Source organism: Lepus europaeus, chromosome 6 (assembly GCF_033115175.1).
Source record: "Lepus europaeus isolate LE1 chromosome 6, mLepTim1.pri, whole genome shotgun sequence".
In the NCBI taxonomy this organism is placed as follows: Eukaryota; Metazoa; Chordata; class Mammalia; order Lagomorpha; family Leporidae; genus Lepus; species Lepus europaeus.
In genome coordinates this window covers 117,579,631-117,723,809 of record NC_084832.1, presented here as the reverse complement: position 1 = coordinate 117,723,809, position 144,179 = coordinate 117,579,631, and the positions used below count along the sequence as shown (strand labels likewise).

Sequence of the window (144,179 nt, the reverse complement as noted above, 5' to 3'; positions counted from 1 at the left end):
AAAGAGAGGAAAAATCTTCCATCCAGTGGTTCACAACCCAAATGACCACAATAGCCAGGGATGGACCAGGCTGAAGCCAGGAGCCAGGAGCTTCTTATCTATCTATCTATCTATCCATCTATTTATTTATTTGACAGAGTTAGGCAGAGAGAGAGAGAGAGAGAGAGAGAGAGAGAAAGAGAAAGGTCTTCCTTCCGTTGGATCACCACCCCCAAAATGGCCACTATAGCTGGAGCTATGCCAAACTGAAGCCAGGAGCCAGGTGCTTCTCCTGGTCTCCCATGCGGGTGCAGGGCCCAAGCACTTGGGCCATCCTCCACTGCCTTCCCGGACCACAGCAGAGAGCTGGACTGGAAGAGGAGCAACTGGGACTAGAACCAGTGCCCATATTGGATGCCAGCACCGCAGGTGGAGGAATAACCAAGTGAGCCATGGTACCGGCCCACCCAGGAGCTTCTTGTGAGTCTGCACATGGGTTCAGGGGGCCAAGTACTTGGGCCATCTTCTCATTTCCGTGGCACATTAGCAGGGAGCCAGCTCAGAAGAGGAGCAGCCAGGACTCAAACCAGTGCCCATATGGGATACCAACACTGCAGACAGAGGCTTAACTTTCCACGCCGCAGCACCATGCCCCACACTGGGCCTTTAATACAATGACTTCTGTCCTTTTAAGAAGAGATACAGAGACAGAGGATGAACATATTTCATCACTGTAACAGAACACCTGGAGCAGGCACTCTTATAAAGGTTTATTTAGCTCTCGGTGCTGAAAGTTCAGGAGCAAGGTGTCTGCACTGGGTCAGTTCTGGTGAGAGCCCTCGGTCAGCTGCATCCTATCCTAGTGGACGGCAGTTGTGGGAGTATGTATGGTAGTGTGCTTAACAGCAAGAAGCTGGAGACAGCAATGGAGCCAGACACTCTGATATGGGACATGGGTGTCTTAACTGGCATCTTAATTGCTAGGCCAAATGTCTGCCCTACAAAATATAAATGCTACTTCTAACGTTTTCTTTTCTTAGCTGCAGATCATCTCATTGGGTATAAAATCCTGTTCAGTATAGGTTGGGAAGAATGAATCTCAACAGAATGATCTCCATTTGCTATAAGGGCAAATCTTTTTTTTTTTAAGATTTATTTTATTTATTTGAATGACAGAGTTACAGAGAGAGGTAAAGACAGAGAGAGAGATCTTCCATTCCGCTGGTCATGCCCCAGATGGCCACAACGACCGGAGCTGTACCCATCCGAAGCCAGGAGCCAGGAGCTTCTTCCGGGTCTCCTGTGCGGGTGCAGGGGCCCAAGGACTTGGGCCATCCTACACTGCTATCCCAGGCCATAGCAGAGAGCTGGATCAGAAGTGGAGCAGCCAGGACTAGAACTGGCGCCCATATGGGATGCTGGTGCTTCAGGCCAAGGCATTAACCCGCTGTGCCTCAGCATTGGCCCAGTAAGGGCAAATCATGGGTCAGGAAAGTTTAAACACTGTTTCTCAAGTTTTTCTAGCTAGTTAGTTGCAGACCAGAGTGTAGAATTCAATTATAATCTCAAAATTATTTATTTTGGAATAAATCAAGGTATAAGCAAATATTATATCTAACACAGCTAACACTGTGTACCATATAAATTTGTATAAGGACTAAGTTAGATGGCTCATTCATTTCCTCAGGCTGCTATAGCAAAGCATGACAAACAGGATAGGTTTACACAGTGGATGACAGCCTCACCGTCTGGAAGCTATAAGTCCAAGATCAAGTGTCAGTAGTGTTGGTTGCTTCTGAGAGTGCCTAAGGAGAGCTAGCTCTATCCCTGTTTCCTAGCTACTCACAGGAAGCTGACAGTCCTTTTGTGTTTGTGGCTTGTCGATGCACCTGCTATGGTTTGGATGTGGCTCGGATGTCCCCTGAGTGTTCATGTGTGGAAATCTTGATCCCCAGGATGGTGGTCTTGGACTCTTAAGATCTAAGACCCATGGTTGGACCTTAGGTCACAAGGGGTGTCTCTTCAGAAACGGATTAAGGTAACTCATGTGTGCCCTTGGTTGTTCTCATGAAAGGCCTGGTATAAAAGAGATTCCCATGAAAGACCCTCTCCCTGTCTCTTTCTGCTTCCTGCTACTATAGACCTTGGCAAACAGCAGATAATGGCTCAGGTGATTGGGTTCCTGTTACCTGGGAGACCTGAATTGAGTTCCGGGGTTCTGGCTCCAAAAATGCCCGTAGCACACATTTGGGGAAAACCACATGAGACTGCTCCCCCACCTGTATCTGTCTTGTCTCTCTTCCTCTGAAATAAATAAATTTAAAAAGCTAGAAATTAGAAATCAAGTTTCCTAATATTAACTAAGCGTATTGGCTATGAAACACTGACTTGGTCCATATCAGAGCATCCAGATGGAAGGTTAGTTCCGGTTGATAGCAGGGAGCACTCTGGTCCTCAGAGAAGTGCTATTGTTAAATATTGCCCGTGATGTGCGCCCATTAGATGGCATTAATTAAGCCTGCCTTCACCAAATGGACAGGTGGTTTCAAAAGAGGCCTGCAAGGAAATGATGGAGAGAAGATAATAAGCAAACACAACAGGAGCAAGAACATTGCACAACAGCCGCTTCTGCTCCTGAAGAAGAGCTTCTGTTGAGGTAGAGTGTGAAATCCAAGGAATGATGACTTCATTAGATGTGACAGGTAACTGGCCCTGGGTTGCAGATTCATCACGGAGACTGTTGGGCGTGTGGATTTACATCAGTGGTCATTAATGAGCTCTGAACTCATACAGGGCTGTGAAATAGTGGCTGGCAGGACATGTTAATTGTTTTATATAAATGGAAATGCCTATACTAGGAAAGATTGTTCGTATTCTATTTTATTTGAGAGACAGAGTTTCCATATACTGGTTTACTTCCTAAATGTCTGCAGTGGCTGGGCTGGGGCCAGGGCTGTAGATGGGAGCCAGAAACTCAAGCTATGTCTCACATGAGTGGCAGGAAACTAATTGCTTGAGCCATCGTTGCTAACTCCAAGAGAGTGTAATAGCAGGAAGACTGAGCCATTACTTGAACTATACTTGAGCTGAGAGTGGAGCCAGCGCTTGGATGCAGGCACTCCAGACGTGGGATATGGGGGACCTAACCAGTGTTCCAGTCACGGCAACCAACCACCTACCCCCAAGAAGTCTTCTATAGTAATATGAAATTATAAAGAGTTTGGAGACCTTCCTAAAAATGAGCTAAAGGAGCCACCACTCTCTTCATAAATATCTCCTTTAGCTTCCGTACAGGATTGTCTATATCGTTACAAAACCACCACTAAGGAAAATCATAGACCATTTTGGAGGATAGACCCAATCGGATAGGTTCAGAAACAAAATGCATTAACAGGCTTCATATTCTCTGGTGTCTAGCACCAGCGTTGCCACACAGTGCCTTACATACACAATGACAGGAATGATCTACACCTGTGCTGTCCAATACAGTAGCCACCAGTGATGCGTGGCTTTTTTTTTTTTTTTTTGTATGCATGGCTCTTGAAATGTGATGAGTGTGACTGAGAAAGGCAAGGTTTAATTTTATATAATTTTAATTATTTTAAATTTTCAGTTGTTTATATGTTTATTTGCTTTTTCATCTCCTTGTAAGTCAGAGAGAGAGAAAGAGAAAGAGAGAGAGAGAGAGAGAGAGAGAGAGATCTTTCATCTACTGCTTTTATTTCCCAAATGCCAGCAACAGCCAAGGCTGAGCCAGCATTAAGTCAGAAGCCCAGAAATCGATCCAGGTCTCCCACATGGGTAGCAGGGGCCCAAGCACTTGAGCTGTCATCTGCTGCCTCCCAGGATGTGTTAGCAGCAAGCATCAGATGTGGAGGAGCCAGGACTCAAACTTGCATTCTGATACCAGGTATGGGCATGCCAAGCTGCAGCATAAGCTACTGTGCCACAACACCTTCCCATAACGGCTGAATTCAAATAACTGCATGTGGTGAATGCTGCTAGTATGGACATCTCAGCTCCAGGATTCAAGGTGCTTGAGAGAGATGACTGAGCACTTGCTAAGATTCCCCAGCATTTAGCACAATGCCTACTGCAAATGAAACAAACAATTGGGAAATGCAGCTCGCGCTACAGGAAAGCAAAGAATAACCCGCACAGCACACACCCATCGTAACAATGACCACTGCACTCCTGAACCTATTAAGGAATGCTGATAAAATTCATTTGGGGCAATCGTTATCGAAAGTAGCTTGCAGGCTCATTCGTTGAACAAATAGCTTCTGTGTGACTACCCTGGCTTACCAAGCAAATGAGATCCAACAAAACCCATGAAGTCTTGTGAGCTCTCTGCCTGGGCATGAGATTGGTAAGGGCTTCGACTGGCCTCCTGTCAAGGTCACGGTCCATGTGGGGCAGGTGGGGACACATTCCCCCTCCTGCTGCACAAGCCAAGCTTAGTGGCAGGCACTTCCGGCAGCCTTCCTGTCTCATCATTCATGGGTAGCTAAGGAAGCCTGGCTGGTCCCATTGTCACTAGGGCCCCGGGGTGCTGGGTTCCCAGCTCTGGGTGTCACAGAGGAAGACGGCATGACGGGAGGGGAGAGGATATTCAGCAGCTACCAGGAACAGGACACTGGCGGTTCTGAGCTCAGACTCAGGGCACCAAGTAGAAGATGAGTGCTGGAACCCCCTCCCCCTCCCACCCCGTGCCAGGTAGCTCACTGGCTGTGTGCCTTTCCTCTCCCCACTGGCACCTGACAGTCTGGAGAAAGGCTGTGATTGGCATGGCCATGGACAAATCAGAGCAATGCATTTTCTTAACTGTGCACAGGAAGTTTCTAAGGTATTGGAAATGCCATGGGTTTGCTGGTTTGGAGAAAAACATTATACAGCCCATTTTAAAGTGAAGAAAAGAAGTTTGAGTGGTGTGTGGGCTGAGCCCTGATTGTAGAAATAAACATGCACAGATAGGAGAGATGGGAAAAACATATTAGAGTGGCTAGCGTGTAACCAGAGATCTCTCCTAGAAGTAGAGGTTTAGGTGATTTTTATTTATTCATTTATTTTGGCTTGTCTATGTTATCCAAATTTCCTTTGGTAAATATGCATTACATTTATAATGAGAATACATCTTTACTGTTTTATATTCTCTACTTTGAATAACTAAATCGTCCTGTGCTAATAATAATACTAGCATAGTAGTGCAACAGGCAAAGGGGGGGAGGAGGAGTTGGCATTGTGGTACAGTGGGTTAATCTGCTGCCTGTGATGCTGGCATCCCGTGTGAGTGCTGGTTCGAGACCTGGCTGCTCCACTTCTGATCCAGCTGCCTGCTGTTGCACCAGGGAAGGAAGGCAGGAGAAGACGAGCCAGTGCTTGGAGCCCCTACTACCCATGTTGGATACCTGGATGGAGTTTCAGGCTCCTGGCTTCATCCTGGCTATTGGGGCCATTTAGGGAATACACCAGTGTGTGGAAGATCTCTTGCTCTCTCTGCCTTTACCTGGCTCTCTGTCACTCCCTTTCAAGTAAATAAATATATCTTTTTTAAAAACTGGGAGGAAGAGAAGAGAAAAAGCTTCTTTAAATAACTTGTCCAAAAATTAGTGCTTCAATTGATTTAAAAAAAAAAAGATTTGTTTTATTTTATTTGAAAGGCAGAGGCAGAAGGAGAGAGAAAAAGAGGTCTTCAATCTGCTGGTTCTCTCCCCAGATGGCTGCAATGACCAGAACTGTGCCGATCCAAAGCCACGGTTCTTCTTCCAGGTTGCCCACCTGGGTGTGAGGGCCCAAGCACTTGGGCCATCTTGTACTGCTTTCCCAGGCCATAGCAGAGAGCTGGATTGGAAGTGGAGCAGCCAGGACTTGAACTGGCGCCCATATGGGATGCCAGCACTGCAGCCAGAGGCTCTACCTGCTGCGCCACAGGGCCCGCCCCTCTACTGATTTTTAAAACTATTTGACAGTTATAAAGCTGACTGTTTTTACCAAGCTCCAAGAGCCAACAGGAACCATTTTGATCAGCTGGGAGAGAGTTTGCCTAGTTTGAAGATTTTTAATTTAAAAATTCATTTAGAAATGATACTATTTTTAAGATTTTTATTTATTTATTAGAGAGTTAGAGTTACAGAGAGAAGAAGAGGCAGAGAGCAAGGTTTTCCACTCACTGGTTCACTCCACAAATGGCTGCAACAGCCAGAGCTGAGCTGAGCCAGGAGCCAGGAGCTTCTTTTGGGTCTCCCATGTGGGTGCAGAGGCCCAAGCACTTGTGCCATCTTCCACTGCTTTTCCAGGTGCCAATAGGGAGCTGGATCGAAAGTGGAGCACCTGGGACATGAACTGGTGCCCATATGGGGTGTGGGCACGGAAAGTGGAGGCTTTACCCGCCACGCCACAGCACTGGCCCCTAGAAATGCTAATACAGATTTTTAAGAATATATAGTACTAGTAACTCAGAAGCTGATAAAATTAAGCAATGGATGCATTCAATCATTGAACTAATGATGCTAGAAATGGCAGCTTGCTGGAGGTGCTGATGAATGAGACAGAAACTGACCTCTCTCACGAATGTTACTGTGACTTTTAGGTTGGTTTGTTTGCTTGCTTTTACTATAAATACTTTTAAACATGGCTTGTGTTGCAGTGTGGAATTCAATGAGAAAAGTATTTACTATTGTAAATAATCCAGCATTCTGAAGTAGCTAAATGATCTATATATAAAGACATCAAAAACCTGTTTGACCATTTTAGAAAACAACACTGAAAAGATCTGGTACTGGAGGAAAATCTGAATTACTAGCATATAGAATACCAGGAAAGGCTCGTTAGCAAGATGCCAGCTTAATTCTGCTTTTTTTTTTTAAAGATTTTATTTATTTATTGAGAAGTAAAGATACAGACAGTGAAAGGGAGAGACACAGAGAAAGGTCTTCCTTCCGTTGGTTCATTCCCCAAATGGCTGCAACAGACTGAGCTGCGCCGATCCGAAGCTAGGAGCCAGGTGCTTCCTCCTGGTCTCCCATGCGGGTGCAGGGCCCAAGCACTTGGGCCATCCTCCACTGCTTTCCCAGGCCACAGCAGAGAGCTGGATTAGAAGAGGGGCCGCTGGGACTAGAACCGATGTCCATATGGGATGCCGGTGCCTCAGGTGGAGGATTAACCTACTGCATCATGGGGCCAGCCCCTAATTCTGCTTTTCTTTAGTTGATGGGTCCTGTACAATGCGTATCCACCACCTATCACATTTTCAAGATTCGTGTTCTGGAAAATTCTTCATATTATTAGAATCATAACACTTGCAGACAGAATGAAATGCAAATATCATGAAATGAAAGTTTCTAGGGAAGAAACTGGTTTGCATTTGAACTTGCGAAGCTCCTGTAGGTCCCTCTAGGGATTTCCTGAGATCACCAGGACACCATGTTTGAGAACAGTGGCAGCTTGCTACCACCGGAGTTTTGGCCCCTGCTTCACTTGGTGGCTTTCTCTTTCTGAAATGTGATCCATGTTCCGTCTCTGGATGTGCTTGCTCTACTTTTTCCTCCCGTAATGATCAAAGCCAGGACGCACTGGAGACCAGGCGACTTGGGGTTAACACAGGGGCGTGTTACACATGCCCCCTCCCAACCCTGCCGCTGAGGGTTTTGAGAAAGTTGCGTGTGAACAAGGGGCTAGGGAGCAGGTCTGGTTCTGGCATTCCCGCCAGAGGACAGCAGATCATGTCAAAGGTGCTCTCGGCCAGGGTGACTCTGGAAAGTGGAGTCATTGGCCTGAATAGCGCATGGTAGCTGAGATGAACTGGAGCAGAAGGCAGAGACGAGGATGGTTTGTGAAACAGTTCACAAACACTGCACTCTGATTTTCATGAGATTTCTGTAATCGCCAGTCTGTTCTTCCTGGCCCTGCGGTAGGTCTCCCACTCTATACCATCTTGAACCGTTCCCTTCTCTCCTGGCTTTGGGTTCAGCCTTTTTAAAAATTTTATTTATTTGTTTTTTGAGAAGCAGAAAGAAATATAGACAGGGCAAACGCCTATCCATTGGTTCAGCATTTACTAAAAAAATATTCCGGGCCAGCACTGTGGTGTAGTGGATTAGGCTGCCACCTGCAAAGCCAGCATCCCACATCAGAGTTCCAGCTTGAGTCCTGGCTGCTCCACTTCCAATCCAGCCACTTGCAAAGGTGCTTGGGAAAGCAGTAGAACATGGCCCAAGTTCTTGGGACCCTGCCACCCACAGGGAAACCCCAGTGTGTGTGTGTGTGCGTGTGTGTGTCCATCACTTTCTGTCACTCTTTTTTGTATAAAGATTTATTATCTTACTCGCTTGAAAGGCAGAGTTACAGGGCGGGGGGGGGGGAGAAAGAGAAAGAGAGAGATCTTTCATCCACTGGTTCACTCCTCAAATGGCCACAATGGCAAGGGCTGGGCCAGACCAAAGCTGGGGGCCGGGAGCTTCTTCTGGGTCTCCCACATAGGTGCAGTGGCCCAAGCATTCGGGCCATCTTCCATTGCTTTCCCTTGTGCATTAACGTGGAGCTGGATTGGAAGTGGAGTGCCCAGGACTCAAACCAGTGCCCATCTGGGATGTCAGCAACATAGGCAGTGGCTTTACCCATTATGACACAATGCCTGGCCCAAATAAATTTTTTAAAAAATTAATCCAGGTCTTGTGTTCATTCCTTGACCTCGAAACTGTCATTCACCAGCAATTAGACCTTCAGTCTTAGCATCAAAACCATCAGGTGTAGTGCAATAATGAACCCAGCGTTCACCCCCACCCTGGAGGGCCATGGCAAGAGAACTTGTCCTTTGCCCATCTGATTGACACCTGCCTTCAACACCTATACTACAATCTGCTTTTCTGTTTTCACTGAAAACCTCTTATCTGCAGGAACTCTATGTGTATTCAGCTTAATTTGTGTGTATAAAACCATGGGATGGAGGTAGCGGTGCCCCGGTTTAAAAGGAAAACTCAAGGTGCCGTGTGGTGAAGAAGCAGTATGGCAGACATAAAGTCACTGTGTGGCAAGGCCAGGGTTTGAAGCAGGGTGCTCAGACTTCAAGCCCAAGCTGTTCTCCTGTGCTGTGCTGTTGCCCTGGGACTTAGGTCTAACACTCTGAGGCCAGTTGGAACATGTTACCACTGAATTGGCCCAGGACCAATTCCCTAATCACATGGCTGCTTCTAAGCCACACATAATTGGACTCTTTATTAGCAAGCTGGGCTCAGCAGGTACTTTGATCTTTCAGGAAAGCTGCAGTGAATGCAAAGTAATAATGGGAGAGCCATCTAGCCCTTCAAAGCAGAGATTGGTCCTAATGGTCACTACCACCTATCCCTTTAGCTCCTGCATGCCAGCAGCCCGTTTGCAGTTATTCCTAAATTTTGTTGACACCTCAGGTGCATTGTTGCTGCCACTCTTTCACAATATTCTCACCTTTTCTGACTTTGTTTCTCCATTTACCAGTTTCCATGACCCAGCATTAAAAACATTTACTTAAAAATACGCCAGATTCTTTGGCCTCACTCTGCCTGCATTTGCCTGGCTAGACACCACCCTCCATGAGCCCTGTTGGTCATCTCTCTATGCCTGTGCCTACGGGCGACTCCACCATGACTGTTTGCCTGGTTGTGCTTCCGTCACATCTGGGATCCCAAGCCGCAGTCATGCCCCCAGTACTTTCAAAGAGTCCCCCACCCTTTCCCTAATACTCTTCCCTTTCGGGTCTCTACAGCAACTCTCAGATTTCCTCTCAGCCCAAGCCTCCCACGCTCTCTCCCTTCCAACTCTTAGTGGATGACTTAGACTCCTACATCATCGACACAGTCTACACCATCAAATAGACAGGAACAGCTTTGTCTCATTAAAGCTGTGTACCTCTTGGTCTGTTCCCGTGTTCTTCTGCATCTCCTTTGTTGAAATGGAATGAATGGGTCTGCTCCTATCAGAACCAGTCCCTCCACTCATACTCAGAGCCCGCCCACTCTCACCTTTCCAAGGACTCTTGTTCTCATCCTTACACCCTCTCTATTCTACAGCACCAACAGCCTTCTCTGCACCAGGTCATGCCAGACAACACCCAAACAAGTGCTGTGAGTGGAATCTCTCAAACAGCAAAAACCGAAATGCTTCTGGTCCATCAGAATGGTCTTGACTCTGTTTCCCTGTTTGTATTCTTAGAAAATCTCCTTAAGATAATTCCCTGACTTTGATTCACCCCTTATGATGCTCCTGTTTAACCATCCACTGAATCTGTTCTTGTAAGAGCCACAGACAGCCTCAGCAGCACCAGGTCCTGCTTGCACTTCTCTGGTTGCTATGTACCCACCTTCTTTCAAGAACATCCAACCCAGGAGCCGGCACTGTGGCTCAGTGAGTTAAAGCCCTGGCCTGCAGCACTCGCATCCCATGTGGTTGCCTGTTTGAGTCCTGGCTGCTCCACTTCCAATCCAGCTCCCTGCTAATGTGCCTGTGAAAGCAGTGGAGGATGGCCCAAGTGCTTGGGCCCCTGTACCACATGGGAGACTCAGAAAAAGATCCTGGCTCCTGGCCTGAGCCTTGGTGTTGCAGCCATTTGGGGAGTGAACCAATGGATAGAAGATCTCTCTCTTTCTGTCCTCTCTCTCTCTCTGTAACTCTGCCTTTCAAATAAATAAAATGAAGTCTTAAAAAAAAAGAACACCCAACCCAATTGTCCAATCCCTTCTTGGGAAGCTTTTCTTGCTTGGCTTTTAAGCCTGGCTTTGGACAATCTCTTCTTTATTTCTCCTCTCTTATATTGATCTCAAAATGTTGTGCTGTGCCAGAGCATCATCTTTGTGTACTCAGATCTTTCTAGATCCAGCCCATGGTCCTAACCATCAGCCACCACGGGAAGTCTTCAGTTGCCATGAATTCAACCCTCTTTCCCTGAATTTCAGACTTGTGTAATCAACTGACTCTTTGGCATCTGCATTTGGATAATGAATATAGCTTCCTATAGCACTTTCTCGCAGGAGCCTACCCCGCAACTACTCCCTGCTGCTGCTTTGCCATCAGAACACCAATTTTGTGCCGTTACCAGGGGATCGTGGTTTTCAGTGATTAGTCGTGCAAGGGACACTTCTGTCAGGGCTTACCCTTGGGCCAGTTCCTCTGGTGAAGGATCAGTGTGCAACTGGAAATGTGCGTGTGCCACAGTTCTGGCAATGACTTGAAAGAACATTTTCTGCAGAGCTTCCAGGGACCTCTTTCTAGCTATTAAAAAAGAACGTGCAAGTGAGATCCATTGTTTCGCTGTTGGTCCCACATCCTTCTGTCTACAAGGCCCTGTATGGTCAGGCCTTACTGTCTTTCCCACCCTAGGTCATTTGTTTTCTTAACGCACCAGCCTCTTCGTTTTTCTCGAGCACCAGGTGTCAGGATCATTGACCTTGCTTGTCTCTCTGCCTTTCCTCCAATTCTCCACCTGCAGGACTCAACTCACATCTCTAGAAAGGCTTCTCCTGTTCCTTACATTGCAGTTATAAATAACGGTATAAATGCAGCATTCTTTTCCTAATGACTTATTGCGTAACTCTTACCATGATGTAAATTCACCATTTTTATATATTTCCTTGCTTGTTTTCTAAATAACCCACTAGAACATAAGATCCTAGAGAAGCTGATTCTTGAGGGAATGTTAATCATCTTTCCAGACTCTGAGCCTGTGTTTTATAGTTGGCTCTTTGTAGACACGAGTTCTGTATCCACAGATTAAATCAACCACAGTTTGAAAAAATTTTTTTAAAATGCATCTCTAGTGAATACATACAGATGTTTTTCTTGTCACTGTTTCCTAAAGACCACAGTATAATGGCTATTTATATAGCATTACAATATATTAGCAAATATAGAAAAAATATAGAAAAGAAAGCTGGAGATGAATTAAAGTATAAAGTAGAATATGTATAGGTTATATGCATATACTGTACCATTTTATGAGCATTCATAGACTCTGGTATTTTCATGGGTTCTGAAACCCAGCCCCCTTAGATACCAGGGGTCATCTGTGTTTCCAGTACCTAAAACAGTGGTTGACACGTTGAATATGCTGAATCATTGAATATGCACTGACCTCTAGTATTGGAAATATGTGATAGGCATGGCATGGCTAAATAGAATATTTGTAGGCCAATGCTGTGTTGTAGCAGGTAAAGCCGCAGCCTGTAATTCCAGCATCCCATATGGGCAGCAGTTTGTATCCTGGTTGCTCTGCTTCTAATCCAACTCCCTGCTAATGGCCTGGGAAAAGCAGTGAAAGGTGGACCAAGTGCTAGGGCCCCTACTACCCATGTGGGAGACCTGGAAGAAGCTCCTTACTCTTGGTATTGGCTTGGCCCAGCTGGGAGTGAATGAATGGATGGAAAATCTCTCTCTCTCTCACTCTCACTCTGTGTGTGTGTGTGTTTGTGTGTGTCTTCCTCTCTGTAACTCTTTTAAATAAATATGCAGAATATTTTAAACCACAGATCTGAGAGGTCAGACTGACTTCAACATATACGTTATCCAATCGGTTGTAATTGAGCTCAGACTGAGAAAGTGGTACCAGCATGAAGTTACTATGCTAAACTTAACCTAAAGTAACTTTGACTCAAAATGAAAATCTATTTTATTTGTTTGAAAGGCAGAGAGCCAGAGAGAAAAAGATATTTCATCTTTTGGTTTTACTTTATTTGTTTGAAAGGCAAAGAGACAGAAAGAAAGAGATGTTTCATCTTCTGGTTTATTCCCCACATGCCCACAACAGCCCAGGGTCTGGCCATGCTGAAGCCAGGAGCCTGTAACTCTATGTGGATCTCTCATGTGGGTGGCAAGGAACATGGTACTTGGCCATCAGTTGTTGTCTCCCAGGGTGTACATCTGCAGGAAGCTGGACTCAGAAGCAGAGCAGGGACTTGAGTCCAGGCACTCTGATATGGGATGCAGGCGTCCCAAGTCTTAACAGGTGCACAAATACCTGCCCCTCAAAATAAAAATCCATAAAGCAGGCTGGCGCCGTGGCTCACTAGGCTAATCCTCCGCCTTGTGGCGCTGGCACACCGGGTTCTAGTCCCAGTCGAGGCACCAATCCTGTCCCGGTTGCCCCTCTTCCAGGCCAGCTCTCTGCTGTGGCCCGGGAGTGCAGTGGAGGATGGCCCAAGTGCTTGGTCCCTGCACCCCATGGGAGACCAGGAGAAGCACCTGGCTCCTGCCATCGGATCAGTGTGGTGTGCCGGCCGCAGCGGCCATTGGAGGGTGAACCAATGGCAAAAGGAAGACCTTTCTCTCTGTCTCTCACTGTCCACTCTGCCTATCAAAAAAAAAAAATTTAAAAAAATCCATAGAGCAGTTTTTCAATGCATTTCTTTCCTAAAATGAGAGAGAAAAGGAGATCAAAAGATAGGTTTCTTGTTTGTCTGGTTTTTGAAGGGAGAAAACAGTTGTGTTTGGAAAATACAGCCAATGTGTATTTTCAGGTGCGTCTGGTATTACAGCAGAGATGGTCCAAGAGAATGGGAGCTTTAATCAGTCACGGTTGCTTTAACAGAGCACTGTAGACTGGGAGGTTTTGGTAGCAGGCATTCGTCTCTCAGCCTCTTGGAAGCTGGCAGAGAGAGAGAGAGCAAGAGAGAGAGCGAGAGCGAGCGAGCGAGCCCCTAGCATCCTCATTCTCCTACGTGGACACCAAGCCCGTCATGGGTCCCCCTCATTCATGGACTCAGCTAAACCTAGTTACCTCCTGAAGACTCCACTCCAACTACTGTAACAGCGGGGATCAGGGTTTCAACATGGGAATTTGGTGGTAGTAGGGTTGGAGTGTCAGGGGAGGGTGTGAGACATAGATATTTAGTAACGCAGGAATGTTATCAACGCAAAGCTTCCATATCTCAAGGCCCAAAATGAAAAAATAAAAAGGGTGACTCATTGTCCTAGACTCTTTTTTAAAATGGCTCTACATTGTAAACTAAATGTTGGGAAATAAATCTCAAAGTTTTGGATGATGCGTAGTATTTGAATTAATGGGAAGATTGTCAAGTAAGCAAAAGCTCCTGGGTTGCAAACTTGAGTTTTAGAATTTATGATTGCAAATTCACAATTCTTTAGCAAGAAATATTTGCAAGCTACCTTTAAAAAATAAAAGCCCTATTATATGACATATAATATGTCATATGACATATGACAATGATTGATTCACTTTTCAAGAATAAATATTAGGATGGGAAATTAGAGAAACCTTAGTGAGCACAGCTAAGTTTTTAGCAATTCTTTAGTTTAACTTCTGCATTGTGTGTCTCTTAAATCATATTTTGTGGAATCATAGAGTTCCACAATGGGTCTTATTTATCACAGAGCTTGATGTGACATATTAGATATGCCTTTTAAATATTTACCGTTGTGGACAAGTATAAGGAGTTATATTACTTGCTGAATTGAAGTAGGTTCATTTTAGTTTAAATGTATTAATGATATAACCTGTTTTCTAAATTTACATTATTAATGATATCACCAAGTAAGAGAGAGATTACTGGGGCTGGTGCTGTGGTGCAGTAGGTTAATCCTCTGCCTGCAGTACCAGCATCCCATATGGGCACCAGCTCAGTTTCAGTTGCTCCTCTTCTGATCCAGCTCTCTGCTATGGCCTGGGAAAGCAGTACAAGATGGTTTAAGTCCTTGGGCCCCTGCACCCATGTGGGAGACCTGGAAGAAGCTCCTGGCTCCTGGCTCCTGGCTACAGAACAATTCAGCTCTGGCCATTTGGGGAGTGAACCAGTGGATGGAAGACCTTTCTCTCTGTCTCTCCCTCTCACTGTTTGTAACACCACCTCTCAAATAAATATATAAAATCTTTAAAGAGAGAGAGAGATTATCATTTTTCAACTTAAACTAGAGGGAGCTAAGGCTTAAATCGCGTATCACTTAGTAAAAGTGGTCTTTGAACTCAGTTTTAGGCTTGGTCTAGCAGGAGGACTTTTTCCATTCTTTCCCTCTTTACCTGTTAAACTTCCAGCTGGCCTGCCATCTTGGTTATTCTGTCCTGGAGTCACCAGCCTCCTTGTCATTGCTCACCATCAACGTCTTCATTGTTTTCAAGAGCGCTCTGAGATCTAGAGCTCTCTCCACTCTATTCCAAATCCATCCTCTCGGAGAGACGCGTACATGGAGCCCTCTGCCCTCACAGCTTGCTTCCTTTCTGGGGGCAGAACCTGTGCATCACTGCTCTGGACACGAGGGAGAGAACAGCCCCCCATTTCTCTTTGGTTGCACCAAGGTCTTTGAGCAGGTCACTTGGTGGGGGCGGTCACCCCTGGTCTTCTTGGCCTACCTCTCGTTACAGAACATCCACCCTCACAGCAAAAATGAGGGATTCGGACCCGGTCGTCTTGACCTGCTAAGCTTGACAGAAGCTTCCACTTCACAACCGGGGGGCTGGGGGAAGGGAACGAGTGCTGGACCTCTTGGCTATGCTTGCCTGGAGTGGAGTTTCTACAGTAAAGAGCTGGCAGGGGATACAGAATATTGGTGGCCCGCCTGCCGGAGGGACACCATAACCCTAGACTGGGCTGGACAAAGAGAGAACTCATGTTCTCGTCCACACCCACTCAGTGTAGAGCTTCCATAACCCTGCCCTGGGAGGTGGGGAGCCAGTTATGGCTTAAATTCCAAGGAGTCGCTGTTCTTAGTGGATTTTCTTAAATGACTATTTCTGCATCTTTTGTGTATCCATAGGGCAATTTCTTGAGGCGTTCGATGGTTGTCACCTTCATCATTTTCCAGAGTGGTGATTGTTTGGGGAGAGTGCCCACAGGGCACTGTTCACTCCTTTAAGAGGCACCTCACCCAATAGAATGAATTACTCTCCTATGGCTAAGGAATCAATCACCACATGGCTTAAAACAACACACACGTAGTCTCCTACAGTTCTGGAAGACAGAAGTCCGAACTCAGTTTCACCGAGCTAAAGTCAAGGTGTTGGCAGATCTGGTTCCTCTTAGAGGTGCAGGACAAAATCCATTCCTTGTCTTCTAGGGGCTGCTGGCATTTTTAGCCCGAGGCTGCACAATCCAGCCCTTTGCTTCCATTGTCACATGGCCTTCTCTCTGACTGAATCCCCCTGTGTCCCTCTAATAAGGACCCTTATGACTTTATCAGGCGCACCTGTGTAATCCTCCCATTGGACACATCCGTGACTTGTCTTTAGCCATCAGAGCTAACAGTCCCAGCCTGCAGGGATTGGTATGCAGGTATCGTGGAAGGGAACTGATCATTAGGATGGACAACTTTAGTGTTCGGAAGGATATAGTCTTGGTCAGTGAAAAAACTGTAGCTTAGATTGGCTACAGGCTTCCGAAGATCATACAGCTTGTGTGGAAGAGCTAGAATCAAGTCTCCCAGCTCTTGTTTTAGAATTTAAAGTCTGCATAATTAAACAAAAAATGAAACCCAGATTATTTATGGATTCTCAGCCGTAGATACACATTTTAAAGTGGTGAATTATGAAAGCACAAATTGGCTTTTTTCAAAAATGTTCAGTTTTAATTATATGCGGTTCAATCCTTATATTCAAGTATCACCTTTCACATTCCTTGCCTTTTAAAGGAAAGAGTTGGCTGCAAGCAAGATGTTTTCCTCACATTAATTTCACTTGTGTTCATGAATACATGTATAAGCATAGTCATTACCATATGCACTGCAGAATAAATGTATGGACACTGAGATAATTTATGGATAATATGTCCTTTGGGGATTCCAAATGAGAAATCACCCACAGTCTCTGTAGGAACCGGGAAAAACTAACCAAAGATTTCCACTAATTCAAGTTTATAAACTATGGTTCTCTCCAGGCTTTTCTCCAGGGTTGTTTTGTTCCCCAGCTCCTAAAGGACGTTCAGGGCATGTTAACACTTCTCTTGTGACCTAAAATGAGCCATGGAAAAAAAACTGAGTAGTGGTTGCACACAGTTCTTCAGGGGGAGATTTCATCCTGAGAACTGGAACTGTTCCTTTTAACAGCAGTAACTGCTCTTAGGTTTCCAAAGTGATTTCACTAAAAAAAAAAAGTGAAAAAATGTTCAAGGAAGTAAAGAACAGATCTCCCTCCATGGAAGCCTTTCACAGGCACATCTTCACGGAGTGAGAGCTGAACAATGAGCTATTGTCAGTTACCAGCAGTAGTTACAGAGAAGGAATCTGGCCCTTGAATGGGAGAGATATCCTGCCAAGTGGATTTGCTCTGACCCCTGGTCAGCATGTAACATTCCCTCTGTGACAGCAGCTCAGAGACTGGAAAAGGTAGCACATGCTGGGCACATCACTGGATTCCGTGCAAGCTCCTTTTTGATTGTGGAAGGTTCTTTACTGGGTCTACTGATTTACAACCATTCTACAAAAGCAGTGCCGGAGTACATCAAACATATTCTCAAATGACTGACTTTAAAAGGATCATAAAATCATCTCTTTAATAAAAAAAACAAAACATTTTTGATGTGTTCTCAGGTAACGTTCAAGCTCATTGAGAATTGTGTTTTTAGGGTTTCAGGTTGGGCGAGAGCAATCTGTTAGGATTATTCTGCTAAAAGTTCCATCAGTTGCGTAGATTTGCCTGCCTGAAAATAAATATGGAGGAGTGGAGTAGAGTGTAAAACATGTGCAAGAAATGACAGAACAAGGTTTCAAACCTCTGTTGTGCTCTTAGCTTTCAAACATTATGTGCCGTGTCTCTTCGGGCAAAGACAGAACTTCCAGTACAACTTAGTGCTCTTAAGAAATTCAGCCTGGGCTAATCCTCCGCCTGCGGCGCTGGCGCACCGGGTTCTAGTCCCGGTCGGGGTGCCGGATTCTATCTCGGTTGTTCCTCTTCCAGGCCAGCTCTCTGCTATGGCCCGGGAAGGCAGTGGAGGATGGCCCAAGTGCTTGGGCCCTGCACCCGCATGGGAGACCAGGAGAAGCACCTGGCTCCTGGCTTTGGATCAGCACGATGCGCCGGCCGCAGCGGGCATTGGAGGGTGAACCAACGGCAAAAAGGAAGACCTTTCTCTCTGTCTCTTTCTCACTATCCACTCTGCCTGTAAAAAAAAAAAAAAAAGAAAAGAAAAAAAAAAAAAGAACTTCAGCCTGGGGCACCACCAGGTATATGTATTAGTCAAATTGTATTTAATACACCTCACCAAACACTTCCTGAAAGTTCCCATTCCTGTGGAAATGAAGAGTTATGCCTGTCGTTCACATGGAAAATACATTGATAGACTTTCATGTATCATTTATTTGAGAGACAAAAGGTACAGAGGGAAAGGGAAAGAGAGAGAGATTGATTGATTGATTGATTGATTTGCCATCTGCTGATTCACTCCACAGATGTCTACTGGGCCAGGGCGATGCCACTAGCCAGGAACTTGCCACACATTTCCCGAGTGGGTGGAAGGGACATGACTGCTTGAGCCATAGCTCTGCCTGAGCAGGAAGCTGGAATCGAGAGTGGAGCTGGGACTCTGCCGTGGTGCAGCCTCACAAGCAGGGTCTTCACTTCTGTGCCAAACGCCCATCCTGGTAGGCAGCACGTTTTAAACGTGCTCACTTAACTTTTGCGAACATTTTTACCGAAGAATAGCTATACAAAAAGGAGAATAGCATGAATATTCGGGCTTATCAATTTGATCGAACTTCACACAGCTCTAGAGACAGCATCTCAGGAGTCCCCTTACAAATAAGATTTTGGGCCGGCGCCGTGGCTTAACAGGCTAATCCTCCGCCTGCGGCGCCGGCACACCGGGTTCTAGTCCCGGTTGGGGCGCCGGATTCTGTCCCAGTTGCCCCTCTTCCAGTCCAGCTCTCTGCTGTGGCCCAGGAGTGCAGTGGAGGATGGCCCAAGTGCTTGGGCCCTGCACCCGCATGGGAGACCTGGAGGAAGCACCGGGCTCCTGGCTGGACACAGAACGTCTGCTTCTTAGATCTCGATGGAGAGGGAAGCGGTAAGCAGAGGAGTTTGAGATGAATATGCTTAGCAGGACCTCAGGGCACCTGAACTCAGCGCCCAGCCAGGCAAGGCACAGAAGGTTCCAGAACTCTTTTGAGACGGCATGCCAGACTTCTGAGGGCGAAAGGACTCATTTGAGGGAGACTACCCTGAGATTCTAGATACAGAAACAGAGGCCTGTGGGGTATCTCCAGTTGCAGGCCGGTAACTGTTAAACTCAAACCAGAATATCATTGGCTTTAGGAGTTTATCTGTGCTTTGTCATGACTCAAGTCAGGTTGTGTTATTCCTTTGTCCTAGTGAGCTGTGGTGGAAAGCCTGAAAATTGATCACAGAGACAGGATCAGCAGTTTTGAATAGTCACTGTAAAGTTGGGGTAGCATCTTTACCAGACAGAGCTCATCATGCTAACTTCATCCTCAGGTGACTGGAAAAGCTGAGGAGCAAATGAGTGAAAAGGAGCTAGCGTTAGAGGTATATGTATTAACATGGGTCGGGGTGTGTGCGTGTGCATGTGTGTGTTTGGTGATGTGTTTATGTATGTAGATGTGTATACCTGACCCTTTCAGATATATTGTGATTGTTGTGATGCTGTTTCATTTTTGGCCTATAGGACTTGGGTTTTTTTCATGCAGCAACTGAAAATAATAGGCAATTTCAGTTCTGAAGGCCATTTGTGGACACTGGGAGGTGTGCCATTTTATTTGCCTTTAGAAAGTAGACACAGCTACCTTGTTTGTAGAATGATTTTGTGACCTGGATATGCTTTGAAACTTAGGTCATGTGGTTAAATATAAATAATCCTAATCTAAGTACTACACAGCTGGATAATACCAAAAATGATAAATCAATTCCCTTTTAGCTTGGGCAAGAATTTAGTGTAGAGACAACAGTTTTACCAAAACCGTATGCTCTCTTTCAGCATGCCAACTTCACTGTAGTGACCCTGCCTGGTCAAATAACAGGCAATGATTCCTAAAGTCCTCTGAAAAATACTGTCTTATTCTCTGCAGTAGGAAATGCACGGATTTGGGTTGTGCCCTCAGCTGCTCGCTGTCCAGCTCTCCAGCCTTGCCTGGCTAGCTCTTTCTTCTACTTTTAACAAGCCAAGCTCATTGGCTTGTTTGGTCTTTATATTAACCATTTAGCTTTGGGATTTATCACAGCCATAGACTAAGTTAGCTTTTCCTAGTTACCTGTTTTGTAAATGGGTGTTTCTGAAAATGCAATCAGCAAGCATTGGGAGTGTCTGGTAGGACTGTAGACAGTGTTCTGATTAAGACTGATGGCAAACTTTAAGGAGATGGTTAAGCCTATAATTTGGAACTCCATGAGTTAACCACATATACAAAGATTGTGCTTGCTACTCAAGAAAAAAGTCGCTTCACTGTTGAGATGTGTTGGCTGCTGTGCTATTCCTATGTGAAAGGAGTTTTCGGTGCGTGCTGAACCTAAGAACAGTCACGAGGGGTTCTCACAAGGTCAGTCCAGCTACAAGCCAAGTTTGGGCCACAGCGAGTTGGTGATTTGAGGTGGGTCAGCCCTTGATGCGCACACAGGCAGCCACATCCTAGGGAGCACCGAAGGTCAGACTCTGGCTGAGTTGTGTCATGGAGTTTGACCAGTGAGTGCAGCCAGCAAAGGACTGGTGACACAGTTGGGTCAGGGCTGGGCAGACCCTGGAAATCAGAGGGGAGGCAGGAAGGGGGCCAGCGACGTCACAAGGTCTGAGGCAGTTTCTGGAGACACGAAGGCACAGCAAGGGTGTGATTTTAGCATCTGTTGGCCACAGATGGGGCACACAGACAGAAGTACAGGGTGGGAGGCGGATACCCGAGATTATTGGAGAATGAGATATTTCACTTTGGTGTGTTTTCTAAATACTGGAATAAAAAGTGTACATTATCATTTACAGGGAAATGTATTATTTTGTATGATTTCCTGCCTTTTAAAACAAGCACTTGTGTGTTTAGTATAAGCTTTGCTAGGTGGCCAGACCTCCCTGTCTTACGCTTTAACCTCCAGGTTTATTGAGCTGTGATAGGTCTCTAATCCTTACAGGAATCATGAAGCCCCTCAGACTGCCACATCTAAAGACTTCCTGTGGGATCTTGGCATTTTTCTCTCTCTAGGTATGAGATTAGTGGTTCTACCTGACCCGTGTCAGTATATGCGCCTCTGTCAAAGTTTGCCTCCTCTCCTCTCTTAGACAACTTATTTCTGAATTATCTGTTGGGGGCTGGACAAACAGGTGTTTAGCTTTGTTGAAAGTGTAGCTAAGATAAGAAAAGAGGTGCTAAAGTTTCTTGTAGCTTTAACACCCAAGCTTTATTGCCTGGACATCAAACTTCAAACATCTGTTTCCACTACTAAGACTCCTCTCACTGCTTCGTATTCTGAGGGTTTTATTGTTGTTGCTATTGTTTTGTTTTGTTTTCATAGTTGACATTCAGAGGGTTCACTTCTGAATGCGTGAGGTATTAACATCATCTTAAATGTTACTGGATATTTGCTAGTATAGGTTTATTTTATTTTATATATTTGTGAGACAGACACCCATATCTCACACACACACACACAGAGAGAGAGACAGACAGACAGAGGACAGAGAAAGAGAGAGACTGACAGAGAGAGCTCCCATCCACGTGTTCAGCCCCTAAATTCCTACAACAGGTAGGGTTAGGCCAGAGCTGAAGCCAGGAGCCAGAAGCTCAATGTTGGTCTCCCACCTAGGTGGCAGGAACCTAGTGACCCGAGCCGCCATAGCTGCCTCCCGGAGTCATGAAGCTGGCATCAAGAGGCAGGGTCGCAACTGAACCCAAGTGCACCAGTATGGGACAGAAGCATCTTGACTGCTAGGCGAAACCCCCCCTCCTGCTGTTGTCATGCCTTTAACTGAACTGTGAACTGGCACAAAGTACGGCTTAATAAATATCTGTCATACAGCTCACATAGGATGATGAAGCAGTTTATTCCCTACAAAATTCAGCTGTGTGTCTGGTTAAGCAGAAGGCCAAAGCTGTATAGGCGAATGTACACGGCTGATGCGGACGAAAGCCAGGCAGGCTGATAGATTTTTGCAGGAGTCAAAACCCAGGGTCCAGGGCAGCAGTGCCTGTGGGTCATGCATGAACTCTCTGGTTGTTGACCCTCACCACTGCTTCGTTTTTTTTCACACTTGGCTAAGTCGTGCAATTGCATTACCTGCTTGGTGTACCCCCAGGTCTCTCTGGATTTTCAGGCCTCTTAGTTTCTGTCATATTGAATCATGATTGAGTACTTTCCCCATCCAAGGCCATTTCAGGGCTGGAGAAACATACTCAGAGTCAAGCTTGGCATGCCCCTCCAATCCCACGCTTGCTCCTTCCACCCACTTCCCGATCTCGATAACCACGCCCTTCCAGTGCCCCAAATGGTTAGGGCTGCTCCTCTTTTTCTCTCGCATCCCACATTCCCTCCATCAGCAGGCCAGATTACCTTTGAGAAACATTTCGAATTTTAGTTTTTCTCATCATCCCCGCTGCTACTGCCTTGGCCCAACTCGTTGTCAACAGTAGCCCCGGTGATGTAATCACTTCTAACTTATCTGTTTTCATGCCTACCCTCTTTTTTTTTTTTTTTTTAGCTCCTTGAATTATTTATTTATTTATTTATTTATTTTTTAACTTTTATTTAATGAATATAAATTTCCAGTGTACAGCTTATGGATTACAATGGCTTCCCCCCCGCCCATAACTTCCCTCCCACCCGCAACCCTCCCCTCTCCCGCTCCCTCTCCCCTTCCATTTGCATCAAGATTCATTTTCAATTCTCTTTATATACAGAAGATCAATTTAGTATAAAGATTTCAACAGTTTGCACCCACATAGAAACACAAAGTGAAACATACTGTTTGAGTACTAGTTATAGCATTAAATCACAATGTACAGCACATTAAGGACAGAGATCCCACATGAGGAGCAAGTGCACAGTGGCTCCTGTTGTTGACCCAACAAATTGACACTCTAGTTTATGGCGCCAGTAACCATCCTAGGCTGTCGTCATGAGTTGCCAAGGCTATGGAAGCCTTCCAAGTTTGCCGACTCTGATCATATTTAGACAAGGTCATAAAAGACAGAGTGAGGATAGTAACCAATGATCCTAAGAGTGGCATTTACCAGGTTTGAACAATTATACAGCATTAAGTGGGGAAGAGGACCATCAGTACACACAGGTTGGGAGTAGAGCCATTGGTGGTAGAGTAGAGGTTATGATTACAAAGGAATGAGGCCCAAGTGCACTAGACAGGGCCTAGAACAAAGGACAGAGTCATTATTAGAGGAGCTAAGAAAGGCGCTGTCTAAGCTACAATTAAGTTTTCTGATTGAGAGGCAAATAGAACCTGATAGAAGGGGCTTGATAATAATCTGGTGGGCTTTAGGCCTTGTAAATTCAGAGGCCCAGACCTATCAATCTCTTCACATGGGGTATATCCTAAGGGAGGTGTGAACCTCCTAGGGGAAGGCACTCTGTTGACTTTCATTACTTGGCTCGCCTGGGAGGAGAGCTGGCCAGGTAAAGGCAGGTGGCATCTCTAACAAGAAATTTACAGTTCTGCCTGCAATGTTGCTGACCCTACTTGACCATCCCCTCAGCTGCAGTGGTCCCTTTGGAAGTTGGGCTGAGTGAAGGGCTTTTCAGCTTAGAGCCAATAAGATCTGTGGCTCTGACCTGGGCATCCTTCGACTCCAGGGCAGGTCCATTTCCAGTGATCCAACTCTTGGCAGAGCTGCCAGGGCTCTTCACAAGCTGACTTCTGCTGAAGCCCAGGCTTTCCACATTGAAAGCCACTGCAGTGGACTGGCCTGTTGGGTCTCCTTGAGGGCAGATCACTGTACAGATCAGCCATTAATAGGCCTGCCACCCATTGCTTCTGATGCCTAGCTTTCTTTTCCTCCTGGTTTGTGTTAAAGCAGACCAGAGGATACAAGTCAAGGGAGTGCCCGTTTCCCATCTCTAATCTTCGGTGGCCTGAACTACAAGTCTATAGTCACAGGCATGTTCTGTAGTAGTTTTTCTAAGGTAGACAATGCCCATGAGGAAAATTATATTCTCACTTTAAAACTTTCTTTCCCTTTGGTCTGAAAGGGAGGTTTTTTTCTACTTACTGTATACTTCGCTGATGGCGAAGTGAATCTAGCTATGAGATTATTATTTAAGTTCTTATTTTGGCTATGCTATTGCAGAAAAATGTTAGCCATCTCTTTTATAAGGTCTAAAGATTAAATTGTGCATCCTACAGATTCCTTCATAATAGAATTAGTTTCCTACCTTGAAGAGAATAGAGAAATGAAAGAACAAGTTGGGCTTAGAATAGAGAAATGAGGGAGCAAGTCCTAGATCGCTTGCTGACAATAGCAATATCACATGAATACTTAGCAAACCGTTTCAACCATTAGATAACAACTTAAGAAAACATTTACCAGAAGGTCCAATGCCTTCTATAAATTTTAAGAATCATGTATTTGAAAACACCTCTTAAATATCTAACATGGTGTAGTTTGTTTAGCCAGTAAACTTAAGCACAACCATCTAAAATGTTTTTAGTTTCTTTCTACCAACAAGTCTAAAACATATGATACACAGATTCAGGTCACACAAATTAAAATGTATCTTTGATTGATTTTAGCAGCTTAAATTTATGGACAATCTTATCTATAAGCCATTTAAAATAAAACTCTTAATAAAATTTCCCCATGTGGACATACAATATGTACACACATATAATATAGCATAATAGACCAATATAGCAATTTTAATAATAGCTTTTAAAATCTTTAACTCTTTTTGTAGATTGCCAATTGATTTGAATTGCTTTTTCTTTTTAGTAACCTCAGTTAACCATACTTTCTCTCAGTTGGTACTGTTAATACATTATTGGCTTCATCTGTTTACAGAGCCATCCCAAAGTACTGAATACAATAAAAGTGGCTGGAAAAAGTCCATAGGAACCTATAGGAGGACAGCTAAACACAGAACCAACAACGCTTTAGTTTTATGAGCAGCAGATCATATATAACTGTGGATGACAAAAGACTTTAAGTCGCCATGTTTAAAATTATAAACTCATCAACCAACAAGAGGCACTTGCTTACTTCACAGCATTTTTGAAAGCACCTGTAGGATTTTACAAGTATTTAACCCTTTAGGGCTCTGGGGCTTTCTCATTAAGATAACTATCATGTCTAGTAACACAAGATCATTAGACTTTTTAATTCTCAAACATTTGTATTAATAGCATTTTCCATTATAGAAACTTAAAGTCTGGTACCACATCACATCTTGACAGTACTTCTAATATACTCCAAATAGACTGATTAGTTGGTGTCTCTATAAGATGAGAGACATAGGTCCTTCGATTTTTTCAGTTGGGCCCAAACTGGAAAAACCAAAGTCCAGGATTTACTGGAAATTTTAGAGACCAGATTGTTTGAAACTTTGATTTTTTGAATGCCTGTCAAGAATGCCAAGAAGGCTCAAAATCCAAAATATCTGGTTGAAATAAGATTTCTTAAAATCATGACATAACATAGACCAAATTTGATCATTGTTACAAGGTGATTATTCAAATTTTTGAAAAAAGCACATATTTAAATAACCCATAGCTCTTAATAAAAATTCAGCTGTTTTTGAACAATTAGAATTTAACAGACATCAAGAGAACATAATAGATTACTTTAACACATTGCTTTAACAGAGCATCAGAGTTTAATTCTATGTCAAAGAGAAATTGAGCTTCCTGTGATCTTTTGCTATGAGGTTTCCTTCCTTTACCTTCTTTCATATTGGTGACCATGTTTCTGTGTTTCTGTGTGTAAGACATCTTTAAGCATCTTTTGCAGGGCAGGATGAGTGGCAACAAATTCTTTCAGTTTCTGTTTGCTATGAAAAGTCTTAATTTCACCTTCATTCACAAATGAGAGCTTTGCAGGATATAGTATTCTGGGCTGGCAGTTTTTCTCTCTTAGTACCTGGGCTATGTCTCGCCATTCCCTTCTAGCTTGTAGGGTTTCTGATGAGAAGTCTGCTGTGAGTCTAATTGGAGATCCTCTAAGAGTGATCTGACGTTTCTCTCTTGCACCTTTTAGGATCTTTTCTTTATGTTTCACTGTGGTGAGTTTGATTACAACATGTCGTGGTGAGGATCTCTTTTGGTCATGTTTATTAGGGGTTCTATAAGCTTCTTGTACTAAGATGCCTCTGTCCTTCTCCAAACCTGGGAAATTTTCTGCTAGTATCTCACTGAAAATGCCTTCTAATCCTTTCTCCCTCTCCATGCCTTCAGGAACTCCTAGAACCCGAATGTTGGGTTTTTTAATAGTATCCTGTAGATTCCCGACAATATTTTTTAGATTTCTAATTTCTTCTTCTTTTCTTTGGTTTGCCTGTTTCCTTTCCTGTTCTCTGTCTTCTAAGTCTGATATTCTCTCTTCTGCTTCGCCCATTCTGTTTTTAAGGCTCTCTAATGTGTTTGTCATTTGATCTATTGAACTCTTCATTTCATTATGATTTCTACTCACTATCAGAATTTCTTGTTCCACTAGTTGTTTCATTTCATTTTGATTCCTCCTTAATATTTCACTTTCACAAGAGAGATTTTCTATCTTGTCCATGAAGGATTTCTGTAGTTCAAGAATTTGTTTTTGAGAACTTCTTAATGTTCTTATCAATTTTTTGAGATCCGCTTCTTGCATTTCTTCGATCTCATCATCTTCATAATCTTGAATTGGGGTGTCTTTTTCATTTGGGGGCGTCATAGTTTCTTCCTTGTTCTTGTTAGCTTGGTTTTTGCGTTTGTTGTTTGGCATGTTGGAGATATTTGGTTTCTTCACTGTGGTGTTTTTTCTTGTTACACTATGGCTCTATATTAAGTGGACTGTCTGCTTTCAGTGGAGCCTTAGAGGCTTGAGATGAGTGTGGACTGAGAGCTGTGTTTGGTTCCTCAGGGTTGAGGGTGTGTCAAAGATGACACTCCCAGGTTAGGTGTGGTAAATCTCTCTTTCTTTTTTTGATTTAAAAGGGAAGTAATTCCGCACAGCTGAATGTAATTGGAGGTAGTTAGCAGGCGAATGATATACCCACAGGAGCCAGAGATCGGAAGCTCTTTCCCAAGGACCACACAGGGAATCTCTGCTGCCCTCAGTGTGGGCTCCAATTCTCCTGCAGTCTCCCACTGGGTTGCCAAGTTAGATGCTAATCTCCTGTTATTTCACCCCTCCCCACAGAGTCAGGTTTTTCTGCTAGGCTCAGGGCCGGTGCAGACCTGAGGTCGCCCTGCTTATGACGTATGTCCAAAATGGCGCCTGCTCTGTCTTGCTCGCCTTTGAGAGGTGAGCGGAGAGAGAGAAACTTGTGTCTGTATCGGTCACTTTTTTTTATTTTTTTTCTCTCTCTTCTAGTTAGCCTGGTGAACTTTTCCCCATGGAGTTTCAAGCCTCGTTCCCTCTAGCCTCCTCTTTCCGCTTGCCTGCTGGTATCTCGGGCTATGGAGGTTCGGCTCACCTCGCGTTCCAGCGCTGGTGCGTTGAGTCTGCCGCTGGTGTCCCGAACTTGGGCTCCCACGCTCTCCACGCAGGTCCACTGTGAATCACTAGTTCCGGAAGAGTTTCCTCTGCTGTTTCATCCCCTACTCTTCCTTGACCCTGCAGTATCTCCACTTATATTAGACTTTTTGTCCCCCCGGACTAAGTGTGCTCCCTGCCTATTCCGCCATCTTGCTGCCGGTCACCCATGCCTACCCTCTTAAAATTCCTTCTCCTTACAGCATCCAGTGGGATCCTCCTACTCTGGAAATCAACCACACAGCTCTGGCTGCCAAACCCTGTTTTGGTTTCCTGCCTCACTGGGTGTGAAAGCCACAGCCCTCACCATGGCCTACTGCCCCTCCCCCACTTCACGGTCCCTGTTTTTCAAGGCTGTCTCCTTCCTCCAGAATTTAATCTTCTGAATGGCACAGATCTTGCTCCTTGTTGGGTCTCAGATGTATGGAATAAGGCTTGTGTTTAGGGCCTCAGTGAACAATTTGTTAATAACCAACCATAGGTGAATGAAAGAACATACTGGGCAACAAACCTGGGGAGATGTTGGTCAAGGGCTGTAAATTTTCAAATGCAACAAAACAAGTTCTGTGGATCTAGTGGACAGCATGGGTGGTGATGCATGTGTTCATTAACTTAATTATGATAGCCATTACCCAGCATATAAATCTATCAAACCATCATGTTGCACACACTGAATGTACTTACAATGCAAGCCTTATTTGTCAATCAAGTATTTTAAAATTAAAAAATTTAAATATAAGAAAACCCAAAAAGCAAGGTATAGTGTGTTTTTTTAAAAGTTTATTTATTTATTTGAAAGAGTTACACAGAGGGAGAAGGAGAGGCAGAAAGAGAGAGAGAGAGAGAGATCATGCATCTGCTGGTTCACTCTGCAGTTGGCTGCAATGGCTGGAGCTGCACTGATCCAAAGCCAGGAGCCAGGAGCCTCCTTCGGGTCTCCCACATGGATGCAGGAGCCCAAGACCTTGGGCCATCTTCTGTTGCTTTCCGAAGCCATAGCAGAGAGCTGGATCGGAAGTGGAGCAGCCGGGACTTGAACTGGCACCCACGTGGGATGCCAGTACTGCAGGTAGCAGCTCCACCCGCTCGCTATGCCACAGCGCCTGCCCCATATATTGTGTATTACCTGCATACCTGGAAGCATTTTAGGCCCTTGGAATACTCCAGTGAACAAAATAGAAGAAATCCGCTCTCGTGAAGGTCAAGTGGCAAGGGATAAATACGAGGAGAGCAGCTGAGGGAGGCAGACAAGGAAAAGAATTAGGGGCCCTGCTGTCTTAGCTGGGTTTGCATCTCCTGCTCGCCACTTTGAGCAAGTTTTTGAAGTCCCTGATGCATCATCTCCTGCACCTGCAACCAAAGGTCGTGTGTCCATTGCCTGGTACTGGTGAGAATGACTGTGTGGGGATTCCGGAGTGACGTACAGCCCTTGACCCATGGTAAGAGTTTACGAATATTGGCCATTCTTGGAGCAAATGAAGACATGGAAACCAACCATTGGTGGCTGTAGGGTTGAATACAGGGCACGTGGAGTTTTAGGAGAGAACAGAGGTGACCCAGTGCCTGAAGCTACAGTGCCAAGTTCAGTACTTTTAAGTTCTACACAAGAAACAGGAAATCTGTTCAAAGAGGCACACAGAGAAAAATGCAATTGAGTGCCTCACTCTGCCGGAAACGCGTGTTCCCCAGAGCCCGGGCCGGTGGCAAGCATCGTGTGTCGGCGGCAGCAGAGTTCCGCTTTGCTGTGGTGGGAAGAGCAGGCTCATTTATTGCTCTCGGGTGGAAGAGAAGCACTTTCATCGAAAAAGTCCACCGTTACCACTTTTTCTGTCCTTCAGAGAAACAACGGAAAGAGAAAAAGGTTATTTTGCTCACTATAAAAATTAGAGTGGAAAACAGAAATAAGTGGCAGAAAACGGAGCGGCTGTGGATGTTATCCCCGTGATGAGTCAGAAGGGCTCCTGGGTTTGGATGGAATGCCCTTCAGAAACCCTGCGGAAGCGACCTTATAGGTGCTGTGATCAGCTGCAAGGAAAATAGAGTGTGCCCCGGGGCCCAGAGCAGTAGTTCAGCTTGCTTCTCCTTTCAGCTTCGTATGCTTGGATTTAAAGCAGAGCTAATGGAAAGTCTGAATTAGAAAACACACACAGATATATCTCTTGTGCCTCTCCTGAATATTTATAAAGCCCAGGCTTTGGGAGATACAGAGTTCAGAAGATTCCCCAAGAAGGGCTGGGCGCTTCTCTTCCAGCGGTGAGTTGTTATTTGATGAAAGCCAGAATTTGCATGTAGGACAAAAATCTTACAATGAATGTTTCAGCAGAAGCCGGGAGCTGGCAGACACAGGGTTTGCTGGGTGAACGTTCTGTTGCATTTGTCTGGCTCAGGACAGCCCGCACTAGTCCACCCCAACAGGTGCTGAGCAGAGCATGGAGGGAAAGGTGGAGGAGTCTGTGAGGGGGCTCTGATGCTACCCGCCTGCCCACCCACCCACCGAGGGCTGGGAATTGGCTTGGGAAAAAAAATGGCAGACAGAGCACGAGCAGTCATAGATCATTTTTTCCTGGCGCCCAGCCTGACTGCCATCAGCCAAGCCACCCTGAAAGAACCATCTGGAGATGTGAATTCTGCATTCTCCCAGACAACTTCCCAGGGCAAAGGCAGGCAAGGCAAGGCGGGGCCAGGTCGCTCTTGTCATCTGTGGACTGCAGGCAGGAGGCAAACTTGGCGTGTATTTTGTGTGCACTGCAAAGAAGTGGAAAGGGCTGCTATGGGCTTTAGTTGTATTGGTTGCATCTCCTGTTACCCAGAGCTTTGAAAAACTGACTCAGATTGAAACTCTTTCCCTGTAGGTTCTGTGCATTTGATAATAGCCCCCTTCATCTGCAAGGGCTGCATTCCAGACCTCAGCGGGTGTCTGAGGCTACTCTAGCATCAAATCCCATCACGTGATGCCTTTTCCACCTGGACTAAGCGCTTCACCAGCACTCTCCCCATAACTTCTGCACTTCGAAGCATGGCTGCAAAATGAACATAACTTTTTCTTTTTCACGATTTTGTGGATAGAATCTTCCTTCTTGCTGCAGAGCTTAGCAACCTCCACATACGATCTATGTTTCCGTTCTTCTATCAAGAGTTGCATCTTTTTACTTTACCGAAGTGTTTTACAGCTTCTCCTTGACATATCTGAACTGCTAGCATCACTACTCTGGTTCTTGGATGCCATTATTAAGTAAAACAGAGGTTGCTTGAATGCCAGCCTTGTGACACTGTGGCAGTGGCTCTGAGAACTAAGTGGCTAATGGGCAGCAAGCACAGATCTGTTGGACAAAAGAGATGATTCTTGTCCAGGCCAGACAGAGCTGGATGGAACAGGCTTTCATCATGCTTCGCAGAATGTGTTCTTTGAAATATTGGTTTTAACAGCAAAGAAATCAGAAACAAAGTTGAAGTGGGTAAATAAGGTGAAGCAAATTATAGTCCTAGGTCATTAAAAATATAGTAGTATACAATTCTTAATCATTTCTTGGACAAAGGAACTCTATATTTGTGGAAAAACAGATACACATAGGCATTGCTTTTTTGTTATTTTTTGTTTTTAAAAAATTCTCCCGAGTATAAGAGAGAACGTGGAATATTTGTCTTTTTTTGTTTTTTGGGAAAAAAAATTGTTTATCAGTATTACAAAGAGAGAGGAGAGGCAGAGAGAGATGTTTCAGCCTCTGGTTCACTCCCCAGATGACCACACAGACAGGGATGGGCCAGGCTAAAGCTAGAAACCAGGAGCCAGGAGCTTCATCTAGGTCTCCCATGTGCGTGGCAGGAGCCCAAACACTTGGACCATCTCCTGCTGCTTTTTCCAGGCCATTAGCAGAGAGCTGGCTCAGAAGTGGAGTAGATGGGACATGAACTGGCACTCTCATGAGATGCAGGTGTCACAGGCAGCAGCTCTGCACTCCACCACAGTAGCAGCCCTAGTATTTGTCTTTCTGTGTCCAGCTGATTTCATTCAACTTGATATCTTCCGGTTGCAACCATTGTGATGCACATGATAGAATTTCATTCTTTTTTATAGCTTCATAGTATTCCATTGTGTGTGTGTGTGTATGCACACATATCACATTTTCTTTATCCATTCATCTGATGATGGATACCTTGGTTGAGTCTATATTTTGGCTCTTGTGAACAGTGCTGCCATGAACATGGTGTGCAGGTTCCTCTTGGATACAATGTGTTCATGACTTTTGGGTCTGTACCTAGCAGTTGGGCTGCTGGATCATATGGCACATCTGTCTGAGAGAAACTGAACATCTCTCCATTGAATTATTATTTATAGCCCTTGCCTACACTCCTTCTGAATGAGGCTTTTTCTTTATTTGTTGAAATCTTTATTCAGTAAAACATTAAGTCTTTGACTGTAATGTACGTTAAAAGTGTGTCTTTAAAAAGAGACATCAAACAAAAGAAAATAAAAGTGCAAAACTATGAAAAAATAAGTTGAAGCAAATTATAGAATGTTCTTCAGTGGTACAACAAAGACTGTCAGCCACCCAGCAGTGCTGTGTTCCATGCTGGAGCAAATTGTTGTACTGTGGTGAATACAGTGGTGCAGCTGATGGATGCATTTCACTGAACCCAGGCGTGGCTGGCAGGTTTTCAGTTCTGTGCAAGGTACTGTGCCGTCTGTGGAGCAAGTCAGCGTCTGCCTCTGAAAGCTTTTGCCTGGCCATCTTTGTCTTTGGCCAGGCAGGCTTTGATCTTGAAATTTCGTTAAGATATCATTAGATCCTTTGAGTAGTTGGTTTCATCTTGGAGTCCGTTACTAAATTACATTGTGAACCGTTAAAATTGATCAAAAGTGCTTTTGCCATATATAGAGCAAATTCTTGGTTGTCCAAGTCAGTGTCGGTGTATCTGGTTTCTGTTTTACGTTTTCTTTTCATGGCCTAGGTGCTCCAAAGCTAGCCTTTTCTGAAGGTCTCATCACAAGGAAAAAGGAGTTGATAAAATTACTCCCATTAAGCCCTTTGTAGAGACTTAACCTGGTCCTGCAATCCAAAGAACAATTTTACATTTTAAGGTAGAAAATTCTTAATGCAAAGCAGTGATATTGCAAGAATCGATTTCTTCCTGCCCCTTAGAATGCTTCTCTTTCAGCCACAGCTGCCCAATGGAATCGTCTGGGGAAGGATTCTGAAGACACATATGCCTGAGTGCCAATCAAGGCCAATTAAACCAGAATCCCCAAGGGTTCACTGTAGGACGTGGGATTTTCTAAAAGCTCCCTTGGTGACTTTGCAAGGCAGGCTTGAGTGAGATCAATCAAAGTGAAAATTAAGTGAAATCCTGCAGTTATTCCGTATATCAGCAACCACAGGAAGACGAATAGGAAATTATAGAGGTGATTTTTACATGACGATGGTAACAGTCCGAACAAGTGACTGAGAGAGCAGGCTCTCAAGGTCAGACAGTGCAGCCCATGCTAACTGTGTGAGCTTGTACGTCCCCCCACACCTGTAAACAAGGACAGTAACAGCACCACCTCCCTCCCAGAGGACCATTAGGAATATTGAATATGTGGAAAAGTGCCGGGCCGTTACCATTATCTCCTGCGAATGCTGCTTCCAATCCCACCTGCTCTGGCAAACCCCCTGTCACTCACTCAGGAAGCCTAACCCACTCCTTTCCCTGGCTTCCTCCACCGTCAGCCTAGATGAACGTTATTGGCTTGTCCGCCAGTTGGCACCGCAGTGGACATACTTTCTTGTCTGTCTCTCCTCCATGATCATTTTCTGCTAGGCATGATGATGAGTTTTGGAATGAGGAAGGTGGTTATATTATGGGAATGCACATTGATTCCTGCATCACTGAATGTTGTTTGTCACACCTGCCCCATTTTCCCTCTCTGAGATAGTAGAAGCCACCAGCTGAGGGCATCCGTGAGCTCCCACCAGCTGCGAGGTGTCTGCACCAGCTCCCCTCTGTTTCCACACAGGGCCCATCCATTCTCCTAGGAAGGCCAGTCCTTCCACTTGTCTAGGAGTTCTCTCCTGTCCACCAAGTGGACACCTGCCATCTGAGCTTGACCCACACCAGTGAAGTGTCTCGTTTTGGTGGCACCTCACATCGGAGATACAAAAATGGTCGAGAAGACTGGATGCTGGAGTTCAGTACAATTCACCTGCTACCTGGGGGCAACACATGAAATATAAACTTTAAAACATGTTATGCCAGGCAGGGCCTCAACTTACTAATGTTAATATTAATATTAAAGTTGATATTAAAAGCAGCTGGGAAGAAAGCAAGACACAGCGGGTGCTTGGGGGGTCATCATCCAAGTCTTTGTTTAAATATGTCTTTCTCAGGGAACTGTTCCTTACTCTGTCTCTCTTTTCTTGCTATACTTATGACTCTACACTACCAAGATCTCGCATTTGTGTGTGTGTGTGTGTGTGTAGGTTGTCCCTCCTTCTAGAAGTAAGCTTCATGAGAATAGAAACTTTGTTAGTTCACTGCCAGGTCTGGAACAGTGCCTGACAGATGATAGGTATTTAATAAATATTTGTTAACTAAATCAATGAGTGATATATTCTACACACTCATAGCTTTAGGCAGAATCATGTTAAAGTGCCCTGAAACAAAAGGGAATTTATCTTATTGTTTAAATCTACCTTAATACACTTTAGTTTTTAAACAACTGTATTGTTAAACATTTTCTTATGACAACTGAATTATTGGTATTGAGAAAGCATTTATGGGGAACAGGCATTTAAGCTTGTGATGAAGAAGCCTGTGTCCCATAGTGAAGTGCCTGAGTTTGGCTCTTGGCCCTGGCTCCAGTTCCTTATTCTGACTCTTGTCTCCAGCTTCCTGCCAATGAAGACCCTGGGAGGCAGCAGTGAAGGTATGAGCGATGGAGTGGCGCCACCATGTGGGAAACCTGGGATTGCCTGCCTTACTCCCAGCTTCAGCCCTAGTCCAACCCTGGCTGTTGAAGGCATCAGTGGAGTGAACCAGTAGATGGGAGTTTCTCTCTCTCTCTCTCTCTCTCTCTGGCCTCCCAAATTAATAAATACTTCTTCAGAAAGAGCTCATTTACAACAAACCTCTATTGTTTCCTTTCACTCTCTAGTTTTATTGATTGAAGAACCATTGCTCACTCTCTTCCAGGAGACTTTGTTGAGTTAGCATTAGCAGATCTCTCCTGTCTCCTCACTCAATGCTGAGAAATCTCAGAATCTCTCTTTGTAATGGTTCATAGTGCATGGTTTTCTACAGTTTTCTGTGGAAACTTGTCTCAAATCTTTGCACAGTTCTTCAGCATGGAGTTCAGAAGGGGTGTTTGCGATTAGTGCAGAAAGAACTTGCCAGGTCACCTCGTGAGCTCTACTCTGGTTCTCCAGGCACTCCTGCAGAGATGTTTTATGGAGTCACGTCACCAACGCACGGTCAGCTCGTTGCCCACAGGGACATCAGAAAATCCTAAAGCCCCACTTTCATGTTCTCATCTCCTGTCTGGTGAGCTAATTTCTTCCTCAAAACTGAACCTCCATCTTTCTTTGGCCATTGCTTTGGGCCAAATTGTGTGCCCCTCAGATTTACATGTTACAATCCCAACCCCAGTACCTCCGAATGCCACTGTGTGGGGAGATAAGGTCTTCGCAGATGTAACAAATTTAAAATGAGATTGTTTGGATGGACCCCAATCCGATATGGTGACATCCCAATCCGATATGGTGACATCCTCCTAGGAGAGGGGATTAGAACGCAGTCATGAGCTGAAGGAGTGAGAAGTGAAGACCAGCTACTGCCAGTGGTGGGCAAGGAGAGAGGACTGAGAAACCAACCCAACTCTGGGATCTCAGCCTTCCAGCCTCCAGAACAGGGAGAAAGTCAATTTCTGTCCTTGAGCCATCCAGGCTGTGGGACTTTGTCATGGCAACACAAGCAGAAAAGTGTAGCCACGTCTCCTATGTATCTGTTGCGCAGGATGCTAACCTCAGCGATCTGGTATTGTACTACAGACAACTTCAGCACTCTCATCTCCTCCGGGTTTCTGAAAATTAACGTCAGAAACGAAGTACCCCCAAAAAGAACAGGCATCACGTGGACTGGACATGGCCGTGTCATGGAAGATAGATCAAACCCTAGTCTTGATCAGAGTTCACGGCTGACTACTCTGCAGGAGGTCTGGAAAGGTAGCTCTGTCCCAGATGTGCTAGGCTGGAGGCCGGCGTTTTCAGGGTTCCCCAGACACCTGATACGTGAGGACTGGGGATAAAGCTTATCCAAGAAATGTGTGTGCTCAGTGCTGATGACCGCGCGGCAGAAGTCACCAGGGCTGCTACGAGAGAGTGGGAGAAGTTGGAAAAGGAGCTGAGAGAGGCAGCTGCTGAGCAGGAATAGAGCTTAGCACTGAAGGAAGAGGACCACTCCGCCCCCGCCCCACCCTTCCTCTTGGTTCTGTTCCTCTTCTCGCCTGGACCGGCAGCATTTGTTCTTCGGTTTGTAACTCACGCTCTCTCCTTCTTCACAACCTCACCACATCCTAACGTCTACGTGGATAATCCCCGTTCCTGATTCTCCACTAAAATTGCCCGTTAATGATACATCTTTTTAATCCCCAGGTATAATCATTTTGCCTGAGTTTTTATTCTCTTTGACTTCGCTGGCACGTGGTGACAAGCTCTGTTCCTTCCTGCTGCCGCTGGCCCGTGCTGTACTGGCTCTTTCACTCCTTCTCTGTGTCTTCAGTCTCCAGTGGACCCCCCCAAAACAGGTGCTCTGCCCAGGTGTCTTCTCTCCTGAGAGGCGTTGCTCTGGGCCTCTCCCCCCTCCGCATGCATAATTACTGAAGGGGAGTGTCTTCCCCGTTTTCCTCTAGTCTGCACCTCTGCCGTCACCTCAGACTTCAGACTTCGTGCATCCAAACCAGAGCATCTCCCCCGCGCCACCAGGTGTTCCTGGGATGTCCTCCTATCTGATTAATGAGGCCTGCATTGCCCCAGTGCAGCTGATGATCCTGGGGGTCTCTGTGACTTCTGCCTCTCCCCAAGCCCAAGGGCGTGGGCATCCCTACCCTTCCATTCTGTTTCTCCGTCACCCCTGTAACTCAGCCTCTCATCGCCTACTCCCCGGACCGTTGTCCCAGTGTCCTAATATTCCCTTCGCTTTCGTGCTCCCCTTTCTTCAATCCATCCGTAACCCAGTGCCAGTTGTGCGGCTTTGTTCAAAATGCTTAAATGGCCCTGCTGTGCTTACTGAACTAGTCCCGAATGCAGGTGGTCTGAAACTCTGTCAGTTGCGTTACGATGTCTGGAAGAAGAGCAACAGGCGGGAGACCACTGCACTGCACTCCAGTGTATCAGAATTGGGTCTGGTGGAGATGTTTCACTTGGAAAGGAATATGGACCACACAAGGTTCAGCCAGGGCACAGTGAGCAGGATGGGGGAGGAGCGATGAGCATGTTGTCTAATGAGTGGTTAAAGGCATGGAGACATTTTGGCCACGAGAAACATGGTTTCAAAAAATTTAAAAAGAGCTGACTTGAAAATATTTGAATAACAGTCTTTTAGAAGAGAGCTTCTTTTGTGTAATGTGGACCTAAGAACTAGAGTTTGAACAAGGAAGTGGAAGCTATAAGAAAATAGATTTTGGGTCATTGGAAGGGGAAAAGATAGAACTAAAAGTTGACAGGCACTCTGAAGAAGTACCGCATTCTCTGTTACCAAATGTGCCCATTTAAACTGGATGGTGGGGCAGGCATTGTGGTGCAGCAGGTGAAGACCCTGCCTTGGGGTGCCTGCACCCCATATAAAAGTGCCCGGCTCAAGTCGCCAGCTGGGCTGCTCCCAGCGCTGCTTCCAGCTCAGGCATCCTGGGAAGCAACAGATGATGGCTCAAGGACTTGAGTCTCTGCCTCCCACAATGGAGACCTGGATGGAGTTACAAGCTCCTGGTCTCAGCCTTTGCCCAGCCATGGCTGTTGTGAGCATTTGGGGAATGAGCCAGCGAATGGAAGATCTCTGTCTCTGTTGCCCTGCCTTTTAGATAAATTGAAATACATTTTTAAAACCTAGTTAACTTTACAGGAATCATATAGGGCTGTTTTAGGAATATAATCCTTGGGGCGGATACTTAGCACAGCAGGTAAGATGCTGCTAGGGATACCAGCATCCCATATCAGAATGTCTGGTTCAAGTTCCAGACCTGCTTCCCATTCTCCCTTCCTGCAGGTGTGCACCCTAGGAAACAGCAATCATGGCTCAAGTAGTTGGGGCCCTCCCACCCACCTGGGGGACCTGGATTGAGTTCCCAGCTACCAATGTTGGCTGAACCCAGGCCTGGCTATTGCAGATAATTGTGGAGTGATCCAGTGGATGAGAGATCTCTCGCTCACTCGCTCGCTTGCTCACTCTCGCACTTTGAAAAATAAATATACAAAATTTTGTACAAATTTATTTATCTTAAAGGTAGAGTTACAGAGAGGAGGAGAGGAAGCGCTGGCTGTTGCAACCATTTGGGGAGCCAATCAGCCAATGGAAGGTCTCTCTCCCTCCTTCCCTTCTCCTTCTCTCTCCCTCTCTCCCTGTGTCCCCATCTCTCTCCCTCTCTCTATAACTCTGTCTTTCAAATAATTTTTTTAAAAATATACACAAAATTTTAAAGATAGTATAATTATTTTAAGTCATTTGTTTTTGGTTTTTTTGTCTGCTTGTCTAGCTCTCTATGAGCCTGGCCTGTAAGAACAAGCCATTATTGTGTTTCCCAGTTTTGGTATCTGCCCATGCTGTTTCCTGTATCTGTGAGTTCCTTTGCTTGCAGTTTGTCCTTTCCAACTTTTATTCCTTTTTAACATGGCCAGATCATTGGCACAGTGTTTTGAGGAAAATGTCCCTCTTCCTCGCCCAGACTCTACTGTGAGTAGATGGGTGGGCCTTCTCCAACAGCATGGTGCTTTGTTGTCCACTGTCAGTCATGTAGTCTTCGGCCTGGTGTGATTCACTTGCGTTTCTTTTCTCATCTAGTAGAACTTGAACTTCACAAGGGCAGGCATTTCCTTTGTGCTGTTAGAACTCCTATCCGACTAGTATAATGGAAGTCCTTTCTTTGTTCACTTAATGAAAGTTTCTCTGTTTTTCAGAATGCGAGAATATGTTACCTATAAAGGAACTTCCAATTCAAGAATGATCTATTAATCTGGTTTTTCATTTTTCTTTTATTTTGTTTGTTTGAAAGGCAGAGTTGCAGGATAGGGGGTGGAGAGACAGAGAGAGATTATCCATCCACTGGTTCACTCTCCAAATGGCCGCAATGGCCAGAGATGGGCTGATCCGAAGCCAGGAGTTTCTTCCGGGTCTCCTCTGTGGGTGCAGGTGCCCAAGTACTTGGACCATCCTCCACTGCTTTCCCAGGTCCATTAGCAGGGAGCTGGATCAAAAGCGGAGCAGCTGGGACTCGAACTGTCATCCATATGGGACACAGGTGACACAAGTGACAGCTTTCACTCCATCACAGAGCTGGCCCCATCCTGATAGAATTTTAAACCTTCAAAGAGTGACTGTTCTGGTTATATTTTTATGAAATTAAGTGGCACTAAATTACCACTCCACAAAATTAGCGGTTGTATGGTTAAGAACATTAAGAAGGTGAACAGTGACTCCTGGCAAGTTGTGATTGGGGGACATCTTCCTGTGATGGACAGAAACCCTCAGCTTCCAATTCCTTCTCCATCTCTTGTTGCTCTTCGTAGTTACGCCGAGCCTTTCCATCACTGCCGATTTCTGTTTGACAGATTACCGCCGAGAGTCCAGATGTGGATTTATAGAAATTTGTCTCGCCCAAATTCTGAGCCTAGGCTGTTAACATTGGTCAGATTAAACAAGGAGAAAAAATAGGCCTGGAGTGTTTATTCCCATCGATTGTTTGGCTCTCTTTCTTCTTTCCATCTGCATTCAGTTCTCCAGACACTGAGATTACTGGGGACTGGAGGTCAAATAGACGCATACCCTGCTTCCAGGCCGAGGCGCCTGCCAGGCAGTTTGACCAGGTCAGGCCTAGCAGGAGTCTTTTACTTCAGGTACTTCTAAGGAAATAGTGTTCCAATTAAAAACTCTCTAGAAAAAGCCTAGGAGACAGCTCTTGGCTGCAGGTCTGAGGCACGTGGGGCTTTGTGAAGAAGTGGAAGTCCTGTGGCTGCAGGACTGACCGCATGGACACTTGGGGAATTAACAGCAACCTCCTTATTCCCTTGGGGTGCATCTTGGGCTTCGCCCTACCTGGTCCTTCTCTCCTCTCTGCCTTCTCCCTCTCCAGAGAGCACAAGGTCAGGATGATGTGGCCATGAGCAGTCAGCAGGAAGGACGAGGGTATTTTATTTCTTTTTAAGCTGGATGCATGCCCTAAAGAAAAAACAATTTCAGATTAGCAAGTTACAGCCAGAGTCAGGCTGCCCAGTTACGGGTCTCATTTCGTGCTTTCTGATAGACTTATGAAGAGGCTAGAAGATATTAGATTTAGTATGGCCCAGAACTTCTTCTTTGAGTATCACCCATTAATTAAGATACATTTCTAGATATAAAAGGAGCATGGGTAGAAATAATTGAATTTGATGACTTTATAGCCTAAAATGTGTGTTCTAGCACGTTATAAAGTAGTCATTAATGAGTTGACAGACAATTTAAAAAGAATTAACTTGGTTTTCAGCAAGAGTGAAGCTTGAGGATTGATGATTAAGTATTGATTTTCTTTTCTTATAAACTTGTATCTGTGCTCCAAGGGCATGAGCTTTGTTTTCTAGGAGAATTGAATCTTCTCTGGGTTCTTAATCCCCACACAGGTACCGGCTCTGTAGGAAAGTAGGTAGATTTTCCAGCAACTTGCTTTCCTCATTTGTGACGTTCATTCATGTAGATGTGTGTAGTTTGGTGAATTTATGTCTGACCATTGTGTATATTAAAATTTTATTCTTTTTCCTGTTGGTGAACATTTGGGTTGTTTCAGAACTTTGCTATGATGAGTGGCACTGCTATGAGTGTCATTGACTTTTGGACGGAAATTGCTGGGCTATAGGGTATTTGTGTTTTTAACTCTATTAGATAATTTCTGGTTGTTTCTTCATTTGGTTGCTCATTGTGTGGTAGCATAGAAAAGTTCCTGTTCCTCTGAGGTTTCACTGAGATTTGCTATTGCCATATTTGGTACATTTTGGGCATATTAAATAGTATCTCATTTTGGTTTTAACTTGTATTTCCCTGCTGTGTGTAACTTTCATATTGAATGGCCATTCAGTTCTGGTTTATCCTGTTGGAGTATTTGACATTTACTTATTAATGTATAGGCTTCTTCCTTTTTAGTTGTGAAATAATAGTACACAGAGAAAAATACATTAAAAATCTGCATAGTGGTTCATAAATCATCTCAAGGAAATATCTGTGCAAATATCTGAAGTCAAGAAATAACTTAGTTCCCCAGAAATCACTTTTAGGGACACCAGAAACCTCACGTCTCTCTTTAACTCAGCCCAATCGTTTGCTGCAGTAGGAACAATTGCCTTGACTTCTTTGATAATTGTTTCTTTGCTTTTCTTGATAGCTTTACCGTCCACTTGTGTATCGCTAAGAAATATGGTTTACTTCAACTGTATGAGCTTTATACTTTGTGTTTTCTTTTAGTTTTTGCTCCTTTACTTAGCGTTCTACTTGTGAGTCTTAGCATGATTTCATCTCTCTTCTTGATGGGTCCAAGATTGGTCTCCATCTTACTTTAGTCCTAAACTTTGCCTGCAACCCAAATTATATTATTGGATTATCTGAGCTAAAATTATGGGCTCCAGGTTCTAGTCCCGGTTGCTCCTCTTCCAGTCTAGCTCTCTGCTATGGCCCGGGAGTGCAATGGAGGATGGCCCAAGTGCTTGGGCCCCTGCACCTGCATGGGAGACCAGGAAGAAGCACCTGGCTCCTGGCTTCGGATCGGCGCAGCACACCGTCCGTAGCGGCCATTTGGGGAGCGAACCAATGGAAGGAAGACCTTTCTCTCTGTCTCTCTCTCACTGTCTAACTCTGCCTGTCAAAATAAAAATAAAAATAAAAATAAAGCGAAATAATATCTAAACCCACTTAGATTTCGCTCAGTTTACAAATCTCCCTGTTCATTATGGATGAGTCAGGAGATTTGGTTAAATTGCTACTTCGTTGTTACGGTGGCAGATTTAGTTTTGTTTCTTTGCTACTTTGCTCACACATTTCATGTTTAGTGTAATCAGTAATTAACTTTCACGCACCCACACTTCACGTCTACTAATTCTGAGGCATGCCAAGGTCTTTTAGAAGCTTTTCTCTTTAGCACCAGCAGCCCAAATATATTCCTTGGAACTTCTGGGTTCATAGAAACCTAAAACAGAACAATCACACATGTTGTGAATAAGCAGATTTGCTGCCCAAAACCATGGTGTTTGATAACCACTAATAGTTAGGATCCAAGATTATTGTCAATTACACAGACACATCATTTTCAAATATCTGTCCTGGCATTCATCTGGTATTCTTGTTCTGTGACACTCCCCTAAAACACCTTTAATTCAGTTCACATAAGTTTATTCAACAGTTATTGAAAGCCATGCAATATCCCCTCCTCTGATCAAAGAAACAGGAAGAAAAAAGCAAAAAATGATATTTTTCCTATTTGTAGGAATTCGTAGTCCAGGGAAGAAGATACATAGAAAGGATGAATGGAGAGAGTAAGGGCAGTATCAAAAGCAAGAATGAGGTGAAGTCCACGCAAAGAAGAGAGTCCGTAACCCCAGTGCAGTTCAAAGTGGAAGGGGACATTCATAGAAGAGGTGTCCCAGACGCTTTGCAAGGGTGATTAGAAGTTTTCTAGACACGAGAAACAGGGTGGGCTACAGCCCAGGGTAGCAGCGCTCTCAGGGGCTGCACATGGCCAGTCTTGCTGGAGCTTTACAAGAAAGGGGAGGAGAGAGGAGAGAGGGGTTGGGTCTGAGACCCACTCACGAAGGGTACCGTGTGGCTTGTCAGTGGTTGGAACTTCATTCTGTAAGCCATCGGAACCACTGAGGCATGGGAATGTGGCCAAACCTGTGGTTTAGGAATGAACCCGTCCAGATGTTGTGGGATGGAGGCGGTCAGCTAACTAGTAAGTATTAATGTCAGCTTGATTGACAGGAACCCAAAGTACCACTGCTTTAAAAGCTGGCCCAGAGACCCAGTCCACCCCAGAATAGGGGAGTTGATGGTGTCGCAGGCTCAGCCTCTTCCTACGTCATCGCTCTCTTGTGCGGCCCCCATCTAATGTCAGTGACGTCAGTAGCTGTATTCCAGCAAGTCAAGTTCTGTAGGAAAAAAATTGACAATGGTGGCGTGGCCCCCAACTGTCTCTGTAAGAAGATCCCCAGTGCTGTCGTGTGGCTCCTCCACCCACCTCTCATTGGCCAGAACTCAATCACACGGTCCAGCCAGCGGCAGGGTAAGCTGCGAAGTGGGAAAGTGGACATGGAGGAGAACTGGCAGTTGTTGCCAGTGAGGAATGAGACGCTGGAGTCCAGGCAGACAGGTGTGGAGAATCCGCAGTGGTGCAGTGAGAGAACACAAGGCAAGACGGAAGAGCCCCGGAGGAGGATGGTTAAGAGGTGGTGATCTGGTGGGCGGCCGATAGCTTTTGGTTTCTGACTCGGGTGGACAGAGGTATCACGGTAGAGAATTTTCACCCTCATGAAACGCACAGAAGGAAACAAAACAAAATCAAAGTGCTTGCCCTGTGCCAGGTCTCCTGGCCTTTGATTAAACTGTTTCTCCAGTGCTTCTTTCCAAGCAGAAGGGAAGCTATGAGTCTACATAAGGCATAGGACGCTGGGCCTTTTCCTGCTGTCCAAGGCAGAGACCAAGGGCAATTGGACAGGTGACCAAAGGCAGGTGGATTCATCCTCCTGGACTTGCTTTCTGCACCTGAGAGACAAAGGTTGAGCTAGCTAAAACCCAGCGTCTCGTCCGGCTGTGGAATTCCTTAACACACTAATCATGGAACCGGTAGCCTGTGCCAATCGATAGCACACGAGTGAACAACCTTGTGACATTCCAGTCAGCTGTGGTCCACTAATGGGGAGAAAAATGAGGCAACATCTTAAGGTTCAAATAAACACAATTTCCTGTCTAATTGCTTCAAATCTCTTTGCACACGGCTGTTGGAAACCCAGTTCAGTGTGGTGTGGTGGTATTAAACTTTGGCAGATTTACAAAGTATGTTATTAAAATGGAGTGGGTTTTGCCAATTGCATTTCAAAATTACTTTCAATGGTTTTACTTAGGGGAAAAGAGATTACTTTCCTTATTAGCTACATAAGCCTACATGTGGTAGCTGAAAGCATCTCTCGAGTTAAAAAGTATTTTTCCCTTTTGGTTGGTCAAGTACAGGCTGTTCCACCCACTACAAAGGATTAAAGTGCCCTATTTCATCCCAGCGTTAGGTACTGGTGGCCGCGTGTGACTTGGCGGAGGGAACATTTTGTAATTGCTAATTTCCTAGAACCAGTTTAGCTCCAGGTTGCAGCTGAAAGTCCATAGTGCTTTGCAAGTCTTAACAAGCAGGACCCAAGGATGCTGCCAGAGTGTATAAGACGCCAGCGAATCTAGAACAGCAGGGAGCCTGCTGAGGATCCGCGCTTAGGAAAGAATGTTGGGTTCCCAGAGCCCGAGCGCCTTGCGGAGACATGAAAGGGTCCACAGGACACCACGGGTGGACCCAGGAGTTTGCTTGGCACGAGTCACTCCTCATGCCCGGTGTGCTCGGTGCCAGCTGGCAGCTGTTCTCAGGGTCAGATGCTTTTTACAAAATCTGCAACTCAAATGAACACTGGTAAGGCATTCAGCAGGTATAGTCCACGTTACTTGGAAAGTCTTTCAACCCGCATTTCTTTTGATACAAAAAAGTTTGGAAATCTGATACAAATGCAATATTTTGAACTCTATCTAATACCAACTCTGCATTCTTCAGCCAAAGAAAAATATTCCTTACTGAATACGCCTTAGATCACAAGTTAGGATCGAAATAAACATTTTCCAGGTACCCAAAAGAAAATGAATGCAAATAAGACCAGGGTTCTACAGTTAACTTTGAAGCTATGGTTTTATGATCCTCAAGTCCCTACCTAATCTTCAGCCATCAGCAGCATTTTTAAATTAATCACTCTTTGAGGATGAAAAACCAGATGTTAAAATGCAGGCTTTTTTGCTCTTTGTCAAAACGTTGCATTCACCCATGTTTGCAGGGTGTAGGACGTGGAGTTCTGGATTATAGCAGATGGCTCAGATGTTGCACACCTGATCAGATCTATAAAATAGCCTCAAATGCTAACATACTATGAATTAGAAGTGACTTCTCAAAAATCCAAACACCATGTAGGAGTTTTGATGATCGAAAATTGGAGAAGTATATGGGAGTCAACATGGTATAGCTTAAAGAGAACAGGTTCAGGGGTTACAGGCGGTACCCAAGATTTTCTTGCTTGGCAGGGAGACTTGGCCTTCAAAGTGGACCAGTTGTCCTCTCTTACAGTTATTTCTGATCATTTCAGCTGCACTTCAAGTGAGAAGAATCATGGCTATGTTGCGTTTACAGAGTGTATGTGGACGGGCAGCCCAGCTTCTTTGGTTTCTCGGGCCTAAACCCCTGGAGTCATCTTCTCTTTCTCTCTCACACCTCCTATCTAATCTACCAGCAAATTCCACCAGCTTTGTCTTCATACTGTGTCCAGAGTCTGAGCACATTCGTCACCCCCCACCTCCACGCTGGTGCCATCAGCTGTCCCCACCTGATGGCACCCGTCTCCTCTTCTCTGATCTCTGTGCCCTTGCACTCCTGAAAGCTATTTTCAATACAGGAGCTAAAGTTGTCCTCAGAAGCACGGGCAGGTCCTGTCACTCGCCCACTCAAGGGCCTCGGATGACTTTTCTTCTCTCTGCGCACAAGCTGCAGGCCTTGCTGTTGACTGATAAGGTCCTAAGGCCGTGGTGGTGTTGCATCGGCTCTCGCTCCCCGCCTGTCACCCTCGGCACCCTCTACTCCTCCTTGTCCCGACCTGACCTGGCTGCTTCAGGACCTTGACTCGGGTCTCTGTCCCAGTGGCTCCCTCTGCCTTCAGAGGCCAGATGAGTTACCAGATTAAAGAAGTAGAGTTGAATCCTAGGGAATAAAAGGACACAATAAATCCAGACAAGGCTTGAAAATTTGATTATCCTAAGACTTGGTAATGAATTAAAACTGGGGATTGAAAAAGAGAAAGATTAAATCTGTGTTCTTATATTGACTGCAGATATTTTAAATATTCTGCTATATTATCTAAATAACTTGTTATACTCTATGCAGCATAAGGTTTTCCAGTTTTGTACAGTTAGTATTCATTTCAAAGTCAGCATTTCAAACTAGACGCTAACTCTGAAATTCTGTAAGTAGCTGGAACTATAAAAATAATTATGTAAATCAAATACAAATGCTTTCTCATGTAACTGTGCTTGAAGAATCTCGATGCAGAGGGTTATTTAAATACCAAAGTGAGGGGAGATGCTGTATTTTATTTTTTAATCTTAACTCTGTGGCTTTATTGGGAAGCCTTCTGCTGCATCCAGAAATTTATGGGGAACTAGTGAAGTTTTAAGTTTCTGCATATTAAGATCTCGTTTGGAATATGCTACTTTTGCTTCATAATGAATTCATTAATTCATCCAAAAAATACATTCAGCCAAAAAAGTAGAACTAGGTCCCCACCTTGGGGGATCAGGTGTGGAATTATTCTCTGCTGTTCCCCCATGCCTGAAGCCAAGACACAAGATCTTTAAAGAGTCCTCACTTCCTAACAGCCTTGGAGAGAGCAATCCTTCGGCTTCTCGGTCTGTAGCAGACTGTTGTAGAAGTAGCATTCGCAGTGCCTTTTAAGAGGACTCAAAATAGATGCCTGGGTCTCATCTCGTCCCAGACTTTCTAAACTGGGTCTCTAGTGCTGGGGCCTAGGAATGTGCATTGCAACCCTCCCTGCATTGACTCACACATGTACTTTTAAAGTGGACAAATAAAAAGTCTACATATTTATTGTAATCACAGTGTTTTGAAATACAGGTACATTGTGGAATGGCTTACTTGAGTTAACTAACGTGGGCAATGCCTCACCCACTTACCATCTTCTGTGGTGATAACCCTAAAATCCCTCCTACCAATTTTCTTTAAAAAAAAAAAAAAAGATTATTATTTTTTTTTTTTTTGCTTGTTTGGAAGTCAGAGTTGGGGATAGAGGAGAGCGATATCTTTCACCTGTGATATCTTTCATCCCTAAATGGACTGGGACTGGACCACATTGCAGCCAGGAGCCTGGATCTTCATTAGGGCCCCCTACCTGGGTGCTGGGGCCCATACACATGGGCCCTCCTCTGCTGCTTTCCCAGGTGCATTAAAGGGAGCTGGACTGGAAGTGGGACAGTGGAAATCAAACTGGCACTCAGAGGATGCCGGTGGTTTAACCTAGCAAGTTTTAAAACACAATCCATTGTAGTTACCACTAGCCGCCCCTGTACAGCTCTCACAAACACGTCCTCCTGCCTGACTGGTGTTTTGTACTCTGTGTTGCCTCTCCAAACCCCCTCCCCCATTCCACTCTCTTCTGCTGTGAGTGCAACTCTGTCAGCGTCCCGAGGCAAGACAGCTCCTGCAGTATTTGTCCCTCTGTGCCTGCTGTATGTCACTTGCTGTGTGTCTTTCAAGTCCATCTGTATTGTCACAGATGAGCAGGCAGCCTTTCCTTTGTAGGACTGAATAGAATTCCTCTGTGCATATGAACCACATTGCCTTTATCCATTCCTCCATTAACGGGCACTAACGTTGAGTCTCTGTCTTGGCTATTGTCACCTGTGCTGCAATGAACGTCGGACTTATGTATGTTAAAGCCTGAAGATTAATGCAAAGAAAGCATATTTCACAGTCAGCATGAAAATAAGTGCCTCGTAAGCATTCCTTATAGATTTTCTAGGTCAGTTCCCTCACCAGGCACGTGTTTTGTGTGATGCACTTATGGGCACTAGGGATACAGCACTGACGTTAGTATTGGCATTGCTATTAGGTGACAGCTTCATTAAGACTTGATTTATATATCATTTAATTTTTTAAAGATTTTATTTATTTATTGAGAGCTAGAGTTATAAACAGAGAGAGGGAAAGACAGAAAGATCTTCCATCCATTGGTTCATTACCTAAATGGCTGCCTCAGCTGGAGATGAGCTGATCTGAAACTAGGAGCCAGGAGCTTCTTCCTGATCTTCCATATGGGTGCAGTGGCCCAAGCACTTGGGCCATCCTCTTCTTCTTTCCCAGAACATAAGAGGGAGCTGGATCAGAAGTGGAGCAGGTAGGGGACAAACCAGCACACATATGGGATGCTGGAGCCACAGCTGGAGGCTTAGCCCACTACATCAGCGCCAGCCCCTGTATATCATATAATTTACCCACTTAAAATATGCTCTTCTGAAGTTTTTAATATAATCACAGAGTGGTGAAACTCCCATTTAATTTAAAAATATTTTCCTCCTTCTCAAAGGAAATTCTTTACCTTTTAGCTGTCATTGGCCTACCTGCCCCCCTCAACCAAGGCAAACAGTACTCTAGTCTCTGTCTTTATAGAGTTATCTATTCTGGACATTTCATACATATGGAATCAGATATGTGTTTTTTGTGCCTGGCTTCTTTCACTTAGCATCATGTTTCAAAGTTGTAGCAAACATTAATACTTGGTGCATACTTCAAAAAGTTCATAGAAAATGGAATTAAAAGTTAATTTTAGTGACTAAGTACCACGCAAAATTTTTTTTTGATAATACGCACAAATAAGAACTTTTTGAATACCGCTCATCCTTGTTACACTGCTGAATAATATTCCTGTGTGTGAATATACCACTTTGTATCTCTTCATGTGACAGACGTCTGAGTCACTTCTCTTTCTTGACTATTACTGATAGTTGCTGTGAACATTTCTGTGCAAATATTTGTATAGACACAGGTTTTCATTTCTCTTGGGTTTATATAGACAGTGGAATTGCTGGATCAAACTGTAACTCTTTGTTTACACTTTTGAGCAACTACCAAAATGTTTTTCACGGTGACTGCACCAACCATTTCACATTCCCATCATCAGTGTCTTAGGATTCTGATTTCTCCATGTCCTCCACAGGGTTGGTTATTATGTGTCTGTTTTAAAAAATTAGTCACCAGATTGAGTGTAAAGTATAATTCTCTCATGTCTAATGAAGCCAACAATATTTTCACATGTGTATTGACCATTTGCTTATCTTCTTTAGAAAATTGCCTGTTCACAACTTTTGCTTCTTTTTCACTGGGTTATTTGTCTTTTTATTATTTAGTTGTAAGTGTTCTTTGTATATTATAGAAATGAATTCTTTAGGCCGGCGCCATAGCTTAACAGGCTAATCCTCCACCTGTGGCGCTGGCACACCGGGTTCTAGTCCCAGTTGGGGTGCTGGATTCTATCCTGGTTGCCCCTCTTCCAGGCCAGCTCTCTGCTATGGCCTGGGAAGGCAGTGGAGGATGGCCCAAGTGCTTGGGTCCTGCACCCGCATGGGAGACCAGGAGAAGCACCTGGCTCCTGCCTTTGGGTCAGCGAGATGCGCCGGCTGCAGCGGCCATTGGAGGGTGAACCAACGGCAAAGGAAGACCTTTCTCTCTGTCTCTCTCTCTCACTATCCACTCTGCCTGTCAAAAAAAAAAAGCAATAAATTCTTTGTAAGACATAGGATTTGGTCATATTTTATCCCATTCTGTGACTTGCCTTTTCACTTTTGTGAAAGTGTTGTTTTAAGTATAGAAGTTTTAATTCTGATTAATTCTAATTCATCTATTTTTTCTTTGATTTACATGCTTTTGATATCATATCTAAGAATCCATTGACAAGGCGAGGTCTTGAGCATTTATTCTCCTATTTTCATCTTGTTCTGTAATTTTATGTGACTTATTTTGAAGTCAGGAAGTGTGAGTTCTTCAATTAATTCTCTTTTTTTAAGAGACTTTTCCATATGAGTTTTAGGGCCACTTAATTAATTTCTACCAATGACCCAACTGGAATTCTGACATGGATTTTGTTGAATTTATAGATTAGTTTGGGGAAAATTGCCATCTTAACACTTTAAATCCTCTCATCTGTGAATATGTCTTTCTGGTTAGTTAGATTTTGTTTAGTGGCTTAATATAGTGCTTTGTAGTTTCCAGAATGTGTTTTGTTCTTTCGTTACACACATTAAGTATTTTAAGTGGAAATGTGTTATTCATATTTATTTATTTAGATTTAACAATTTTTAACATTTTGTCATATTCGCTTCATGTATAAATAATATATTCATAATATCACATAATGTGGGATTCATGATAAGATCATAAACTGAGGAAAGAAGGGTATATTATTATGTGGAAGGTGTAATTCAGTGAAGACAACATTTATAACTATTTGTATATCAGATAATATGACATCAATATATTTCTTTTTTTTTGACATCAATATATTTCCAATATTCTCTATTTATTAACTTTTATATATAAGAGAAAACATGTAGGTTTTACCTTTCTGTACCTGGCTTATTTCACTTAGTATAATGATCTCCAGTTCTATTCACTTTGTTGCAAATGTCAGGATTTAATTTTTCTTTATAGCTAAGTAAATTTCTGTGTGTGTGTATATGTCCGTGTGTGTCTGTATGGTTTATTCTGGTCTATAAACATGGGAAAGTATTCCATTTTTTGATATCTTTTTATTTCTTTGGTTAGTGCCTTGCAGTTTTCATTATAGAAGTCTTTGATAAGCTCTGTTACATTTGTCCTAATGTGTTTAACATTTTTGTAGCTAATATGAATAGGATTCTTCTCATAATTCTTTTCTCAGCAAGACCATTTTTAGTTTATAAATATTCTCCTGATTGTTGTGTATTTATTTTGTATCCTATAACTTCGCTGGGTTCTCCCGTTGGTTCTAACAGTCTCTCCCTTGGTTCACCTACATATAGGACCATGTCATCCGCAGACATGGATCATCCCTTCCTTATCACCTGTGTATTCAATTTCTTTGTCTTGCTTTGTGCCTCTGGCTAAAACTTGCAGAATTATATTTAATAAGAGTGGTGAGAGTAGATATCTTTGTCTGGGTCATGCTTCCAAGTTTTCCCCATTTAATGCGATGTTTATTTTGGGCTTGTCATATATAATCTTTATTGTATTGAGATTTGTTCCTTCTATTTTTTTAGTAAAAGACTTATTTATTTATTTGAAAGGCAGAGTTACCGATAGAAACAGAAGGAGAGACAGCAAGAGAAATCTTCCATCCACTGGTTCACTTCTCAAATGGCCACAATGGCTAGGCAGGGCCAGGCCGGGCCAGGCCGACACCAGGAGCCAGGGACTTCTTCCAGGTCTCTTACATGGGTGCAGGGGCCCAAGCACTTGTGCCATCTTCCACTTCTTTCTCAGGTGCATTAGCAGAGAGCTGGATCAGAAGTGGAGCAACCAAGAAACAAACTGGTGCCCATATGGGATGCTGGCACTGCAGGCAGTGGCTTAATCTGCTGTACCACAATGCCGGCCCATGATATGTTTCTTCCATACCTACTTTATTTAAGGTTTTTTTTTTTTTTAATAATGAGAGGATATCATACTTTATCAAATGCTTTCTCTATATCTGTTGAGATAATCGTATTATTTTTACCCATCATTCCATTGGTGTGATGTATCTCCTTCATTGACTTGCATATGTTGATCCATCCCTATATTCCTGGGGTAAATCTCACTTGATCAGGGTGGGTGATCTTTTTGTTGTGTTATTGGTCCTATTTGCTAGTATTTTGTTGAGGGCTTTTGCATCTGTTTTCATCAGAGATAGTGGCCCGTAGTTCTCTTTTTTGTTGTACACTTGTTGGTTTTAGAATTAAGGTTATGCTGTCCTCATGGAAGGAGTTTGGGAGGATGCTATGCCTTTAAATTGTTTTGAATAGCTTGAGAAGAATTGGAATTAGTTCTTCTTTAAATGTCTGGTAGAATTCAGCAGTGAAGCCATCCGGTCCTGGGCTTTTCTTTGTCTGGTGGGTCCTTATTGCTGATTTAATCTCCGTCTTGGTTATTGGTGTATTTAGATTTTCTGTATCTTCGTGACTCAAATATGGTAGGTTGCATGTGTCCAGGAATGTATCCATTTCTTCTAGGTTTCCTGATTTGTTGGCATGCAGCTCTGATGATTCTTTTTATTTATGTGGTATCTGTTGCCACATTTCCTTTTCTGTCTCTGATTCCATTGTCTAAAACTTCTGATTTACAGGACCCAGATTGGGCCAGGAGGTAGGCACAGTGATCTCAAGAAATCTTGCAGAACTCTGTCAGCTCTATCGATTTTCCTTTGGTTCATCTCTGTTTCCTACTGACACAGGAACCTTTGGTTCCTACTGTTTCCTGAAACTGACAATAAGATTATTCTTAGTTACAGCATCTAAGTATTTGGTTGGACTCTTTATAGGCCTCTCAGAACAATCACTGTTTGGAGACATACTTGTCTAAGGTAAGTTCTATCTTTGTGTGTAGTTTAGTGGTGAACAGGTATGAACATGACAGGTGATTGAGCTGTTCAATCACGGAATGGTAAGATTGGAAGTAAACTTCACAGGTCATGTTGAACACCCTATGTTGACCCATGTATATAGAGTGGGCCATTCAGGGCCATGAAAAACGTGTAACAGATGGAACTTGAAAGTGAACAGAAGAAGCTACACCAAGCTGTACATGGAATTATCCTTTTGGACACTCTAGCATCCTCATTAGATCTTGAAAATCCATAGGAAGTTTCCATATAATCTTCCTCTTCTACAGAAAGGAGACATTCCATACTTGTTGGCTGTGGGCCTTGTAGTACCAGGCTATTATCTCCTCACCTGAATAAGGGTGAAGTACAATTGCAGGAATACAGGGAGCCGGGCGTAAATAAATGCAAATTTGCTTTCTAACTTAGATTTAATCCTTTGTAATATTAATTATTCCCAGTTACCAATTTTCTACATTAGATTGGATTCCTAGAGTTTAATCAAATGAGTAATATATTTGCAACACTTTTTGTCTTCTTGGCTTTGTTAGTAAATCGTATTATTTAGAGGTACTCAACTCCTGTTTGTCTCAGAATCACTTTTCCAAGTCCTCATAGGTTCAGGGGATCAGAGAAATAACACAATGTGGATCGTGTTAGCAGTCTTGACAGCTGACCTGCCACCTGCATTACCTCGTTTTTCTTCATATTTCATCAGCAGAAGAGATGCCTCGGTTGAAAATGGATCCAGATGGTTTAAAATCAGTTGCTACAGACATAAAGCAACAGTAGCTCCTGTTTTGACAAAGAAAACGCTGCCTGGGGCCTTTCATTCATCCCGGGTGCATAACACAGCGCGTGCACTCCTCTCTCCGCAGCACGGTCAGAGCTGACTCAGAGTTAATAGGTCTGTACCGCATCGTGATGGCTTCCGTGAGCTTCTACAGGATGTTGCCAGTGGACATGCACCTCCTCTGCCTTTTTCTAGTCTCGGTCTGATTGAAGAGGTGGCGGTTCCAAATAGAAGGCATATTTACAACCTAACTTATTCTGGGGAGGCGGGTGTTTACTGTTCGTGGGTGCAGCCCTATATTCCTGATCTGCAGACTGGTGCTCTCACCTGGATCTCATCCAGCCCTGTAAGGGGGTGTCCGTTTCCCCTTTTGGAAGAAGGAGAACTCCATCTCAGAGAAGTTAAATCGCTTATCCAAAGTCACATAATTTTAAGGGAATGCTCCCAATTTGATTTCTTTTTAATTTTTTTTTTAAATTTGGTTTAAGTTATACAAATTCCATGTATTTCATGTATACATATTTAGGAACATGGTGATGGTTCCCTCCCTACCCTTCCTCCACCCCCACTCCCATCCTTCTACCTCCTCCCTCTCATAATCCCACTCTTAATTTTTACAATAATCTACTTTCAGTTTACTTTATACTCATAAGATTAAACCTGCACTAAGTAAAGAGTTCAACATATGATAAGAAGAAAAACACGTTGTTCCTCAACAGTAGACACAAGGGCTGTAACAGTCATCAAAGATCAAAATGTCAATTTAACTCTTCTACATTATGTTTTTGGTACTTATTAGTTACTACACATCAGGGAAAACATATGGTATTTCTCTTTTGGGAACTGGCTTATTTCACTAAGTACAATGGTTTCCGGTGGCATCCATTTTGTTGCAAACAACAAGATTCCATTCTTTGGTACAGCTGAGTTTTATTCCATAGTCTATATATACCATAATTTCCTTATCTCCCAATTTAGTTTCAAGTTCATCTGATTCCTAAGCACAGAGTTTGTTCGCCCAGTTTCAAAGAAGGAAAAGTCATGAGATTACCCAAATCACCTGTTATATTGGGCCCCTGAACTTATCAAATCCATTATGTAGCTTTGAGCATCAAATAGATTGATGATAATTTTGGTACAGATCAGGCAAATTTTTTAAAAGTACTTAGTTAAATAGAAGTAATGCTGTTGTAAAGAACTGCACAGAGTTATATTCTTGTCATTTCATCAAACATACAAGGGGCACACCTACACATAGACAGAATGCTGGTCCCTAGGGTAGGAAGAAGAATAAGACACACAGATCTTGCCCTTGATCTCACAGCAAAGTGGTGGAGACAGTCCTGAAATCACGCGTATAGCCAGGAATACTCTTCAATGTACTTAATAACGGTTCTGAAAAAGCGTCAGTGGAGGTAATGGCTGTAAAGAGCGGTACATCTTTGTCTTTGTGGAGACAAGGAATCCAAAGTTTACTTTGGTGCAGAAATGTTATAATTGTGTGTATGTGTAATCTCTAAAAAATTTCACAGAAATGCATATTCTGAAAAAAAGGCATGGTTTTCAATTTTTGCACTAAAATAAATTTATCTTCTAATTCCAAATTTATATAAACCTTTGAAGTACCCTTGCCCAACTCATATGGCTGAAGTGCAAGCTGCTTGAGATGATAATGTGGTCAGTCCTAGGTAGAGACACTGAGGGACACCAAGCCGAGGGGCTAGAGGGGGAGGACAGAAGTGAACATGAAAAGCTGCACAATGGAAATGGCGTACGATGGGAACCTTGATGGGTGGGCGGGGGTTTCCCACTGGACAGAAGAGGACCAGCATTTTAGGCAGAGGAAAGAATTAAGTTCAACAAAGGCGGAACAGCACTGGGGAATGTCTATTTGCCTGGTGTGGTTAGATTATAAAACGCCCTGAGAGAAATGGCTGGAAATCATGAAATTCATGTAGACCAGATTGTCATGAGTCCCTGTTAAGCTAAGGAGTTTTGCTCACTTTTCTAAAGCACCAAAGGACCCTGAGGATTTCATTTATGCTTGAGATAATATTGTTATTACTTCAGAGAATGGAGTGTGAGAGAAAACCAGTCAGGCTCTTCTGATTGTCAGGAGAGATGTGATGGGGGCCTGTGCTGGTATTGTTACAAACAGAAGAGGGTGGATGCGAGAGACATTTTGCCATTTGGTATTTTGTATGTGGCTGGGTAGACTGAGAGGTGGGGAAGGAGCTCTTGGCTTGGGCAAGCTGGTTGATCGTTAGTACTGGCATATTGAGATAATATCTCCAGTGTACTTAGAAAGTGAGTAAGAAAATGAGCTTGGTTTTGAGAACAGTGAGTCATGCAGGACACCCACAGGGAGAAGTCGAACCGGCTGGTGGACATACTACAGGTGACTCAGTCTCCACTCTATTAAATTAGATCATCTGATGCTAGATAGATAGATAGACAACTCACAGCCAAAGGAGGAAACGCTTAGAAACTAGAATGTATAATTATTCTTCCCTTAGGATGTTAGTTCAAAAATAACATTTATTAGGTTAGCACTTTGAGCTTCATGCTATCTTTCCTCTCTGTGTTTTCATTTATCCGAATAACAGAATGGAGATGCCAACCAGATCTTCCTGCGTTGTCTCAGTTGGATTTAGTGTTATGATTTGAGACAACCTGTAGATTTATCATAGTTTATAAATACCAAAGTGTCTTCAGAAACCCAATTCAGTTTACTTGGATTTCATTGTGCCGATAAGGCTAAGGTTAGCCCTAGGTTGCCTTTTGATTTACATATATATCTAAGGTCTTTGAAGACAGTTTGTATTATTTTACTTTAGTGGATTCTAAGAGTCACGCTATTAAGATAGCAACAGAGTCACAGAAAGCTCCAGGGTTGACTTGGCCAGTGGCACCTGGGGGAAATCGCCATTGCCAAGTACTGGTTCATAGTCTGAAGGAGGATTCCCACTGGTCTACACTAGTGGCAGTCAATATTCAGTTTAATGAATGGCGGAACTCTCTTATGTAGATGCTTTTCCATTGAGGAGATTCACATGCCTTGTGACACGCATTGTGTGACCAGCATCTCATTCACATTGAAAACACAATCTATCTTTATTCAATTGCCTGTCCCACCAGGATCCCAGGAGGAAAAAAAACTAGAGAGTTGAGTCATTTGTTTTTGGTCCCCTTCTCACCTCCGGGTGCCTGTTTTCCTTGCCTTAAAACCCAAAGCCCTCAAACTGTCTTCTGGCCCAGAGGCCATCACTGCAGGGCTGTGCCCACAACCTGGCCTTTGCATGCACCTGGAACGCCTCTCCTCCTCCTCCTGTTCGCCATCACTTCAACCCCCATCAAGAGCAACACCACATTGTTATTCACATTAATGTAAAATTCATTGGCCCATCTTCCCAGGTAGGTTGTGTGTGTGTGTGTGTGTGTGTCCGTGATCACGTGAGCACATCATGTGGAATGTCTGATTGTCTGAATAGCTGCTTCTTGCCATACTTAGTGATTTTCAGGGAAGGAGGGTAACAAAGCAGGTGGACAAGAAGGCAGGTGACCAAGGAAAGAAGGCAAGGCTCTCTGGGGGTGAAGTCAAGGTGTAGGTTGGCAGAAGGAGTCAGTGCACTGGGAATCAAGAAACTGATTTTCAGCGTGTCCTCCAAAGTCTACATACTCTCCTACTGTGAGCTTAACAGGACAGGACAGTGAGACCAGCATGGTGCCCTGAGATGCCCCATCCATCCAGCATCTATTTTCTGATCTCAGGGGTTCCTTCCTAACTGATCGCTAGAAGAGAGGCAATTGGTGCTGGGCAAAGCATCAAAGAAACAGAGGTTTGTATTTATTTTCATCTTCCCCATTGCGTTATTTGCAGATTATCTCTGACCCTAATGGAAACAACTTGCTGCATTGATTCTAAGGGGACTTTTTTTCATGTTTTAACACTTCTGAAATCGGGGTGCATTGTACCATCTTACGGTGTTGATGTTCTAGATTTAATTTAGTATTTGGAACATTTGTTTCTAAGCTACTCAGGGCCACTACCACCCTGAGCCCACTTTTAGTTCAGTTCTCCTCCTGAGGTTGATTTGTTGTTCGGATGGTGTGTGTGCAGCTCTCAAACATGTGTGAAGAACAGCTGGACATTCAGAATCTCAGGAGAGAAATTTCACTTCCTCCTCCCACTGCAGAGGTTGAGAAATCCAAGTTGCCAGCTGCCCCCTGTGTGGGAGGGGAGGGTCCCAGCTTTTATTAGATTCTCTCTTTTGACCTTTTGTTCTTGGTAGTTGATAATATAATGATACACATTATAACGGAAAGGATGGCTGAAATTCAGCAGGACAATTGAGAGAGTTCACCAGCACCACCTGTCTTGTAGAGCCTGTCCCCTCCTCTCAGAAGGAGCAGGTAATCACCCTCGCAAGGAATCATTCGCTATGTAATTTGTAGGTTTAATGGGATTTGGTAATTTGTAATTCCATCAAGATGTAATGTGTGAGTGGAGATTGAAATAGAGCTGTAATTAGCAGTGTGGAGCTTTTGTTCCTTCCTTTTGCAAATTGCTGTAAATAGTGTTTATTGTAGCCACTGGAGAAAGAACAATGGTACAGAGTGAAAAATGGTTCCTGACCTCAGGGAGCTTAGCATCTAAGAGAATTAGAAAAGGCATGCTAAGGAATGACCATGATGAAAGAAAGAGGTGATGAGGGGTGCCAGTGCAATGGAGCACGGGGGTATGCAGGAAAGGAAGGAATCCTGTCTAGTTTGGAGAGAATCAGAAAACACTCTGGAAGAAATGGGTGGTCATGATATTAAAAATAAAAATAGCAGCAGCCATTTTAAAGGCTTTACTTGCATTGTCATCTCATCGTCTATAAAATAGGCATTCACTCCATCTTGCAGAAGAGGAAACTTGAGGGATGAATAGATTGTTAGAGGCAGAAACACGATGGGGAAAGGTGTCCCTCTCCAGGGGAACAGCCAGAACAAAGCAAGAATTGGGATAGGAAGGGTACAGAGTTATGACCTGAATTAATTTGTTTAGAGCTCACATGGGTCAAGGCACATAGCCAAGGAGCTACAATGAAATCTTTTATTTGAGCTAGGAAATTGAGAAGGAGTTGTGGGGATAGAATAAAATAAAATGGCAAAGAGTTTATTTTACATAAGAAAGGAGAAAAATTTGGCAGAGAAAGTGATTTGGGGGTTGGGTATCTGGGAGAAAGTGAAGAGACGGGAGAAGAAATCAACAAAGGGGTTCTGCTCTAAGGTGCTTCGTGATAAATGTCCCAACAGTTGCTGTACTAGGAGAGAGAGGGTATGGCAGAAGGATCCAAGGTGTCATCAAAAGTATGAGGTTTTCTAACTGTTCTGAACATCACAGATACATCCTCCTTGGAGGGATAAATAGTCTGCGTCTACGCAGACCAGGGTAGGGCAAAGTGAAGCCTAGTTCAGGCAGGTACCATGATGCACCAAAGGTGATTCCACTAGCAGAAGACTATGGCAACTCGGGTGAGAGTGAAGATGAACGGTCACCAGGGAACACCTTTCATGGCCCCAGGAGAGAAGCTGACAGCAAACTGAAGGGACGAGGAACATGACTGATGCAAGCAATGATGCTAGTTGTGCTAGCTCTTTGCCCACTGGTTGCTCGTTTCTTGGAGAACAGCCCTGCCCTTTAACAAGGATTCTCCCCAGTTCTACCCCTAGGAAACCAGCAGGAAAACAGGCATCACAGACTTGGGCTCCGCAGCACCCGGGTGTCTCTCTTGCTAGTCGTTCAGTGAGCTGTTTGGCTGCCAGCCAACTTAGGGCTCCGTTCAGTCCAAAGCACTCAGACCTCCAGCCTGGAGAGGGCGAAAAATGACAGAACATCATTGCTCACCTGTACTGGATCACAGGAGTGGTAGCAGATATCTCGTGCCAGCCTGCGTTCTCATGGCTTCCAGGGCTGGTCTGGGCTCTGTTTTCTTTAGAGAGATCCCTAATAATTGGAGACTGCTGAGCAGGGTTGGAAAAAACATCTGAGACCTGCAAGAGGCAATTGTAATAACTGGACTGATGCTTGGAAGAAAGTATCAGCTAGGGATTTCAGAGTTATGAAGATGTAATAGTTGAAGATAAGGGAAAAAGGTGAATTGTTTGTTGATTGGTATCATCATTGTGTGGACTTCATGCGATTAGTGATGCCGGGAAATGAGGGGATTTTTGTGTACAAAAACTTTGTCCAACAGGGTTTTAATTTATACTTAGACTCTGAGAGTGACATTTATTTTTATTTTTATTTTTTTTCTTTTTGACAGAGTGGACAGTGAGAGAGAGAGACAGAGAGAAAGGTCTTCCTTTTTGCCGTTGGTTCACCCTCCAATGGCCACTGCGGCCGGCGCATTGTGCTGATCCGAAGCCAGGAGCCAGGTGCTTCTCCTGGTCTCCCATGCGGGTGCAGGGCCCAAGGACTTGGGCCATCCTCCACTGCCTTCCCGGGCCTTAGCAGAGAGCTGGCCTGGAAGAGGGGCAACCGGGACAGAATCCGGTGTACCATCTCATTTAAAGACAGTGATAAAGAGATACCATTCTAAGTTTTTCACTTAATAAAATTAAGTCACAGCGTTCTAAATGTAATAGAAAGAGAAACTTTTTTAAGCATAAAGGTGAATGAAATGGGTGATTTGAATAATAAGTGGACTTTGGGGGTAGCCGGTTACCTGGTTATCTGGCTTCTTCCATATTACAGCACCAATGCTCTTTCTGTCCCCATGTGGCAGTAGAGGATGTTGAGGTCTGGGGAAGTTAGTTTATATAAATTCTTCCAAAAAAATGAGTGGAGAAGCATGATCTGCTCTCCAGGTTTGCACTTGGGCTAGCTCACAAGCCCAGGGGCGCTCTGCCTCCATTCAGGCTACCACTATCTTTCCTAACATTGTAGAAATTCCCTCAGTGACTGAGCTAAAAATCACTTCACATAAATGCAAGGTCACAAATCTTTCAAGTCTTTTATTCTTCAGAAGTGTCACCTTAGTATTTCCTAAATAAGTAATTTTTAATTTCCATTTGCTGAGATAATTTTTAAAAATTATTTCTTTCTTTATTTGAGAGTAAGAGAATGAGATGGAGAGGCAGAGAGAGAGAGAGAAAGAGAGGAAGAGAGGAAGAGAAATAGAGAGAGAATGAATATCTCCCATCTACTGGTCTACTCCCCTAAATGACTGCAACAGCTAGGCAGAGCCAGGCCAAAGCCAGGGTCCTGGATTTCCATCTAGGTCTCCCATGTGGGTGGCAGGGGCCCAAGTACTTGCGTCAGCATCCACTGCCTTCCCACATGTATGAGCAGCAAACTGGATCAGAAGTAGAGTAGCTAGGACTCAAACCTGAACTCTAATATGGGCTGGGGGCATCAGAAGCAGTGGCTTAACCTACTGTGCCACAGTGCCTGCCATGATCATTTGTCTCTTATCTAAGAGCCAGATTTAAAATCTGCCTACCAGGATTAGTTACATAATTTGTGAAGTTCCTTGTTAATGAACTAACAATTTTAAGCAATGAGAGCTGAGCATTAAATCAAGAATGGGGCCTGTTTAAGTAGCACTCTGACCTCAGAATCAGCCCTTAAGGCATTTGGATGTGGCTGAAAAGCACATGAGAGCAATTCAGGCACGGAAAGTGAAGACACTGTGGCAAAAAATATCCTACATCATGAAGGATCTCTGTGAGTGAGACCCCAGTGAAAAGAAGGAGCCATGAAGGAGGGTGTTCTTTTCTCTGAAGAAAGGAAAGAACTTCCACTTTGCTGATGGACTTGTCTAAATACTGGCAGAGTTTGTGGTCACAAAAGGCTTCCATAGCCCTGGCAGCTCATGGCAAGAGCCTCGGGTGATCACTGACGTCATAAATTAGAGTGTTAATTGTTAAATTAACAACAGAAGTCTCTGTGCACTTACTCCCCGTGTAGGACCTCTGTCCTTAATGAGTTGTACTATGAGAATTAACTGCAAAACTTGTTCTCAAGCAGTACTTTTTGTGTTGTGTGTGTGTGTGTCCAAACTGTTGAAATCTTTATTTATTATAGAGTTGGTCTTCTGTATGTAAAGTTAATTAAAAAATGAATCTCAATGAAGAATGGGATGGGAGAGACAGTAGGAGGTAGGACAGGAGTGGGGATGGTGGAAAAAAACACTATATTCCTAAAGTTATACCTATGAAAATTGCATTCATTAAATAAAAGCTTTAAAAAAAAAAAAGAATAGGGGCTATATAATCAAACAGGTCACACACCCGTAATGTTGTCCCTGGATATACTGTTTTTTTAACTTTTATTTAATGAATATAAATTTCCAAAGTACAGCTTATGGATTACAATGGCTTTCCCCCCCATAACTTCCCTCCCACCTGCAACCCTCCCCTTCCATTCACATCAAGATTCATTTTCAATTCTCTTATATACAGAAGATCAGTTTAGTATATATTAAGTAAAGATTTCAACAGTTTGCACCCACATAGAAACACAAAGTGAAAAATACTGTTTGAGTACCAGTTATAGCGTTAAATCACAATGTACAGCACATTAAGGACAGAGATCCTACATGAGGAGTAAGTGCACAGTGACTCCTGTTGTTGACTTAACAATTTGATACTCTTGTTTATGGCATCAGTAATTTCCCTAGGCTCCAGTCATGAGTTGCCAAGGCTATGGAAGCCTTTTGAGTTCACCGACTCTGATCATATTTAGACAAGGTCATAGTCAAAGTGGAAGTTCTCTCCTCCCTTCAGAGAAAGGTACCTCCTTCTTTGATGACCCGTTCTTTCCACTGGGATCTCACTCGTGGAGATGTTTAATTTAGGTTTTTTTTTTTTTTCCCCAGAGTGTCTTGGCTTTCCATGCCTACAATACTCTCATGGGCTCTTCAGCCAGATCCAAATGCCTTAAGGGCTGATTCTGAGGCCAGAGTGCTGTTTAGGACATCTGCCATTCTATGAGTCTGCTGTGTATCCCGCTTCCCATGATGGATCGTTCTCTCCCTTTTTTGTTCTATCGGTTAGTATTTTCAGACACTAGTCTTGTTTATATGATCCCTTTGATTCTTAGTCCTATCATTATATCAATTGTGAACTGAAATTGATCACTTGGACTAGTGAGATGGCATTGGTACATGCCACCTTGATGGGATTGAATTGGAATCCTCTGGTATGTTTCTAACTCTACCATTTGGAGCATGTCTGATTGAGCATGTCCCAAATTGTACATCCCTTCCCTCTCTTATTCCCACTCTTATATTTAACAGGGATCACTTTTCAGTTAAGTTTCAACACTTCAGAATAACTGTGTATTAATTACAAAATTAAACCAATAGTATTAAGTAGAACAGACAAAAAAATACTAAGAGGGATAATGTATCAAGTTGTTCATCAACAGTCAGGGCAAGAGCTGATCAAGTCACCATTTCTCATAGTGTCCATTTCACTTCTACAGGCTTCCTTTTAGGCGCTCGGTTAGTTGTCACCGATCAGGGAGAACATATGATATTTGTCCCTTTGGGACTGGCTTATTTCACTCAGCATAATGTTTTCCAGATTCCTCCATTTTGTTGCAAATGACCAGATTTCACTGTTTTTTACTGCTGTATAGTATTCTATAGAGTACATATCCCCTAATTTCTTTATCCAGTCTATTGTTGATGGGCATTTAGGTTGATTCCAGGTCTATTGTGAATTGAGCTGCAATAAACATTAAGGTGCAGACCGCTTTTTTGTCGGCCAGTTTAATTTCCTTTGGGTAAATTCCAAGGAGTGGGATGGCTGGGTTGTATGGTAGGGTTCTATTCAGGTTTCTGAGGAATCTCCAGACTGACTTCCATAGTGGCTTAACCAGTTTGCATTCCCACCAACAGTGGGTTAGTGTCCCTTTTTCCCCACACCTGGATATACTTTTAACACATAATTTGTTATTTTTGCTCAGCATTTAACTCATCTTATCCCAATATAATACAAATTGCACGAGGAATTTTACTTCAATTGAGCTAATACTTTCCTTATAATATACAAATCAGTGCTCTTACTTTTAATGTCCTAGAGATACTTTGAAAGAGATTACTTGTAGAGCTACCAACCAAGAGAACGGAGTGAGCTAACCAGAGTTTCTTTCAGTATCCTGTAATGTATCTTACTATCGACCCATTAGGAACACACAGATGGCCATTTAACACATACTGATGATCCATCCCACTCCTTGGCTCTCCACAATCTGGTCTTCCCTTTCTCCCAGGCTCTGCTTGGCACTGCCTGTCCACATGGGCTCTCTGTCCCAGCCAATCAGTGTGCCTGGGCCATATAGCTTGTGCTTTATGCCTATGCATTTAGTTGCATAGAGATGCACAAGAGCACTGGCAAGCCACTTCACACACTTCCTGAGTGTAGTTATTGAGTGAATGCTTGTGTGAAGAACTTCATTAACAATTGCCTTAAAATTCTGTGCTCTGCCTTTTGAGTACTGAGGCCCACCCTCGTGTCACCTCTTTGGAGAAGTCTCTCCTGACCACAGTAACACAAGCAGTTGCTTCCCCAAGTTCATCTAAGGGCTTCACAAAGCCATTGCTGTGATTATATCATATTCTGTCATACATCATGTCTGTATTTTGGATTCACAGATAGTGATGTCCCATCTAAAGGACAAATTGCAGCAGAGCGAGGAGCACGGCTGACACATGTGTGTGTGTTGCCGGTGTTATCCATGGCCTTGTCCGTGCTGGTGCTCCTCGTGTTGCAGGCAATGATGGAACAGGATGGCTGAGGATGCAATGTCTGCAGTCAGAACTGAACCCCACCCTGGGTCTCCATGGTTCTGAAGCTCTAGGCAATGACCTGACCTCTGTACCCTAAGTTTTCCTCATTTGTGATTGCATGGAACACGGCACTCCATAAAATGAGATAATATACATAGAACACTGAACACAAATAGGAAACCTGATATATAATAGCTAATAATAGCAGTCATAATACAATCCATCCACCATCGAGTATGGCTGACTTGGAATTATAAAATCACTTTCTCAGAAGACAAACAGAGAAACAAATACAGAGCAAAATCAAGGCTAAGGGTGGAGAGAGCTTGAAGCAAATGGAGCTGTCTAGCTTGTCTCTCTTTTTCAGTCTAATCCGTGCCCAGCCTGAGGTCTTTGGGAGAGCCCAGAATCCTAAACTTGCCTGGATTTTCTCATTGCATCTCAGATGTCTGATTTCCTTCCTGTTTCTCACATTCATAGTCTCAAATAAGCAACCCCACATAATTTCAGACGCTGTGTTATTGGCCCTGGTGGTCTCTTTCCTGGGAAGGTTAGAGATACCCTTCACTTAAAGACAATGGCTCACAGCTCAAGGTCCTTTGTAGCCTCAAAGCCTCCCCATTTCTTCTGTTTCATCACATGCACGTAGGGGAAAAACTTTCTGTTTACCAACTCCACGTTGTTTATGCTTCAAATTGCTGCTGGCTTCGGATCGGCGCAGCGCGCTGGCCGTAGTGGCCATTTGGGGGGTGAACCAATGGAAAAGGAAGACTTTTCTTTCTATCTCTTTCTCTCACTGTCTAACTCTGCCTGTCAAAAAAAAAATATATGAAATAAAATTTTAAAAAAATTGCTAATATTAAGATAGCTTCATTTAGTAGAGAAGCATGGGATTTCTCAAGGATGAGGAATCTACCTTTAGTGAACTGTACCCATCTTCAGTGCCTACTGCTCTCGCCAGTGATGAAGGAAGCTGACGGTAGCTACAACTGATGGAATTTGTTATACGTGTGGTGACCAGGAAGGAAGAGGAGATGGGATCGAGGCTGCTCCTTGCCTTAGTGGGGTTCCCCGCTTGTCTTGGTTGGGTTCTGTGTAGCCCTACTTTTGTACTGGAAGCCATTGTCAGGGCTCAAGTTCAGGCTACTAATGACTTTCTTATCCTTTAATCTGGTGCTTCTCACATAGATTTAAATTTTGTATGTGTTTTAGCCAGTGTCCCTGTGGGATGCTAGAGTTCCATGCTCTCCAGAGGCAGCATTCAGCTGTGATACTAAATAATGACTGCGTTATTCGGTTAGCAGAGAGAAAAGTTAGTGGATGGAGTTTTCTCGATTCCAGTTTTTCTCCAGTCATTTTTTATAAGTCTTTGGTCCAGATACAGCTTTTCTTCTACAAGTTGCCAGCAGATGACAGCAGAAAATGAAATTGCAAATTCATAAACATAGGAAAACACAAAACCAATCATTTGCTCTTGGTTTAACAGATCTTTGGGAGTTTTATTTTGTTTTAAGATCTGCAGGCTGGTGGTTATGAGTTTATATGGTGTGCTAATAACAAATGTAGATTTCTTTTTGCTGGTAAAGTATATAAAAATATTGCCTAGGTGAAATGAAAATATATTGATTTATGCTTTTTAAAATCTACAAAGGGCATAGTGGTCCACAAATAAAAGCAAATGTTCTCTCTGTCCCCCGAATAAGTTTGAGGCTCCCTCTCTTAGGAAAGTAAGTATTATATTCTTCTAAAGCTCATGAACAGAGAAAATTCATGAAAAAGGGCTACACCTAAAATACATGCAAGCTATGAGTCCAGTAACTGTGTGGTTCCAGAGATGTATGAACCACTGCTGGGTGGGATATGAGTGTCTGAGGATTCAAACCGGTGTTGGACATGCAACAAATGGTCATCTAAGCTCCCAGCGGTGTTTTGTAATGCAATTTTGTAACATCTGGTAACACCCGTAGAGATTATTTGCACAAACTGTCTGAGACTTGAGCCTCCCTGCAAATGATCCTTTCTCCTCTCCTTAGACACCTCCAGTAGGACCTTAACGTGACCCTGTGTTCAAGGGAAAATAGTAGTCCCTAAGGTTGAGGTTGTGTTGTTTGCATTTTGATTTGCGTGAAAGAAATGAATTGACCCAGGATGTTTTTAGGCTCACACGATGCTTTATCGTGAGAATTGCTGCTATCTTTGGGTAGATGGGGCTATGAAATCATATTGCTGCATCGCACTTCAGCCTCTTTGAGTCTTAGATAATGCAACATGTCATAATGTTTTACATTGTACTCCTCAACGGTACATTACTCATGGCCTGAGGGGGGACTAAAATTCTCTTTATATATACAGCCTTCATTCACGCAAGACATATTATTTATATTAGCAATTTCATAAAATCCCCTGCTGTGCAAATGTTCTCCATATGTGGAGACAAGAACTAGAGTGTATAAGGCCAGTTCTTTGTGTTTTTCAACTCTTTCAAAATTGTGTATATTTAAATTTTTGCCTGGTTTTTAGATTGCAGAACATGGAATTTTGCCACTTGTAATTTTTTTTTTTTCTGTAACCAGGGTAAAAAGTTCACAGCATGAGATTCTGATTCAGTTTTCATGGCGCTATTTTCCTCCTGTATCTACTCTGTGGGGCTTCAATTCCCTGTGCAGAACTTGGATATTTTTTCCATAGGGGTTGGGCAGGAGAGAACTGACACAGGACAAGGAAGCTCCGATGGAGGACAGAGCGATGGGAGACGGGAGCAGGGAAAGAGGATGGGAGAAAGCTGGCACAGCGCTGGATGCACATTCAGACAATTGCCCAGGAAGAGTAAGGAAGACCTCGGACAGGAATTAAAACAAAAACAGGGGGTAGAGTGCAGGGGTCTTCATAACAAATGCATGACCCCAAGTCCTGGCTCTGCCATTTTCCGGCAATATAGTCTTGGAGGAGCTCCCATCCCTTGAATTTCCACTTCGTCGCTTGGGACACTGGGAAATCCCCACCCTTGGGAGCCGAGGTCAGAGTGTCTGTGTGAAGTGTTGCCCCGCAGAGCTGTGTGTCTGCTTTCCCCATCAGCTCCCACTTGATGCTGGCCATCCTGAGCTGGAGACAGCGAGGTGATGTAACTGTCAGCATCCGCATTCTCCACGACCCAAGTGATCCTCCCTCTTTTAGCCTGCTCACTCTGGAGAATTCCAACATTTCCTGCAAACGGGAACTAGACGTGATGCACAGTGAATCTCCTTGTAGTATCCACTGGAGACAATTACAGGTCATGACCCATCCTTTTCATCTACATCCTCATCTACTCTCTACTTTGTTTCCAATTCTCATTTTACTTGAGAGGTATAGAACCAGAGAGAGAGAGAGAGAGAAGAGAGAGAGAGAGAGAGAGAGAGAGAGAGAGAGAGAGAGAGAGAGAAAGCTCCTATCTGCTGATTAACTCCCCAGATGGCCACAAAGGTTGAGGCAGGTCCAGGCCAAAGCTGGGAGCCAGAGACTCCATCCAGGTCTCCCATGTGGGTGGCAGAGGCTCAGGTATTTGCACTGTCCCCACTTCCACCCAGTGTGTGCGTTGACAGGAAGCTGGAAACAGGAATCAGAGTCGGGACTCAAAGTTAGGCACTTCAGTGTGGGGTAAGAGTGTCTCAGTCAAGCATCTTAACTATCATGCCAAATGCCTACTCCCTCTATGTTAATTTGAAGCAAATTCAGACATCATAGCACTTTATCTAGAAATTTCTCAGTGCATATCTCTAAAATATAAGGAATCCTTTTTAAAAATACGTAATACTCTATCATGACTAAAACAATCCCCTAATATCACTAAATATTCAGTACCCTTAAATTTCCAATGTCTTCTGCATTTTGTACAGCTTGCTTGGACTAGGATGTTATGCCCATAAATGACAGAATCTCTTCATCTACGAGTTGATGTGCTCTTCTGTTCTCTGTCTTATATGTAAGTTAGGGGATTCATCAGATTCAGATTGATTTTGTTGTTGTTGTCACTGTTACTACTTAGGTCCTGTGAATCAGATCAGCACGTGTGTACCACCGAGTGGTACTGCCTTTGATTTGATTTTCCCAATCTGATCAGCAATTCTTGGAGAAGGTCTCAACAAATCAATGGATAATCATCCCCCAGTTTATACAGTAAACACTTAATTTCTGAGAAACTTGCTGTTTTGTATTGTATGGCATATGGAGCGAGGCTGTAGACTCAGATAATGGTAATCTATTTTCCACCTGTGTGACTGTCTGGCAAGTTATGCGGTATAAGGGAAAATTCTTTGCCGAGTAGGATTATCTGCTGTATTATGGAAAGTCTAGCACCTCTGGCTCCTGTCCACTAAATGCAACTAGGGCTCCACCCAAGTCCCTGACTGCTATCAGTTCACTTTATCCCCTGTGAGAAAAACACTGGGTTGGTTTGAGCAGCTTTGAAACAGGAAATTGGTTTTTGTTGTATATATACCTCCAGTTTGGAAAATGGAGATAAGGAAAATATCCTATGGGGAGAATGAATATTGGAACAAGGACAGAGTTAAAGGTTTTGAAGGGTTTTTTTCAGTTGACAAAAATTTTATTTCTCCAAACTATGTTGGAAAATATGAATGGGTTCTCTGTTATGATAATAACTTGATTCTGATATAGGAAATCAAGTAGAAAACAATGGTTAACACTTAGGAAACCTTCCGTACTTGTATAGGTACAGAAATCTGGATAGTGGTGAGGAATGATGAATTCCTTTTAAATTCCTTTGTAAATATAAGTATTAATGTATGAGTCTACCAATGCTACTTTTCAGGATTGGCTTATCATGCTGATAAGAATTGTATTTTATGCCTGAGATGGAAAAAATATAATCTAAAATTTTCTGTACTTGCATTATTAGTTATATAATTCTTCTTTTTCTGAGTTATTAAAACATTTACTTTATTAATTGTCCTCTGTACTTAAATATGGCTCATCATTGACTGGCGCCGTGGCTCACTTGGTTAAATATGGCTCATCATTCCAAGAGGGGAGCCATAGTTGAGTCTAAATTAGAGGATATTTCAACAATGTTCCTTAAAGCAGGAAATGTTTGTTCATAGTACCTACTCAATTCCTGGTAGATAGTAGATGTTCATTCAATATTTGTTGAATGAACTTCCTTCCTCAGTAATCCTCACAGATCATATTACTATGTAGAGTTATGTACTTTTATATATTAACTTTATTCTCCTACCATCATTTTCATGAAATATGTATGACTCTCTTATTCAGAGGAGAAGCTGAGTTAAATGATGTCTTTGAAATCATGTCTCTGACATAGCTAGGAGAAGAGTTTAGGTTTTCTGTCGTTGTATTATTTCTACCAGTAGGCTTCTTTTTGCCTTAAAATCTTGTATTTTCTACTCATTCTGCCAAGCTGTTGCCATGTGTTCAAAGCATTTGTTGAATGAAAGAAGAGGAAAGAGAGAGAAAAAACAGCTGGGACTCATCCCCTCAATATTTACACACTGGCATTGACCATCACCAATCCAAAAATCAAATAGCACACATTTTGATGTCAAGTCTGTCTGTTGAGAGATAGAGCTCTCCCCAAAGCAAGTTCCATTATTCAACGTCTGGGAACCGCAAAGCAGGTGCAGCATCAACATAGTAATTGTTCAGAGACTGGAACTTGGTAACCATGGAGACCTGTCTCATGGTGTTCTAAGAGGCAGCATGGGCCAGAGATGAACATTGTTGTCATAAAGCTCACTTGGCTGGGTTACTGCCCTGTGTCGAGCTGCTTCCGGTGAAATTTACACACCTTCACCACAGTTTGTCTGATATCCTTAGCCAGTGTCAGTATTGGCTATGTCACTACCTACACATTCACATGAGAACTTCAGTTCTGTCACCAGGTTGGGAAAGAAATCATTCAGTCTGCTAGGTGCTTGAAGCTAGTTGGATTAACAGGTGAGGTCACTGTCAAAGAAAACTCTGCCTTGAACGTCAGCTGTATGTCATTGTTTGATGTCATCTATTTTCCTAGGAAGGAAATGAGACTTCCCTCCTCACCAAGATGAGTGACACACAGGACATTCAGGAAGCTTCGAAGGCCCTGCAGAGTGATGCCAGCAAGCAAGAAATGAAGAAACCAGAGCAGTAAGAAGGGCACACAGAAGTGGAGATGAGGGTCTGGTTTTAGAGGGAGGAAGCTGGAGCCCACGACTTGTGCTGAGACAGCTTACGAACCAGTTAGAATGAGAAGAGACCCCAAGTATATTTTTAGGAAACCATGAACAAGAGCATACAACTATTTCCCCCACTTACTGTTGGATACATTTCCAGTCCTTGAGCAATATGAAAATTCTCCCTGACAGATGAGACCTGGTTGAGATTCCAAAGTTCCCATTCACATGTTAAAGCAGTTGTTAGAAAACTTTTTTGATATTGTTTTTAAAAATGTTTTATTAATTTAAGGACAATAGATTTCATGTATTTCATGGGCAATTTCTAAGAACATAAACAAAGTGTGCTACTCTGTGTCCATCCATCTCCCCTCCTTCCATCCTTTTTGTTCTTTTTCCTTTAATTTTTATAATAACATAGCTTCCATTTATAATCCCAGGCTGAATGCACCACTAACTATAATGATCAACAAGTGAAAATTAGAAACACCCTTGTTCCATGGGAGTATGGACAATATAGAATACAAAAAAAAAAAGCTGCCAATGTGTAAAGATGAAACTGACACCTGATGATTTGGTTACTGCTTTTAGCCCTTGTCTATGCTCTAAAGGAACAGAAAACTTCTTGAGAACAACTTTATCAACCTGGGCACCAAAACAAGCCATTACTCACATTTTTGGTTTTGGAAATGTCTGTGAGAATGTTAGGTAAAAGTCACAACTGCCTACTTTGACTACTAATGAAAATCATTGTATCAACTAAAGCATTAACATTGGTTTTCCCAAAAAAAATGAACTGTAGTGTTCTGTAAACACCATGTAATGCTATTACTACTTTGGACCTAGCTTCCCCGTATTTGCTGTTCAATTCTAGTCCGTTTTCTTCTATTTGTTTTTAGGGATCTTCTGAGAAATGATCGTTGTCAGTGTTACCAGTGCAGTGGCTTCCAAAGGAACATGAGAATGCTGGCATTGAGCATTTGTAATTGTCCCTGGCTTAGTGCTCGTCTATTATAGAAGACACAAAAATCACGAGAAAATCCCTGATGCTGAAGGGAGAGCTGACTAAGCATTGAGCACAGCCTCTCACCCTCCAACAATGGGGAGGTGAGGTGAGGGTCCGCATGATGGCTGCATCCCCCAGTCTGCCCGTGCGGTATTTCGGCCCAGCAGACGTGCACAGCCATTAGAAAAGTCTGATTCAGCCATGAAAACAAGAACGCCCTGTGTCGCTGGGCCAGATTTCTCTAATCACAGCATTTATGAAGGCTGCAGGGACTCTTTGGTGAAATTCGATTTATTTGGAATATGCTATCGTTTTACTGGAGAAAAAAAAAATTGGGAGGTTATAAAGTGAACATGCTGAAAAGATATAGCCGGGGTGTAATGAAACCCAGATGTGAGGAATGTTCAAAAGAGAGCACTTCCCCTGCTTGTTCCAGCCAGAGTCATGCCTCAGGTTGGACAGAGGTGAAATGTTTGAAATTTGATAATCTGGCTCTGTAGTCTCCCTCCCACCACCTTTGTGTGATGGTGGAGAGTGTAGCACATGACCTAGAGCCTTCCTGACTAACGTAAGTGCTTGGGGAGACAGCTGCATGGTAAGTGCTCAAGCTTACTAGGCTCCTAATAATGTGACGTGCAAAGCCAATGCCATGTAATTTTTTTAATAAACTGGGCCTGTCATATCTATGTCTTCTGCTGGTTCACTTAGAGCAGGCTGGTTTTGAATACAGCTCTCCCTGGATAGAAGATTTCTGAGGAAGGAGCTTCCAAGTTGCAGAACAAAATGACAGGGAATACCTCTTGGTACACAAAGAGTGGGACTGCAGATAAGCTCCATGTCCTCACTCCCCCATGGAAATTTAAAACCAAAAACACAGCACACAGCTAGGGACTGGCTCAGATAGCTTGCTAACAGCTCTGAAAAGCAGACCAGTGATGATCCGTGGATTATCCAGTGTAGGTAGCTCCTGACTTGCAGTGGATAGCTAACATGGCCCCCAGAAAGGGGTGGGTGGAGGCTGAGGGTTTTGGATTCCAGGACTGTGTTGCCAATTCAAAACACAAATGCGTGCGCGCGCGCACACACACACACACACAAGAATTGGGTCAAGGTCACTGGGAAGAGTCTCAGTGTAGTTCATAAAGTGGCATCATCCTGTGCTTTCCACAAGCCAGATCAAGAGAAGGTTGCTTACGTTGGAAAATGATCGTCCTGTAGTTTCAGCGTCTTGTTCAAATGATTGTGGTCTAGTTAGCACATGCCTTTATATTAATAAGAAGGAAAAATTTTGTTTATACTATAAAATTCATTTATGATAATAGTCCTTGAAAATTGTCTTTCTTCTCTGTAACACACACACACACACACACAACACCGAGTTCATGTGAAAGGAGTCATTCACTGTAGAATTGTTAGGAAATAGAAAAATTAAACAACAATGAACAAGAATTGAAAGAAAAGGTATAAAGAAAACAATGATATGTTAAACAGGAATTCTAGTATTTTTACTGTTAATGGAAAGGGGAATTTTGATTTAATAAATGACAAAAATGAGGTATAAATAGTTTATAGAATCTCAGCTTTGAGTTAAAAATGCATACATAGAGCCTGGAAGGAAATGGTGAAGTCTCTGGTTATGACATTAAAGTGATTTTTAGATTTTCTTTTTTCTGTCTTCAAACATTTTGAAAATCATCTATAGTAGGAATTTTTTTTTACTTTTAGATAGGAAAACATGAAAGTATGCAATAAAGTGATGCTAAAGCATTTTATTTCAATTACTAGAACTAAAAATACAATATGTTGTTGTGCTTGTATTAGACACATAAGATCTTGGTAAAGCAGAATTCTGGCCAATAATGATGGTCCATACTTCTTCTAATAGTCATTTTGATTTTCTCATTGTGTTTGTTATAATCATTTTTGTACACAGAGGAGACGACAAACTTAAAGCTCCCCCAACAAAACAGCAATCTTCGGTACATTTTTTCCCAAAGACAACATGTTCAGACGACATAACACCACCGCTGTCACTGTCCTTGTCCCACGAAATACCTCTCGGTCACTATCTGCCCAGTTCTCAGATCAGTGGAGTAACTATATCAACAATAGGACCACTTGCTTCTAAATCTACCATGAGCTGTTTCCCGGCAGACACCAGCTTTGGTAAGCAAAATATATGTCAATACTTTAAGGTTATCTTTAAAAACATATATGAATATTTCAATAGATGCTCTATGTGCCTCATAGCCAGAATGATGTTTGTTTATCCTCTAGAATGATGGCAGTTTTCAAATGTCCTATGTTGATGAACTTGACCGAGGTCACCTCTGATCTTTATGCACTTGCATTCGGGTGCCCAGATATCTCATCCTCAAGAATGAGGTATCTTGAGCTGTCAAGATGGTTCACGGATTGACTGCTAATGGGCTCTGGGATTGCAGAGAATTAAAAATGTCAGTGTTCAGTACTAGCTACCCGTCCTCTGAATGCTACCATCATCTTGTGTGTTTTTAGGGGATTTATGGCTCAAGTAAGGCATAGACAGATAAGAGAAAGAAGAAGCTTAAATTAGGATTAAAAAATGGCAGAGAGAAAAGGCTGAAGCAGTAAGGAGAACTGACAAGAGAAGAAAATGAAAGCAGTAGTACAGTATGCAAATGCAGTCAATAATGCACTTGGCAATGCCCACACCATAGTGTGATTGTCCCTTGTCATGTTTAGGAAACTTTGAGAGTGATTTTTCATGGTTTATATAAAACACCATTGCCCCTGGAAACACAGACTGTACAGTTATTCTGCCTTCTACAGTGTGAGGCATCAGAGTACAGCTCCAGATCTCAGTTTACACATGTGTAAAACGAAGATTAAAATCTCAACTTTACAGGGCTAGCCTAATGATTAAATAACATGTGTATGCAAATCAGTCAACACAAAGGCTCACACACAGTATGTGCTCATTAAAAAAATTGTTGTCAATCCCACCATATGTGTAAGCACCATCCTTTAGAAAAGACTAGACTTCGGGGTCTGTATTTGGATTGCCAGTCAACAAGTTTCCTAACTGGCAGCACAAACACTTCGGTGACCATCTCTCGCTCCCATTTTCCATGTCCATCCTGTGGGCATTTACAACTTGATAGTTTTTATCCATATTTCATGTCGCTTCTAGTAGTTTCCTAAACCTTTGACGCACTGTTCTGTAGGCCTTTGTCCTGCTGGTTCTATATTCATGATCCCTGTTTCATTGTATAACTAAGAGAAGCTTCCAAAAATTCATCCCTGTATTTACCCTGCCCTTTGGCAATCACTCAAACCTACATGATTAAAAATGTAAATATAAATTTTAGATCCATGAGGGAAGATTTTCCATCACTGGCACTATCTCACCATGGCATACATTCTATAATTGGGTTAAACTTCAAAAGCTCATAATCATGGAGGGGGAAACAAAATGTAGTGGCTGCACCTTGCAAAATGAGAACTGACCTAGGGTACATTCTTCTCCTCCAGCTGCTATAAATCCTACTTCTGGAGACACATGTCGGGGTCCACTGAATCTTGTGCTTGCCTCACTGCCATTGGTTGTTTTAGATGGAAAAGCAGTGGGGACTGAACTCAGTGTCTGCTTTGCTTTGGAAGGTGTTCATCCCTCAGGTCGAGCTGTTAAGAAACATGCTATCTATTTCCCTCCTACAAAAGAGTTTAAGGATTAAGTAAATACTTGTCTGGGAATGAACTACTTTACTGTTTCTTTCCTCTCAACAAATAGTTTGAGCAATACACTTTAAAAACTATGATTTAAAAAATTATTATCTCAGAGTCAGACAGAAAGAGAGAGAAGGTTGGAGGGAGGCAAAGAGAGACAGATTCCATCCACTGGTTCATTCCCCAAATGCCCACAGTGGCTGTGGATGGTCTGTACTGATGCTGGGAGCCAGGAACTCAATCTATGTCTCCAACTTGGGGGGCAGAGGCCCAGCAACTTAAGCCATTACCACCAAAGCTAAAATCTGCAGCTGGTGCCAAGAAGTAAGCCCAGGTATTCCACCACAGGATGTAGGAATTTTTTCAACTTAACCACCAAGTCAAATGCTTGCCCCAAGACTATGATTTTGTTCTTTGTATCTTTCACCTTGGTTTGTTTCTTTAAAAAGATATGAGGCCGAGGAGTCTCCAAAATTTACAGAAAAAAATGTGCATTAAAATTTCTGCACCAAAATAAACTTATCTTTTAATCCTATTTTACATGAGCTTTTTGAAGTATTCTCATAAGAATGTAAAGCACACTCTAGATTATCTTAATCTTTTGAGGATTTTATACCCAAAGTCACATTAACCAAAACTTTTGTACTGTAATAACTATCATTGGTTGAGTACTGGCTAAATATTAAACCCTGTGCTGTACACTATATTCATTATTTCCAATTTTCTTAAATTTGGTGAATTAGCCAACTTCTCATACTGCAATGAAATGCCAGAGACAAGCTATTTGTGAATGAAATAGAGATTTGCTTAGCTCACAATTTTGGAGGCTCAAGTCTGAGATCAAGCAACTCCATTGGTTTGGCCGCGGGTGTTGGTCTCAGAAGAGAAGATAATGGCAAGAACACGTGATCACATCTTGAGCTGGGGTTGTAAAAAGAGACTAGGCCCAAAGTCAGACTTTCACAATAACCTTCTTGTGAGAACTGCCTTTCAAGGGCACTCCCCCATCACCTAGGACCTCCCACTAAGCCCCACCTCCTAAGGGTTCCATGACATTCTAATGCCACCTTGGTGACAAAATCTTCAACACATGAGTCTTTGGAGATAACTAAACCATCACACTCTACGACTTTAAATCACTTGGCTTAGAAAGACAACTGTTGGTCTTTCTAAATCCTAGACATGTGTTTCCACTTCACCTTGATCCATCTTTGCAGTGTAGCTCTTTATAGATACATTAGATTCATCTAGCATTGTTCTTTCTGTGCACAGTCATGGCATTTATTTTGTATTTGAATCTTATGGAGAGAATTTTAAAAGAACAACTTCCTGAGTTAGATCCTAGAAAAAATGATTAAGCATGTTTTTTTTTTACCTTTCTAATAAAATATCTATATTAGTTGATAGAGGAAGTTTAAGTCATAAACTGGAAAAGCATTAACCATTAGTAGAAAGGACTTATTTGAAGTTTAAATAAATGAGTAACAATTTGGAGAGTATGGTAAATATGTAAATGAATAAAGCTGTTTTTATTTATAACAAAGCCAAGTTGGCAGACTCAAATGTTTTACCTATTCAAAAATGAATGATGCTTCTAGTACAACTAGATACTCTATCATTTTGCTGTTAATATAATTGATAGTTTAAAGTAGCTGAAGTAATCTCTCAAAATTGAGAATGTCATTAAAAATATTCACGGTCTGGTTATTTTACAGACTTTGGGTTAAACAGCTTCTAACTGTTCTCACTGAGTTTGACAGTGAGAGTGAAACATAAAGAACATAGTTCTGTAGAAGCAGGAAACAAAGATTAAGGCTTTGGGTTCTGTAATGTCTTCTTATTTATTACGTTCTTGTTTGCTTCCCACAATTCTTTGAAAGGAATCAGCTGCTTCTTAGGTCCAAAGAAACAGATACTGAGCCTCAACCCTGAGCCATCTATGATTGGGGAAGGAGATGATTATTTCCTGTCTTTGTTTGGTGATCCAGAGAAACTTATTTCACAGTCAGGACACACTGAGAAAGTTTACAAACATTTTTCTATGATTCTTGAAGAAGTTGGCCAATCTACATCCAGGTACACCTTCTATTTGAATTTCCTAATATCTTCTGTCCGGGTATAACCAAACAATCAATAGAAAATAGAATTCTAGTCTGTGGATAGATCTATGATTTCATCTAAAATCCTAATCAATACATTGAAATATAACTGTTTCATGTTCTCAGTGATTAAAAGCAATTGCTATAGTTTTCTAGGACAATGAACATGGAATATTAATTCTCCACGTATGACAGAGAAAACAGTGCTGTATCATCCCTACAATCAACTCAGTTACTCAAGGACCTCCTTTTTATTGCCAATGAATCATTTAGAGGAATTTAATAGATTTTTTTCTTCAGTAGGGTAGGTTGTTGAGTTAGTGACAAAGCAGATAGATGAAAATCTTTTTTGAAAAGACTTATTTATTTACTTATTTGAAAGAAAGCGTTACAGAGAGAGAGGGGGAGAGACAGAGAAAGATCTTTCATCTTCTCATTCAGTCCCCAAATGGCCACAACAGCTGCAGTTGAGCCGATCGGAAGCCAAGAACCAAGAGCTTCTTCCAGGTCTGCAGTGTGGGTGCAGGGCCCCAAGCACTTTGCCCATCTTCTAATGCTTTCCCAGGTGCATTAGCAGGGAGCTGGTTCAGAAGTGGAGCAGCCGGCATTCAAACTGGTGCTCATGTGGGATGCTGGCTCTGCAGGTGGCAGCTTAACCTTCTACGCCAGAGTGCTGGCCCCAGAGAAATGAAAATCTTATCTAATTGATCCATTTTATGGCTGTTTGTATCTATGGCAAAAAAAAAAATCAGGAATAAAGTTGAAGAAAAACTGAATCACCTATTATTCATTTCCTTAGCCATCCTTTACTTATTATAAGAATAATAGGTTAAATTGTAAACTGTTAGTAATAAAAGCACGCTGATATAGGTTGTGAAAGCACTAAAGAAAGTTGTCAGCCAGAGTTGATGGTCAAATCTGAAGGAAATTCTTTCCCCATGCCATGCTTTTTAATCTGTCCCTTATGCCCCGTTACTATTTAACTGTGGAGAATGCCAGAGTGTTGGCCCAACTGTCTAACACTTTCTCTAATCATTCATTCAATACCTACCATTATAAAAAATGAGATACCTCAATGTCCAGCGGCAGACTTGGGTATCTATCGTTTCTTTTTAAATAATGTGGTGATTCCAATGCACAGCCAAGATTCAAAACAATTAGTCTAGGGCACAGGAGCCCCATAAACCAGGTGAAGATGACGAAAAAGCTAAGATCAGGTAAAAAGAATTGTACAGTTTAGCTACACTGAGCAGTGCACAGAGAAATATGAAAGAGTAGTAAGTGCAGGCTCAAGGACACATCCCAGTGAGCCTGGGATCCCAGGTGGACGAGTTTGGATTTCACCAGGGGCCATGGAGTGGCAGAAGTGGCATCCAGAACATTTCATCTCTGGCAGAATGCATATGATGCATGGATATTCAATTCTGTCAAATGTTTTTTATTCATTTGCTGAGATGATCATGTGATTTATCTTAACGATGTTAAATAAATCTGAATACTTTTAGAATAAACCTCATGTGATAACACTTTTTCCATTTAACATGTCATTGGATTGAACTTGCTAGAATTTTGTCTCTGACTTCCACATCTATGTCTGTTGGTCTGTGGTTTTCTTTTCCTGCAGTATTTTTATCTGCTGTGGCATAGAGTAATGCCCACCTCATGAACTGAATAGGGGTATAGTTCCTTCTCTTTCTTTTAGCTCATGTAAAACTGATGTTATTTTTCCCTTAAATGTTTTAGAAAATTGATTGGTGAAATCGCCTAGGCCAGTAGGTTCTTTATGGGAAAGATTTTTCAATAAAATGCTATTTTAAGATAGATACCAAGCCATTCTGCTACCTGTTTCTCCTTGAGTGAAGTTGAGTAGTTTGTGTCCTTCAAGGAATTTGTTCAGTTCACCCAAATTTTCAGATTTATTGACATTAAGTTGTTTACAGTAGTCCCTTAGTATTTTGTGTTATCTGTAGAATCTGAGTTGATGTCACCTTACTCCTTCCTGTGTCTCCTCTTCTCTTGATCACCCTTACTATGAATTTAGAAGCTTCATTGAGCTTCTCGACGAACCATATTATATGGATTTCCACTCACTTGCTTTCTAATTTATTGATTTCCGTCCTTACATACATTCCCTTTCTTCTGTCTACTTCAGGTTTCATTTGTTTTCATACTTCTAATTTCTTAGACCGTTGACTTGATATTTTTTCTCTTCTAATGTAGCTGTTTAATGTTATGAATTTTCCCCAAAGTATAGCTTACTGGCATCCCACAAATTCTGCTGTGCTGTTTTTTGTTTTGTTTTGTTTTTGTTTTTGTTTTTTGACAGGCAGAGTGGATAGTGAGAGAGAGAGCAGAGAGAAAGGTCTTCCTTTTTGCCGTTGGTTCACCCTCCAATGCCCGCTGCGGCCGGTGCATCGCGCTGATCCGAAGCCAGGAGCCAGGTGCTTCTCCTGGTCTCCCATGCGGGTGCAGGGCCCAAGGACCTGGGCCATCCTCCACTGCCTTCCCGGGCCACAGCAGAGAGCTGGCCTGGAAGAGGGGCAACCGGGATAGAATCCGGCACCCCAACCGGGACTAGAACCCGGTGTGCCAGTGCCGCAAGGCGGAGGATTAGCCTGTTAAGCCACGGCGCCAGCCCCCTTCCTCTCCTTTCTAGGGTCTCCAGTTATACACACATTAGAGCACCAAAACTGCACCAGGATTCTCTAATGCTGTTACACTTTATATTGGGATTTTTTTCTCATTATGTTTCTTTTGGGTGTCTGTTACTATGTCTTCTAGTGCACTAGACTTTTCCTTTACAACGCCCGATCTTCTGTTAACCTATCCAGGGTGACTGTCAGCCCTCCATGGCTCAGTATGCACCGGGCAGTCTTTGCTCCAGCATCTTGAGCACCCAAGTGTAGTTACAAAGATCTTTTCCTGTTTTGTTCTTTCTAACACCTGTGTCAGTTCTGGGTCAGTTTTAGTTTAGTGCTTTTTCTTATGATTATGGGTTGTGTATTATGATTTATTTGGATGCCTGGTAATCTGTAATTAGATACCAGGAGTTTGGAATTTTACCTTGGTTGAGACCTGGGAGGTTGTAGACCTATTTGACTTGGGAGCAGAGCAAGAACAGAGACAAGGTTCTTCCGAGTACCCCGAGCGCCCGTGAACTGTGACGGTGTTTAGTCTGGCTGGTGGGAATGAGCTCTCTTCCTGCTCCTGCGAGGGAGTTCCAAGGAGTGTTCCTTCTAATCTCTTCCAGTGACCTTGTCTCTCCAGGTTCGTAGAGTTTATTTAAATGCCTATGCTGACCAATTCCTTGCTGTGAAAGTCTTCAGAGCTGTCTTTTGTGCAGCAATGGCCTATCAGCTTCTCACCTCCAGCAACCTCCGGCCACCCTGCTCTCCCCAGGCTCTCAGCTGCACCCCTCAGGCCCTGCCTGGCTCCTGTCTCTGTCAGACAACCTAGAAATCATCTCTAGATAGAGCTTTGGGAAACATTAAGGCTTACTGCATTTGTTCCCTATCTGTCAATATTCTTCATTGACCAGTGACCAGTATCTTCAAAACTACTATTTCCGGTTTTCCGACTTTTCAGTTGAGTCAAGTGGGATGATAAATCTATTTTCTGTTATTCTGCCTTGGCTAGAAGCAGGAGCCGATTCTCAGTTTGTTTTCAAGCAATGCCATGTTTCTTCTCTACCAACAGAAGGACAAAGGAGCTTGTAGGCAAATAGGAAGCAAGGTAGAGATAGTATTAAAAGTTTGGCTACTTGTGCATTATCTCACACAGTTCTAGATGCCTCGGAGTGATGGAACAATATTAAGAAGGCTAGTTGCTCATCTGTCCTTCATCTCTGCCCCAGGCAATTCTACTTCTCCAAGTGTGGCGTCGCAGTGGTAGTAAGTTGTGGACTGAGAGGACCTCCTGGATAAATACCACACCAAGAGCTCTGACGCAAAGCAATTTCTGAAGCTACACATCTACTCCTGCTCCCAGAGGGCTCTGATTCAGATTCAGCTCCATTTTTTCCCTTCCCCTGGGTGATTCGGAACCTTGTGTCAGTGGGTAAAAACCTGTCTCTTCATCACATCAAAGAGCTATCACCAGAACTCTGGGTAGGAGGCGCTCGCTGCTCCTGCAGAACTGAAGGCCTGAACCATGTTCCCTGAGTCGGAGCCTCAGTGCCACAGCTTCTCACCGGCTGTGACCCCCTCCCCACCTGCTACAAACAGACGCCAACCTGTAGTGGAGAGTTTTAGGTACAGCTGGGAAGAATGGAAACAATCAATCAGTAATTTCAACAAAGTGTAGAGCGGCATGAACCTAAAAGCAGAGCTGAACAGCTAAATACATCAGTGTTTAAATAATGGAAAGTGATTTTTTTTAAAGTGACATGGCCATGTGTCTCTCTACATGTCAGCCACGCAGTAAGTGCCCTGTCAGGAAGATTAGGACATCAGTCTCCACTCTGAGCCCATCCAGTTGTAAGAGAGGTCTCGGATCCTTTCCCACTGAAGATGGATGGAAAGGCTTGGAGGGCAGGGGAAGAGATAACTCCTAAGGCTGTGTGATGGCAGATTAGCAACTGCCTCTCAATTTCCGTGTATTGTGTAGATGTTTTCCTGGACTGTTAGGTCTTCTATCAAAAGGAAGGAAAAAAAGGTCCCCTGATATGGGCAAGATTTTTTTTTCTTTCAAACAAGCTAATTTATTCCACTTACGTGCATAAATAAAAATGTACTATTAATGAATAAAAAAGATGCCTAAGTATTGAGAGATTGCTGAAAAGCAACTGTAAATATTTAATTATATGGATGATAACAAAAGGATACCTGAGCTAGCCCAGGGGTCATATCTATTTAAAAACAAATCATGATAATCCCCTTTGGTAGAGAAAGTAAGTCGAAAAATCAAAAACCTATTCTGTGAAAAAGCAAAAGCATTCCATAAAGAAATCAGTAAGATGAGATGAACATCGAGGTGTTTCAGGGACGCTGAAGATGAGTGAAACATTACACGGACAGCCTAGTAAAAATCATGACAATAATGCAAAAAGTGAAATTGTTATATCAGTTATTTGAAAGTAAACAGCTGGGGGCCAGCACTGTGGCATAGTGGATAAAGCTGCCGCCTGCAACACCGGCATCCCATATGGGCGCTGCTCTACTTCTGATCCAGCTCTCTGCTATGGCCTGGGAAAGCAGTAGAAGATGGCCCAAGTCCTTGGGCCCCTGCACCCACATGAGAGACACAGAAGAAGCTCCTGGCTCCCAGCTTCGGATCGGCACAGCTCTGGCCAATTTGGGAGTGAACTAGTAGATGGAAGACCTGTCTCTCTCTCTCTCTCTGCCTCTCCTTCTCTCTCTGTGTAACTCTGACTTTCAAATAAATAAATAAACCTTTAAAAAAAATAAACGCTCTAAAACAGGTTTTCTCATACAATTCAGTGGGAACATGAAGTGAGACCACTATTTGAAAGGGAGTTTGGGCCGGTGCCGCAGCTCACTAGGCTAATCCTCCACCTGCGGTGCCAGCACCCCGGGTTCTAGTCCCAGTAAGGGCACCGGATTCTGTCCCGGTTGCTCCTCTTCCAGGCCAGCTCTCTGCTGTGGCCCGGGAGTGCAGTGGAGGATGGCCCAAGTGCTTGGGCCCTGCACCCGCACAGGAGACCAGGAGGAAGCACCTGGCTCCTGGCTTTGGATCGGCACAGTGCGATCTCTCTCTCACTGTCTAACTCTGCCTGTCAAAAAAAAAGGTGGGGGGGAGTTTGGTTGCATGTCCCGAGGAATGTCATAAACATAAATATTCTTACTTTTCATAATGTCTCATCAAGGAGTGGGAACCCAAAGTGACAGCTGGACACTTGGAGCCACCTTCTCCACTACACATTTGCTAATTTGAAAGCAGCAGTTAAGAAGCTTAGAAGTTGGGGAATTTGGAAGGATCATAGAATGATGTGACTAAAGGTTGGCATTCAGGGCTTGTTAAGAAAGAAAATCATTGAAAACTGTCCTGTGCCTTCATTTGGAACTTAGAAGGGCATATCCAATAGTAAGGCTATAGACTTAAACATATCAAAATTATACAAGCCTAGTGCAAATCATTTCACACCTTGATTCCATTAAAGTGATTTTTCCCTCAATTTGCATGCCTGTCAGAGACAAAGTAAACATTTTCTGGAGTGATTAAACATAACACAGAACCTCAAATTTTCTCTGGACTTTTTAAACCTATAATACTAGTCACTAAATAAAAAGATGAACGTAATAGAATAGTTGAATAAAAACCAAGACTCCAAATGGATACTAGAAATAGCCATAGGATGTCCAGAAATTGTGATCATCTGACAGGAACTGTAAAATAACAATGAGTTAAATGACAATATAAAAATCTTAGCACAGAGTTGGAAACTAAAAAGAATCAGAAGCAAGTTCTGGGAATTACAAAAATTTCAATTAAGGAAATTGCTACTTCAGTATATGGGTCTAAAAGTGCATGTGATAAAGCAGAATAATTATTGAACTGGAATATTCTCAAAAGACAATATCCAAACCTAATTACAGAGAACCAAGTGGTTAGAAATCAGCCTAAGATATGTTTTCAAGGAAAATGGAAGTAAAGGATAAGTTTATTTTGATGGAAAAAATTCGAAATCTTTGCACACAAGGGGTCTTCAAAAAGCTCTTAGAAAAATGTATATTATAAAAAAAGCATGCATGGATGGTTTTTCCCTATAATTGGGGAAAAGGAAAATAGCAGTGGGTTACCATATTCTACCCGTGATATTGAAAAAAGTTTGGAAGTCTGAAAATCTGAAGTGAAAGCAAGACTATGAAGAAGAAGGAGGAGCAGCACTCACATAGGCAGTGAGTGAGGCACACAATGGCATGGAAATTGTGTTCTTAGCCTTGGAGCATGGGGTAGGAAGCAGGTAGAGGGAGACTGGAAACTTGCAGATTACCTGGGGCCTTGTTTTCTCTGGCAGGAAATGTTCAAACCCTGAAGGATTTGCAGCGGGGAAGTGCAATGTCAGTTCTGGATTGTACAAAGATTGTTCTGGAAACAAAAAGGAGGGTGGAGGATGGTTAGGAGGGGGCAGGGCTCAAGAAACCCATGGGAGTGTTGACACCCTGCCCCACAGAGATGATGAGAGCCTAATAATGATTGCAGCCTTTGTGATGGAGAAGACACTGAAGAGGTAGAATCAACAGAACTGGGTCACAGATCAACTGTGAAGGATTAGAGAGAGACCTGTTCAGACTTGGCCAACAGGTTGAATGACTTGGGACAATGTATCTTTCTAAATCTAAGTGTATCTAGGAAATGAGACTAAAAATAACATTTTTTCACAGGGTTGTTAGGAGAAATAAACAAGAAAGTGCAGTGTTCTTCACATTGGTTTTTGACTGTGACCTTCAATAAGAAATATAGAGAAATATTTTAATGAGAAATATGCATGGTATTGTGAGAATAAAGTGAGTCCACAATGCCTTCATCAAAGTATTTGAAGACTAATTCATTTCCAAATGAAGGCTTTGAATAATTTTAGGAAAATAATGTGATGCCCAGGAAACATGTTGTATAACATCCCTCAGAGCTTAGAGAAGAATAAAAAAAAAAGATCAAACATTAATCTTCCACAGTAAAATATAAGCGTATTCACACAAACCTTGAATGAAGAATATAAATAACCTCACTTCAATTTTGGGTCAGCGTTTGCTTCAAATACGTGAAACTTTTTCTTTGTTTTCTCATTTGAATATTGGAACTGTAGATAAGGAATTGTGCAAATATTGGTGTGGATAGAGACAGATGAAGGAGGCATAGACATGGATGCCTGAGACTGTTTCCCAAAGTTTGTGGGGGGAATGGAACGAAAAGATTTTATTTTGGTGCAAAAAACTTTGAAATCCACCTGCCTGCAGTTTTTTCATAATACTCACTTTCTATGAACTTGATAAGGGTCCCTCTTACATATTTTTTAAGTGTCTGGTACATAGACATTTAGGTGAATATCATTGGTGAAAGTATATTTTATCCTTAATGTGCTGATCTTAACCCACCAAAAGGATTTCATGATCTGTTAAAGGTTGTGGCCCATACTCTAGAAAAATGTCATTATATAAGTGATTAGCCTGGTCCTTGGAACTCTAGACTCGAAGCTCTTGACACAAGTTAGAAGGTAAAAAAATGTCATCTTAGTTTGAATGATGTTTTCTTTTTTTTTTTTTAATTAAACTTTTGAATGATGTTTTCATGTTTCTCTAGTCCACAGTCACTTTCTCTGACGTCAACCCAATGGCTTGTCACCTGATCCACCTGTAAGATTTTTCACAACTGAGTAGTTTTATCTTGAAGAGTAGGAAATTTAAATAGTTTAAATCACACCCTCTCATGGTATTTATTCCTTGACACCTGAAACACTTTGAGGTTTTCCTTCATTGTTTTATGTGAAATAAGTCATTTTATTGTAGGAATAAACGGAACCGGGAGATCAAGCCATTGTTTTAGGTTGCTATGAAATAGAATATTTCTAGGTAGTACTTGTCTCATATACAACATGGAGACACCTTTCAAAGCATCATTCTAAATCAGTTCTGGAAATGAGCCTAAAATAATCTTTTCATGACCTTTGCATTTTATTTTCTAGTTCTCTTGGTGATATCAAAATAGCAGAAGTCAATGTGCAGGGTTTATTCGTAAGGCTCATTAATGCTTCACGTGACAAAGAACTAGACATTGGAAATCATATTCTCCAGCAAAACGTGAATGGACAAACACTCTCCTTGTACCGATTCCTCCCGAACATCGTAATGCAGGCCAATTCCACGGTGACTGTGAGTATGGAACAGAAACACTGTGAATGAGGGTTGTCAAGGAAAAACTCGGCTCACACTGGCAGCCTGTGGCTCAGCCCTGTAGTCTCGCCATCACACATTGCTACAGAAGATGTGACTTCCGTTTGTTGTGTTAATCATACCACTTTCTCCATCCTCTGGAGGTGAATTAATAGCCATAGTTAAATTTCCTCAGTTTTATTTTAGTTTGTGTAGAATCCTTTTGTTCCTATGATTTACCTAATAAAATGAAGCTTCCGGGAAGGGTGTTTGGTGCCAGTAAGTCGCCACTTCAGACACTCGCATCCTATGCCAGAGTTTCTGGGTTCAAGTCCCATTACCTCTTCCAATCCCAGCTTCCTGCTAGAGTGTACCCTAAGAGACAGCAGGTGATGGCTCAAGAACTTGGATCTCTGCCATGCATAGAGGAGACCTGGAATAGTTCTAGGCTTCTGGCTTCAGAGTGGCCCAGCCTTGATTTTTGTAGGCATTTGGGGAGGTGAACCAGCAGATGGGATCTCTTTCTCTCTCTTGTTCTCTATCTCAGTGTGTATGCCTCTGCCTTTCATATAAATAGGTCTTTAAAAATGAAATTCTGTTTTCCCAAAACCAGACTAATATAATGCTAAGATGATAAGGAAAGAGATTATTTGCTTTAAGAAATCAGATAATTGGTTGATACTAGAAGATCCCTCCATTGTTATGCATATCTTTAAGCCATGTACAGTAACTATTGGGTGTTACATTGCCTGAAATCATATATCATGCAGTCATTATTTTTTTTAAGATTTATTTATTTTATTTGAAAGGCAGAGTTACAGAGAAGCAGAGGCAAAGAGAGAAAGAGAGGTCCTCCATCCGGCGGTTCACTTCCCAAACAGCCACAATGACCAGAGCTGGGAGCTTCCTCCGGGTCTCCCTCATGGGTGCAGGGGCCCAAGCACTTGGGCCATCCTCCACTGTTTTCCCAGGCCATGGAAGAGAGCTGGATTGGAAGTGGAACAGGTGGGGCTGGAACTGGCGCCCATATGTGATGCCCGCACTGCAGACAGTGACTGTACCTGCTATGCCACCACGCTGGCCCTGCAGTCTTTATATTTGAACAACTCATCTGTTCAGGAAGATGTTGTTGCCATCACCCAATGACATTTACAAAACCTGCGTGGAACTCCAATGGCATTTGTCACTAAGAAAGCATCTTCTTACAGGTGTGGGCAGCAGCGTCAGAAGCAAAGCATCAGCCGCCGTCAGATTTTCTCTGGAAGGAACAAGACAGATTCAGAACGAGCCCGGACTGCACAACGATCCTATGCAAGCCTAACGGTGAAGTCAGTGTCTGGTGCTTTGCAGTAATTGTTCACGCAGTGGATATTCCTCCCTATGTTCCTCTTAGCTTCTTAGCTCACTCAGTTATTTTTCCAGCCTTGGAAGCTTGGATAGAATCAGCACTAAATACTGTTACACATCAGGCAAATCAACAGCACCCTCTTCCCAATGTCAAAGTGCCAAAGAGCTAGCACACTGGACAAAAGTGATGCTGATGGCCCATACTTCTGAGAAGCTACTGTCACAGATACATTTTCTGTGTGTAGTGTTTAGCTTGATGAGCTGGATAAGGAAAGTACTACATAAAGGCCTTTTAATATTCATCTATTCACTTCTCAAATAGTTATTGAGATTCTTCTCTATTCATAGAGTGGTGCTAAGTACTGGGACTATAGCATGGATTGAGACATCATATTTACTCCCAAGAGTCTAATAATCTGAATGAGTTTACAGTCTTTATATGAAGGGACTGTACTTTATTCACTGTGAAATTAAATACAAAGGCACTGCAAAAATTTTGCAGAAAAGTAAGCTAAAGAATAAGTTTATTTTTCTGCAAATTTGAAATCCAGGTATAGTTTCCTCATAACATGCATTTCTCATGAACTCTGAGTATTCCTCAAATACATGGATTTCAAAATATTTTGCACCATTTAATTCCATCTTCCATGAACACATTGGAGTTCCTGATGGCATCAATAGGAATCTAGGAGTCTGTGGATTCTTAAAACAGGACTAGATTTTTTCCACCAGTCACACTGTGGTCCCTGCTATCAGATTCGTAGCCTCCTCATTACATGCCAAAAAGTTAATGGTTAGCTTTTATTTATTCAGTGTCTGGCTCCCCCTCGATGCCTTGTCTGCCAGAGAGATCTGGGCTTGGACCATAGACCGTTCCTCTGTGCTAGGAGCTCACTGATAGGTTATTTATATTTTCATTCTTTTATTGGACTCCCAGTCCTGTTTAGGAATTTTACAAAGGAGGAAAATGGGGCTTGGAAAGTTAAATGGCTTGCTCCAGGTCACACAATTAGGAAAATTACAGAGCTAAAATAAAACCATGCAAGAATTTTCCTATTGCGCTAAGAATAGTCTACAGGGTCCATGTGGCCAACATTGTGGAGGTGAGGTTAAATTTTATCACATTTTTGTCATTGTCATCAAATGCTCTTATGTGCCAACATCACAGGGACAAAAAGTACTCTTGTGTAGGACAGGCATACAATGTAAGAAATCTCACTACAAAGGTCAATATATTTTCAATGTAAATGGTACAGTTTCAGCTACTAAAGAGAATCCCTAACGAATGATCTGCACCAAAGCAGGACTTTTTTGCTGTTCTTCATGAAAATGAACTTTTTAAAAAGACTTTGTGTTTCTCTTTCCTACTGTAGGCTTACTGTAGCTGCGCTTGTTGTGTGTTGTCTTTATGTCTGTTTAGTTTGTCAGGGCATCCAGAACATTTTTTCCAAGTTTAGAGTACAAAGTTCAAACCCTTAATTTTATCAACTAAAGACCAGAAGAATAATTAGAATGTTCGGGCATACTTTGGTGCTTAATTTTCCCCTGCTGGAGAAATTTATGATTTCTATGCAGGATTTGGCTGAATAATTTTTGCACATATATGTTGTGCATATGCCACAAAGCAAACACCAGCATTAGTGCTTGTGAGTGTCCTTAATACTCCTGCCCAGGGCGAGAGCCTGAAAACATGCCTTCTTTTTCATGTCTCTATTTCTGCTCGTTTCTCCATCTCAAGTAAGACATCAACACATAAGGACACACACACACACACACACACAGTGTATTTGTTTCAGTGTTTACCATGTGAACGCGTTAATTGTACAAGGACTTTTGCACAGATCTTTACAGTGATGCAATTCAGTAGCTGACCCAAGTTTTTCAGCAGCTTTATAAAGCAGTTCCCCATCACTCCCTTCCATCTTGGACACATAGCAGATGGCTGGCCTGCCCGAGATGGTGCAGCTTGTCATTTTTAAAAGTAGAAACTAAGGCCGGCTTGTCCTGCTGCACCCTCAACCTGTGGTTCACTAATCCAAATGGTAGTTAAATGATAATTACAGGTTTTTTTTTTTAAAGTCTGTTGCACCTGTCTAATACTGTACACAAACACCAATTCAGAATGGATGGAAGGGGGCTGGCGTTGTAGCATGGTGGGTAAATCTGCCACCTGTGATGGCAGTATATGATGTGAGCACTTCCCCACTGCTCCTCTCTGGACCAGCCCCTGTGGCCATCTGGGGAGTGTCCAGATAGAAGACAGAGATCTAGATGGAAGATCTCTCTGTGTGAGTCTCTCTCTCTCTCTCTGCAGCTCTTTCAAATAAATAAATATATAAAACAAATTTAAAAAAAGTAAAATGAACAAAAGACCCAGAAATGTAAAACTCTTAGAAGGAAACATAAGGAGATTGTCCCTTGACATTAGCCTTGACAGTGCTTTGTTTTTTTTTTTTTTAAATATATCACACCAAAAACCAAGGCTACAAAAGAAAAACTAAGTAAATGGTACTACTTAAAACTGGAAAGCCTCTGTACAGACAAGAAATAGTCAACAAATGGAAACAGCATTCTACTTTCAGGAAAAAAAAAAATGTTTGCAAGCCACATATCTGATAAGGGGTCAAAACTGAAACTTTATAAAGAACCTTTGTAACTCATTAGCAGAAAAACAAATAACCCAATTTAAAACTGGGCAAAGGGTTTGAACAGACATTTCTCCAAATTTCTCCATCCCCCTACTGCTTTCCTGGGCCATAAGCAGAGAGCCGGATGAGAAGAGGAGCAGCCAGGGTACGAACTGGCTCCTATATGGAATGGCGATGCCACAGGCAAAGGCTTAGCCTACTGTGCCACAGTGCTGACCCTGTATAAATTAAAAAAAAATAAATAAGTAGGGGCAAGTGTTTGGTTCAACAGTTAAGATGCCACTTAGGTTGGTCACATGCCACATCAGAATGCGAGGGTCCAACTCCCAGCCCAGTTTCTGAGTTCAGATTCTTGCCTCCCTGGGAGGCAACAGTACTTGAATTCCTGCCACCCATATGAAAGACCTGGATTGCATTTCTGGCTCTTGGCTTTGGCCTAATCCAGGCCCAGCTGTTGCAGGCATTTGGGGAATGAACCAGACAATGGGAATTCTCTCTCTCTCTCTCTCTCTCCATCTCTCTGTTTTTCTGCCTTTTGAATAAGTAAATATAAGTTTAAAAATCAAATTTTATTGCAAAATCATTCTCATTAGGCCATTGCCTGGTATACCCCTATCCACTGGAAGCAAGCATGGGAAAAATTAGAGACTGACATAGAATTTGACCGATGTGCAGTAGTCACTCCGACATTCCGAAGGCACATGTTTCGATGGACAATGTCTACAACTTCAGTAGCTAAAGATAAACAAGACCAGCCTAAGAAAGCTACCTCAACATATGAGGTGGAGCAAGATCAACATTTTCTCAAGAGGTAAGTATTTGGTTTTTTTTTCATTGTTTTTATTGAATCCTTCCCACAGTAACTGAGCTTGTGGGAATGACTGGGTGACAGATATGGGATAAATAAGTCAACTGTGGTTTAAAAAATTGATCCAGAATAGGACTCATGTGAAAAGCAAGGAAACAGAGTGGACAGGCACATACTGGAGGGACAGAACAGGCTGGCGATATTGGTGGCAAATCCTGAGATCACTGAGCCACTTCCTTTCCCTTGGCATTACTGTCAGAGCAAGGTGGCTACGGAGAGGTCCAGAAGTAACCCAGTCCCTGGTGCGGGGGGAGGCACATAAGGATTCCATCTTGGTCGAGAGCTGGCTGTGGACAGAGGTCCAGAATGTGTTACTCCTTTGTAGGTGAATGTTTCTGATGTTGTAGTAAGAGCTCTACCCGCAGGGCTGGCACGACCACCTTTTCTTGTTCTTGAAACATGCTTTGGATTTGACTGTACCTTCAGCACTGTTGTCACTGCAGAAAATGGCTCTTGAGTTCAAGTTGGGCTTTTTTCTTGTTAACAGAGAAAAGGAAATCCCACCAACCCTCTTCCCCAACCACAGCCCTTGGTGCCACAGTCCCTCTGTCCCTGCACATCCCTACTCTCCTCTGATTGAACCATTTGATGCATTCACTCCTGGAAGAAGCTTGAGTGGACCGCCCACGTCTCAGTCAACTAGGCCTGATCTAGCCTCAAGTAAGTCAAAATGATACTTACTCCAGGGGAGAATCGGGAGTACGTGTGTGTACACATGCACACATGGGAACATACCTGGGATTTATGTGTTAAAAACTAATGCAAAGGGAGATAGCATTTGAACTAAGATCCTGAAGGATGAAGAGGTTGAAAAGAGGATGGGCAAATCATTCTGTGTAAAAGAAATAGCAGGTGTTAAAAGCGTGAGAACATGAGAGTAAACTTCGTGTTAGTGAATAGTGATAAATTATTCCCAACTGAAATGTATGGATAGATGTTGAGGGTTAGCCTGGAAAGTTTGATAGGAACTATATTTTAGGGGTATTTTCACACCACCATGTTAGTGCTTCAGCTGTATCATCCAGGTAATGAGGAGACACCAGTGGTTTTTAAGCAAGTATCTCATGTTAGATTTGTATTTGAAAGAGAACTCTGAAAACAATGAGAAAAAAGAAATGGAGTAGGGAAGATTCGAACATCTGTATGTCTAGCCCTACCCTCTATTCTGAATTATTGATTGATGAAGCTGATTGCTTATAATCTCTCCATGGATGCCCTACAAGTGTCTTTTCCTCAAATGTTCAAAATTGTTCCCTGAAACTGTGTTACTTTATGTTTTCTCATAGCTGACTGAATGTCATTCAGAACCCAAGATAACCTGAACATCTTTCTTTATTCCTCTCCTCTTCTCAGCTCCCACATCTAACCAATCACCATATTTTATATATCATCACCATCTCTTCTTTATTTAAAAATCCGTATTTTCTCCCCCATCGTCCTCAGGATGAAGTCCAAACCAATGAAATCAAGCATCTTTGTAGACTGGGCCAGCTTTTCTCTCCCGCATTTATCTTCTTACATTCTGGACCTGAGCCACCTGAAGTTCTTTCAGTTTCTCAAACATTCCCCAACTCTAGAGGCCCTCATATGTTCTGTCACTCTTTCCTCTTTAGATTAACAATTTATTTTTAAAGTCTCCACTTACGTGTTACTATTTCCAAAGGATCCATCCCTGGCTGCATTCCATATGAGTTTTGTGCTCCTTGTGTGTTTTCCTAGTAACTTCTTAGAGTTCCCCTATCAATCAGTGCATTTAGTGTACTTTATTGTACGATCTCTTTATCACTAGATGAATAAGTGCTAAAAGGATGGAACTAGCTTCATCTTGCACACTGCTTCAATACCTGCCCCATGCCCGAGGTATAACACATACTAGTTTTTTAGGATATGCTCATTGGAGGACAGACAGGAAAGAAGACAGGTGTCTCATGAAATTAGATTGCTGTTTTAATGAGAATTTTGGATGCACATGGAGAAATGAAGTGGAGTACCAATTATTCCAAAGCCTAGGAAGGAAAGCCAGGAAGAAGGATAAAATAAAGGAAGAACAAAAGAGGTTGAAAACAAAACTAAGGACAAGTGTGTTGAGTAGAGTTGCAATTTCAGTCGCAGAAAGAGAGAATGAAGAGATTGGGGAATATCAACATTTAAGGAAATAATGGTGGAAATTCTCAAAAATTGATGAAAGACATCAAACCACAGCATCAAGAACAAGAAATCTCCAACAGTATAAACACAAAGAAAATCACACATAGGTACATCATAATAAAACTTCAAAGACCTGAATAATGAAAGTTATTTTATCTTCCATTTACTAAATGCGCTACTATTTCTCAGTTCTATATCTAGCAAAAAGTGAAGGTGGAATTCAAACATTTATTGGTAAATGAAAATGAAGGGGATTCATCCACAGCAAACCCACATTTGGGAAATTCCAGATGGATGCAGGAATATGTAGGGTGAAGTGATGGAAAGTGAAAATAGAACACAGTGAGCACATGACTACTTACTATATAGAAGAATGCTCATATTTTGCTTCAGGGTTTAACGCTTATGTAGAACTTAACTGCAAGACAGTTGTATCAGGTTCCCAGGAAGGGCTAACAAGTTACTGCACACTTGGCATCTAAGGCAGAACTTGATAGTCTCACAGCACTGGAGACAAAAGTCTAAAATAAATGCATCAGTTGGGCTGTGGTCTCTGAAGGCTCTGGAGGGTCACCTTTCTTGCCCCCTCCTAGCTTCTCTTGTTGGCAGCATCCCTTAACAGTCCTTGGCCTGCCCATGCATTGTGTTTATCTCTGCTTCTGTCTTCCCTTGTGCCTATACTCAGTTCTTTTCTTCTTCTTTATAATGATACCAGTCATTGAATTGGGGCCTTTACTAATATAATGTGGGATCGTCCTAATTACATCTACAAAGATCTTATTTCCAAATAATGTCATATTCCTAGGTTCCCAGGGTTAAGACTTCACCATATTTTTGGAGGACAAATTATAACCCATAGTAGCCTCAACAGTCCAGAAATTTCAAGGAGTCTAGCTGGAGTTAAAATACTTGAAATTCTGTTTTTTTCTGAAGTTGCAAAAGTAGTTTACATTAGACCTAATAAATCCAACTGTTATAAACTAGGTAAAAAACTAACAATATTATAAGGATGTCATATTTAGTACATGACAAATAGTATATTTTCTAGTCACTCAGTTCAAAATATATAATTTTCAATGCAATATCTTCTTTTATACATGGATTATCTGGGAATAATACATCACCAACAAGTTGGGTTTATTTCAAGAATGCAAAGTTTGGGCTTTGAAAATTAATAAAATATGTTGCCTTAACAGAATAAAGAGGAATGTTATATAACAATATCAGTAGGAATAGAAAAATTATCTGATAAAATTCAATATCCTTCCATTAGAGATTATCCTGAGAAACTTGGATTAGAAAGAATTTTCTTAATCTAAGAAATGATAGTTAGGAAAAATGCTAAAGCAAGCTATCATACTTAACAGTGAAATCATTAAACTTTTTCTCTTGTGGTCCAGAGCAAGACAATAAATCTCTTTATGATGACTTCTATTTAGTAATGTACTAGAAATCCAAGTACAATAAGACAAGAAAAATGAATATATGCATTCCCAGTTATTCTATAAACTTGCATTTCTAGGACCTACACATGCCTAGTAAATACATACATGTGTGCTCTGAAAGATACATACAGTAGTAGGCACAGCAACTGTACTTGTACAAGCCAGAAACAAAAGGCTCCCAATTGTTCACCAAAAACATAATGGATAAATAAATTGATGTATTCATATGATCCTGTAAGCAACAAACAATGAATGAACTGCTGTTACATATAGTGTCATCAATGAATCTGAGAGGCATGACACTGAGAAAGATGGGACATAAAAAGGAATGTATATTCATTGATTCCAGGTACATAAATTCAAAACCATACAGTACTGAACCATGGGGTCAAAGGTTAGAAGGAGGTCATGACTCCTGGAGGGCACACAAAAAGTGCCTCTGAAATACAAGGGTTCCCTTCTTGACCTGAATGGTGCTCACGGGGATGTGTTACTGGTTTCATCATGCTGTGCTATCATGACCTACGAACTTATCTCCATGTGTCATTCTTACAAGTTGATTTTCAAAATCCAATGATAAAAAAAGAAAAATTATAAAGAAAAGAAAGCCTGATTACAGCAGTGAGCCCTGACAGCTCATACCCTGAGAAGAATTAAAAAGAAAACCTTAAAAAAAGTTGAAGAACTCGAAATGAGTATTAATGACATGAGTCTTACTTAGTGTACGGGAAAAATAGCCTGACCATAAATAAGCCCGTCGTTGGGGTTGGTGTTGTAGCACAGTGGGTTAAGCCAGCACTCGCAAGACTGGTGTCCCATATTGGAGGCCTGCTTTACGTCCCGCTGTTCCACTTCTGATCCAACTCCCTTGCTAATGCACCTGGGAAGACATTAGAATATGGCCCCCACATAGTTGGGTCCATGTGACCCATGTGGGAGACCAGAATAGTGTTTCTTGTTCCCAGCTTCAGCCTGACCCAGATCTGGCAATGGCAGCCATTTGAGGAGTGAAGCAGCAGATGGAAGATTCTCTCTCTATACCTCTCTCTCTCTCTCTTTCTCTCTCTCTCTTTCTGTCTCTCACTCTCCCCTCTACCGCATCCTGCTGACTTTCAAATAAATCAATGTTTTATTTTAAAAAGCCTATCATTACATTACAATGAGTTGGGAATTCAATGTCGTATAGTATGACATAGTTCAGTCATTTCCAGGAATACCTTATGGCAGAGATGGCCAAGCCATTCTCCCGTCAGACACAAAAACAACAGACACAGGGAAGCCCAGACACATGGCCACCAAGAAGAAGGCCTGTTTTCCTCACCCTCTATTGCAGCCATCGGGGCCATGTGCCAACATTCTTTACAATGGAAGGCAAACAGAAGCTGTGCGTGCAACAACTGGATGATGCCCTTGGAGTATGTGCACCCCTGTGCCATCCCTGCCACTTGACAGCAGGGGCCGGGGCTGCCATCTTTCAACTCAGGTTAAGCCACATGTGCAGTCTGGAAGAGCCCTGCTGGGTGCCCCGTGTTGGCACAACTCCAGACTACCAAGTGGGAGAGAAAGCATCTCATTTACGCCATTGTTACACTGGATCGTTGTGTCTGAGCTGGAGGGCCACACAGCATTTCTGCCCCTTCAGATTTAGTTTCACTTAATAGGCTACTGATCAAAAAGAAAACAAAAGCCACAACTAGAAGAGACTTTTCCAAGACAGCTAGATAAATCTGAATACAGAAGGAGTGGACGACGCTGAGTCATTCTCAATTATGCTGTGGTTTTTGACCTGTTTGATGCAACTTTGGCAAAATACTGGTGATGGAGTGATAGGTGTACAGATTTGGCTGTATGCTTCATTGCTATGTTCCAAATTTTTTACCATAAACGTTTAGAAAAATACACAAGACAGGTTTTTGGAGATAATGTTGAGGCGCCTGGAATTGTGGAGAGCCCAGAGGCGTGGTGCTGAGAGCAGCTGGAAGAACTTGTCATGCTGAAGGTGCAGGCCGTCAGCAAAGCAGATGTGTGTGCACTGGGTGGCAGGTGACTCCGGGGCCTAGAGACCATGTGCTTCCCCCTTGCCAAGAATTCCATGCTGATTGTGGACAACGTTGGTAGTCTCCTGAAACTCAGATTAAATAGCACAGACTAATCTGAAAATAGTCTACAGACATTGCTTGAAGCCAACATTGTGGTTATGTTCAGTGTTTAATGCTCCCTGTTTGCACACTTTGCAATGTATTTTTCCTATGATCTGTGATCCATATTGTATATGGTGGTGGGATTTGTTTTAACTGGGGACTTTACAGCTGCTTCTATCTTCCATGCGTATGTTTATAGCACAAATAATAGCGTCTCTTCATTTCTGAGTGTTGCAAAGTCACACAACAAAGTCAAGCTGCTATAATAAAATAAATGAAACCACAACATAGAAAATTTAATGCAGGAATGGACCATTTAAAATTTCACCATTGTAAGCTCTACAGTAAGATCACATTTGTGGAATTTTATTTATGTTGGATTGTGGGCAATTACTTGTCATAGTTCAATAGATTGGACTTATCTGTCTTGGGATGAAAGTGGTTTTTTTTTTCCTATATGGAATTGTTTCCAATACAGATTTAAGATCATGTTTTATGTATTCTTCAGATTAATGTCTGTTATTTTTATTGATCTGTGCCTGTATTGCACAGTTCAGTATATCACAGTAAGAATTTGGAATGTCTAACATCACATTTCTGTGAGTAGGCAGGACGTTAATATTATATATACATATGTGTGGCAACACTAGTCCACTTGAAATTGTATGGATCAAAATGTAATTTTTTTATTTTAGTTCATTTATTTTCAATTTTATTTAAAAGATGGAGAGGGAGAGATTGAAAACAAGAACTCCCGTCCACTCATTTAATCCCCAAATTTCTACAAGCGTGGGGACTGGGCCAGGCCAGCGCCAGTAGGATGGAGCTCGAACTCGGTCTCCCACGCTGGTGACCAGGACCTAACCACTGGAGCCATTACTTTGTGCCTTAACAGGAAGCTGGTTGTAATATCATCATATTTCTACAGGACTTTTTTTTTTTCCCCAAAGAACAAACCAGTGAGTCCTACTGCATGTCTCCTCTTAGGGTTGAAACAGATTTCTTTACTGTACAACAGTGAATTTTAAGTTATTAGTCCCAATAACAGAGTCCTAGTTGAGAAACATCATTACTACAAATCTTATTTCAAAACATTTCATTTTCACAGTGCATTTAAATTGCCATGTAGTTATAAAACATTACAACTTTATCATTGTAAATAAATGTCATTAATGATCCATTTATTCACACAAGTCAAAAAATACTATTTCAGGAAATCAGAGTACTCAGATTAAAGTTACTTGGTACTAAATGTTTCAGGCCCAAATAACCCAAGAGACTGTTATCAACTGGCCAGAATGAACACACATAAACCCCACCACTACTGTAGACCTGGCATTAAATTCCAAGATGTTAAGTGGATGGGAATTTTCTACCAAAGCTTTTGAGTCCACAGGACTTTGTGTCTTCAAGAACAAGCTGCCAGGGTGTAGTTCAAAACCTTTATCCTCGGGCCCGTGGGTTTGGAAGGACACCCACGAAATATTTACAAAGTCTGTTCCAGGCCAACGAATTTTCTCTGAAAGAGGAGAAGGAATGAGTTACGCTGTTCCTACACCTGAGCCACTGCAGTAGTGAGGAAAACCTCTTAGAATCTTACTTCTGGCCCACCGTCATCACTGACTTTTCAGGAAGTTTATACTGAAGTGGGCGAAGAGGCACCCTAGTTCATTAGCTGCAGAGACCTGGGGGTGGCTAAGAAAATCACTGCTAACCAAAATTGCTGCGCTTTTGTTCATCTTCCTGCTAGGTCACATTTTTACCTCCAGCTTTGGGATATCATTTATTTGTGATCAAATACTAGCAGTTTACATTGACAATTCTTCTTAGCTTGTATAGAAAGCAGGTTAGATGTGAGTAGGGAGTTTTTAAAGTAGCAGCTCAGGTCTGATTGACTGGTAATGCGTACTTGGGATCATACAATGTAGCACTATCTAAGTTTGGCACACTGGTTTCACAGATGGAAATTATATTTAAACAAAACGCCTGCTTAAGACCAGTCAGACCTTCATATCACTGGGCTGTGAATTGCACATTCAGTCCACTGTGGATTGAAGATATACAGAAAAATAATAATAAATTGTATCCGCATGAACATGTTCCCTAAACAATACAATATAACAATGTTCACAACATTTGCATTGTATTTTGTATGTAAGTCATCCAGAGATTGTTTAGAGGATATAGGAGAGGCAGGCGCTCGATGCACTGGTTGACACCACTGGGGACAACCTCATTTCATGTCTGAGTGCCTGCATCTGCTCCTTTGCTCTGTGCCCAATTCCAGCTTCCTGCTGATACACACCCTGGAAGGCACATGGGAGACAGCGATTGAGGCCCTGCCTATCTTTTGGCTTCAGCCTGGGCCACTCCTGTTTGTTGCAGGCAACCAGCAGATGGGAGTTCTTTGTCTCTTTGCCTTTCAAATAGAAAATAAGTTTTAAAATATAAAGCACACAGGCATATATGTATCAGTTATATGCAGATACCATACCATTTTGTATTTATATTCTTGGATTTTTAAAAAATTGGCTAGATAACCAGTTTATCATTTGATTTCATTTTCCATTGCATTTTTGACGGTCTATTCTACAAGAAACTTGACCCTCTGTGGGTTTTGGTATCCACAGAGGGTCCTGGAACTGATCACCTGTGGATACTGTGGGACAACTGCCTTTGTGGGTGACAAAGCCTCCGAGTTTGTCAACTGAGTCCTCGGTAATGTGAACTAACTAACCCCGCAGGCCTGGCAGCTCCCCTGGGTGTCCATGAACTTGGGTCCATGTTCTTCCCCAGGCATCACACCTCATCCAGCTGCCTTGTCTCTGTGGCACTTGTGAGCATAGACAGGCTGTAAGAACATTTAGAGGGCAGTCAAATAATTTTCTGAATCCCTGTTTGTGAAAATATATCTTCCAAGATGGATATCTATTCTCTCAAAATTTAGATAAGTTCTGTCTTGTAATGTATACTCCCTGTTCAAATGACTCTGGCCTTGCAAGCAAACAGTCATTTTCAAGTAGTTTTTAAGCCACATGGCTCAAGTCTCCTTTAAAGACAGTCCCTAGGCTATAGGCTTCTACCTCAAATGAAAGAAAACCCTTTTGTTACTACCTTATTTTAGGGTTTGTTTTCATTGAAAAATCAGTACTTGGAAATTGAAGTGAACCTCCTTCCTCAGCTCATCTTCTTTTATAAAATTTTATTTTCAGGGAATGGAAAAAAGAGGAAATCGAAGTTACCAAGCAATAGATAGTCAATTCTAAACTCTAAAAGTAAGTAACAGAATCACAAATTTGCTTTCCCTTCCCCCCCTCAAAAAAAAAAAAAAAGGTCTAAAACAGTTTGCAGACAAGTATTTAAAGCCCATTAAAAAGTGAACTGTTCCTGTACTCGTGGATTCTGTAATCACAAATTCTACGATGAATATTTATGTTGCTGTTAGAACAATCTGTTTATGACTTGTTGTAGAATGATAGACTTTCTAAGAATGGGGGAGGAGGAAATATCATGTCTTTACCTTTTCTGCCATATCCTCATTTTATCCTTATTGGAGAAGTTATGAGTCCTTAAAATCCAGTCTCCATATCCTCAGAAAACAGCCCTGCAGCTGTATCAGTTCAAGGGGAGGGACTCTGGCCTCTACTGGTTGCCCATGCTTGACGTCATCTAGGCAGTCAAGCCCTGTGCTGCTTCGTCCTTTTCATCATGATAATGATGTCTCACATAACCTAGGAAGATCTCAACAGAGGCATTTCTCTGTGTGCTGAGTGATTGAGTTTAAGCTGCTCCCCTAAAAGCTGATGACAAGGTGATGGTGTTGGTCAAGGATTCCTTTGGATCAGTCCCTGTCTGTAGTTCAAGTCCATGACTGATCTATTTATATGTTTTAGTGCTCTTCTTTTCTGACTAGGCCTTTAGTTCAATCCTTGGTTTAAAGTAGAAACTACAGCTACCTGAACTCTAACTTCTTCACATGAGGGTGCTTCAAAACATTCATGGAAAATAGAATTTTAAAAATAAGTTTACTTTGATGTGAAAAAATTGAAATCTGTTTCTTGTAACACATTTTTTACCTAGAAACCTTTTATTTAAAGTATACAAACTTCATACATTTCATATGCAAATTTAGAAACATAGTGATTCTTCCCACCTTTTTCCTCCTCCCTCTATTATTCCCTTTTTTGTTTTATATTTATATATTTTCAATTAAATTTTGCACTCATCTGACTAACCCTACATTAAGTAAAGAGTTCAACAGATAGCATGGAAAAATAAAGAAATCTGTTCCTGAACATTCAGAACAGGGGCTGCTCAAAGTCATCACATCTCAAAGATGACACACATTTTTCATGACCTTTTTCAACACTTGTTGTGAGGATGGATTTCAAAGTTGTTCTGCACCAAAATAAACATCTGTGAATTCCATCTTCCATGAATGTTGTGAAGATCCCTCATATTCTGAACCCTGCAAACAGGCTGAATTCTGCCTGCGGCTCCTTGTGGTCCACCAGCTTCCCTCAGCGTGTGTTCCGACCTGTCCTCTCTTCCCTGTTGGCACAGCTGTCCAGTTCACTTCAGCTTGTCTCTCCCTTCATTCTCCCTAATCATCAGCTTCTCTTTTGTCTGAAGGTCACCTACATATCCATTCTCCACTGTAGCTTCATATCCTTGAACTTCCGAATTTGTGAAAATGTGATGGCTGCAGTGCTTCTGGTAAAAACTCTCTTCTCAGACACTGCAGATAGAACCTGGGGTCTGTAAAGACACTCGTTCCAGACTGTTAATGGTAGAGAGAAAAAACTGAAGTCAGGGCAGGCATTTGGTGCAGTGGTTAAGCCATCACTTGGGATGCGTGCATCTCATATCAGAGTGTCTGGTTCGAGTCCCAGCTCCTCCCCTTCTAATCCATCTTCCTGCAAGTCAGACCCTGGAAGGCAGCAATGACTCAAGCACTTGGGTCATGGGTTGAATTCCTGGTGGGCTCCTGGCTTCAGTCGGCCCAACCTTGGCTGTTGCAGGCATTCAGGAAGTGAACCAGCAGTTGGAAAATCAATCATTCAATCTCTCTCTCTCTTTTTCTCTTTCTCTCTCTCTTTCTCTCCCCATCCCTCTCTCTTATCTGCCTTTCAGATAACATGAAAGTAATTTTTTTTAAAAAAAACTGAAGTCAAAGAAGTGAATTACTAAAATTAACCAGTAGTTAACTGTGGAGCCAGAAGTAAACCCAAGGTGTTTTTAATCTCAAAGAGCTAGAGAATCCAGCCTTGATTCCATGGATATAATTCCTGTTCCCAAAGATGCTGGGTTCAGTGTACATTGAGATCCAGTTACTTGGGTTGCCACTGGCGTTAGTAGCATGCAGGCAAAATGCAAAGGATGAGATCTGGGATATGCACAGGCATTAGCACCTCTTGTGCTTCTACAGTGCAGTTACCTGTAACTTCATAGCCAGTAGGAAATTCTACTGAAGTATTAAATCTGCATTTGAATTAGAAAGGGTACATTTTATTTTACCAAAAATGGTTCTTTTGGGCTGGAAAAAAATGTTCTGAATCATCTCAGTGGACACTGAATCCTATGATTTTGGTGAAGGTTTTTAGCCTTTATTGTTCACCCTTAGATATTATCTTTGTTTAATTATAGTGGTCAGAACTCTGTACACTGACCCCTCTGTGGCAGATTCTTTGGTAGCTTTGATTCTTTCTTGAACCAAACTTGTTCTAGAGAAGTTTGCAGCCTCTAACGATAGCTCACTGCTGTCCCTTCACGGCGTGCGGTGCCATTCACTGGTGTACTGTTACATGGCTTTCACAGTATCCTGCCTGAGCCCACATGGTAGACAGGGCTGGTATTATCTCCACTGAATGGTTGAAGACACTTTAGTTCAATGAGATTGAATAATTCACCTGCAGTCACAGAGATAGTAAGGGGCAGTGTTGAGATCAGAGTATCAGCCTCATGCCAATGCCCTTCACCTAACTCTACCCGTTAGGCCTTAGGATTGTCTGTCTTGCTCCGCCTCCAACATATCTGGTAGGAGAGCACACCACACATTTGGAAGTAGGACGAGGAGAACTAGTCATTCGCATAAGAAAGGGTTGGCTACCAGGAGAATCTTAAGGCTTCTTCTCTACTTCTAATCAGATTCAGGTCCTGCTTCTATAACTGCTGGTCCATAGAATGCCTACTGCAAGGCAAGCACACGGAAACCAAGTTCAGTCTCAGAGGTCCTTGCTTGCGCTAGCTGACTAAAAACACGCAATGCGCTCAGAGTTGTGGCTCTCAAAAGATCTTTTTCATCAGCATGAAAGGAATCCAAAACAATCTGTGACATTTAAATGAAAAATTAGGTTATTTTGGTATGAAAGTTTTTGGAGGCCCAACATAGTTTTTTTCATAAGACAAATTTTCTGTGAGCTTTTTGAAGACCCCCTTGTGCTTTGCCAAGAATATATGGGAGTTCTGTAGTGTATCATGGACTCTGTGTGTGTGTGTGTGTGTGTGATGTCTCAGATGCAAAACTACATTTCAGACACAGATGGCTCTTAGGGAATAAAAAGGGAAGGACGTAGCTGAGTTTTTTAAAAGGTTTATTTTATTTGAAATGCAGAGTGACAGAGAGGGAGAGACAGACAGACAGACACACACACACACACACACACCCTGTCCATCTGCTGGTTCACTCCCCAAATGGCAGTAATGGCCAGGAATGGGCCAAGCTATAGCTGGAAGACAGGAACTCTATCCTGGCCTCCCACAGAGCTCTTGGGCTATCTGCTGCTGCTTTCCCAGGCACATTAACGGGCAGCTGGATTGCAAGTGGAGCAGCTGAAGACTCAAACACCCACTCCAATATGGGATGCCAGTTTTGCAGCGTAATGGCTTAACCTGCTGTACCTAAAGGCCAGCCCCCAGAATTGGGTCTTGTCACATAAGCAGTTGCTTTAGGATCCCTAGAAGGCACCAAAACCACAAACACAGAATATTAAGTTCAAAATCTACAGAAATTTTTATAAGGGAGAGGCACTTCTGTGTCTAGTCTCAGACCTTCCCCATAGAGCACCGGCAGTGGAGTCCTCCCTTGAGCTGGGCTGTGTCTGCCTGTCTCTTCCTGCTCTGGATGGTCCATACTGGGTGGTCCAGCAACAGGATATTCTTCTTGCCCTCCAAGGACCCTTTCTTGGCACCTCGATGAGAATGTTCCACGGCAATTTCTCCTGGTGTTAGTTTTTGTTAGAGAGGAGTCAGAATTTAGCAGCCCAGAAAGAGGGGCTGACACTGTGAACTATTCTCAAAAGAGAAACTTCCCTATAGCCATTCTGGTTTCATTTCACAGTGTCAGTGTTTCCCATCTCTGCTTTGTGGTGTGTTCCTCCAATCCCTGCACTCGTGGTCTACCAATTTCCAGAATCCTCCAGTTGGCTGAAATTTCACAAATATTTGTTTTCGACAGCCTCCTTCTTTCAAAGTTTGTTCTCATTGTCCCAGCTTCAGTGGTACAAGGGGAGTGATTCAGATACATGGGAAGGCTAAAAAGACCTGAAGTAGGCTCCCCACTACGTGGGAAAAGACTTCCCATAGTTTAAAGAACACTAAAGGCCTGAGCAGCTGTTGTCTCCAGTTCTCCTTCCATAAAAGAGGTCGACAGCACAACACCTTGGGCTGGGAGACCATCTGCTAAGAATTTGACCAGAGATTCAAGCCAATGGCTCACAGGAACTAAAGCTTTCTTTTTCATGTATCACAGTCTAAGGGTGCTATTTGGTTTCTTTGAAGTCTGGGGCATCTCTTAGCTATTTGAAGAAAGAGATGATTAGGCAGTAAACAAGTACCCCAAGAAGGAAATGAAGGATGTGGACATTTATAAATGGGGAAGTTGTTTACTGCAGCTGTTAAGATACTTCTTGGAATGCCTGCATCCCATATCAGAGTGCCTGGGTTCAAATCATTGCTCCACTTCATATTGCAACTTCCTGCTAATGTGCACCCTGGGATAAATTTAGTGATAGCTCAAGTAGTTGAGTCCCTGCCTATCACATGGGAGACTTGGACTGAGCTCCTGGTTCCTGGCTTTAGCCTGGCCCAGACCAGGCTGTTGTCAGTATTTGGAGAGGGAACTAGTGGGTGGATAATCTCTCCCTCTCTCTCTCTCTCTCTTTCTCCCCATCCATCCTCCATCTTTCTTTTGTCTCTCTGCTTTAAAAAAAATGAAAATAAATAATAAAATTAGAAGTAGATGAATAAATCAGTTAACTCAGAACTATTTTTGTCTTCATATGTAAGACAAAAAATAAACAGTACCCATGCCAGCTAATGAAATATCAAAGCTACTTAGAAGTCGAGGAAACATCATAAATCAGCATTAGAACTGTAACCTAAACAAGTATACATGTTACCGAGTTGTTAGCAGGAGAGAAAAAAAAAATGAATAATCCATTCACCTTGGCAAAAGTCGAGGTATCACAGAAAGAATTAATTCCCTCCTTCCATGGGTATACTCAAGGCCTGCTGCTTCTAGGTCTTAATTTAAGCTTAACATAACGGGAATGACTCTAGACAACACTAATTCATATTTCTATAATATTTGCAGCATATTTCCACTCTAAATTACACTTCACTCTGCATTGCCATTTGACTTCTTTTGTTCAGGACAATGATACCTATGTCTAGAGAAAGCAGGGGTGCTCAGCATATCACAGCCCACCTCGAACACCACAGGAAGACAGCAGCACTCAAGAAGAAGCTTTCTTAAAAGAAGACAGGTCCTCGGGAATTCATTGTAATTGTCTCTTAAGTTGTGGAGAAGTCAAAGTGTTTGTTGTCTAAGCAGTTAAGAACAACAACAGTGGTCAAAACCAAAACCAGCATAGTCTTTATTTTGTTCACATGAAGTGCCCTGGGATATTTCAGTCTTTTATACCCTGCCCAACTGTTAGGACTACAACTTTTGCTGTTTCCACAAATTCATTTTCCAGAGGTGTCATTTGTTGGGAATTATGAATCTTGTGATCTGTCCTGTTCTCCATACTTGGAACCATTCTTCTTGACATGTAAGTTAACTCAGCTTCCTCATTACTGAAAAAAATGGGCCAAATTTTTATGGAGTAAGTCACTGGGAATTTTTAAACTAGCTTACACTTACCTGAAATTTAGCCAAAATAGTCTTTGCCTTCACTGAGTGACATTATGTAAAAAGATCCCATGGATAGGAAATATCAAAGAAACAAAAATGTTTTATTTAAATAATGTGATAAAACCACCTTTTCCCGCTAACCATTATCACTCTTTATTCTATAGATGTCTTGTTCTATACCTACCAATGGTATAGAAGTTGAAGAATAATGAAATATGGCATTATTCATGTGGACCTTGTTTGTAGTTAGAAGGTATGATTGCTTCAAAGCATCAGAAAATATCCTGCCCACATCTTGATGCTCAGTTTAATTTGATTTGTGTGTATTTATGTAGTACAGGGAGATGAGGTATATACTCTCTGGGGATGTAAGGAAGAAGGAAGTGAGAATTTTCCACCCAATATCAACTTTTAAAAAATAGAGTAAAATAAGCCAAAAATTCATCGGTGGTAACAAAAAATGGAAACCCATTCAGTTTTGTTGGTGTATTACATTCAAAGATCAAGAGCTAATCATACCTTATTTTTCCAAAATATGCCAAGGGATTCGAGCATATCCTTTTGTACACCAGTGGTCAGTAGAACATTATTTACAATAGCCAGAAGGTGGGCACAACCTAGTATCCATCAATAGATGACTGAGTTTTTAAAATTTGGCCCATTATACAATGGAATATTATTCAGGCATAATGAAGAATAAAATTCTGATACATGCTGTAGCATGGATAAATCTTGAAAACATTCTGAATAAAATAAGCCAGCCACAAAATGACAAAAGCTGCATGATTCCTTTTATATTAATAGGAAAATTCATAAGGATAGAGAGGAAATTCATAAGGATTCCAGAGGTTCAGGGAGGAGAAGAGAATGGGAAGTTACTGTTTAATGGGTACAAAGTCTCTGGGATGATGAAGATATTCTAGAAATTGGAGATGCTGCAGCAGACTCATTGAGTGGCAAATGCCCTAAATAGCACTCTGGCCTCAGAATCAGCCCTTGAGGCATTCGGATCTGGCTAAAAAGCCCATGAGAGTTTCACAGCCATGGAAAGCCAAGACACTGTGGCAAAAAAAAAAAAAAAAAACTAAATGAAAGATCTCTGTGATTGAGATCCCAGCAGAAAGAACGGGCCGTCAAAGAAGGTGGTACCTTTCTCTGAAGGGAGGAGAGAACTTCCATTTTGACTATGGCCTTGTCTAAATAAGATTGGAGTTGGTGAACTCAAGAGGCTTCCATAGCCTTGGCAGCTCATTGACAAGAGCCTCGGGTGATTACTGACGTCATAAATAAGAGTGCCAATTGCTAAATCAATAACAGGAGTCACTGTATACCTATTCTCCATGTAGAATCTCTGTCTTTAATGTGTTGTGCTATGTGAATTAAAACCAGTCTTCAAACAGTACTCTATACTTTGTGTGTCTTTGTGGGTGCAGTCTGTTGAAATCTTTACTTAGTATATACTAAGTTGATCTTCTGTATATAAAGATAATTGAAAATGAATCTTGATGAAGAAGGGATAGGAGAGGGAGTGGGAGATGAGATGTTGTGGGTGGGAGAGAGGTTATGGGGGTAAAGCCGCTATAATTCAAAAGTTATATTTTAGAAATTTATATTTATTAAATAAAAGTTGAAAAAAATGAGAGATGCTGATGTTTGTACAACATTAATGCCTTAAATTGTATACTAAAATTGTTTACATGGTTTTTTATAACTGTATAAAAATCTCACTTGTATTTCCAAGATGAAAAGGGAAGTCCTATTCCAGTCTAAAACAACTGAGTAGACATCTGTTTCTTGACACAACTATTTCCTGTGTTCTTTTTGGTTTGATGTGAAAAGGACTCACACAAGCACCACTGCAGTGATGCAGAATAAACATTTTCCAGTTGCTGGGCCTTGCCAATCACATAATTTCCTCATTCTTTGGCCACCAGGTGTAGACTTGTAGATATTCAGAAAACTGTCCATCCTCCTTCATGCCACATTGCACCAGTGAGTGTTACCATTGAATCACGTAAGAGCTAAAGCATGTAGAATGTTCTTTTTCATTATTACTGTAGAAAATGAGAAGTCACTGAAGTTTTGAAGCGACTAGAAGGGAATATAGAATGTATAATAAAAGTTAATTTACTTCATCATTTATAATTTCTTCCAGCTGCATCTGTTTGTGTTGATCACCATGCTCACATTGGGAATATAAACAGAAAACCCAAAGGGCTCTGATGACTATGGCCAAGCAGCGATCTCACCCCAACCTCTTTCCCTCCAAGATTTGTTACAGAAACGCAGGTAATAAGTGCTACATAAGGTTCAGGTGTCTCCTATTGTTTCTCTCTTGTGAGCAGAGGTTTCTAAGGTCCAAAACATGCTTCAACTGCAAGGGTTTTCCTTTTATTTGGAGACTGTGTAATTTCAGGAAAATTTCATCTCTGACTCTGTTTCATTAATGTTTCATCATTCACCTGTCTCCTTTGAGCTCCTCTACATAATTATAGCCTCCATAGGTGATCCAAAATTAAGGCACGGTCAAGCATTGTGAAGCCAAACTCCTAGAAAACATAAAATCTTTTGTCCCTGCCAGGAAGAGAGCAGTGCCCAGTGCTGGAAGTGATAGTAAATTCCATGTCAGTTACATCACAAGCTGCTCAGCATGGTCCTGCACCCCTCCCGCTCATGAACTTGACTGTCAGCCTCTCTCTAGAGTGGCAGGGGGTGCAAGAAAAACAGCCTCCTGTCTCCTGGGCTGGCTCCTTAACTTCCTCAGTGTCGACATGCAGGCAAGACAAGCCAGGACTCGAAAGAAAGAAGTTGTGCTGGGACCATTTTATTTTGCTAAGTTTGTATGAGTGGAAGTTGTGTGACTGCTGATTCAATTTCTGTAGCCTTGGATAGCAGTGAGCTCCACCTACCTACTTCCACCTACCTGGAGTTTGCCACTTCACTGTTGCCCGCTACAAGTTAGCAGCACCATTCTGTTGATAAATACCTTAAAGGGACCGTGAGGTTTATTCACTGATATTTGAATGTGCATTGTTAAATAATAGTCACTCCAGGAGAACAATATTCATCTACAGAAGGGAAAATTACAACAAAAGAGAAATCTAAGTTTTAACCATTTTTTTAATTTAAAATTTATGTATGTTTTTGAAAGGCAGAGTTACAGAGGGAGAGAGAGACAAAGAGAAATAGCCCATCCTCTGGTTCAAATGCCCCAGTGGTCACAATGGCCAGGGCTGGGCTAGGCAGAGGCTACCAGCCTGGAACCCAGTCCAGGTTTCCCCACGTGGGCGGCAGGGACCCAGCTCTTTGGACCATCGTCTGTGCTTTGCCCAAGCTCATTGGCAGGGAGCTGGTTAGGAAGTGGAGCAGCTGGGACTGAAATCACTGCTCATACTGGATGTTGCTATTTCAGGTAGCAGCTTAACCTGCTGTGCCACTACATGTCCCTCCCCTTTTTATAAAACATTTATTCACTTATTTGAATGGCAGAGTGATAGAAGGAGGAAGGAAGAGACAAAGAGAGACAAATTTTCTCTGTTGAAGTCTATCTGCTCACTCGTGCTCTCTCACTCGCTCTCTGTTTCTCTCTCACACACACACATTTGGCAGGCAATAGTAAAAGAAATTACTAGATGGTAAATAATGTTTTGATGATAAAATGTTCTTGGTTAATTGCCAATAAGCTTTGAAGTGGAATCCAGATTTTCAGATTGGAATGAGTCTAGCGTTCTTCCAGGGTAAATTCCTAGTACTCTTGGCAGAGCCTCTGGAGTCCAAGGAGGGGAGACACTGGCATGTAACCATCTGAGTGAGCTTTAGATTTGTAGTAACAATGCAACTCTGAAGGAGATGTTGTTAGGGTACAAGTTTTCAGCTAAACAGGATGAGTAAGTTCCAGAAATCTAATGGACAGTGTAGAACAGTGGTTAATAAAGTTAATATTGTACTGGATTCGTGAAAACTGAGAAAAAAGATCTTTAATGTCCTCATTACAAAAAAATTTTAAATATGTGAGCTGATGTGTATGTGAAGTAACTTGATTTAATCTTTCACTATGTATCTCAAAGCATCACAAGTACACTATAAATACAATCTTCATTTGTCATATGTTAATAAGGGTTCAGAGAAGTCAATATGACTATGCTTAGGTAAAGTAAATGGTTAATACTCAGTTTTGTTTATGAAAATACTGACTTAAAATATATCTGTTTAAATCTATATTTTTGTATAACTTTATTGAAGGCGAATCAGATGTAAGGAGAAAGTTTGTTTTATTTTTGAAGATTTGGTTTCCTAACATTTACTTTTCTTAAGCTGAAGATCATTTCGCTATGTTGAATGCCATGAGATGACCAGCCTATTGTTTACGGTTTCTGACAATGTGGGAAAACGTAGGACTCCTGGAATTATTTGAAAACATCCTCCTCTGTTGTAAATAGGCTATACACATGCCTGTGTTGTGGGCCTGAAAAAAAAGGTGGGGAGGGGGAAAGAAGGTTTTTCTTAAGACACAGTCCGTGTGATTCCCAGTCAACTGTAGCTCGACCATCTCAGATTGCAAGAGTGAGCCCTACACTCCCTCCCTTCCGTGCATCGCACACGGCGCGTGTATTGGTCATGACTGACTGGAGTTCAGCTTTGGCAGAGGAGTCTAACTGTGAGCACAGCCACCACTGGCAACGTTTGTCAGGCTGGTGCCTTCCTTCCTGCTACGCTGGAAGCAGCTGTGGGAATGGCAGAAGGCTTAGGGATAGAACAAACACCGCCATCCAAGGTGGCTCCTTCACACTGTAGGCAACGTGACCCTGACCGTGTGCTCACATCCGCACGGTCCTCTCCCCGGGGCCGCTGGGCTCCCCCACACACGGTGCGAGGTCCCAAGAGCAGGTGTCCTGGGAAACAGGAAGTGGAAGCTGCCCGTTTCACAGGGTCTGGAAGCACTGACAGCACCGCTTGGCTGTGTTCTGCTAGTGACGCACTTACAGAGCTTGGACGCCAGCAGAGGGAACGTGAGTCTTGTCTCCATTGCAGGCCTGTCAAAGAATCCGGTGGTCAGGCTTGAAGCCACCTCTCTGTAAATCGCCAAGCAAATGCACACTACTTTTCAACTTGACCTTGCCCCTCAAAGCTCAGTGGGAAACGTCTGCCCAACTTAGAAAATAAAATACATCCTTAAGTTCAGCTGGTAGACCCACTGTTGCTGTTATTTCAAAGAATAACAACAAAACAGACAGGAAATTGTGGACTTCTTGTCTACTATGTGTTCAAATAAAATGAAGGAATCTGAAATATTTATCTGAAACAAGGGTTGGCTCTAGAGAATACATGACCTTTTAATTACTTCTTGCACCATCTTTCCAGTACCTTTAAATATCTTTCTTTCTTACATCGCTAAAATCCACCTAGATTTGCTGGAGATAAACCATTCAGGGCCTGCAGGTTAGCTTTTATTTTTATGTTTAGCTTTTATTCCATAAGCTTGTGTTTTCCTGTTATGCAATCACCAGAAATTGTTGAGCCCTAGAATGAAAATAATGCATCATATATACCTTTATGGGAGCATGGATGGGTGGGAAGCATATTTGTAACCACATATTTAAGGGGTCATAGAAATACTGCAATAAGCCTCAATAAGAAATCCTCTGAGGTTCTTGGAGAATGAAACATTGAACGTTGGTACCATGGAGCTGATTTTTAAGAAGCAGATAAGATGCTTTGGGCTAACGGGGATAAAGAAGACAGACCAGAACATGCAGCAAATATACAGAACACACAGGGTCATTGATGTTAGTGCAGGTAGAATATGGAATAAAAGAAGGGACAAAGAGATAGGCCAAACAAGGAGATAGGTCCAATCCAAATCATGAGCTTCGTGTTTGCCCCCAAGTGAACTTGCACCTGTACATTACAGAAGAGAAACAGTCATTGCAGATTCTCCTTTGGAGACTGGTAGTATGTTGTACAGTGATAAGTGGAATCAGAACTTGTTCCACTTATAGCATGATGCTTATTTTTCAAAGAAATCTCAAATTCTCCAAACTTGCTTTTCATAATAAGACTTGCTTTAAAACAAACAACACAAAACTGTTTGAATGAGAAAAAAAATATGGACCAGAGCATTTTTAGCTGCACATGTATAGTTATAAAATCTAAAAAAAGAAATTGTTGATTAAATACAGTCTTTGATTACATCTAGATTCTGCTTCAGAGTAAATATATTTGTCTTGCTTTCAGCATAGGCCTCATATACTTCTCAGTTTATCTGCTGCTCTTAGAATGAACAAGACAAAATACTCAAGGCAGCCAGGGTTTGCATAACAGCTATGTTTTCTTCTAAAAATTCATTATTAAGTCAATGTCTATACACTGTATAGTGTACAATCTCTGTTACAAAAAATATGCTATAAAGACATTGTCTTGAGGAGCCATCTCAGGAAGTGAGGAGGGTGTCCAGTTAGGGGAAAGATGGACAGGATGAACCCAAACTGAAAAGCTGGCTTGAATTAACATACTTAGTCTGTGTCACAAAGTTTCCAGGTAAGACTTGGTAGAGGATAGGGAATTGTTCTAATCTCTAAAAGGGTTTTTGGAAAATAATGTTATTTCATTGACCCATGAACTGTTCTAAACTTTTCTGATTAGTTTTTTCAAAATGATAGCCATATAAATTGAGAAAAAAAGGACAAAACAGTACTACTCTAAAAGGAAAGGGAAAAGAATGGTTTAGTTCTGAATGTAAGGTTTTTGCAATAACTTAAACACTGATTTTCATGTTTCTGCTTCCTTTTCAAACCTCCAGAAAATAAGCTTTCCTGTTTTCATACCTTGAATGTAATGTTTCATTTCTGACTTGTATGAACTGACCCATTCCACCCTGAAAGACTGGTTACTTTTGTCCACTGGGAACTAAAGAACGTCCACCTTATTCAGAATCATAACTCCCAAGTGTTTCAGAAGTCATGTCCTTGAAGGAGACAGTGTAATTTAAACTTCACTTATCTTAGAACAAGTTCATGAATGTAAACAGAGCCTCCTCACTTGCCCCGTGGAGTTTTTGCTAGTTCTTTTGCAACTAACAGGAAGGCAGGAAGGGAGGAAGGAAAAAAGGCAGGGAGGGAGGGAAAACACCACATTTAAGATGTCTGTCATTACCCACAGTGCTTCTTTGCTGGCTGTAAATTTGCTTATGTTTTGATTATATTTTTAAGGCAGGATCAGAGAAAAGTATAGTGTTAAGAATAAATTGCACAGCATAGATTTATCCAAAACATTCAAATGTTGAACGAATGGGAGGGGGGACAGAGAGCTCCAAAGGATATTTGCTAAACCAGCTTTTATTGTGAAAAACAAACAGTGGAAAGAAATAGGATGTAAAGATTGTATGTGCTGATTTCAACTATGTTTCTTTGTATGGCTTCCAAAAATCTTTATAACATGGCTGGACACTCATTGGTTTAGTTTGAAGTCATACATTATGAAGATTTATTTTGAAACCAAAGAGAAAGAACATTTTACTAATGAATTCTAATGGAATCACAAAATTTAGATTAGATTCTCCCTAACCATTTGAGTGTAATGATGTTATCGGATGTTCCATTGTAATTCCATCATAAGCATGGTACATGTTACTTTACTGCCTTCACAACCATTGTCCAAATCATAACTTGATTATCTTTTCACTTATGGGATATTTAAATTATTCCCCAAATGTTTCTTACTGTAAACAATGTTTCAAGAAACACAAATATTATTTTTCTGTATGTTGGATTACTTATTTTTTTTTAAACTTTTATTTAATGAATATAAATTTCCAAAGTATAGCTTATGGGTTACAATGGCTTCCCCCCTCCCATAACTTCCCTCCTGCCCGCAACCCTCCCCTTTCCCGCTCCCTTTCCCCTTCCATTCATGTAAAGATTCATTTTCAATTCTCTTTGTATACAGAAGATCAGTTTAGTATATATTAGGTAACAATTTCAACAGTTTGCCCATATAGCAACATAAAGTGAAAAAACTACCACTGGATTACTAATTATAGCATTAAATAGCAATGTACAGCACATTAAAGACAGAGATCCTACATAATTTTTTTTCAAATTAATTAATTTTCTATGCCATTTCCATTTTAATACCAGGTTGTTTTTTTTTTTTTTCATATCCAATTCTCTTTATATACAGAAGATCACTTCAGTATATAATTAGTAAAGACCTCATCAGTTTGTGCCCACACAGAAATGCAAAGTATAAAAATACTGTTTCAGTACTAGTTATAGCATCACTTGGCTTTAGACGACACATTAGGGACAGATCCCACATGGGGTGTAAGTACACAGTGACTCCTGTTGCTGATTTAACAATTTGACACTCCTGTTCATGGCGTCAGTAATCTCCCTAGGCTCTAGTCATGAGTTGCCAGGGCTATGGAAGCCTTTAGAGTTCGCTGACTTTGATCTTATTCCGATAGGGTCATAGTCAAAGTGGAAGTTCTCTCCTCCCTTCGGAGAAGGGTACCTCCTTCTTTGATGGCCCCGTTCTTTCCACTGGGATCTCACTCACAGAGATCATTCATTTAGGTCTTTTTTTTTTCCCATGATATCTTGGCTTTCCATGGATTACTTAATTTTTTTAAAAAAATGATTCAGAGAGAACAAGTTCACTTTAATTGGATAAAATGCAAATATTTTCTAAATGCCATTCCCCTTCTCAACTCAAAAAAAATTCTTTCTAATTCCCAAAATAAAATGCCAAAATTAGCTCCTCAAGTGACTTAAATACCCTTGGTTAACAGCACCCTTCTGTTTCTTAGCTCTCTGGAAAGTTTGAAGTGAATCTACTTTTTGGCTAAACTTTCTTTTGCACAAATAGATAAAACCTTAAGGATCTGCCAGCAAGTTAAAGTTCCTGATCCTGCAAGTCATATTCAGCTCTTCAGACTCTGTCCCAAAGAAGTATCTCCGTCAAGCAGTTAAGCACTTAGAATTCTCCTTCAGATTTTTGTGGAGTAAGTGGCCTAGGAAGTTGAGCTGCAGCCATGAACTATTCACTTTTAAAGGCTCATCTTGTATTTCTGTATCCATTTTACTCTCTTCTAGTGGTTCATTTGAAAGAGTTGTGTCAAAACCCAAGGGGGCACTGACATTGTGGTACACTTGCTTAAGGTGCAGCCTCCCATCCCTTCATCCCATAAGAGTGCCAGTTCGAGTCCTGGATACTCCAATTCCTTGATAATCCAGTTTTTTGCTAATGCATCTGGGAAGGCAGCAGAAGATGACCCAAGTGCTTGGGCCCCTGCACCCATGTGGGAGACCCAGATAGTTTTCCAGACTCCTGGCTTGGGCCAGGCCCAGTCCAGACTATGGCAGCCATTTTGAGAGTGAACCAGCAGATGAAAGATTTGTCTCTCCCCTCTCTGTTACTCTGCCTTTCAAATAAATAAAAACAAGTCTTTTTAAAAAAATTTCAGAAGTATCAAAGTGGCATGTACCAATGCCATCTTACTAATCAAAGTGATCAGTTTAAGTTCATAATTTATCATAATGATAGGATTAAGTTTCAAAGAGATCACATAAACAAGACTAGTGTCTGTTAATAATAACTGATAGAATTAAGAAAAGAATGATCCAACATGGGAAGCGGGATACACAGCAGACTCATAGAATGGCAGATGTCCTAAACAGCACTCTGGCCTCAGAATCAGCCCTTAAGGCATTCAGATCTGGCTAAAAAGCCCATGAGAGTTTCACAGGCATAGAAAGCTGTGGCAAAAAAAAAAAAGACCTAAATGAAAGATCTCTGTGAGTGAGATCCCAGCTGAAAGAACAGGCCATCAAAGAAGGAGGTACCTTTCTCTGAAGGGAGGAGAGAACTTCCAGTTTGACTATGGCCTTGTTTAAAGAAGATCAGAGTTGAACTCAAGAGGCTTCCATAGCCTTGGCAGCTCATGACAAGAGCCTCGGGTGATTACTGACATCATAAATAAGAGTGCCAATTGTTAAATCAACAACAGGAGTCACTGTGCACCTGCTCTCCATGTAGAATCTCTGTCCTTAATGTGTTGTACTATGCGAATTAAAGGTAAAACTACTACTCGAATAGTACTCTATACTTTGTGTATCTGTGTTGGTGCCATCTGTTGAAATCTTTACTTAGTATATACTAAGTTGATCTTCTGTATATAAAGATAATTGAAAATGAATCTTGATGAAGAGTGGGATGGGAGGGGGAGTGGCAGATGGGATGGTTGCGGGTGGGAGGGAGGTTATAGGGAGAAAAGGCACTATAATCCAAAAGTTGTATTTTGGAAATTTATATTTATTAAATAAAAGTTGAAAAAAAAAGAAAAAAATTTTCAGGAAAAAAAAATTCCTAACACAGGTAATGAGAAAATGCCCTCAAGCCAGAAGAGAAAGATTAGCAAATTATGCAGCTGTAGTTTTACAAAGATATTGCCATTGCTTCGAGAACCTTCATCTTAAAGATACTTTACTCAACTAGATGGGTAATGTGAATTAACGCACATTTTGAAATGCACAGTGCTTGGCAGCACTCCTGTGTGTGAACATGGAGCTTCTGGGCCTCAGGATGCTGTTGACAAATGGTAATTAATGTAATTGTGAACAGCTGTTGCGTAGCCTGTGCCTGTTCAAGTGAGGGGGCAGGATTCAGACAACCACCCTGCTAGAGGCGGGAAGGCAGGAGAGCTCTGCCAACACTCTCTACCCACTTGCCTCTAACTCCTCAATTTCATTACTGATTCTCACTGGGGAATATTAATGGAGGATCTACCCAAAATTGTACTGATTTTGTCTAAAGGGGGTTGATTTCTATTTTCACCAAAATCATTGTCCAAAAGCATAATGAGTTAATAAGTAATACAAGAGTACTTGAATAAGTTCATGGGAAATTAAATTTATTTTGGCATTTTTGAATTCATGCATATAGGGATCTTCTAGAATACATATTATGGGGTGGGCATTTGGCATAACCATTAAGATGTCACATTGCAAGTGGGGTACCACATCTCCAGCAGGAGTGCCTGGGTTCAAGTTCTGGCTCTGCTCCTAATCCCAACTTCCTGCTAATGGATACGTTAAGAGGCAATGGTGAAGGCTCAAGGAGTTGGGTCTCTACTACCCACGTGGGGTACCTGGATCAATTTCCTGTCTCCTGGCTTTGCTCTGGCCCAGCCCCAGCTGCTGCAAGCATTCAGGCACTGAACCAGCATGGGAGATTCTCTCTCTCTCTCTGCTTCTCCATCTTTCAAATAAATAAAGCTTAAAGATGTACTATGAGAAAACTGTGCCTTGATTTTAGAATTATACCAAAATAAACGTTTTAATTCCGTTTTTTCATGAACTCCTGGAAGTGCCTCCATAGGTTCATATTGTGGCAGTTAGCTTTGTACTAAATCCTGGAGCTTAATTTCTTTTTTGCTCTCATGAAAGTTGATTGGCAGTCTTAGAACTTTATTATCTCTGACAGTTATGAAAAATATAATTACTAGGAGGGCTGAAATTAAAGCTGGTGGAGACTTGAGTCTCACATGGTTCTAGAATCACCTTGTGGTGTTATTTTGGTCTCAACACATTTCTCTGTTGATTCTAATCAAACTCTGCCAATTACTTAGCTTTCAAATTTGCAATTTCTGACCACAGCAATTTTATAGCCTGAATTTTTACATAGATTATAAGGAATCACTTCTTTAGGGCTTTTCCCTGTTGGATTCTATACCTATTCTGTACTGATTTCTAAATTATTTTGCTTCTGTCTAATATCTACATTCAGCTATCTTGAATGACCACAAGTGGAAATACTGCTAAAGCAATAGATTAAAAATAAAATTAGTGTTTGACTGAGGCTCTTTAAATAGAAGCCTACAAAATTTATTTTAAATCTGCTTACATATATGTGGACACACACTCACATACACACCCATAGGGAGGCTTCCAAAAGTTCATAGAAAATTTGTATTACCTTTTAATTTCATTTCCCCCCAAATTTTTGAAGTACTCTTGTATATGTGTGTGAACAGGTATATTTCTTCATGTTGGTCTCCTACATATGTAGCCTGTGTCCTAAAATATTAAGCAAACTAAGTATATAGGATTACTTGTCTGCCATGTCATAGGGACTATCCTTAATGCAGGGAGATCCTGACCTCCTGGCAGGACAAGAAACAGACAAAAATCTCTGCCTTTGTGGACCTTAGGTTTTAGTGATAGGAGACTAACAATGAGCAAAATAAGTAAGTGCATTAATAGTGCCTGTTACAACATAGAAAGCCTACTATTGGAAATGCTCTTTTGTTTAAATTCCTATTCATTTGGGGTGGTGATTAGACACTGCTGGACTTGGTTTATTGTGATTTAAATGGGGAAATGTCACTGAGTTGGTGCCATGTCAGACAGTGTTAAAGACAATGAGGGACTAAGCCAGGTGGAAACAGGGAAGAAAGACTTTCAGTAGGAAAAATGGCAGGCACAGTGAGTGTAAGGGACAGGAAGTATGTGTAAGCAACAGGAAGTGTGTGAGCAACAGGAAGTATGAGAAACAGGAAGTGTGTGAGGAACAGGAACTGTGTGAGGAACAGGAAGTGTGAGGAACAGGAAGTGTGAGGAGCAGGAAGGAAAGTGCAACTGCAGCTGGCAAAGATGGGAGGAGGCAAGTGATAGAGGATACCTTATGGAATCAATCACCTGAGTGCCTAAGGATTCTCGATTTTAAAGAATGTCACAAGCCTCAGATCTTTGGGCAGCCAGGTAGATAGGGCCACCTATGTGGAAGATGCTCATCAGTCTGTGACTGACACTCAAGGACCAATAATGCATCTGTGGCTCAGCTAATTCCTGTTATTTGTGGATTTCCAGTCATGTAGGGACTATAAAGATAAAGATACCAAAGACACAGTAATATAAGGTACTGGAAAATAAACTGGAGCAGAGGAAAATAATCAGGCACTGGATTCATGAAAGGGTTTGATGATGATGAGAGAACAGGACTAAGTTTTCATGGATCCTTGGTATTTGGAAAAGATGGTACAAAATAGAGAAGTTCTGTCAAAAATCTCAGATCTGGTCAGCAGAGGATTTACCTTTCTTACAGTAGCATAGGTTAAGAGATTCTCCTACCATCCTAGTTGCCACTGCATTACTTCCACTTCCTAACACTGGGGGGCTGCTGCTGGACCACACAGCTCCTTTATGCCAACTGGAGAAAACATCCCCTTTAGAAGACCCCATACTTCCATCTGTTTAAAAGTTGAGGCATATTAATTTTGTGACAGCAAGGTGTTTTACTGCCATCTTCCAGAAAATGATATGGTTCAAATGCACTATGTCTACCATGGCAGTGCATCCCTTCATGTTGTGCACTGCACAAACTATATGACCATGTACAGTAATCACCATTATAGGAAGAATTATGAATAAGTCCAGATAGGAACTGTTTAATCTGAGGCTGCTCAAACTAGCAAAATCTCACAATGGTACTCATTGATCCCCTGACAAATCTATATTCTTGCATCACAGCTAAGCCTCTAGGCTGGTTGTATCCATCCAGACAGCTTCTGCAAACCTTTGGTTTATTTCTAACTTCATCTCTGAACATGTAACCAGTAAGTTATGACCCACATTTTCTTCCAATTCATGATTCTCTCTCTTCACCATCCTCTCCTCCTCTCTCAGGGGAAGAGTCCCCTCTACCGCTGTCTGCCACCCATTTTATCTCCCCCAATTTCCACCAAAACAATTCTCTATTGATTCGTTTCCTTTTGTTTTTTTCCATTTGTCCCTTTGTGTCACCTCCATCCCCTAAAGTCAAAGACATCCCAGGCAACTTCAGATGCTAAAATAAACTTTCTATCAGCCTCAATTTTCCTTCAAGATATCTTTACTATGTTGCTTTCTCTTCACTAAGGCACTTGTAGAAAAAAAGTAATGTAAACTAATGTAATATTTCTTCATCTGAAAGTTAGAAGTTAAATGTTCATCTTACCTACATTCAAGTCTTTGATCTGATTTCAGGAGGCTAATAGATCCTCTAAAGCCATCTGTTGTCTCTCCAAGGGCCTGTGGTGGGAATAAAAGGAATGTCAGGTCCACTGACTCAGACACTCACATGGCATTGCAATGAGGACCTGCTAGCAGCTATACCCTGGCTACTTATTAGGTTAGTCCTGGAAACCCTGGGATATGAAAAAAAGAGTCATTTCTGCAAACAAGATTACATCAAGCTAGGAAGCTTCCGCATAGAAAAGGAAACACTCAGCAAAGTGAAGAGGCAACTGACAGAATGGGAGAAAATATTTGTAAACTATACATCTGATAAAGGGTTAATATCTGGAATAGATAAGGAGCTTAAAAACTCTAAAACAATGAAACAATCCAGTTAGAAAATTGGCAAAAGACATGAGAAGACATTTTTCAAAGGATGAAATATAAATGGCCAACAGACACATGGAAAGATGCTCAAGATTACTAGCCATCAGGGAAATGCAAATATAAATCGCAGTGAGGTTTCACCTCACTCCCTGTTAGACTAGCACAAAAATCAAAAAATAACAGATGCTGGTGAGGATGTAGAGGGAAAATTTCCCTCATACACTGTTGGTGGGAATGTAAATTAGTACAACCATTATCGAAGATAGTATGGAGAGTCCTCAAAACTCTGAAAATTTGTCCACAATATGAGACAGCCATTCCACTTCTGGGAATTTACTCAAATGAAATTAAATCAGCATATGAAAGAGTTTTCTGTAGCCCTATGTTTATAGCAGCTCAATCTACAATAACTAAGACATGGAATCAACCTAGATATCCATCAACCCATAACTGGATAAAGAAAATGTGGTATGTATACATGATGGAATAGTCACAAAAAATAATGAAACTCTGTCTTTAACAACAAAATGGATGCAACCAGAAACCAATATACTTAATGAAATAAGCCAATCCCAAAAAGATAAATATCATATGCTTTTGCTGTGGTAACAAATATACAGAGTACAAAAAAAGCATATGAGTAAAATTGACATTTTGAGATTTGATTATTGTTTTAGCCCTTGTCTATAATCCTGGGAAACAGTGGTCTTTCTTCACTCTAAAATGTTAAGAGAAACAAAAAAAAGGAACAAGGAGGGAGGATGGAAAATGTTATGTGCTTAAAATTGTATATATGAAATACTTGAAATCTGTTTTCTTTATATAAATTTAAAAATGAAAAAAAGTCATTTCTGTGAATCAGTTCAACATGAACTTGGAGGACCATATTCTGCCACTTAGTTATTTAGGGGTGTGTTTCCTGCTCTGAACATGGAGGGCTGCCCAACAGGCTCATAGACAACTTTGACAGCTTTAGAAATCTTTTAGTCTAAAGCCTTTGGTTCTACCAGTTGCCCCAAGTATCCAGTTTTCAACCATTTTATTCCTTGATTTGCTTATCAGTAGAATATAGAGTAAAAACACCTCCCTCATAGAGCTATACAATGGTTTAAATTAATTGAGACAGGAACATAAAGAATTTAGCACAGTGTTTGACACAAACAGCTTGAAACAGAGGTATTTATCACCAATCTGCTGCTCCCTCAGTGAATTACAAGAAAACAAGAAGAAAACTCAACCCTAAGAGGCCAGCTCCCACAACCTTCCCACGATTCTGTGAGAAGGTGAAAACAACACCCTTATGTATTACTGTACAAAATTGGTACATGATAGATGGCATAGAGTTCCGCCATGCTTGTCTTCAAAACACTCACAAAAAACAAGCTGATAGTATTATTAAATAAGTAAAATTATTGTTTGCCTTAGATTTCTCTTGTTACTAAACAAGTTGTTCTGAGTACAGAGCTCACAAAAGAAGGGCATGTGCAATTGTTTAACTGCTCCACATTGACTGGTAACATCTTTCCTCTTAGCCATGTCACATTTCATTGAATATTCAACGAATGCTTTGATCCCACGCTGGGATCCATGCCTAACCACAAAGCTAGAGTAATAAGGTTTTCTGATGTTTGAGATTGTTCTTGGCCAACATGCCCATTTCATTTCCATTGTAATTTTAAACAAATGGGATTTTATCATTGTTTATTTTGTTTACTGTTGTTATTATTAATGTTATTTTAAACACACCAAGCAAATTACCTGAGGAATGAATAGAAAATAATCCCAGTTACTTTAGAGAAAATATCCAGAAATTGTTTCATGGGCATATATATAGGGAGTACTATATTTCAAATAAATTTAAATGTTTTGAAAACAAATTTTTAAGTTTTTAGAATATGAGAACACTATACAATCCTATAAAGACTACTCATTTGGTAAATAAATAAAAAAATCCAGTGACAGGTGTTTGGCACAGTGGTTATAATGCTGCTTGGGGCGCCCACATCCCATTTTCTGCCTGGGCTTGAGCCCCAGCTCTGCTTCCCATTCCGGCTTCTGCCTGATGTGTGCCCTGGGAAGCAGCAGGTGATGGGGCCAACGGGTGTGCCTCTGCCACCCTGCGGGAGAGCTGGAGTGAGCTCTGGGTTTCTGCTTCAGCGTGGTCCTGCTCTGGCTCTGGAGGACACATGGAGAGTGAACCATCCAACGGATCATCTCAGTGTCTATACTTTTTGAATAAATAAATGCAATTTAAAAAAAACATTGAGAGCTGTTTACAGTTAAATTTATTTTCTACTCTTGGTTTAAAAATGTTAATACAATCTAGCGCCTGCTCCCGCCTTTCGGAAGGGCCACATTTAACACTAACTTAGCCAGATTCTCTTTTCTTTCTATATCAAAGTCTCCAGAGAGGGTTCTGTCATCTTCCTTTGCCTCACTGGCAGAAACCAAACCAATGCATAAAGGAAACTCTCTCTTTGTGCTCCACTACATGGAAGTGAGTTATTCTCCCTTACAGTCTACATCTTGAGACAGCACGGTACTGAGGTGCTGGTCGGCGGCAGCCTGGAGTTCCTCCTGCCGGGTCAGGCATGCCTGCGGGCTGGCAGTGCGTGGGCTAGCTGGCTCTCTCCAGTCCTTGGAGCCTTTTTCTGTCACCAAGCACCTGGCTGTGTAGCATTATCAGAGCAAAAGACAGCATTTGCCTAGAATCTCCAAAAGTGTGCCAAACACTTTGCAATGGCTGTTTCTACCTCCATGCTTTATTGGTAGAAGGAAAGAAAATGATACTACTGGTGTGTCGCTTGTAGTCTCAAGAAAATAGTTGCCCATATATTCAACTTTCTTCTTAACGAAAAATAGCCACGTTCTTGTTTTAATAATTTAAACGAACATTATTTTTAAAGCATACGAATACTTTCATAGCAATACTTTTTAGTCATAGCACAGAACTGGGTAGAGCCAAGGTGTCCTGGTGGGATGGCACATTGTGATTCGGTAACAACAATGAACAGCCACACACAGCGCACAAAAGAAATCAGATACTAGGCAGTGCCCACTGCGTGAGTCCACTTCAAGTTCAAGGGCAGGCAATGCTGCGGCCCGGCCTCGCAGACAGAGTGCAGACCTCGCAGTGGTCAGCAGAAGGCATCAGCAGCCTCCAAGGGACCCTGATGTCCTGCCCCTTCCTCTTGGCGCCTACCTGAAACTTCACTTAGCTGGCGTCCGTTTGACTCTGTACTTCTCCGTCTGTAATCTATACCTCACCAAAAAGCATACGCTGATTTTTTTTTTTTTTTAACAAAAGTGCACCACCTGGTTCTGTGCTGTGGTCCACGCTCTGGAATCCACCTAAGGGCTCAGAGCACATCCCAGCTACCATAGTTTGAGTGTGCCCCACCCAGCCCAACGCAGGTGTTGGAAATCGAAGCCCTCGTGCGTGCACTGGGCTTGGGAGGTGCGGCCTAGCAGCAGGTGTTCTGACCGTGCGGCTCCGCCAGGGTGAACGCCTGAGCGTCCCTATAAAGAGGGCTGGGGCGGGGGGCGTGCGTGTGTTCTCTCTGCTGCTGCTCCCCCCTCTTTGTGTTCTACCACGTGGCGACGCAGCAGGAAGACCCTCACCTGGGGCCAGCGTCCCGACGTTGGAAGTCGCCAGCTGTGGACCGGCGAATCAGCGAATTTCTACTTTCTCAACTCCTCGGTCTAAGGTATTGTCTGAGAGCAGCACAACACAGCCTGAGACCCCCTGTTGCCCCGCAGCCGGACCAGGATCTGGTGTGGTGGTCTCTTTTCCCCTGTTTTTCCTGGATGGCCCTGAATTGTGACGGTAAGTCACCTGCTACCTGTGTGTTCCTTTAATGTTGCGCCCCCAGTGTCGCGCCCCCCTCCCCCACCAAATTCTCTCCTAATACTGCCTGGAAGGATTGGTGTTTTTGTGGGGTTTTGTTGTTGTTGATGTCGTGTTGCTTTAGGATGAGGAGGGCCTCAGATGCCCCGTGTTGCTCTTACTCTGCTTTTTGCTTTTCCCATTTGTTTTCCCCGTTTGCTCCTTCTGGAAGCGTGGAGGCTCTCCTGGCCCTACACAGGAAGACCTGCCCCATCATTAGTGGTGGCAGGTGCTGCCTTCAGCAGCCCATGTTCTACATGTGACAGGTCAGTGCCTTACATAGTAGCCTAATGGATTCCAACACTTGGAGCCCTCGCTTCAGGTTAGCTCATCTAAAGGGATAGAAAAAAAAAAAAAAAAGGTCTGTTACGGCTGTGGCTTTTACAGGCTTTTTAAAATTGTAAATGTTCTCTGCGCATTTGCTGTGCTTTCAGTAATTGAGAAAAAAAAATCTAAAAGCTTCCACAGCCAGGCCCAGGGGACCCTGTACTCAAAGGACACAATATAGCCCATGACAGGGTCTCCTGGGGGCCTCTGAGGCCTGCAGCTCCTGGCACCATCCTGGAGAGAACAGACCAGTGGTGTCCTAGCTGCACTGTCCCCTCTTTGGAAGGAGGAGGGGACATTGTCCTACAGAGCTCCTCTTCCCTGGGGTTCCCTTGGCCTCATGTAAGTTCCCTTGCTGTTACAATTAAGGAAAGGGTAAGAGCTGTGGTTCATCGTGGTTGATGTGGTGGCTAGAGAGTGGTTCCTGAGTTTTCCTTGACCTTGGCTTTTGTGCACATGCAGTGAGGTGGCAGTGGCTGGTGTGCGTGAATGGAGGGCTGAGACAAGCTTGTCCGGGAGAGCACCTCCCCTCCCATCAACACATCCCAAACGGGATCCGCTGGCTCACTTGGGCAGCACTGCCGAGATCCGTTGTTCTCATGAAGTAGTACCGTTTGTAGACCGCTGGAAGAGTGATGCCCAGGTTTCTTTCTGAAGTGGATGCCGTACTGGTTGCATAATAATGACTTAGGAAGCTGGTCAATGTTCAGATGGCCAGGCCTGGCAAATTTCAGTAGTGGGTTCTAGGAGTTCTTCTTTTGCTAAGATCTCCGGGTAAGTCTTAGGCACAGCCAAGTTTGAGAACCATGTTGGTGAAAGTGAGGGCCAAGGGTCACGTGTGTCAGAATCTCCACGCTGGAGACCTTGGCAGTGGAAGGCTGTGCTAGGGTGTAGGATGGGGGCTACTCTGGCTGTGCTGAACAAGGGTTCAAGGCCTACTGCACTGAAAGCAAGAAGCTGCTGGAAATAGTTCCATGGGAATCAAAATCCATATCCATGCTTTCTCGTACAGAGTTTCTGGACAGGGCAAAGCCAGTGAACCTTCTGGGAGACCCATTTGGGAGAGCAATGCCTGAACTCTATGTGTTTCCTTTGTTTTCTGCTTGTCACACATCGAAGAGTTTTGTTCTAATTGTAGGGTTAGAAAACTTGGCTCAATCACGTTCTATGATCTGAAACCTCTCTTTCCCAAGGCATGAAGGTGGAAAATACTAGATGCTTGTGGGAAAGAAAGGGCCTCCAGGTGTTCCTGGAATCAGGTATTAGGGGCACAGGTGTGTTGAGCTTGTGAGAACACACTGAGTACACTCAAGTTACGTACACTTTCCTGTCTTCATGAGAAGAATGCAAAAAGGTTGTGGAAAAATTCAAGTATGTTAATTTAGTTGCTAACAGTTTTTGAAATCCATGCATAGTTTTTTTGTAAGGTGCATTTTTCCTTTGTGTATTATTCTTGAATGAAATTTACTATAAAAATTGGTTAATATCTCAAAACACTATGGTGGCTAGAGATTGATGGGTAGATTGATAAAGACAGATACAGAAGGGGTCAGGAGAGAAATCATCAATGGACGTTCTGGCACTGTAAAGACATGCAATTTTTATTTTCATTTATTCATAAGCTTCCAATTTTGTCATGAGCATTTAAAAAAAAAAATAAAACGATGTCCTCAGCTAGAGTAGAAATTGTAGGATAATAATTGACAGCAAAAAAAGGTTTCCTGACCCTGTTACTTGGCGTCAGTGCTCCAGGGAGCCTGCTCCAGCAGTGAACTTGGAGTATTTTTCTCTGTCCTCACTTTGTAGATGTGCAGCTAATTTGCACGGGGAAAAAATTTCCACCTCTGAATCTATCTGTACACACTCGCTGGAGCCCAGAAGAAACTTCAAAGAACTTAGAAGTCTTTTCAGAGACTCTCGGCAAATCAGAACTCTCTAAGTATTTGTCTAAGAAGCCACTTAAGGTTTGTTTGACTGATGGGTACTTAAGTCGCAAGAAGGCAGTTGCTGAATAGAAATGAACTCTTTTTAAAGATGAAAGAGAAAATACTCCTGTCTACACTTGGCCAAGCATCGGTGCTGTGCGACATGCTGGCCTCAGATCCCATGAGGTCCTCCCGCCTGGCATTTTCAACGCTTGCTTAATAGAAATTGGAAGCAGGCAGGATGGGCTCTGCTGCCCACCCAATTTCCTCCCGGGTCCCCCGCCTCTCCCTGCCACCCCGTTCTTTCTCCCTCCCGCACGCACCTTTAACTTTGCTGTTCCTGCTCCCTCTGGGTCTCCGCTGAATGGCTTGAAATTGTACCCTCTCAGCAAATACGCACAAGGCAGCTGCTCCGGGATTACTTGGTAGCTAGTGTTACCTGAGGATGGCGTGACACAGGCTTTGTTTCTCCCTTTGTCATAGGGAATTCTGGAAGTGAGTCTGCCAACAAGCACTAGGATGGTGTAACTGGGCAGATAAGAGCAGTCTCCGATCCCAGCAGTGCTGCCCTGAGGCGCGTGTTGCTAACTGGCCGTGCCTGCTAGGGCCCACTCTCCTTGCTTGGACCTCTTCTTCCTGGGCCCAGACTCTGGGAAAGCATTGTTCTGGTCTCTTCTATTCGCATCAGTGAGTGGCTGATGGGAGTGGGTTCAGGATTATGCTCCGCAGGCTCTTGCCAGCACCACACAGCTGCCCCCCCGGGCCAACCGGAAGTCACCTCGCACTCTTAGCACATCGCCCTCACCAGGACACTGCTCCCAGACCAGGCTGTTGGCCTCAGGTCCGGCAGCCCAGCTCTGAACTGGTGCACGCCGTGCTGAAGGCAGTGGTGCCTACTGCATGGAGTCACTGGTGCTTAACTTGTCCTGCCTCCATTTCCCCACCTGTAAAATGAAAACAACATTGCTATCAGACATTATTAGGAGCATTTAATGAAATACCTAAAATAGGTAGCGTGTTTAGTTTGCAAATTCCACTCAAGACATGGGAACTGGTTATGCACCTGAACTTGTTCTTGTTAGCGTTCCCCACCTGCTGGGAGGAGCGAAGTCCCCGTCTCGCACCCTGTTTGTATTTTGCATTAGCATCTGCTGCCAGCGTGCTTTACTCCAGTGCTGTTCCTCCAGCTGTTACCATGGATGAGCGCTCTGCGGGCCAGGGACGCTGTGCCCTCTTTGAATCTCATGTGCATCCTCTGAGGTTAAGCACTGTGTGCTGTGAATGAGGAAACTGAGGCACAGGAGGTTAACTGAACGCCCAAGGTTTCCAGCTACTAAGTGGCTGGACTGGGACTAGATACAGACAACAGGGCTCTGCCAGTGCACGTGTTAGCACTGTGCTATCCCATATACTGTGCTGTGCACCGTGCACACTGGGCTGGAGATACCCACACACTCACATGGGCTCAGGTGGTCCAGCTAACAGATCTGCCTCCAGCAGTGATGGCCCAGAAGTGGGAGGTTGAATGTGTTGACTGTCTATGAAATTTCAACTCTTTTAAACATCCACAGCCTGTAAACACTTCCTCTGAAAGCAGCGAAAATAGATTGGCTTGTTAACAGCTAATAGCGTAGCATCCCGTCCCTATCCTCCATGGATCTGCTGTGTGCAGCTGGAGTTACCGGTGCTCAGCCAAGGTTTGAAAATGTTAAATGCAAGCTTCCAGAATTCAACAGTTGATAGGTTTTTGACTATTGGAGACAGAGAGCTCCCATGCCCTGGCTCATTTCCATAAATGCCTGCAACAACCACCCGGGCTGGGTGCTATGAGCCAGGACCTCAGTCCAGGGCTCACAGATGGGCAGCAGAGACCCAAGTCCCTGAGTCATCAGCACTGCCCCCCAGAGTCCCTGCTAGCAGGAAGCTTTAAGTGATGGACCCTTCCCAGCGCCGGCTGGCCCAGGATGCACAAATCATCCCTGTGTCCAGCACAGCCATGCTGCTTACGATTCGCACCCAGAAGGCGCTCAGTAGCTGGCCCTGCTCGGAGATCAGCAGTTGTGGTGTTGGGTTCAAGTCAGCCTTACATAGCGGCTTGACCCACCATGGCTACAGCATTCTCCTCACTTCCTCGTAGCACTCAGGCATTGAATCATCTCATATCCACACAAGAAGGGGGAGTACGGCACCATGAGATGCTTGGAGTGACAGCAAGATCACATTCGGCAACTTACTACAGCATACTGTTAGAATTGCCTTTGTTATTTTTAATCTTCTACTGCAGCTAGTTTATGTTACAGATCATAAGTAAGCAGATACAGGCATAAATACAGGATGTACAGGGTTTGGTACCATCTGCAGTTTCAGACATCCACTGGGGGTCTCAGGCCATATGCCCTGTGGATAAGGGGTCTGCATTTTTAGCAGGTGATAAACACAAAGAACTGGGCTTAGTCCTTACTATTACTTAATTTTCACAAAAATAACTATGAAATAGGTACTATGATTGCACCCTTTTAAGATTGATATTTTAGTTATTTGAAAAACAGAGTTAGAATGAGAGAGTTGTTCCATGTGCTGGGTCACTCACAATATGGCGGCAGTGGCCAAACCTGGGCCAGTCCAAAGCCAGGAGCCAGAAGCTTCTTGATATGAAAAACTCTATTCTGGTCTCAAACCTGGGTGGCAGGGGCCCAAGCACTTGGGCCAACTCCTGCTGCTTTCCCAGGCACATTAGCAGGGAACTGGATTGGACGTGGAGCAGCCAGGACTCCAATGGGCATACACAGTGTTGGCGCTGCAGGCTGTAGCTTAAACCGCTATGCCACAACGCCAGCCCAGATTGTGCCCATTTTACAGATACGGCTAATAGAGGTTAAGTGACTTGTGAGAAGCTACACGAGCAGTGACAGAAGCTTCCGCACGGGGCTGTCGGGGTTGCGCGGGACAGTGCCCCTAAGCGAGTCCGCACGGAGTCTGCTGTGTTAGCTGTGTTGCGCCCACACCGTCCACTGAGTGCTAGTGGGACTGCATCTCAGCCTGGGGAAAGCAGCTCTGACTCGGTCAGCGCGAAGAGACCTTTACCAGCTGAAGATCCCGTTCACCAACCACATCCGTAACCGGTGAGGGCGAGGTTTAAAAGCCACCCGCCTCTCAAAAATGTCCTGCTTCATCTACAATTCCCCTTTCAACTGGAATCGTCCCATTAAGTGTGACTACAACTAAGCATTTCCTAGGAGAATAGACCATAGACAGAAACCACACCGTACATTGATTTTTAAAAATTCAATTACATCCTATTAGATATTTAAATATCCCTACATATGTCAGCTCCAACAAGGCAGGTGTTTTCCTGATCCTTGTTTCTGCTCTCTCCCACTTCTCTCCCAAGGTCTCTGGCTCCGCCTTTCCACCTCCCACCTCCAAGCCACTCAGACATTGCTCCTGGCTCCCACTTTGGGGGTAACGCTCTCAGTGGGATCCTTGACCAGATGTTATTACACAGCAAAGTTTCATCTTCCTAGTAGTGACCACCACTCACAGCTTAACTTGGATATGTAGTCAGATATAAAGATGTCTTACCCGCAGGGCTGAATGTGATGGGAAGAAGAGAATGAGAGGAGGAATGCCTGTCCACCACACTTGACGTCACCCTCTCCCAACAGGTGCCAGAGCCAGAGTTCAGGGTCAGAGTGAGACAAGCTGGGTTTCCCACCTTACTCCTCCTACCAACTCTTTTAACAGATTCCCCAAACGATTACCAAGCACCTTTGATGATGAATATTATTTGAGAGTGAGACACACAGAGCTCTTATCTACTGCTTCACCTCCCAAATGCCCACGATAGCCAGGTCTGAGAAAGACTGAAGTCAGGAGATGAGGGATGTAATCCAGGTCTTCCAGCTGCGTGGTCGGGATCCAAGCACTTAAACCAACACCTGTGCATCCCAGAGTTCACATTAGCGGGAAGCTGGATCAGCATCAAATCTGGGACAGAAACCACAGACTCTGCTATGGGATATTGGTGCTAGGGCAAAGGCCTGGCCCACAAGCACCCTTTCAGTGCCTGCCTTCTCCCTACCCTTTGCTTCCCTCTCCGAGCCTGTAACAGAGTTTGTATATTCATTGGAATGAACAGAAGAGCATTGCCCCCACAATACCCAACCAGAACGGTAGGGAGACATAGGTAGTTTGAATGGCCTCTTGTCTATCCTGTGGGTGAGGGATAGAGTCCCTAGGGACAGGAAGATGGCCAAGCATGGAACACTTGACATGAGTTCATTGGTCACATAAACCTGCAGCCTGGTGGCAGGGGGAGGGGACGTGGCAGTCCATTTGGGGGCTGGACTTGGAAGTGGAGTGAGCACCAGGGGCTGGGAGAATGGCAGGGATGGCTCCATAGTACAAGAGTGGGATGCTGAAACCCACTCCTCAGGGATACGCAGGTGCTGCACCTGCTCACCTCAGTGGGAGGCGTCCTGGGCTGAGGAACCTTATCAAGAGATGAGAGCGGGCTCAGGAATTTGCAGTGAGGCCATTCAAAGTCCTTGTAGTCACTAGAGGTCAAGGTAGCAGACAGTATGAACGTGAGGCTTGATACCACAGGAGGAGGGTACACAGGGGAGCCTGTGAAAAATAGCTCTTGGCAAGCACAGCTGGAGAAGAGGGAGCAGGTAAAAACTTGAAAGACGAAGTCTGACATACAAGCCGAGTGCTGTTCTTCCATGCCAGAGGCAGTGTGATGTTCAAGAGCCCCCTATACCTGCAACGCTGCTCTCCAGCCTCCAAGTAGCTTACGATCTCCATCTTTTTCCTTTTGTTACATTGGGGGATGTTAGTTTGCTTTATAGTAAGCCAAGATTATTATTTGGAGCAAATATTGGTAGGATTATGTAAAACTCATAAATGGAAATCCCTGTGTCAATGCAAGATGAGTAGGTTAGCACACCAAAAATCAACAGCAGGCATCCCTTTTTTATTTCATTTTGAGGAAGAGCAAAACAGCATGAGCTTCCATCCACAAGTTTACTCCCCAAATACCAGCAATAGCCGGGACTGGGCTGGGTGCAAATCCAGGATCTCAATCCAGGTCTCTGTCGTGGGTGACAGGAACTCAACTACTTGGGCCGTCTTCACTGCCTCCCAGTGTTTGCATTAGCAGGAAGCTGGAGTCAAGAGCAAGAGCCTTGATTCTAACGCAGACACCCTACTGTGGGACATGGCCAAACACCTGCCCAGGAGCATGCATTTTCACCAAAAACTCTCAGTACACTTTACTTAGGCCATAGTTTAATTCTTGCACCTGCTTTGTGAGGTACATTTTTATCCTCTGAAGGGTAAAGGTGATAGTTACTGATTATCCAGGCAAGGATTTTAACTAAACTATTTATATTGAACAGCAGAGAGAGAGACAGAGAGACATCTCCAGTGTACTAGATCCACTCCCCAAATGCCTAAGAACAGCTGGAGCTGGGTCAGACAAAAGCCAGGAGGCAGAAGCTCAATCCAGCTCTCAGATGCTGGTGGCAGAGACCCAAGTACTCGAGCTGCCTCTTGGAGTGCACGTTAGTTATAAGCTAACGTGGAGAGCAGAGCTGGAGCTTGAACCCAAGCAGCCAGTTATGGGATGGGACTTGCCCACTACACCAAAAGCTCACGCCCTAAATGCAGTTTTTTTGAAGTTGTAAGTAACAGGAGTCTACTCTGAGCTATGAATAGGAATGTAACATCTTTAACTTTATAGTGAGGCTTGAGAGACCAGCTCTTCATCTATGTAGCTATTCAGATAATGCCTAGCTATTCCTGGAGAAGTCAAGTCTGTTAATGTTTGACAGCAGAGTGGAAGAAGGGACACTGTTTCTGACCATGATGAAGTAACCCAACTGGGTTTACCCCTCCCACAGGAAACAATGAGAAAGAAATGAATGAAATGCATAACGTGTGGCTTTCAGATATTGGACAGCAGGCAATGGAGGACAAAGAGAAGGCAACCAACAGAATGAACCCTGTGGGCACCCTAACTCCCTGTTTCTTCATGTGCCTCAGCATAGGGAGGTATAACCCACATCAAACCTGTTCCCAAGTCACTCCATTGCAAACCAGTGAGAAGACTCAAGACTGTTTTAAAGGAATATTGCAATATCCAAAGCAGAACAAGGTCAAAATCGCCACATGTGGCATCCAATCAAAAATCCAGAAGTATGCCAAAAAGCAGGAAAATCAGCAAGAAGAAATCATTTAGGAGCAGCAGTGCCAGAAATGGCACAAATGATAGAATGCATAGACACGCAACCAAACAATTGGAATAAATGCCTTCCATGTGCTTGCAAGATAGCAAAGATTGAGCTTGTTAAGAGGAGGCAGGATGACACGAAAAAGATTCAGACTCAAGCAGTAGACATTAAAACTACACTGGGATGGGTTTCAGATGTCCCATGACCACCCACACACTCAGGAGACACTGGCATGGCTCCCAGGACTTGGAGGCGAGGTAACCGCAGCTATGGTTTAGCATAGTTTATCAGGATTCACACTATCCCCAGCAAGAGACAAAAATGCATCGGGCCAACTCAGGAAAAATGTAGGCACAGACTCCCTGTGCTTTCCCTCTGGAGCTGGAGTGGGGTGGCCCCATAGAACATGCTCTTCTTCCAACAGAATTTATTGTTTCTGCCCCGGGAAGCCTGCTAAAGGCTCATGGTGCAGGGTTTTTGGTTTCTCTTTTAAGGATTTATTTATTTGAAAGGCAGAGGGACAGAAGAAGAGAGGGAGAGGAAGGGAGGCAGAGAGAGAGAGGGAGAGGAAGAGAGAGAAAGAGATCTTCCATCTACTGGTTCACTCCCTAATTTCTGCAATAGCTAGGGCTGGGCCAAGCCAAAACCAGGAGCCAGAAACTCTATTCTGGTCTCCTACCTGGGTGGCAGGGGCCCATGCACTTGAGCCATCTTCTGCTGCTTTCCCAGGTGCATTAACAGGGAGCTGGATCAGAAGTGGAATGGCTAGGATGTAAACCAGCAATCACATGGGATGCTGGCCTTGCAGACAGTGACCTTAACCTGCTGTGCCACACAGTGCCAGTCCCAGTGCAGGGTTTCCACTGGGGGCTCATCATGTTAGCACTCTCTGCTTGTGTGACAGGCCGCAAGTAAAATTCCCAGATTGCCTAGAAAACAGTTGAGTCAGCATTCTTTCCCATGGGTTCTGCATTTATGGCGTAAACCAGTCATGGATCAAAAATGCACACAAACACAATATTGCATCTGCACTGAACAGGGACAGACATTTTGCCTTGTCATTATTCCCTAAATAATACAGTATAATGACTGTTGAGATTTACCTTGTGTGCGGTGTAAGTACTCTATAGGTGGTTTAAAGGTTATGGGAGCACTGCATAGATTTCATGCGAATACTCCACTGCTTTATGTAAAGAACTTGAGAATCCACAGTTTTTAGTATCCATCAAGGTCCTGGAATCAGTCTCTTACGGCTATCAAGAGATGAGCGTATTTACCACAAAATAAATTGTTTGTGCAAATAATCTGGGCAGACAGAGCAGGGTTCAGTATCTCAGTAGACAATGTAGTCTTATCTGATTAGCTACAGCCAAGTGTCCATATGGCAGCCAGGGCCCAGTCCACCAACTAAATCCTTCAAGGTGGCAAAAACAAGTGTGCTGTGTAACTGCTTCCTTCCCAGATGAAACTAATGGACTATTAGACATCGCCAAAGAAAAGGTTAGTGAACATGGAGACATAGCAATAGAAGTTACCTGAAATGAAAGTGCATTGGTATGATGACACCTAAGTTTTGTGCCTTGGACAGTTTGGAAAATGATGCTGTTAGGAACATAGCGGAGAGTGGGTATTGTGTAATAAATTCTTTTCAAAATGTAACTTTTGAGAAAACTAGCACCAAACTAACCCATTATAGAGTGTGTATAGTTATCCAAGACTAGCCAGGTCTTTACGTGAGTGTCAGTTTCTCAAATCTACAAACCAAGTCTTGAAGTGATATTTCTGTCATCAAGAAAGAAAAGTAAAGCCATTAAAGGTTTTAGTAAGTGGCTTCTAGCAGAGATCACAAAAGAAAACGAGGGCGTGAAAGGGTAGAACAGATCCGTGGATAGGAGATGCTGAAAGCCAAGGAATATTTTCTTTTGCATGTGAAATACTTCACAATTGACTTAATCCTGCAAAGTTGAGAATGTTTTTCATTTTGTAGATGAGAAAATTGAGGCTGAGGAAGGCCCAGTAGCTACTCTACAAGAACATATAGTTAGTTAGTGAAGACTTCCCCAAAAATGCAAGCCCCTATGCATGTCTCCAAACCTTCTGCTCTTGTAACAGACAGAATGAAATAGGCTCCTTTTCAACAAACGAGACACTGTGAAATGCATGTGGAAGCATTTGTACTGCTCTAGGCAGCATTGCAGCGGATAGAGTGGTAGATCAGACCGAAAGTGGGATTTCACAGGCCTGGGATAGTCAATAAATACATACTGTTCCACCTACAGAATTCTTTCTAAAGTTTGGTCGTTTTGTACTGAAATAATTCTAGTGTAACTAAAACCGTAAGATACAGATGGCAAATATGCAATCTTTTCTCCCTTTTAAATATTACTTATATTTTGGCCTCTTTCATTCCCCTCCCCAGTTCCATCCTCAGAATCCTTCTGAACACATTGCTCTGGGCACTGATTTCCAATGTCTGAAATTAAAGTGAAACCTCTTTGTCACCTTTATTTTCAGAGGTCATCCTCGTTACAGTTGAGATCCTAGAAATTGTTTCCCTAGACTCACATCCTAGCTGAGCCACTCATTAACTGTGAATTTATATAATAAATCTTTCTGTACTTTTATCTGGAATTTGGAAATAGGAAGGATCTACTTCCAAAGGCTTTGCATGAAATAAATGAATTAAAATGTTGGCTAGGATTAGACTAGAACCTGGCACATGGTAAGCACAGTATGCCTTAGCTGGTATTATGAAAACATGATACAGGGGTCTGTGTTTGGCCTAGTGGTTAAGACAGTGGTTAGGATATGCATAGCCCACCCAGTACCTGGGTTCCATACCCAGTTCCACTTGCTGATCCAGCTTCCTGGGAAGCAGGTCTAATGGCTCAAATAATTGGATTCCTGCCACCCACGTGGGAGACCCACATTGTGTTCCCAACTCCTGACTTTGACCAGGCCAAGTCCCAGATGTTGCAGGCACTTGGGAACTTAACCAGCAATCGGGGCCTCTTTCTGTAGTTCTCTGGCTCTCTGGCTCTCAAATAAGTACATTTTTTAAAGCTCATATAGATGAAATTTCAACAGTTTTTTTTTTTTTTAAGAAGGAGAGAAGAACTAAAGCTGGTAAACATTTGAGCAAAGGGGAACAAAAGGAATTGGAATGAAATTAATCATTTTCCCAATTTTACAGGAATTCAGCTTTATTTAGAGGGGGTATGCTTAGAGTATACAGAGGAGTAAACTAGAACAATATCTCAGGATGTTTTTGTACCTCTGATTGCTACAACATATTTGCTAAGAAGAAGAGAAGCTTAAACAAGAACCCTTAACTAACCCATCTCAAATGTCCAACAACAGAGTATTTGGTTAAGTATAGACTTTGACGTATCCATGCAATGAGTTATTAAATGGCTCCATTAAGATGTTTTAGAAAGCTTGCTAACTTAGCAAATATCCTATCTTAAGCTAAATAATAAAACCTTAAATCGGCCGGCACCGCAGGTCAATAGGCTAATCCTCCGCCTGTGGCACCGGCACACCGGGTTCTAGTCCCGGTCGGGGCGCCGGATTCTGTCCTGGTTGCCCCTCTTCCAGGCCAGCTCTCTGCTGTGGCCCGGGAGTGCAGTGGAGGATGGCCCAAGTCCTTGGGCCCTGCACCCCATGGGAGACCAGGAGAAGCACCTGGCTCCTGGCTTCGGATCGGCGCGGTACGCTGGCCGCAGCACAGCAGCCGCGCAGCCATTGGAGGGTGAACCAACGGCAAAAGGAAGACCTTTCTCTCTGTCTCTCTCTCTCACTGTCCACTCTGCCTGTCAAAAATAAATAAATAAATAAATAAAAACAACCTTAAATTATATATGTGTATGTTCAAGGCTTATAAAATAGATAAATATTCATATAGGACATGCAGAAAACTCTACATCATACCTCTACTATAGTATGGATACTAATATAAAATACTTAAATTTCAAAAATGAAATATAGCATTTTATTTATAGACAACGTGGATATAAATATGTCAAATTGTTAATATGCCTCTATTTGTATAATTAGGTTATAGGCAATTTTCAATTTTTCTACATCTCTGTATTTATCAAATTTCCAAAACACATACTACTTTAATTTTGCTTTATTTTAATCATATGTATATGTATATATATATATATATATATACATATATATATAGCCTTGATCAAAATAGCAAATATTTCATGAAGGAAGCTGGCATTGTTGGCTTGGTCACAATAAACATAATCCTATGAGTGAGGACATAAAGAAAAGTGTTTGAGCCAGTGTCACTCAGCTAGCTGCTCCATCAAAGTCTCCAGCTCTTTGCTGTGTAATTTAGAGAAGTTTTTTTTCCTAAATAATTAGCCTGCAGTTTCTTAGGTTGCACAGACCCTACCCCCAACTTTTTACTCCTTCCCAAGCCCACCAGTAATGTACTTGAACTTCAGACGTGCTTCCCAACTTGCCGTTTGTAAGACGATTCGTCACAACAGAAATCAGCATTTCTGACATGGAGCTGTCTCCCCTCCTAGGGCCCAAGATGAAGTTTGCCTGCTACCGCTCTGTGGTCCGTCGTGTTTGGTTGATGGAGAGGTTCAGGGCTGAAGGGGAAGGGACAAGAGCAGGAGGGAAGGCAAGTACTCGGTGGTACGTTCCAGAGCCTGGTCGCACGGACGTCTCGTCTCAAAAAGGCTCTTCTCTCTCTCTGGCTGTTGCTAGCCCATCGGGGTGGCTCCTGGGAAAACCAGGTCCCCTGTCCTACAGCATGGACTTCCCCATACTGGATATGGCAGCAGGATCCGCTATGGTGGGTGCGTGGGGAGGTACTCACTAGGACCGGCTGAGATAGCAGGTGGGGACCACGGTCAGGGCTCCCCAGCCGAGAGGCAGCTGGGATCAGGAACGCCTGGGAGACCTGTGAGGGAACAGAGTGTGCGTGTGAGGCCTGGCCCACCAGCCTCAGCCCCCAGTGGCCTCAGTTTCCCCAGTCCTTCCGACTCGGAAGGCACCTCCCATTCCAAGAGGAGGAGCGCTGCAGGTGTGACTTGGCGAGCTGTTCTCGCTAGAACTTCACTTTATTCCTCACCAACCAATGTGTTTTATTAAATTCCTCTTCAGATGGTAAGAGAGTGACTGGCTGCTAACGATGCAATACCAAAAATGGGGAAGAAATAAGCGAGGCTCCCAGCAGTCTGTACCTAGGCTGAAGTTGCTGCTGCCCACAGCCTGGCAGGTGCATGTTTTTAAGCAGGCAGCAAGAAGGGAAAGGAAGGCGGCCAGGCTGGGAAAATCTTCCACAGCTTTTTTTTTTTTTTTTTAATGTTTATTTTCATCTACTTGAAAGGCAGAGCAATGAGATCCATTTCTCAAATGTCTCTCAGAGCCAGCGCTGGGCCAGGCAGAAGCCGGGAGCGCAGAATTCCATCTGGGTCTCACACGTGGGTGTTAGGAATCCGAGCACCGGGGCCATCATCTGCCGCCTTCCAGGCTGCAGCCGCGGGAAGCTGGACCGGAGGCAGAGGAGCCAGAACTCCAGCCGGCACTTGGACAGATGATGCGCGTGTTGGCAGCTGAACCCGCGCTGTACAGTGCCTGCTCCCCACACCCAGACTTTTTCTTATTCACAAGGAGGAAACAACATGGTTAGTCTACAACTTTGATGCCCAGGCCAGCAAGCAGAAAGGGCTTTAACTCATTCAGATGCGACTCTCACGTTAATCTCAAGATGTTTTCTGTCCGCGACTGTGGTTTTATTTTTCTATTTAAAATTATACATCCTGTCCCATTTAAATTGTCTTTAGAATCTTTGCCCTAAGGAAAAACGCGAGATTGTACAGCCCAGACCTTAGACCTGCATGTTAGTGTGCCTGAGTAGAATTCCTAAACCCATCCCAGAGCTGTGTGACTCAGCACAAATTTCTTGGCCTCTCTGTGCTGTAGTTGCCTACTCTTGAAAAAAGGATCACAGCGCTTCGCTGCTGGATTGTGTTGGGATTGGATGGTTTAATACAGTCAAAGTATTTAAATCAATGCTGAGCACGGAAGAGTCCAGCAAGTTTTAACTAGCAGCATGGTGAGAACTACTAGCATCACACAGCTACTTGACCAAGAAACAGAGATGAATGGAGCCCTGTTGTGTGCCTTGTACTAAGTACAGAGGGCGAGGGCGATGCAGGGTGTCTGCCCCTGGGGGTGGCGGTGGGGCAGAAGACAGAGGGTCAGCTCACTGTGTATCGGTCGAAGCCAGCAGCTATGGGGCTCAGGGATGAGAGTGAGCCGTCTGTGCCTTGGGAACCGTTGCGAGTTGGAGAGGAGTCTGGCAAGATGAGTAACAGGAACTTGCCCGTCCCCGCTGGTGGCATTCGAGTGGGTGTTCCCAGCCGTGGGAGCTGACAAACATCTTCCACGGGCAGATAGTAAGATCCGACAGTTTTCTTCCCATTTTTCAAAATGTCATATCTCGGTAGCTCGAGCCAGAGCACTTGGTGATCTGCCAAGCGCTCTGCAGAGTGTTTCTGTTCCAGTGACTCATCACCCCGTAAAGGGAGCCACTGTGACTCACTTCCACGCAAAGGCGCATCTCTGCACAGAGCGCACTGTCAGGCGAGCAGCCCAGTGCTCTGGTTTGCTTCTGTACCAGAGAGGTGGGCTGCGGGGACTGGCCACACGCGCTAGATGCTAAATTGGCCGGGAGCATACGCTAGCGTTTGGAGCGGGCATTTAAAACAACCGTGTCCCCTATCGTAGTACCTGGAGTTCCATTCCTGGCTCTGGCTCCTGACCCCAGCTTCCTCTTAATGCAGGCCCTGGGAGGCAGCAGGGGTGACTCAAGTCACTGGGTCCCAGCCCCCCACGTGGGAGACCCTGGTTCACAGATCCTGGGAGTGACCTGGCCCAACCCCAGCCTTCACAAGCATAGGAGTGAAGCAACATGTGCAAGACCTCTCTAAACCCCACCCCGCCCCGCCCCACCTCTTGTGTGCGTGTGGCTGTGTGTGTTTGTGCTTGGGCATGCACGTGCCTTTCAAATATTTTTTTTTTAAATTTACATTGAGCCTAAGAAAAAACTATGTATGAATAAAACCCAAACAAGGCAGAGTTGCGCACTGCCAGCTTTTCACATGGGCTCGAGAATGCACTAGAGAAGCAAATATTGCATTGGCACAATTTAAATACTGAAGATTCACAAATAATTACCAACACTAATGGTGCTTTTCTGACTCCATGACTTCATAGAGTCAAAGAGGTGGGTGATTTGATTGGGGAAAAAAAAAAAAAAAAACTCTATTCTACCTACCTTTCTCTTTTCTCTTTTGTGTGATCATTTAAAATTTCGGAGTTCTCCAAGTTTCTAAGTGTGTGACCATGCCACTGTTAAACATGTCTCATAAGAAGAAAAAAAAAGAGGGAGATTGTGCAAAACTATCTGTCGTATCTTAGCTTTTCTAAAATGCAGTGCTCGGATAGCATTAGACTGCACCAGAGGTCGTTTTACTGCTTGAATGATAACATAAGCATCGGGGCAGGTTCACTAAGGGAGCATGCTAGTGTTACATACGATAGCCCAGAGCAGACGCTGAGCCGGTAAAGCAACTGGACTGGACCAACACACGTTCACAGGCATCGGAAGTGTGCTGTGGAGAGGGAATCCCAGGATGGAGAAAATGGACACACAGCCCTATTTGTATAACACGTAAAGTATGCCGACGCAGTTGTAGAATCTGGCTTGGGAGACGATAAGCAAGCTGGGTGTAGTGACTCCTCTGGGGACGAGGAAAGAGAATGAGAGATGATAGAGTGGCTAGCGGAGAAAGATAAAAGTCAACCAAGCTTTATTCTCGAAGATTAAGAAAGCCTAAGGCAAACATGGGCAGTGGAGACGTGGCTGCACTTCCTCATTTGTAAATACAGAAACGTGACTTTTGTCTGCTCTGTGCCTTAGTTTCTAGGTACAACCCATCCTAGCATTTCAACTCAAGCCCTAGACACTCTGTGGACAACATTTTTTATCAGGCAGCATTCAATCAGAAAAGTAGATTGCTCTGTGGATGTCAAGCCGTGCTTTGTTTTCTTCTGTTACTTTTTCTTTAAAACTGGGAAACCTAACAGCAGGGTCGGGTCCTAGCACCAGGTGCTCACAGAACCACCGGAAGAGCTGGGAGCAGTACCTAGAGGGCTGGAGGCCAGCAGCTTACAGTTTGGAGCACTAGTTGTGGTCCAGAGGATCAAGGAAGTTCCCGCTGCTGGTCAAAGTCATGGCTGCCATACAGCCCTGAGGTGGGTAACGGGCAGAAAGCATGAAAACCTGGGAGACAGAACCTGGGGCCTCTCCCCTGCAGGTGCCGGCCTGGCGCAGGCTGCATGGGGTGGGAATCGCACACGACATGTGAACGTCCTCGTTTTGTGAAGGGCAGAGTGCAGGTGTCTGTATTTCAGCCAATGATTTATCTTAGCTTGAGTTACACAGAGAATAGGCATTCCAGAGAATAGGCATTCCACTGGCCTTGCCCAGGGAATCCAAGGATCCCCCAGCCACAAGAGAAACTGTGTTCCTACTTGGGTGTATACACCTCCTTGCTGCAAAGCAAAGCTGGTTGCTAGTTAAGTAAACTCCCCTCCCCCCTTCCATAGGCAAATCCTGGGTCTTCCCAGATACACGGATCGGGGAGGGTTTTGTGTCCATCCACTCGACACTGAAGCATACACAAAAACGAGGTGGCTTCTGCTCCCATTCTGACCGGAACCTTAGCACTCCCTTGGGGTCGGACGTGCAGGCAGTAGGCCTTGCTGGAAACTTGAAGCACCTCGGTTCTCAGTCCTCCCCAGCTCCCAGAGTGGCGCTCACGTTCAGTACGAAGAGCAGTCACCGTCCCCAGCTGATCAGGACAAAGCAGGTTTTTCCTGCGGAGAATGCGTAATGGAGTGGTTGTTCCTCTTGGCACCTGCGAGCTCGGTGCCTCTGCGGGTGTCTTCTGCACCGTGCTGATGTGCGGTCGGAAGCAAACTTTGTCCCTTTCCCGGAACGTCCGATCCTCTGGGCTTTCACTCCGTGAGTGACTAAGCACTCGTGGGGAACAGGTTAGAAGTCCTGATGGCCTTTGCTCTGTGAAGACAGCCACATCCCTCCTGCTTGCCACGATGTCCTGAGCTCTTCATTTCCTTGGAACATCTAGTTCTGGCTTAAAAAATCTAGAGTGTTCAATGTTCCACTAAATCATTGCTCTTCACTGCTTTGTTCCATCAAAGCATTTATCATGGCCGCAGCGTCTTTACCCCAATTGCTTTAGATGAGCGCCCCCATCTTCCTCTCCCTCTGTTCCAGGATTTGCTCTGAGAACATTCCCCAGTCCTACCCATCTGTGTACTCCCAGTGCCTGGACCATTGAAGAGTTCAGTGAAGGTTTACGGAATGGATGAAAACAAGTGCCACCTCTCAGGCTGCTGCGGGGACTTTACGTTCAGCAGTGACGGCTAGCACCTTCTAGTGCAGTTGTGCACCTGTTAGGGGCCCAGAGCCCCACCCTGGAGAATGACAGATGACTTTACAACTTCTCAGACAGTACGTAGGAGACATGGTTTTGTCAATATGTCCATCTTTTGTTTTCTTCTGTTACTTTTTCTTTAACACCAGGAAACAGACCAACTCATGGAACATGAGCAAGCAGTGTAGGAACTGTTGAATGTTTGCCACAAAACTTGCCAAGAGGACACATATGTGTGGTGCAGTGGCTGTGACACGCGCCTGGAGAGCCTGGGTTCAAGTCCCAGCTCCCATTCCAAGTTCCCACTGTTGTGTACCTAGGAGGCAGCAGGTGATAGTTCAAGCCATTGTGTCGGATCCTTGCCACCAACATGGGAGACCCAGAGTGGGCTCCCAGCTCCTGGGTTCATCCTGGCCCAGCCTTAGTTGTTATGGGCATTTAAACAGTGAGCCAGCAGAGGGGGAATCTGTCTTTTTAATCTGTTTACCTTTCGATTAAAAAAATAATTAAAAATTCTAAAGTGCTCCTTCTCTATTTCAGTCCCTTCTCTTCCTCAAAAAGTAGCTACCATCCGGACTCTGAGAAAGACACTTGTTTACTTTATAGTGTTTCTTCCTAAGCTTTCATCTTTGAGTAGTGAGAGTTACTTTGCCCTGTGTCTTGAACTTTCTGTCAATGGCACAGCAGAATGTGTATTGTTTCATACCTATCTCCTCGCCAATAAAAATTATGTTGTCACTTGGAATCAAGATTTGCAGCCTAAAAAACACCATTTGAAAGCCTGTTGAAATTCCAGAAGACCCAGTGGAGGCCAATTTGATCATGAGCTCCTGCGAAAATGGTTCCTAAAAGAGAAAAATAACAAGTTCTAGTGCCCACAGCACAGCGGGTTGACTGTGGTTCGTGGTGACATATTACATTCCATATACAGACCAGGAAGAGAGGAGCTGGTAGGCTCCAAACACAAAGGAAAGGTTGGGAAATGGGAAGTTTAGTTGGCTGTCTTCCTCAATTTATGTAATGTGTGTATGTTATGAGCCAGAATCAAATGTGCAACATAAGACATCTGCAAAATACATATTTCTCAGTCAAATACAGGTAAAAATACCAGTGCAAGCTACTAATGACCAGTTAATTTACCCTATGGAAGAGTATTGTTTTCAAGTTTTTTCATCACCACTAATACTTACGTATTTTAATGAGGTATAGTGTGACGTTCCAACACCTACAACACAGAATAAACCAATCAAGCCAGCCAAGGAAACTTTCCGTTTCCTTATCTTTCCTTGCTGTTTGGCGCCTACCGGCTTCTCTCTTCTAGGTCTTTGTACGCTGTATGGTCTGTTACTGTGATCCACAGTCACCCCTCTGTGCTGTGGACAGTGGAGCTGGTGACCTTCTTTCCCCACTCCCAGCCTGTAATAATCCCGCTTCTAGGTTCAGGGTTGACTGCTTTTAGATTTCCACATCTGAGAGAAAATACGTGGTATTTCTCTTTCTGTGACTAACTTCTTCCATAAGGATTTCCAGTTCTATCCATTTTATTGCGAATGTCAGGATTTTACTCTTTTTGTGGCTGAATAATATTCCTTTGTGAGTGCGTACCACATTTCACGTGTTGATTCATCCATCTGTGGGCACCTGGGTTGGTTTCCCATCGTGGCTGTCGTGAATAGTCTGCAATGACCAAGGCAGCGCAGGAAGTGCTGTCCGTACTGATTTCAGTTCTTGTAGACACGCACCAAGAGGCAAGGGGGGTGGCCACAGGGTATACCTATTTTTAGGTTTGTGAGGAACCTCTGCACTGTTCTCCCTAGTGGTAATGGCTGTACCAATTAGCATTCCTACCAATAGCGCGTAAGCATTTCTTTTTCTCCACATCCTTGCCAGCATTGTTTCTAAAGAAGAATGTCTTCTGCTTGTTGGGACTGTCCATTGGGGTTTTTTTCCTAGTGAATTTCATACTTTGATGTGTTTTCGTGATGGTAGGTCGCTTTCTTTGTGTCTTAAGCAGCCTTTGTAAGGCTGGTCTGGTGAATTCTTTGTCTTGTGAACTATTTCTCTTTCATTGATGAAAGGCATCCTCATTGGCTGGAGTATTCTTGGTTGGCACTTTTTTCTTTCAGAACTGGAAGTTGATTATTCCTTCAACCCATAAACAAAATCCATTGTTCTATTGAGGGGTTCCTTGGTGTTTTTCCTTTGCAGTTTATAAGAATTCTATCTTCTTGTACTTTTTGCGAATTTGGTTCTATGTGTCACCACGAAGCTCTTTTCTTATCATGTCTATTAGTAGTCCTGTGGACCTCCTATACTTGAGTGTTCCTGTCTTTCTCAAGATTGGAGAATTTCCAGCTGTTGTTTAATTGAATAGATTTTTATATGTGTTTTACTCCTCTCTTCTCCCTCAGGAATTCCCACAATAAATAAAGAGTTTTCCTAATAAGATATATTTTTGTCTCACATATATTGTCCCAATATTTGTGTCCCAAAGTTCTGAGAGATTGTCTTAACACTTTCTTTTCTTTTTTTTTAAAGATTTATTTACTTGAAAGAGTTACACAGAGAAGGAGAGGCAGAGAGAGAGAGGTCTTCCATCTGCTGGTTCACTCCCCAATTGGCCACAATGGCTGGAGCTGTGCC

The 144,179-nt window shown here is 42.8% G+C and overlaps 1 protein-coding gene across 1 annotated transcript; it reads left to right on the top strand.

Annotated features, from left to right (window-relative positions):
* Positions 1 to 35,545: 35,545 nt before the first annotated feature.
* On the top strand, positions 35,546 to 126,670 carry LMNTD1 (lamin tail domain containing 1). The gene is made up of 14 exons (XM_062195233.1): positions 35,546 to 35,753; positions 36,183 to 36,274; positions 36,440 to 36,589; positions 69,781 to 69,893; positions 72,859 to 73,106; positions 76,365 to 76,373; positions 76,532 to 76,709; positions 85,374 to 85,560; positions 86,769 to 86,888; positions 90,149 to 90,366; positions 90,911 to 91,083; positions 122,190 to 122,279; positions 125,691 to 125,848; positions 126,539 to 126,670. Exons 1-14 carry the CDS (start codon positions 35,546 to 35,548, stop codon positions 126,668 to 126,670), a joined length of 2,076 nt encoding a protein of 691 aa, XP_062051217.1.
* Positions 126,671 to 144,179: the final 17,509 nt, after the last annotated feature.

What these genes read in the sequence shown, in the direction of transcription:
- LMNTD1 (XM_062195233.1), top strand. Translation starts at nt 35,546, where the DNA reads ATGCTAACCTCAGCGATCTGGTATTGTACTACAGACAACTTCAGCACT. An exon ending in GAAATGAAGAAACCAGAGCA is followed by an intron (nt 69,894 to 72,858) that starts GTAAGAAGGGCA and finishes TTTTGTACACAG; the next exon opens with AGGAGACGACAAACTTAAAG. An exon ending in GATCAACATTTTCTCAAGAG is followed by an intron (nt 90,367 to 90,910) that starts GTAAGTATTTGG and finishes TCTTGTTAACAG; the next exon opens with AGAAAAGGAAATCCCACCAA.